Source organism: Loxodonta africana, chromosome 7 (assembly GCF_030014295.1).
Source record: "Loxodonta africana isolate mLoxAfr1 chromosome 7, mLoxAfr1.hap2, whole genome shotgun sequence".
NCBI lineage: Eukaryota > Metazoa > Chordata > Mammalia > Proboscidea > Elephantidae > Loxodonta > Loxodonta africana.
The window spans coordinates 13,658,268-13,801,329 of record NC_087348.1 but is presented as its reverse complement, the minus strand read 5'-3'; the positions used below and the strand labels follow the sequence as shown (position 1 = coordinate 13,801,329).

Genomic DNA, 143,062 nt, shown 5'->3' with positions numbered 1-143,062 from the left:
AACATTTGGGCATGCCCCAGCAGCCTGGGGGGTACGTATTGAATGCTTCCCCCCAACATATGCACACCATGGGAAAGCCAACCAGCCAGGCAGAATTGGAAACATGGAATTTGATTCTTCTATTCATCTATCCTTGGCTGGGGCACACAATTAAAGCATTCAATGTGCTTGGCCACTAACTGAAGGTTGGAGTTTCGAGTCTACCCAGGGGAGCCTCGGAAGAAAGGCCTGGGGATCTACTTCTGAAAAATCAGCCGTTGAACACCCTACGGAGCACAGTTCTACGCTAATACACGTGGGGTCAGCATGAGTCAGAGTCCACTTGACAGCGACTGTTTTTTTTTTTCTATCCATCTTTGCATTCAGGGTACCTAGCACAGGCCAGATGCTTAGTACGTGCTTACAAAATGAAGGGGTGAGGGAATGAGCAAGCCACACTGCTTTGGAAACAAGCATCTCAGCCCATGAACCGAGGCTTCTCAGAGGCGGGAGGTACATCTGCGTCCTGAAGAAAGAGGCTGGTTTTTTGTTGTTGTTGTTGTTTTCTTTCTTTAATTTTTTATTATGGTGAAATATACATAACAAAACATTTACCATTCCGACCATTTTTACGTGTGCAATTCAGTGACATTTATTACATTCGTCATGTTGTGCAAATGTCACCGCTATCCATTTCTAAAATTTTGCATCACCCTGAACAGGAACTCAGTGCCCCTTAATCAAAGAGTCCTCATGGCCCCCTCCCTCCCGCCCCGAGTAACCACGGGTAAACTTCGGCCTTTCTGCATTTGCCTAGTCTGGATATTTCACGTAAGTGGGACCATACAATATTCTTCCTTTTGTGTTTGATTTATTTCACTCAGCATAATGGTTTCAAGGTTCATACGTGCCATAGTGTGAGAAAGAGGTCAATTTTTTTCTTGCTATAAAAATATAACATAGCATTTGCCTATTCAACATTTTTCGGATGTGCAATTTAGTGATAGCAATTACATTAATCATATCCTGCAAATATCACAAACAATCGTTAACCAAATTCCCCATCACTATTCACAGAAACTCTCTACTTTCTAAATGGTGACTCTTGGTAACCACTAGTAAAACCTGGATCTCTATATATTTGCCAATACTTTTTTTTTTATTATTATTATTATTGGTTTTAAGTGAAAGTTTACAAATCAAGTCAGTCTCTCACTATTTGCCAATTCTTGTTATTTCATATAGGTTAAAAAAAAAAAAAAAAGCCTGTTGCGTCGAGTCATTTCCGACTCATAGTGACCCTATAGGACAGAGTAGAACTGCCCAATAGGGTTCCCAAGGAGCACCTGGTGGATTTGAACTGCCAAACTTTTGGTTAGCAGCTGTAGCTTTTAATCACTGTGCCACCACGGCTCCATTTCATATAAGTGGGGTCATACAATATCTGTCCTTGTGGTTGACTTACTCCACTGAGCATAATGCTTTCAAGGTTCAGGACTTCATTTCTAGAAAGAAGACATTTTTCAAAGGGCAAGAAGGAGGAAGGACTAGGGTGTGGAATGCATAGTTCCTGGCAACAGGAACAGGGCCAGATTACCCACTGCATCCACCCATCCACCTCGCAGGCTTCTGGGAAGAAGCGGGGCCTCCCCCGGGGCAGTCCCAGTGGAAAGCAGTAACAGTCACTGTGCAGGGCCTCAGTTTCCTGCCTTTAGAGGGCAAGGACAGTCCACACAGTGTTGGGAATAATTAGGTCCCAACTCTCCTTCTCTGTACGTTTTCCATCTGCCAGATGGAGACATTAGCAGGGAGGCTTCTCAAGTTAGGCTGCGTGGCTCAGGGATTTTCAAGCTTTCTGTGGGCCTTTGCCTGGAACACAAGGGTACACGGATTGACCACGAGTTGTTTCGCCCTGCGTAGGAATCAGAGATCAGGTCTTAGGGAACTTGGTTCTGGGAGGTTAGTGGGCCTCTTGGTCAAATCAAAATGGCGGCACAGTGCGTGTGAGCATGAGGTTGTTACACCCATTCCTCTCAGAACTTCAGCCACTACATTGGGGCACAATTTGGTCACTACTGCCCACTGTCACCCCCAACACATTCATTCTGAATGTGGTCACACCTAGGCCAGCAAACTGGACACACAGAGCCGCGGACCCAACCTACCCAAGGTAGAAATGCCAAAGAACACAGAAAAGCCAGTTCTGGTGCCTCCTGGTAGGGGGAACTGAGAAACAACCCCCTCTGGTCCACTGTTTCTGTAGGCCCAGAGAAGAGAGACTTCTTGGCTCAGAACCTGATCTGAGATCAGAAGCCAGGGCCCCAGATTATAGGTACAATGCACCACGAAGACTTTTCTAGAGAAAAGTCCGGGCTTTCCAAGTGGCCCAAACCAGCAGGTTGTGGTGTCAGTTTGCCCCATGGACGGCAGTCCCCCTTTTTTGCCTCCCACTGCTCACATATCCAGATGGTCCGAGACCCATAGGCGACCCAGCCTGAAGTTGGGCGTGGGCAGCAGGGTGGTGGTAACACCCACTTCAGGAGAGTTCTTCCCTTGGCTCATTGCACCCTCAAACACCAGAAGCCCGGAGGGAAATAGGAAAAATCACGAGGCACCCACAGAGCCTGTGGGAGTTCTCCTCCTGGCTCTAATTTGCTGTGTGGCCTTGGACAAGTCCCTTTCCCTGTCTTGGCCTCATCTTCCTGGTCTACACCATTAAGAGTTTGGTCTCTAAGGTCCCATCTGACCTGAAGAAGATGTGAGTGTCTAAACCTGGGCACGACATTAGCGTGCGGGAGGCAAACAATCAGTTCCTAACTAGCTGGTTACTAAAAACAGAAAGGCACCTAAAAGGGTGCTCAGGCGGTAGGTGGGGGGAGGCTCTAGGAAGTTAAGTACAGGCACCGCTGTTCATGTTTTTCACCTGAAATTTCATGAAAAATAGCATGAAAATATTTGCATTCACAGCGACGTTGTTGACAGCTGTGCCTCCCCGCCATTCTTCTTTTATCTTCTATTGCCCGTCAATCTGGAACACATTAACTGGGCATTTTGGCCACAGTTACTTTTTATATGCTGAATCTTTCCTTTAGATGGAAAGCTCCTAAAGAATTGAGGCTATGTCTTACATAGCTTTGTGTCCTGGTGACCTGCCTTAGGCTCTACACCCCATTGCCATCAAGTCGATTCCGATTCATAGCGACCCTATAGGACAGAGTAGAACTGTCCCCTAGGCTTTCCAAGGCTGTAATCTTTATGGAGGAAACACTGGTGGCATAGTAGTTAACAGCTGCTAACCAAAACGTCAGCAGTTTGAATCCACCAGGTGCTCCTTGGAAGCCCTAAGGGGCAGTTTTACTCTGTCCTATAGGGTCGCTATGAGCCGGAATCAACTCGAGGGCCACAGATTTGGTTTGGTACTAGCAGCCAAGTGCTTAATCGCTGCACCACCAGGGCTCCCCTGAGGGCCTATAGTGACTATTATTGTTGTTGTATTTTCAATAGAGCCTGAAGGGAACGTCACATCTAATCCAACTTCCTCTTTCTACTAATGGGGAAATGGAGGCCCAGAGCAACTTTTTTTTTTTCTTTAGTCCAAAATACAATTTTAAATTTTATTTAGTCCTTGGTAGAAACGCTCAATATTGTCAGTATGTTGCTTCTACTTACAAATCAATTCATAAATTCATTGAAATTTAAATATGGTGGGAGTTTTGGAAGATTGGTGAGGGTATTCGACAAATTCAGTCTAACTGGAAGAAGATAACAAATAAGTGTTTGAGAAAGAAGAATAATGTCTTCCCACGTTCAAGAGGATAGTTAAATTTACAGGTTTACAGAAATTAAAACTAGGCATACCATTTTAAGAATAAACCAAAACCAAACCTGCTGCCGTCAAGTCAATTCCAACTCATAGCGACCCTATAGATAGATTAATTCCTGAAAGAGAAGAGAGAACCAGGAAAGAGGAGCAGGGGTATAAGAAAACTCGATTTGTGTCTGGCTGGTTATTTCTAATCAACGAAGGAACATGTGGCATTTCCAAAAAGTAGTATTAAAGCAACTGCTCTTTGTTTGGACAAAAAAATTTTTTTTTAATAAATTTAAAATAAAAAATGTAAAAATGATTTTAAATAATTAAAAATAAGTCATATCGCACCCCAGACTAAAAAATAATACAGGTGGATTAAAGATTTCAGTGTAATAAAATAAAACAGCAAAAATACTAGAAGGACATTTAGAAAACTATTTGTATAACTTCATTGTGGAGAAAGTCTTTCTAAGCACGAATACAAATCAAAAGCCACAAAAAGAAAGAAAAAAAAATTGGACTACATAAAAATTGAAAGCTTATGAACAGGGAAAGACACCGTAAAAATAAATACTCACAAACAAATGACAGGCTGGGAGAAAAGATTTGCAACACATATAAGAGACAAAGAATTACTGTCCATTTACCAATGAAGAAATACAAATGTCCACAAAACATATTTTAAAAATGTTCAACCTCCCTGATAATCAGAAAAAGAAAAAACATAATTCCAAAACCAAACCCATTGCTGTCTCGTTGATTCTGACTCACAGCAACCGTATAGGACAAGATAGAGCTGCCCCACAAAGTTTCCAAGGTTGTAAGTCTTTATGGAAGCAGACTGCCACATCTTTTTCCCATGGAGCAGCTGGTGGGTTTGAACCACTGATCTTTCGGTTAGCAGCTGAGCATGTAAGCACTGCACCACCAGGGCTCCTCGAAAAACATAATTAGAGATTTATACCTATTCTATTGTCGTTGTTTGTTGCAGTCGAGTCAGGTCTGGCTCCCGGCAACCTTATGTATAATAGAATGAAACATTGCCCTGTAGTTCACCATCCTCACAATGATCATATTAATAAAAGTTAAAACTATCAGTAGCATTCAGAATTGAGGAGGTGGAGGGGGGTAATCGGTACTTTTCTACCTTGACAGTAATAGGTTAATTGGTTCGACTTTCTTGCAGAACCACTTAGGCATTACCTTTCAAAGTTTTAAATGCTCAAACAAACCCAGCAACACCACATCTAGAAATTGATCCTGCAAGGTACAAGAACGCATCTGCCCAAAGACATTTGTGCCAGGATGTTTGCTGTGCTCTCTTTGTAACAGAGGTAGTCGACTAAACGTTGATGAATAAAAGAACATCTAAATAAGCCATGGCACATTCATATCATGGACAACGACTGTGCAGGCAACAGACAGTGACAGAAATCTACATAGACTGATACATCAGTGTTCACTGCAGCATCATTCACAATAGGGAAAAGGAGGAAAAAAAACCCGGTGGCCACCAACAGATGAATGAATAAACAAAATGTGGTACCTACATATCATGGAGTGTTATTTAGTCAGAAATGTAGCCCTGATACAAGCCACGATATGGGTGAGCCTTGAAAACATTATGCTGAGTGAAACAGGTCAGACAGAAAAGGACAGACACTATAGGATCCCACTTCTATGAAGTATCTAGAGTAGGCAGATACATTAGTGGTTACCAGGGAATGGGAGAAAGAGGGAAGGGGGAGTTACTGTTTAAGGGGTACGGAGTTTCTGTTTGGGGTGTTGGGAGTGATGATGGTTGCACGACATGGTGAATGTAATTAATGTCATTGAATCGTGCACTTAAAAATGGTTAAAATGGCAAATGTTTTATATATCTTACCAAAATAAAAAATTTTAAGGACCTGCGTATAGTGACATGGAGAGTCATTCATAATTTCTTGGGAAGTGAAAAAAGAGGTAATTATATGCTTATAAGTATAACACGATCCTATTTTGTAACATAAACAAATAAAGATTTAGACCAAGCTTGTAGCTGTGGTTACATCGGGAGAGTGGGAGTCCTGGGGGCAAGGGAATGTTGCCTTTTTGAAAATGTTTAATTTATTTTGGTAGTTCTTTGAGTGTATTACGATGATACACATAGTTCTGAATGCATACATGTCGTGTGTGTGTGTGTGTGCCTTACGCGACCTTATGTATAACAGAACGAAACGTTGCCTGGTCCTGTACCATCTTCACGATCATCAGTATGTTTGAGTCTGTTGTCACTCTTCCTATTAGCATTTTGGAATATTTTTTCCAACGTTTTCATTGCATTTTTAAACACAGTTGATATTACATTGGTGGTGCCATTTTGTAGCTTTCCTTGAAAGCTTAACATTATATAATAATTGTTTTCTTATGCCATTAAAACCCTTCCATAAACATCAAAATGGAAAAGCATATGGCTTTTTAAAAAAGTAATGTTTTATCCACTATTTAATTCCACCCGTTTACCCTCCACCCCCCCACCCCAGTCTAAGCCAAGGTTACCAAAATGTCCCTGGTAAAATAAAATATATTGAATACATATCGTACACCAGGCACCAAGATGACTAAGACTCTCCATACCACACAGCACAATTAATTCTGGGTGGATTAAAGGGCTAAAAGGGTGGGGGGGGGGAATCACAGAAAGACTTGAATAAAGTCAATGAGACTATTTATCAAACCTCTGTGTGGGGGAGGACCTTCTAACCCTAACGCTACGGGAAAAACCACAAAAGAAAAGATCACGAGACTTGGCTACCTAAAGTTTTGACGCTCGGTAAACAATGTGAACAAAACTTAAAGGTCAGACAGCAACCTAGGGAAAATATCTGCAAAAAATGATGAAAGATTAATGGCCATAATATATAAAGAGCCTGTACAAATCAATACAAACAGCTACTAAGTCCTGAATACATAACCAGAGAAAGGTTTAGACCTGCACTGCCTGCATTTTTTAATACGTAGCCACTAGCCACGTGGAGCTACTTAAATTAACTTCTATTTAAAGTAAAACTTTACATTAATTTAAATAAAATTTAATTAAAAATTCAGTTCCTCAGTTGAACTAGCCTCATTTCAAAGGCTCAATAGCCACCTATGATTGGTATCTACCCTTTTGGACAATGCAGATATAGACCATTTCTATTATCCCAGAATGTCTGGTTAAAAAGTGTTGTCATAGGCAACTCACAAAAGAAGACATACAAGTGACCAAGAAACACATTAAAAATTCACTTTCATTAGGGATAAAAGGAATGCACACTAAAACAAAGTAATACTTTATATTCATCTAATTAGGAGCGAACAAGATGCTGCTAAAGAAGAGTAAATAGTTACTGACCATCTAGAAAACAACCTGGCAACACAAATTAAGACTTATGAAAACTCTTGGCCCAGTAATTCAGTGTCTGGGAATATATCCTAAAGAAATAGAAACATCGAAACCATTTTATGCAGAAAGTTGTTGATCTCTGAATTATTTATAGATTCAAAAAGAGAGCCACAGCCTGGAAGTCCAGCCTCAAGGACATGATTGCACACACACTAAGGATCGTCTCCTTGATGATAAACCATCAGTAAAAACCATGATTTTCCAACCGATCCTGGTGACGGTTGCATAACATGATTCATGTACTTAATGTCACTGACTTGTGCCTGTGGAAAATGTTGAAATGACGAATGTTTTTATATTTTATATATATATATATATATACTTGTTTTTGTTGTGTGCCGTTGAGTCGATTCTGACTCATAGTGACCGTATATGACAGAATAGAACTGTGGCACAGGGTTTCCTAGGCTATAATCTTTATGGGAGCAGATGGCCAGGTCTTTTCTCCTGGGGAGCTGATGGTTCCAACCACAGACTTTTCCCTTAGCAGCTGAGCACTTAACCATCGTGCCACCAGAGCTCATGTATATATTTATATACACACACACACACGTATGTATATGTGTATAGTGTATACTTATGTATATATAGTATACATATATGTGTACATATGTATGTATATAGAAGTACAACCAGAATATTCCTCAGAAGCAAGGATGGCAAGACTATATCTTACATACTTTGGACATGTTGTCAGGAGGGATCAGTCCCTGGAGAAGGACATCATGCTTGGTAAAATACAGGGTCAGCAGAAAAGAGGAAGACTCTCAACGAGGTGGATTGACACAGTGGCTGCAACAATGAGCTCAAGCATTACAACGATTTTAAGGATGGCGCAGGACCGGGCAGTGTTTCGTTCTGATGTGCATAGGGTCGCTGTGAGTCGGAACCGACTTTACAGCACCTAACAACAACAACAACAGTGTATGTATGCACGTATATATATAGTCTGTGTGTATATATATTAATGATTTCAGGAAGTTCTTGGGTGATGAAAACAATTAAGCGCCCGACTACTAACTGAAAGATTGGTGGTTCAAACTCAATCAGAGACATCTCAGAAGACAGGCCTGGCCGATCTGCTTCTGAAAGGTCATAGCATTGGAAATCCTACGCAGTAGTTCTACTCTGCACACATGGGATCCTCCTGAGTTGAAATGGACTTGATGGCAATGGGTTTACTGATTTGGGAAATACCTATGATGTAAGATTTAAAGATAAATCATCCAAAACTAAAGTTAGGATAACACCAACTGTAAAAATATGGAGACTATCTTTGCACACAAAACTGTCAAATGTCAAATAAATATCACTGAGTGATGAGAGAGCCCTGGTTGTGCAGTGGTTAAGAGCTCGGCTGCTAACCAAAAGCTCCGCAGTTCAAATCCAGCAGCAGCTTCTTGGAAACCCTATGGGGCAGTTCTATTCCATCCTATAGGGTCGCTATGAGTCGGAATAGACTCAATGGCAACAGGTTTGGTTTTTGGGGGGGTGGGGTGGCGTGATGAGATCCTGAATAATCTTTACACTGTTCAGTAATTTCTGAACTTTCAGTAATTGTCATTTACTGCTTTTCTGCAAAACTAGAAAAATTATTAAAACTTTAGAGGAGACAACTTATATGAAATAGGCAAACGTATTGAGCCCAGAGCTTAGTAGTGGCTGCCAGGAGTGGGAGCGAGGGGAAAGCGGGAGTCACTGCTTAGGGGGCACCGAGTTTCAGTTAATGGTGGTAGAATCATTTGGAAAAGAGAGGCAAGAATGTTTGCACAGTATGGAGGATGTGTCACTGGATTGCACACGTAGAAATTGTTGAATTAGCAAATGCTTTGTTATGTATATATTTTTACTACAGTAAATAATAAGTGAAAAAAAAATTTTTTTTAAAGCTAGGGAAGACAATATAACCTAGCAGGTAAGAGTGCAGAGCTCGGAGCCAGGTGGTCTGAGGCTACAATATCAGCCTCGCCACCTTCTGGCTCTCTGACCTCAGTCAAGATCATCTCAGTTTCCTCATCTGTAAAATGAACAACAGCACCTCCTCACAAGGTGTTGAGAGAGTTAGGCAAGACGCTCTGGTGGTGCAGTGGTTAAGCACTCACCTGCTAAGCTCGAACTCACACAGCAGCTGTGCAAGAGAAAGACCCGGTGAACTCCTTCCGCAAAGATTAAAAAGAAACATCAAACCCGTGGCTGTCGGGTTGATTCCCACTCATAGTGACCCTGTGGGACAGAGTAGAGTTGCCCCATGGGGCTTCCAAGGCTGTAATCTTTACAGAAGCAGACTGCCACATCTTTCTTCCATGTAGCGGCTGGTGGGTTCGAATAGCTGAGCTTTTGCTCAGCAGCCGAGCGCTTTAACCACGGCACCACCACGGCTCCATACCCTCCTTAAAGATTACAGCCAAGAAAACCCTATGGAGTAGTTCTACCATGCCACATGGGGTGACTATGAGTCGGAATCGACTTGACGGCACCCAACAACGACAAATGAGGTGGTGCCTGCAAGGTGCTTTGCGGAGTCTGTGGGCACAACAGACCATGTGCGAGAGCCACTGCTTTTCCTAACATGAGAGACACTTGTGTTCCACCGTTGCCAGACAACTCAGGGCCCAGGCTCCTCTGTATAATATGATCTCACTGTGGAACACAAGTGTTTTTCGATGTGCAAAAAGACGAAAAGGAATTAGTCCAAATACCTAGTGGTACTCACCTAGGGGAATGGCAACAACAGGGTCCTTTCCTTGCTTAAAGAAACAAGAAAATATTATTCTGGGCTTTCTAATTTTTTTCCAATAAGCATGCTACTTCTCCAATTTAAAAGAAAAGAAGCTTTAAAAACAAAGTGCAAAGCTAAAATACAGGTAAGTTTAACTGGTTGTGCTGAAGAGGTCAGATGCAAGCCCAGGCTGTCAGCAGGCAGCTGTGACAGCCTGGGAGAGTGCCTGCAGCTGGGTGTTAACAGCTGGGACCTGAGCGATGGGGCTCTGGGGGTGATCTCGATTTTGTTCTATATATTTTACGTGTTTTCCAAATTTTTTACAAAGGGTAGTGTACGGGTATTATTTGTTCTAATCAGAAAAAAAGTAGGTGTCAAAAGAAAATGCCACCATCTCCCAGGCCGTGGTTGGTGAGGGAAACTGGGTCAGGCAGAGACAAATACTGAGGGGCGGGGGCTGGGGGGCAGTGCTAGGATCCAGAACAGTACAGGGGCCGTGGGTGCTCCAAGAGAGGACCCACCCTGCTGGGCCTGTGAGGCTGGGGGCTGGACCGAGAAGGCCTCAGCCTCCCTGGCCCCTTACCACCACATACCCTGGGCACAGCTCAGCTGCAAACATAGTGGGCAAATGGGGCAGATTATCTGGACTGTGAAGTGGCAGCTTTTTTTCTCTAATCTTCTGATAAAACGTTTGTGACTCTTTCTCACTGTGAGAACAGATAGGAAACGAACTTGGGTTTCACAATTCACCTAGCTGATAACAGATCTATCACATTGCTGTCCTGAAAGATTTTTTTTTTTTTCCTCTGAGAACCTGGGAGTGGTCGTTCCTCCACCCCTACCCCTGTACACCCCAAAGCTGGGCCTAATCCTTACAAAACCAATTGCCCTCAAGTCGATTCTAACTCACCGTGACCCCGTGTGTGTGTCAGAGTAAAACTGTGCTCCATACGGTTTTCAATGGCTAATTTTGCTGAAGCAGATCGCAAGAGCTTACTCCCAAGGCGCCTCTGGGTGGACTCAAACCTCCAACCTTTAGGTTAGCAGCAGAGTGTGTTAACCACTTGCACCACCCAGGGAATCCTCCAAAATCTACAGGCCCCAGGTCTCAGCCGGGAACAAAAAAGAGACTTTTAACATCACAAAGTCACCCCCCTGCCTGACAACCCACAACACCTCCTAGCTTTGTTGTCTCCAATTTCCTTTCCTGATCCACAAGCCCCCTGCACTCCTCAAATTCCCTGGGGCTCAGATAAAACCTGCGAAGGCTCTTTGCCAACCCAAAATAGGGGACCGCTGGGGGGTTAGTGTCAGACCTATTCAGGTCGCCATACTTCTGAGGCACTGAATTTCGAGTCTTGCTTGACAGGAGTGGGTTGTAGACTAGAGTCTGTGAAGCTTGAGGTGGTACAGAAAGAGATTATAAAAACGCGGGAAGACAATGCAGTCATGTGGGACACACAGGGGCTCTGCAGCCAGACAAAGGGACCGCTTGCTGCCCGTGTACTCAGCTGCAGCTATAACATGAGGACAAGAACCCCGGGCTGGCAGGGTTGCTGTGAGCAGTAGATGAAATGCTGCCCATGGGAAGTACTAGCAAATATTAACTCCTTCCAGGTCTTTTCTGTTGTTGCCATGGCAACAGGAAAGGCCCTGGGGGTGAGACATAATGGGATAAAAGGACACAGAATCTCGAAAATCCCAGATGTCATTCCAGTGCCAAGCACTCCAGCTCTGGGGCCTCCGTTTCCTTTCCGGTACATCAGGGTTGATTTCACCTCTAAATACGAATAAGACAAACCAGCACTGCCCCTGAGATTCCTCAGAGCAGGGGAACTGCTCAGCCTCATCATTCAGCAAGATAAGTAAAAAAAAATACTGCAGAAAGACCTGCGAGAGGTAATCTCTGGCAAAACGATTGTTTGCATACGGACTCCAGCAGTAAAGACAGAAGTTACAAAGCCAAGGTCACCGAACAGTGGTTTCCTAAGTGGGGAGAAGCTGTATTCTCTGCAGCAAAACCCAGCAAACCAACAAAGCATGAAACCACACTTTCACGTCATACAGCTTTGTCCTGCACCAGAGGTTCTAGACCTTTGTGGGTACGAGGGAGGACTTCTCCCCAGAAAAAAAATGCACAATGCACACACACAAAACATCAGGCAGCTGGCAGACCCCTGCCCCGTGCTGGGCTCCAAGGGCCCCTAGACAACCTCCCAGCCAGGGGCAGTCCCTGGGCTCTGCAGGAGGCAGAAACGAGACCTTTGGCCCAGCAGCTTTCAAGGACCTGCCTGGGCAGGGGGCCCAGCTCCAATTCTGGGCCCAACCTCCTGTCCTAGTTGGGGTCATTCTGGAGGACCCTGGGAAGCCTCATCCACACACACACACACACACACACAACAGTTGCTGTCAAGCCTATGCCGACTCATGGCGACCCCGTGTCTTGCAGAGTAGAACTGCACTCCATAGATCTTTCAACGCTGTGACCCTTTGGAAGCAGATCACCAGGCCTTTCTGGGTACCTAGGTAGATTCGACCTGCCGACATATCAGTCAGTAGTTGAGCACTTAATCATTTGCACCATCTAGTAACACCTTCCCCTCTCTCAGGGATTCCCAAACCCCGGCCAGAAAAAAAAGGAGTGCCTCAGCTAGGCCCTAAGCACCCCCTTTGATTCATTCACAACTGGGGGCCAGTGGGTAGCAGGACAAAATGGCAGCTCTCTATCCAGGCATTCCTCTGTACCACCAGCAGTGGGTCCCTTGTGCTCAAATACCCCACCTCAATGTAGCAGGGAACGCCCCTCTGCTCCCTGGCCCCCCACCCCCAGCATCAGTCCTCAGCCCCAGCATGCAGCCTCACTTTTCAGGGATCCCAGCAGTTGAAAGACTTCCGGTTCAGCAATGGAGCCCTGTGAGAAATCCTCACTGCTGTTTTAAATATCCCGTTCCCGCCACTAATCCTATGACCAGGATTTGACCTGGAACTTCTCAGTATAACCTGTGGTCACACCGGCTATACCTTCAGCAGAGTTTGGAGAGAAACAAGCTCTCAGGATTACAAAACTTTAGGTTTTTAGGTTTTCTGTCCAAACCCGTTATCAGAGAGGAGAAGTGGGAAGGAAGCTTAAAGGAGAAAAGATGATGGAGGGAGATGGGGCAGCTGCCTCAATGCAGAGTGGACACCAAGAAAGGGGACTTCCTGGGGGAGGAGGCCTTGGCTCAGAGCCTGCGGAGGGTAAGAGTCAGGCAGGCCCACTCCAGCTTCCTTCCGCCCCCCACACTCCTCCTGCCACCTCCCCACACCCCACCCAGGCCTCAACCCCAGACTCATTGCACCAGCATCAAGCCCAGCTCCCTCCCCAGTGCCGATTTAGTCAGGCAAACCTCCGGGACACAGAGGGCAGGCATTGAGAGTGACATCTGCAGGCAGGTCCTCACCCCTTACAGACCCACACAGCCCAGGCAAGGGGCTTCCCTGCAGGCCCCCCCCCAACGCCGCATTCCCCCAGTGTGCAAGCCCACAAATAGGGTGTGGCTTACCTGCCATGGGGCACATTTTACTTTCCAGCCCGGTGACAACTTGGCAGAGTGCCCTTGTCACAGAATGAAGGGAACACAACTTCATGGTCACAGCTTACCTGCCTGGTTCTATTTGCTCCTGAGAGCTGGGATACCTTCTCACAGTTATAAGTAGCTCCCCTTCTGGAGGGTGTGTGTGCGTCCTGTATCCCAATGCTACACACGTGCCCACCCTGAGCTGCCCTCGTTAGCAGCCTTGTTACGACAACAACGATCGTCTTTCAGGATGAATGTGAAAGTGCATTGCTCAGTGAGGATGACTCAGCCACAGCCAAGGGTTGTTAGGGGGTCATTACAGTAATGGGGAGCATAGCCATTCCCTGGGGGGAAGCAGGGACCCTCTCCCTGTTGTGCAAATTAATAAACTGAGGCTCAGAGGAAGGCAGCCTCTTGCTCCCAAGAAACTAGGGACTTGTTTCTGCTTTAGCTCTTTCTCAGGAGTTTCAAAACCTACGAATGAGTCCCTTCAAATGAGACAGAAAAGACCTCTTTTGGACCTGCCAGGCATCTGGAACAAGATGCAAATAGCCCAGCACTTGGTATCAGGAGGTCCAAGTTCAGACCCTGGTTCTGTTCCTTTCTCACCACATGGTGTTGGCATTACCTTCCTTAACCTCAGCTTTCTCATTTATAAGCATGAGGGCAAGGCACCCGTCTACCAGAGCAGGCTGTCGGGGACGTGAACTGAGACACTTTTGGGGATAGTGCTTTATAAATGGCAACGGTGCAAGGAAAGCATTAAGATTGTCTAAACCTAGAGCCACTGAGGCTGGATGAACCTCCAAAACTACTGCCCTGAAATAATCTTTAAACCTTAAACCAAAAATATCCCCTGAGGTCTTCTTTAAACCAAATAGTAGTTTAGCTTAACCAGTAAACAATGTCTACCTTGAGATCTATCTGTATGGGATCAAACTGACAACGGCAACTCGAAAGTTAATAGGAACTTTAGGGGACAGCAAGTCTATGTTAATGGGGAAGGAACAACTCAGAAAAGGAGGATGTGTGTGGTTGTACAACTTAAAGAATGTAATTCATGTCACTGAACTGTACATGTAGAAATTATTCAATTGGTGTATGTTTTGCTGTGTATATACTTAACAACTACAAGAGTAAATAAATTATTTTAAAGAATATTGTCTAAAACACTCACTGCCCTGGTCACCCCATGCCCCTCTGCAATCAGACAAGCACCTCTTTTTATAATTGTGGGTTTGGGTGTTTCACATCCCTCCTTAACCTCTAGTTCTTTGAGAACAAGTCCCGTTTGCTCTGTGATGGGCAGTATCTGTGGGTGGTTGCAGAGCTTCAAAGTGAAGAAATCAAGACTCTGTACAACCCAACTGCCCATTGTAGTAGAATGGATAAATCAGTTGTGGGCTAGGTGCACAGTGGAGTACTATACAGCAATGAAAAAGAGCAAATGACTGCTACACACAGCCATGTGGATGCATTTCCCAAGCATAATGTTGAGTGAAAAAAGACAGACACAAAATAGTATAAATTGTGTGATGCCATTTAGATAAAGTTCAAGAACAGGCAAAACCAATCTATGAGCATAGAAGTTAGGATAGTGGATTCTCTGGGTGGGGGTGGGTTTGGATGGCTGGAAGGCAGCACCTGGGAGGGGGGGTGGTAGCTTCTGGGTGCTAGTCAGGTTCTGTTTCTTGATCTGAATGCTGGTTGTATGGGTGTGTTCAGGTTATAAAGTCATTGAAACTATACATTTATAATATGTACACCTTTCTATGTGTATCCTACATGTAAATTAAAAGTTTGTTTTAAATTAAGACTCTGGGTTCAAGTCTTGGCTCTTCTACTTGCATCTCATGTGATCTCAGGAAAATTCAGCACTCTGAGCCTCCGTTCTCTCCTCTGTAAAGTGGGGATAATAGTGGTATCTGCTTCAAATGGTCCCAAACGTCAACTATTTCAATTCCATCTTCATGATATTTACCTTAGCCAAGTACCAGCTATATTTATTATTCACTAAATATTTTCCTTTGCATCAGCTCAGTAGTTTTACCTAAATACTGTAAAAACGAAACTTTATATCACTCTCATAAATCATTGGTATGATGTGTTATCTATTTTCCAGTAAATTAAATTAATAGACATTAATCACATAACTATTAAGATAAAAATATTCGTCCCTGAGTGCCCTCAAATCATCAGCCATATCAATGATGGTTGGCACACTCACTCTGGAAGAACCTGAGATAATGTAGTTACTTAGAGCCCCTTGCATTGTGCAAGGTAAATGGTAACCATTTTCACCATCATCACTATCAGCATCATCACCACCATCATAATCTCCGTTAACATCACTGTCATCCTCACCACCTTCAAAGTTGTCATCTTTGTCATCACTATCATCAACATGTACAGAGCCAATAAACACTTGCTTCCAGACCATCTTGTAGGGCCATCCAACATGGTTCTGCCCTTGTCAGAGCTTAAAGAATTAAGAACCTGCAGTCCACCCTGAAGTCCTCAGGCCTGCTGGCAAGCACATGCAATGAGGGCTCCATGTGGGTAGGGATGGGGTGGAGGCCACTGGAGAGCACTCCCCCAGCCTCCACACCAGGCCAGAGCTGATGCCTGGCTGACCACACCCAGGCCAGTTCCTTGCCTCTCAGACCTTCAGTTTCCTCATCTCTAAAGAAGATCCAAACAGAAAAACAATAGAAAGAATCACCAGGACCAGAAGATGGTTCTTTGAAAAGAGCAATAAAATTGACAAACTATTGACCAAACTGACAAAAGAAAAGCAGAAGAAGGAAATAACCCAAATAAAAAATGAGATGAGTGACATTACAACAGAACCAACAGAAATAAAAAGGATCATAGCAGGATACTATGAAAAATTTTATTCCAACAAATTTGAAAACCTAGAGGAAATAAAAAAATTTCTCAAAACACACTACCTACCTAAGCTAACACAAGCTGAGGTAGAAAAACTGAACAGGCCCATAACAAAAGAAGAGATTCAAGAGGTACTGAAAAAAAAAAAAAAAAAAAGCCCTGACCCGAACGGCTTCACTGGAGAATTCTACCAAACATTCAGAGAAGAGCTCACACCAATGCTACTCAAACTATTTGAGAACATAGAAAAGGAAGGAATATTCCAGAATTAATTCTAGGAAGCCAGCACAACCCTGATACCAAAGCCAGGCAAAGATACCACAAACAAGAAAATTACAGACCAATATCCCTCATGAATACAGATGCAAAAATTATGCAAAAATTCTCAACAAAATTCTAGCCAATAGAATTCAACAGCATATAAAAAAAATAATACATGATGACCAAATGGGATTCATACCAGATATGCAAGGATTGTTCAACATTAGAAAATCAATCAGTGTAATCCATCACAAAAATAAAACAAAAGAATCATATGATCATCTCAATTGATGCATAAAGGGCATTTGATAAAGTCCAACACCCATTACTTATAAAAACTCTCAGCGAAATAGGAATAGAAGGAAAATTCCTCAACATAATAAAGGGCATATATATAAAACCAACAGCCAACATTATTCTCAACAGAGAGAGACTGAAAGCATTCTCCTTGAGAATGGGAACCAGAAACAGATGCCCTTTATCGCCACTCTTATTCAACATTGTACTGGAAGTTCTAGCTAGAGCAATAAGACAAGAAAAGAAAATAAAGGGCATTCAAATTGGTAAGGAAGAAGTAAAACTATCCCGATTTGAAGATGATATGATCCTATACATAGAAAATCTTGAAGATTCCACAAGAAAGTTACTGGAAATAGCAGAAGGGCTCAGCAAAGTAGCAGGATACAAAATCAACATACAGAAATCAGTTGGATTCCTCTACACCAACAAAGAGAACTTTAAAAATGAAATCAGAAAAACAGTATCATTTACAATAGCCCCACAAAAGATAAAATACTTAGGAATAAATCTAACCAGGCACATAAAACGCCTATACAATGAAAACTACAAAACACTCCTGTAAGAAACCAAAAGAGACCCACATAAACGGGAAAACATATCACGCTCATGGACAGGAAGATTTAACATTGTGAAAATGTCAATACTATTATCCAAAGTGATCTATAGATGTAACACAGTCCTGATCTAAATTCCAACAGCATTCTTTAATGAGATGGAAAAACTAATCACCAACTTTATATGGAAAGGAAAAAGGCCCCAGATAAGTAAAGCATTACTGAAGAAGAAGAACAAAGTAGGAAGCCTTGAACTACCTGGTCTCAGAACTTACTATATTGCTATAGTAATCAAAACAGCCTGGTACTGGTACAACGACAGACACATAGACCAATAGAACAGAATTGAGACCCAAATGTAAATCCATCTACCTATGGACAGCTGATCTTCGACAAAGGGCCAAAGTCCATTAAATGGGAAAGAGTTTCTTTAATAGCTGGTAAATCTGGATAATTATCTGTAGAAAAATGAAACAGGACCTATACCTCACACCGTACACAAAAACTAACTCAAAATGGATCAAAGACCTGAATATAAAACCTAAAACTATAAAGATCATGGAAGAAAAAATAGGGACAGTGCTAGGGGCCCTAATATATGGCTTAAAAGGCATACCAACACTACTAAAAATGCACAAACAGCAGAAAGGGAACTAGATAAATGGGAAAAATTAAAATTAAACACTTGTGCTCATCAAAAAACTTCTCCAAAAGAGTCAAAAGAGAACCTGCGGGCTGGGAAAATTTTTTTGGCTATGACATATCCAACAAGGGTCTAAAATTTGTAGAAAACTTCAACACTTCAACAACAAAAAGACAAACCAATTAAAAAATGGGCAAAGGATATGAACAGACACGGCACCAAAGAAGACATTCAAACGGGCTAGCAAACACATGAAGAAATGCTCATAATCATTAACCATTGCTGTTATTGTTGTTAGGTGCTATCAAGTTGGTTCCGACTCATACCGACAATATAGGACAGAGTAGAGCTGCCCCACAGGGTTTCTAAGGAGTGGCTGGTAGATTTGAACTGCCAACCTTTTGGTTTGCAGCCAAGCTTTTAGCCACTATGCCACCAGGGCTCCTTTCCATTAGCCATTAGAGATGGGCAAATCGAAACTACAATGAGATACTATCTCACCCTGACAATAATGACACTAATAGAAAAGCCGAAAATTACAAATGTTGGCAAGGTTGTGGGGAGATTGGAACTCTTATACACTGCTGGTGGGAATATAAACTGGTATAACCACTATGGGCGAAATGATAGGGCACTTCCTTAAAAAGCTAGAAATAGAAATACCATATGATACGGTAGGGGCAGTTCTACTCTGTCCTATAGGGTCGCTATGAGTCGGAATTGACTCGATGGCACTGGGGGGTTTTACAGCAATCTCCTTCCTAGGTGTATACCCTAAAGAAATAAGAGCAATGACACAAATAGACATATGCACACCCATGTTGACTGCGGCATTATTCACAATAACAACACGATGTAAACGACCTAAGTGCCCATCAACAGATGAATGAATAAACAAATTGTGGTACATACACACAATGGAATACTACATAACAATAAAGAACAATGAATCCAAGAAACCTCTCACAACATGGATGAATTTGGAGGACATGAAAAAACACTTTTTTTGTTTTTTTTTTTGATGCTGAGTGAAATAAGTCAATCACAAAAGGACAAATGCTGTACGAGACCACTATTTAAAAAAAAAAAAAAAAAGGTTTACATACAGGAAAAAAAATTATTTAATGGTTACACAGGGATGGGAGAAGGAGGGAGGGAAAATTACTAACTAGATAGAAGACACGCATTAATATTGGTGAAGGGAAAGGCAATACACAATACGGCGGAAGTCAGCACAATATGACCAAGGCAAAAGAAGACACTGAGCAGAATGCAAGAATAAAGGGCAACTAAAAAAAAATTTTTTTTTTTAAGGTAACTACTATAGCTTAGACAAGCCTGCAACAATAGTATTGACAAACAATAATTTACGAATGGGTACAGAGGTAGATAGGTACGTGAAAGAGGTGTGGGAGGGTGGGAAGGAGGACACCCACTTGCAGATACAGGTTTGGTTGTAGGTATTTCTACATCATGTGTGTTAATACAGCCAGTAGAGCACACAAGGGGCACAGTCATGGAAACTTCTTAGATATAACCAACCACCTCACAGGACAAAGTTCTTAAGCTCGAAGGTGAAGGACCATAGACTTGGGGGACATCTATGTCAATTGGCACAACACAGTTCCTAAAGACAATGTTCTGCATCCTACCTTGGTGAGTAGCGTCAGAGTCTTAAAAGCTTGTGAGCAGCCATCTAAGATACGACTATTGGTCTCTTCCTGTCTGGATAAAAGGAGAGTGAAGAAAACCAAAGACACAAGGGAGCAATTAGCCTAAGGCACTAATGGAGCACATGAACCACGGCCTACATGCCCTGAGACCAGATGAACAAGATGGCGCCCGGCTACCAAGACCCACTGCTCTGACTGGGATCAAAAGAGAGGGTCCTGGACAGAGTGGAAGAAAAATGTAGAACAAAAAATCAAATTCACAAAAAAGACCAGACTGACTGGTCTGACAGAGATTGGAGGAAACCCAAGACTATGGCCCTAAGACACCGTTCTGACCTGGTACTGAAACTATTCCCAGAGGCCACTTTTCAGCCAAACAATAAACAAACAAAAAAAAAAAACTTGTTGCCGTTGAGTCAAGTCCAACTCACAAAAAAAAAAAAATAGCAACCCATAAAATAAACAACAACAGCAGACAGGAACATGTTCCTTAGAACAATCAGTTATACAAGATCAAAAGGACAACACTTGTCCAAAAGCAAAGATGAGAAGGCAGGAAGGGGTAGAAAATCCTCACAAATGGAAACAGCAACTGGGGATGAAAATGGGGAAAGTGCTGACACGTTATGCGGAACGCAACCAATGCCATGGAACACTTTATGTACAAACTGTCGGATGGGAAACTAATTTGCTCTGTAAACTTTCACCTAAAGCACAATAAAACATTTTAAAAATCAATAAAACAGATCCAGTGGCCTCCGCATCTCAGAACCTCCCACCAGTTGGTTCAGAGGAGGACACAAGACTGCTAGATATACAGAAGTAATCATAGAAGAGCCCCGGACACTCAGTAAATCATCAAAAATGCATCTTAATAAAATCTCGAATTCGCCCCCTGGGCTGTGCCTGGGCGCCACCCGCACTGGCTGTCACAGGGTACCCAGAGTGCCCATGCACGGTGTACAGAAACACTGATCCTGAGAGTGGTTATAAATCCATTTGAGTGTGTCCCTCTTTAAGTAAACTCAGCCAATAACCATCCAGACTTATGAGAACTGAGTTGGGAGGAGGTTACTAATTCTATTTTGATCTCTAAAATGGGTATAACTTTTGATTCAAATAATTCTACTTATAGAAATATGAAAAAAGATGCTTTCACAAAAATATTCATCCCAGAAACCAAAAACCAAACCCAGCGCCGTCGAGTTGATTCCAACTCATAACGACCTTATAGGACAGAGTAGAACCACCAGATAGAGTTTCCAAGGAGCGCCTGGCGGATTTGAACTGCCGACCCTTTGGTTAGCAGCCGTAGCATTTAACCACTACACCACCAGTTATTATTAATAGAAAAAAAAAGAGCGTAAACAGCACAAACGCCCAGCAGTAGGAAATAAAGACAAACATCAGGACTTTTTTATATTACTATTACCACTTGCGGTTGAGTCGATTCGGTCTCATGATGATCCCATGTGTGTCAGAGTAGAACTGTGCTCCACAGGGTTTTCAGTGGCTGATTTTTCAGAAGTAGATCACCAGGCCTGTCTTCCAAAGTTCCTCTGGGTGGGCTTGAACTGCCATCCTTTAGGTTAACATTGTTAGCTACTATAGAGTCATTTAAAACTATGTTATATGAATCGCCATAGGGGAAGATACTCAGATATATTTTAAGAGAAAAAGCATGTTACAAAACCATATATAATAAGATTCCAATTTTGAGATGAAGAATAATTATTATAATTATAAATAGCAAAAAGAATAAAGATATATATCCTAAGACTTTAAAAAAAAAAACAAAACATTAATAGTGGTTATATTGAATGATAGGATTATGGATGGTGTTATTTTTTTCTTTATATTTTACTGTATTTTCTAGTTTTTCTCAATAAACACACATTTTATCATCAAGGAAAATCATATTATAAAAATGTTATATGTCATACACGATCACGTAAATAAATATATGGGATTTTTTTTGCTTTATAAAAAATTTTCGGCAGGTCTCTTTTATGTTATTTCTAAATTTACATCATAATATACATTATTTGAAAAAATTAAACAATACAGATGTGCATAAAATAAAGGCTACACAACGTCACTCCACCATCTCTTCAAATCCCAACCCTCACAACTAATTAATATCATTATTTTGGTAAATATTCTGCAAAACCCTTTTATGTGACCACCCAAACATTTTTACCTACTCAGCTTCTTTTGTTTTTATTTTATGTAAATAAAATTGCACTATACGAATTGTTCTGAAATTTAGATATTTCACTACACAAGTTGTCATAGTCATCTTTTCTATCAGTACATTTCAGTCTGCCTCCGTTTCTTGACGGCGGTATAGCGTTCCAGGGTGTAGCTGGGTTGTAATTTATTTCCCTTTTGCCCTGTCTTTCATTTTCTTCATTATTACTAGGTTGCCTAAACACCCTTATGGTTGTATCCTTGTGAGTATAGGAGAGATAAAAGTAATACCGGGTACAAATTTAGGAAAAAAAAATGCCGTGGCTTTTGCTACTTTGTCCTTCAAAAAGCCTGTATCGATTTTTCAGTAAATGGTATTCTTTAAATAAGATTGCAAGTGTCAACAAACAGACTGAAGAATTCCAGGCCCATCTGGTGCAGCCCCTTTATTTCATAGATAAGCTGAGACTCAGAGAGAGGGCATCTCAATCCCAGGCACAGAGACAGTGAGGGGCTGACCCAGGACTGATGCCTGGATCCTTCAACTTCCAGATCCTTCTCACTTAGGGTAACACAGCAATTGCATTGACAGGACCCTGAAGTCTTTGCCCTCACTCTTTCCTCAGCCTGGAAAACTGATACTACCATCAAACTGGCAAACTCCTACTCAGCCTTCATGTCTTAGCCCAGATGTCACCTCCTCCAGGAAGCCTTCCCTGACTTTCCCAGAGGTTGGATTGGATACACCTCCTCCTGCTGCTCTGTGCAGTGTTTCTCTTGCTCAGTGCACACCCTTCTCACACTGTGTCCCAGATGCCCACTGGGTGGTGTCCCCACTAGACAGGGTGCTCAGCCAGTCCTCAGAACGTACCTGAAGACAGGTTCTGCTCTGCCCGTTTTACAGAGGGGATCTGGGAATCTGAGGCTCCAAGGGCCGGGGTAGGGGGACCAGCTGAGTCAGCATCCCCGGCCCTTATGCTCTCTACTGCAACACAACAAAACCCATGAAAGGCCAGGGGAAGCACCAGCCAGTGAAGAGAGGGGCCATGCTGGGGAAAGGGCCACTGTGGGCCAGGAGAGCTGGGGGCCCAGTGCAAACTTCACTGTTAGCTGTGGGCCTTGAGGAACCCACCTAACCTCTGTGATCTTCAGTTATCTCATCTGAACAATGGGCTCGGTTAACACCTGTCCTACTCAATCTCGCAGGTGGCCTTATTTTCTCAGCCAAAAACTATGCCCTGTGGTCTGACAAGTCCGATCTTACTTACAGGAACAACAGGAATGAAGACATGAATGGAGAGTGCTGGGGGCTGAGGGCCATGGGCTGTGTGATCCACACACGAGCTGTGGGGAGGCCTGCTCGGGCCTGGCAGGGGGTGGGTGGACAAGGGCTGGACAACTCATTCAAGGGACATCTGCAGGGACACATGAGGAGGCTGGGGGTGGACAAGGCCTGAAATGGAGCAGCTCTCACACTCAAGGGGGAGAGGGTACATGGGTTTACAAGCCTTCTACACTCATCATCACGGGCCCTACAGAAGGCCCGCCAACTTAAACACAGAGGAAAATAATGAGGCTCAGAAAGAGGGCGTGACCTGCCCAGTGTCACCCACTGAGTAAGAATTTGAAGTTGGCTTCTGGACCACTAAATCTTACATTCGCTGATATTGTTAATCTTAACTCAACAACTCCTTGTTCATGGAGCCCCTACTATGAGCCAGGACTGTGTTATGCTCTTTACATGGTTTTTCTGCTTCACCTTCAAGCACATGTACAGATGAGGAACTTAGCTTGCTTGGGGAAGGTACTCAAGATTTCACCACAGAGATTTGAGACTAGGGTTATCCGATGCCAAGATCCAGGCTTTAGGATTCAAACCTGCCCCAGGAAGGGGCTGGGAAAGGGCAGCCGGGCGTCCCCCAGCCTTCCCTGCAGGCCAGAATAGTGCTGTATCCTGGGCGACCTAGAATCCTCTGCCCCTCCTCAAAAACCCCCAACAATTGACATCCTCTCACAGAGGCAAAAACATCAAACCTTCCAGGTCCCAGAAGACAGAAATCCCCCACCTCCAAAGGGAGTAGTGGGCAGGCAGCCCGCCGTCATGTCCTGTTCCCAGAACAAGGGAACTGGCCTCAGGAACACCCAACCCTCTCATTTTACAGATGAGCAAACAGACTCAGAGCATGGCGTGGACTTGCACGGGGTCATATGGCAAATCTGGGCAGAGTGGGACTCGAAGGTATGTCCCCGCCCCAGCCAGGTCCCCTCCAGCGCCCCTGTCCCTGGGCTGCCTAGTTCAGGTCTTATGTCCCTCCTTCTCCCCCCTTCCCATCCCCCACTAATGATCTGACTGGGCTAGAGCAAGGCTGGGCAAGAGGATGCAAACCCTGCTCCCCTGGGCACCCCCTCAAGGCTGCCAAGTAGAAATTTTCAAGGATTTAGGTCACTGATTCACTCAACAAACAAGTAATTGCTGAGTGACGGCATCACCAGCCATCCCAACCATTCCACTGCTTCATTCATTCATTCAACTCAGGTCCCACTCTGCATCACACACATTTCTCAGCCTCCTCCCTCTCCTCTCTATGCTCCTCCCCCACCCTCTCCGCTTCACCGCCTCCCCCACCTGCCCCCCGCCCAGATCCCCAGTGGCCCCTTTGCCTGGCAAAGAGGGCAAACCCTGGGGGCTGTGTGGTTCCGAGAGCCCAGAGGAGCTGAGGCAGCCTGGATTGACCCTCACACAGGCCCACACACCCCATGGTTACCTGGTGTGGGCCCAGGGCAGCAGAGGCGGGTGCCTCTCCGGAGGAGGCCACGGAGGTACTGACACTCGGCCTGGGGGCTCGACACCCTCCCAGCCCCCCACCCTGGGGCCTCCACCCAGGCCAGCAGCATGGAAAACCCAGCCGAGCTCAGGTGACTTCCTCTTGTGTCATGGAAAATGCTGATGATGAGGACAGGAAACCCCCACCAGGGATCTGGGGCCTGAAGGAGACAGTGGAGGCCTGAGAGGGGCAAGACTGCAGGGGTAACTAATGGGGGGCAGGGGTGGAGGGCTGGAGGCTAGGAAGGAGGAGGAACAGGAGGGAGCCTGGAGAGAGGGCAGAGGGGTGCCTAGGAAGAGGCTTTGGGAATGTAGCCGACTGACTGGGGTGTGAGATGGGGGCAGGCACCAAGCCCCAGGGGCCAGGGAGGTAGCCCCCAGAGACCCTGGGTGCCTTTCAATTTTCCAAAAAGAAACTAGATAACAAAAAAAAGAATAGAAACTCTACCCTCGTCTGCGATGAAGACTCAAAGATCAAATAAAAAGCCTATTTTTTTTGTCTTGATTTTTTTTGTTTTGGTAGCCTGGCTAAGGGGAGACAGCCAGGGTAATGGAGGAAGAGAAATATGGTCCATATCTCAGTCTGGGCCACTTACCAGCCATTTGGCCTCCTGGAGCCAAGGATTCCGCCCCCCCCAACCGCCCCCCCACCCCGCCCTGCCCGGGCCTTAGTTTCCGTATCTGTGAAATGGAAAACTGAACCCACTTCCCATGATGGCTGGGCAGATTAAATGAGGTGCTGCCCCTGGCTGGTGGTAGGTGCCCAAGAAAAATCCCTTCACTCTGCAGTTATATAAACGATGCACTTATTGTCTAATTATGCAATTATGGCTACGGGAGTTAATGGAAGACCACTTCATACACGAAGCTTGTGTGACAAATAAAAGCTTTCAAAACATTGCATCTTCAAGAGAAAAATAATTCAGAGGGGCCCTTGGGGTATAAGCAGAGCAATGACCATGTCTGAATGGCTTAGCATGGAGCAAATATTTGCTGAATGAATGAATGAATAGGCTGAGATTTCCAGGGCTGAAGGATAAGGAAGGATGGGATATGGGGTCATGGGGCAGGATAGGCTTCTGGTAAGGCCTGGCTGGAGAAGGGCTGGCTGAGGCTTCCCAACCCAGGCTAAGGCTTCGAACATCCCAAGCTGAGGCAGCACTTCCTCTTTTAGGGGGGGCGGTGGTGCAGGGTGGGAGAGGGAAAACACGGCTTTGCCCTGGGCAAGGTGATACACTTTGATTCATAGCCTCCAGACCTCAGCTTCAGAGAGACTGGAAAGCGTTGAATGCTGGGAGCCATGGGGTGCTTTTGGGGGTGCCCTGGAGGAGGTGTTGTGGGGTGCTGTGGGATGCTCTGAGGCACTCTCAGCAGCCCAAGGGGAGAGGGGCCCGGGCCAGCCCTGGAGGACCTCGTACAAGGAAGGGGCACTTGGAGAAGTGGAGACCCTCGGGTGGGGTGAGGCCAGGGCTCAGAGAACCGGCTCAGACCCCTGCTCTCCAGCACTTAACACGAAGCCCGCTGATTCCCTGAACCAGGGACAGATTACTCAATAAGCAAGGTAAGCGTATGCTTAGGGCATCAACAAAACGGGCACCAGAATTTTACGTTGTTGAAACAACCAAGTTCACTGACTCATTTTCTTTGTTGTTGAACATGTGGAATATTCTTTTTGTAGAAAATGTGGTTCACAGTAAAAAAATCTTAGTGCCCCGCATCCACTAAAAGTTTATAATCCAGGTCATCACATTGTGCCCAAATGGCACAGGCCACTTTGGCATTCAGTCACTAATATTATAGTTGCATTTAAAAAGAAGCTTTATCATGGATCGCTAAGACACACACACATACATGCATATGTATAACTCACATATCCTTTTTGAACACATGGGTAAGCCAAGGAGGGGACACCATAGATTATGGATGTTTAGGACCTTCATACACCTTAATCAGCCCCGTCCTAAATAGCTTCACGCCTGTCTGGAGTGGGCCAGATGATAAGGAGCCTGGGCCTGAGCTTCTCTCTCCCCCATACACACCCACACCCACACCCACACCGACATGGACATGGGGATCACACACACACTGACATGGAGATCACATACACATGCGTATTGACATGGAGCTCACACATGCATGCGTGCACGTATGCACACATACACACATTGTGACACACGCCCCACATCCGTGAAGGAACCATCTCCTGTGCTTGCTGGTATATCACACCTGTGGGGATTCGCCTTGAACTTCCTACCTCTTCCCCATCAAGCGGAAGTGGACTGCTTTGTTCTCATGTCTCATCACTGAGTCTGCAGCCAGAACCAAGGCCATGTGCCCCACATCCCACCCCTCGGCACCCCGGCACAGCTCAGAGCCCACCATGGGACCCCTGCCTCATGGACCTCTCCCGCTCCCATCAGGCGCTGGGGCCAGGCCTTCTCCCTCCCATAACCCTCAGCTCAGGGCCCCTCCCCCAGGTGCCCCCAGAGTCCCTGTCCCCATCCCAGTGTAGGGGTGGTCAGAGGGCACTGAGCAGCCCTGGGCACCTCAGGCAGGAAGCTGACAGAGACTAGCGCCACCACTGGAAATGGGGCAGATGGTTTTGCCAGGAGGAAGTTGACAGTTCAGCTTCAAACACAGTGACGCAGGCGCCATGGTGCCTGCCGCCCCATCCCACCCCTGCCCACGCCTGCTTGCTCCACCCCCTCCTGAGAGCAAGACACCAGGCCAGACACCCTCACCCACGGGTGCTGAGCTGGCTGAGGCTGAGGCAGGAGGAGGCTGCACCCATGGGGTCCCAGCAACCGCCACTGACCACCCTGTACCTGCTGGGGGTGCTGGGTGAGTACCCTTGTGGGGCGTCTGCAGGCACCTGGGGCTGGGGATGCCAGGGGGAGACCCCGTTCACCCTGGGTCTGACTCTTTGGAGAGTCACAGAGGGTCGGGACTCCAAGAGCCCTGTCTGCTCCCCAGCCCTGGATTCTCCCTGCTGCTGAGGCCCTCACTGGACCTACTAGCAGTGTCCTCAGCCATAGGAGACAGGATCAGTGTTAAAATCAGACTCCAGTCCTAGGACTCAACTCGCCCCACCCATGCAATGTAGCTCCCTCTGCAGCACCCCCACCGGTGGCCCCAGCTTTCCTTGGATGCCTCCAGGGACGGGGAAATCGCCATCTCCTGGAGCAGCTCTGATGATGCTCTGGGCAGAGCGGGTTGGGGCAGGGTGTGGATGCCTCTGAGAGCACAGTAGTGCACGTATTAGGAATGTACTCAGAGTTCCTAGGCCTTGTCACATACCAGCCCTGGGTCCAGCTGACAGGCGGTCCAGTCAGGCCCCGTTCCTCATCCCTGTGGGCCATGATGGATATGTCCCAGGGCAAGTCATGGGTAGGGTGAGTCTGGGCACCTGTATGTTTAAGAGAAGCTGGTGACAGTTGAGGTCTTCCCATCCCCAAGACCTTGGGACTCTGGCTCAGGACAGGGTGCCTGGTACTGGGGCTGGTGGGGAGGGCCTGGGGCAGGCCAGGGAGGCAGTGGGTGTTGTGGCCAGGGCATGGGAGGACAGGGGTGAGCCTTGGGTGCTACATCCGGCTCTGGTGACCTGGGACAGGTACCCCAGCCCTTCCAGGTTGAGATCTCCCCATCCATAAATGCAGAGGGTGTGGGCTAGGTGAGATCCAACTGCTTCCCCAAGGGGGTGGGAGATGTGGCAGCAGAGAGAGGTGCCCCACCCTGGGTTAAGAACAGGTGGGCTCAGGGGGAGCCAGCAGCTTCCCAGCGTGGAGGGAGAGGGCTCAGGGGGTATTGCCTGTCTGAGCCAGGAGCCCCCGTCCCCACCTAGAGAAGCAGGATGTATGTATAAGTGTGAGTGTGTATGGATGTGAGCGTGTTACGAGCATGTGAGTACATGTGAGTTTGTATGATTGTGTATGTGAGTTTGTGAGAGCATTAAGTGACTGTGCATGAGTCCGTGTATGTGTGCCTCTTGTTTTTATTGTTGTTAGGTGCTGTCGAGTCGGTTCCAACTCATAGTGACCCTGTGTACAACAAAACGAAACACTGCCTGGTCCTGCACCATCCTCACAATCATTGCTTTGTTTGAGCCCATTGTTGCAGCCACTGTGTCAATCCATCTTGTCTAGGGTCTTCCTCTTTTTTGCTGACCCTCTACTTTACCAAGCCGGATGTCCTTCTCCAGGGACTGGTCCCTTCTGTTAACATGTCCAAAGTTCATAAGATGAAGTCTCTCCGTTCTCATTTCTAAAGAGCATTCTGGCTGTACTTCTTCCAAGGCAGATTTGTTTGTTCTTCCGGCAGTCCATAGTATATTCAATAATCTTCACCAACACTGTAATTCAAATACATCAATGCTTCGGCCTTCCTTATTCATGGTCCAGCTTTTGAAAATACCATGGCATGGGTCTGGCGCACCTCAGTCCTCAAAGTGACATCTTTGCTTTTTAACACTTTAAAGAGGTCTTTTGCAGCAGATTTGCCCAATACAGTAGGTCCTTTGATTTCTTCAATGTTGCTTTCATGGACGTTGATTGTAGATCCAAGTAATATGAAACCCTTGACAACTTCAATACTTTCTCCATTTATCACGATATTGCTTATTAGTCCAGTTGTGAGGATTTTTGTTTTCTTTATGTTGAGGTAAATTAATCCATCCTGAAGGCTGTGGCCTTTGATCTTCATCAGTAAGTGTTTCAAGTCCTCTTCACTTTCAGCAAGCAAGGTTTTGTCATCGCACAAGGCAGGTTGTTAATGAGCCTTCCTCCAATAATGATGCCACATTCTTCTTCATATAGTCCACCTTCTTGGATTATTTGCTCAGCATACGGATTGCATAAGTGTGGTACCAAAGGATATAACCCTAACGCACATTTTTCTTGCTTTTAAACCCCACAGTATCCCCTTGTTCTGTTCAAACAATTGCCTTTCGGTCTTTGTACAGATTCCTCATGAGCACAATTAAGTGTTCTGGAATTCCCATCCTTTACAATGTTGGCCATAATTTGTTATGTTCTACATAGTCAAATGCCTTTGCATAGTCAATAAAGCACAGGTGAAAATCTTTTTTGCTTTTCTCTGCTTTCGGCTAAGAGCCACCTGACATCAGCAATGATATTCTGCCTTCCACATCCTCTTCAGAATCCAGCTTGAATTTCTGGCAGTTCCCTGTTGGTGTACTGCTGCAACTGTTTTTTAATTATCAGCAGCAAAATTTTACTTATGTGTAACAGTAATGATATTGTTCAATAATTTCTGAATTCTGCTGGATCACTTTTCTTTGGAATGGGCACAAGTATGGATCTCTTCCAGTCGGTTGGTCAGGTAGCTGTCTTCCAAATCTTTTGGCATAAGACAAGTGAGCGCTTCCATTTGTCGAAACATCTCAATCGGTATTCCATCAATTCCTGGAGCCTTGTTTTTCACCAATGCCTTCAGGGAAGCTTGGACTTCTTCCTTCTTGATCATATGCTACCTCCTGAAGTGGTTAAATATTGGCCAATTCTTTTTGGTCCAATGACTCTGTGTAATCCTCCCATCTTCTTTTGATACTGTCTGTCTGTGTCGTTCAATATTTTGCCCATAGAATCTTTCAATATTGCAACTTGGGTCTTTAATTTTTTTTTCAGTTCTTTCAGCTTGAGAAATGCCGAGTATGTATTTCCCTTTCAGTTTTCTAACTCCGGGTCTTTGCACATTTCATTATAATACTTTACTTTGTCTTCTTGAGCCGCCCTTTGAAATCTCCTGTCCAGCTCTTTTACTGCATCGTTTCTTCCTTTTGCTTTAGCTACTCTTCGTTCAAGAGCAAGTTTCAGAGTCTCTTCTGACATCCATTTTGGTCTTTTCTTTCTTTCCTGTCTTTTTAATGACCTTTTGTTTTCTTCATGTATGATGTCCTTGATGTCATCCCACAATTCGTCTGGTCTTTGGTCATTAGCCTTCAACGCACTGAATCTCTTCTTGAGGTGGTCTCTAAATGCAGGTTGGACTTTGACTCTCGTGGACTTGTTTTAATTGTCTTCAGCTTCAACTTAAACTTGCATGTGAGCAATTCATGGTCTGTGCCACAGACAGCCCCTGGCCTTGTTCTGACTGATGATATTGAGCTTCTCTATGGTCTCTTTCCACAGATGTAGTCAATGTGATTTCCTGTGTGTTCCATCTGGTGAGGTCCATGTGTACAGTCACTGTTTATGTTGTTGAAAAAAGATATCTCCAATGAATAGTTTGTTGGTCTTATAAAATTCTATTATTCCATCTCCAGCATTGTTTCTATCATCAAGGCCGTATTTTCCAACTACTGATCATTTTTCTTTAGTTTCCAACTTTTGCGTTCCAATCACCAGTAATTATCAATGCATCTTGACTGCATGTTTGATCAGTTTTAGGTTGTGTGTGTGTATGTGTGTGTAACTGTGTGTGTATGTGTGTTCATGGTCAGAACATGGCCCCCAAATGCAGGCTTTCCTTCCCCATGCATATGACATTGGCACATGTACACATGTGTTCACATGGCTGCACTTGCATGTAACTGCAAGAGTATAAAATGCCCTCTGTCCTGAGAGTAATGGCCTAGAACTATGCCACTGGCTGGCTCCCAGGACCTGGGCAAGTAGCTGCTGAGGCCTATTTGGCCCTGGGGATTCCTAGGACAGGACCAGGCCCTTAAAGGCCCCTTCACCCCTGTGGCCCCAGACCCCACCTGGGATCAGAGCGGCTGGACCTAGCCAAGCTTCCAGCTGGGTATGGGAGAGGTCAGAGCCTAGGGTGTGGGGCCTGGCTCCATGGGCCTTCCCATCTTTTTTGTCATGACCCATCATGGGACCAGGCTCCTGGCAGGGTCTGGCTGGTCCCCTGCTCCAGTAGCGCTCAAAGTCAATAAGACCTTCAGCCCTAGTATGGGGCCACCATGGCACCCCATGAGCCCTTGATTCTCCATTATCTGTGTGTGTGTGTGTGTGTGTGTGTGTGTGTGTGTGTGTGTGTGTACAGGAGAGAGACTGAGAGAGAACTGGTGGGTAATAAGATTCATTTTGTTCCATGGGTCCCAGTTTTCAAAACAGTTTTTCTTTTAAGAAAAATACCAATGTACCTACAACAAAACCTACAGTATTTCATCAAATAAAATGTTCGGAAAGGCATTTTCTTCTGTAAGCTTCACAACACCCTATGAAGTAGTGGGTCCATGGCCCCATTTCACAGTGGGGAAACCGAGGCCCAGAGAAGCTGGGTGGCATACTGACAACAGAGCGGCTAGCACGCAGCAGAACTGACACCAGCCTGACACTCAGGCTCTCATGGGGGTCCCTCTGTGTCCTTAGTTCAGAGTAAGGATTCCCCAAGGCCACTCCCACACATAGGAAAATGGTCAAAAGGCACAACTGAAGCCAGCCAATATGCAGCCACCGAGGGCTGCGGGCCAAGGGCCACGGTTAACCCAGGGCTGGGGGCAAACAGTATGGACATGCTTCGAGTCTTTCCCCAAAAATGATACCTCATGACCAGAACCCAAAGGACATTGTGGCTTCCCGTCTGGCCGCTGGGACTGTGCCTGTGCCTTGGGGACCTTTGGGCTCCCTGAGGCATGAAGATGCCCACAGCACCCCTGGGATGATCATGACAGGCCACATCTTCGTACAGTAGCCCCACTCTGCTGCTGCCCTTAGCCCCGCCCTGCCTGGGGCAGAGGCACTCTTCTTGCCCTCCCCTGGCTGGGAGATGAAGGGTGGGCTGTGCAGGCTGATCTGACCACTGTCTGGCCCAGTCAGGCCCAGCCACTGGGACTCCAGAAGCCAGCACTGGGGATGGCCATAGACCCTGGAGTTTGAATCCCAGCTCTGTCATTTGCCTATTGGGTGACCTTGGACAAGTTCTGTGAGCCTCAGGTTCCTCACCTGCAAAATGGGAATTATAATAGCACCTACCTCATAGAGGTTGTTTGTTTTATTGTGGTTTAGGTGAAAGTTTACAGCTCAAGTTAATTTCTCATACAAAAGTTTATACACACATTGTTATGTGACACTGGTTGGATCCCTATAATATGATCACACATTCCTCCTTTCTACCCTGGATTTCCCATGTCCATTCAACCAGCTCCTATCCCTTTCTGGCTTCTCATCTCACCTCCGGACAGGAGCTGCCCATTTAGTCTCATGTATCTACTTGAACTAGAAGCGTGCTCTTCATGAGTACAATCCTATGTCTTATAGTCCAATCTATTCTTTGTCTGAAGAGTTGGCTTCGGGAATGGTTTTAGTTCTGGGTTAACAGAGAGTGCCAGAGGCCATGTCTTCTAGGGTTCCTTTAGTCTCAGCCAGGTCATTAAGTCTGGGCTTTTTAAGTGAATTTGAGTTCTGCACCCTACTTTTCTCCTGCTCAGTCAGGGGGTCTCTGTTGTATTCCCTGTCAGGGAGATCATTGGTAGTAGCTGGGTACCATCTAGTTCTTTCAGTCTCGGGCTGATGGACTCTCTGGCTTATGAGGCCCCTTTTGTCTGTTGGGCTCATATTTTCTTTGTGTCTTTGGTGTTCTTCATTCTTCTTTGCTCCAGGTGGATTGGGACCAACTGATGCATCTTAGATGGCCACTCACTAGCTTTTAAGACCCCAGATGCCACTCACCAAAGTGAGATGCAGAATATTTTCTTAAATAAACTTTGTTATTCCAATTGACCTACATGTCCCCTGAAACCATGGTCCCCAGATCCCGACCCCTGCTACACTGTCCCTCGAAGGGTTTGGTCGTGTTCAGGAAACTTCCTAGCTTTTGGTTTGGTGCAGTGGTGCTGACTTCCCCTGTATTGTATGTTGTCCTTTGCATCGCCTAAGATAATCCTTGTCTACTATCCTCACAGAGGTTTACAAAGATTAAATGAATGAATGCACGTGGAGATTTAGCGTGACGTTCGGCACATAGCATAGTAAGGGCTCAATGCAATGATGGTGGTGATGAAGATGATGATGATGATCAGGACCAGCAAGAAAGAAGGTCAGGTAGTACCTGGTGGAGAGGAAAACCTTACCGGATGCTGACCTAGCCGTCAACCTCTCCCTCCCCTAGTCCTCTTGCACAGGCTGTTCACGCGTTTATATGTTCACCTACAAATATTTACAGAGCCCAGCTCTGTGCGAAGCCCTGGGGAGACAGGAGTCCCTGCCCTTATGGGCCTGACAGACCCACCGAGGAGACCGTCCCAGAAAACAAGTCAATACGCACCTAAGGTATTTACAAAGTGTGAGCCAGTGAGGCAGGGTGCAGTGAAGGAAACAGCAGGTGGCTGAGACACAATCACAGTGTCGGCAAGAGGACAACCCCTTAGACTGGGTGGCGGGAAGGCCTCTCTGAGGAGGTGACAACTCATCTGAGACTGAATGCTGGAGAAGCCAGACAGGCAAAGGAGAGGGAAGGGGAAGGGCAAGGGCCAAGGCCACAAGGCAGAACGGGGCCCAGAGAGAATGGGCGTCTCAGAGACAGGAGGGGAGGGGGTTCCTTTTGCAAGCAGGCCCCCTGTCCCCACTGCCCCAGGCCATGAGGCTAAGGCCCTCGTTGGTTCTGGGCACAAGGCTTGGCAGGATCAGGCCCCCAGCACGCTGGAGCTCCCCACTTTCACTGAGGGATGGAGGACCTGGGGGCCAGCAGGCTGCACCGGCCCTTCTGGTCACTTCATCCAGCTCCAACAGGTCAGAGCTGTTTTCCCGTAGTGTATCTGCCTCTGCTTCTAGGGAAGGACTTCAACTTGACCTGACAGAACTGATTGAGCACCTACTCTGCGTGTACGTGCTTGTACTGTGTGCGTATGTGTGCATACAGGTGTGCGCGTGTGTGCTGTGCGCATGTGTGCATACGGGTGTGCATGTGTGGGCTGTATGTGGACACGTCTGTGTGCATGTGCATGTGTGTAGCTCTTTGGAAGGGTTTTTGGAGCAAAAAAAATCTGGGTTTGATTTCTAATCATCTACTCCTAACAGTTGCTACTGTTGTCCCCATTTTATAGAGGTAAAGGCTGAGACTTCATCTCTACAAAACGGGGAGAAGAGTAGCTCCTAACTCAAAGGAGAACTGAAATGATTAAATCTCATTCATTCATTCAGACAGCAGGTATTCACGGGGCATCAGCTAGGTGCTGACCCTCTTCTAAGTGCTGGGGACACAACGGTGAACAAAATCACACATTGGTCAGGGTGTGACGAGGAGGCAGACAATAGATCAACTGAGCGAGAGGATACATGAAGGCTAGAAGGTCATGAGTGGTATGGACAAAAATCAAGCAGGGTCGGGGGTCAGGAGCTCTGGGGTGCGTTCTGTGACTAAAGAGGGCACAGTGGGTCTCCCAAGAAAATATTTGAGTGAATACTTGAAGGAAGTGGGCGAGCACACCCTGTGGACCTGGGGAAGCGTATCCAGGCAGAGGGGACAGTGGACGCACAGGCTGGGGAGGGGGAAGGAAAGCAGTCCGAAAGGCCTGGAAAGCCATAGCAGACGCTGAGAGGAGGAGGCCCTGTGTCAAGTGTCTTGGACAGAAATAGTTACTCTCCCCCCATCCAAGTCCACAGCCCTTACCTTGAACACCAGGCCAGGTGCATTTGGGGAATTCAGAATTGCTCAAGTTGAAGAAAAGTAATATTGTCTATGTACTGTGTGTCCATAACACCCCCAATGAGATCTGGGGCAACATCCTATCCCATAGTCCAGGATACCGCCATCTCTGCAGGGAAACGTGAACACACACTCCAAGAGGGGCCCATAAAGATCACAAGGTCCCTTCCGCCAAATGCTTTAGGCAAATCCATGAAGGTTTAGGTTTGGGGGTTTTGAATTGCAGATCAGGGGTTGTGGCCCTATCCCACTTCTTCTGTAACCACCACTAATGTCATTACTGCCACCCTCATCTTTTTTTTTTTTCATCTTAATCACGTACTCTTAGAGGGCTTTGCTCACGGCTGCCATGGGGGTCGTAACATTCTTTATCCCTTGGGGGGAGTATCTGGGAGAGATATGGTGGGAACGGGCAGTGGGCAGAGGCGACAAGGGACTTATGCACCATAAGAGACCCCCATAGAGGCATTGGAGGAAGCCCCGTCCTCTCCTTGGCCTCAGTTTCCCCCATCTGTACCATGGAGCAAGCAGGCTCTGGAGTCTCCCCATGGTAGACTCCCACAGGGCCCTGCCAGACAATGGAGATGGGGTTTCTCTCCTGACTCTACCACCAGCTAGCTGTGTGACCTTGGGCAAGTCACTCAGCCTCTCTGAGCGTTGGTTTCTTCGTCTAAAAATGGGGTAAGCACTGTCCCTTCTGCACAGGGCTGCTGGGTAGAAGGAATGAGCTCCTAGGGCGTAAAAGTGCTTTGTGACATGTAAACACCAAGAGGAGGGCTTGTCACTGTGACAGTGGGGACAGAGTACATGGCATGAAACTCATGCAAATTCAATTAGACGCTCCAGGCCACCAGGGAGAGAGGAGTAATTGAAGTCATGAAGGCCATTCTGCCCATGATCCGCTCGTTGATGCGGCCCTGGGGTAGCAAGATTAGAGCCCAGAATCTGCTGCTGCTTCAGGAGACTCCATTCCCAGGCCGCCCCTGGCTTGAGCCCAGTGTGATTCCACATTTGTTTTGCACATAAAAGGCTCCTCATTATAAACCGTGGGCCTCAGCAGGGCTTACAAAGAGAAACGGAATTCTGGCCTTCTGTGATCTTTCTCCCCCTCAGGCCCTGATACAGCTTCACTTTAGACAGGACTCCACGAACTGTCAATATTTCAGAAAAGGGGTGCCTGACCTTCAGAATCAGCCAGAATAGAGCATGTGAGGAAGAAAATCCAGAATCTTCTCCAGAGGCAGTCAGATCGATGGCATTGGACATAAATCAGTGCTGTAGAGGTGGGAGTTTTACAGGCTGTTGGAGGCAGTCCCTGTTTATGGAAAACAAAAAACACAGCATCTAATTCCAAGCCACTTGAAATCAGCCCATCGCTTTCCTTATCTGGGAACAGCCTCTTCTGAGAGGTTGTTGGGGAAGAAATATGGTTGTCTTCAAAAACCCCTCAGCCTGGGGTTCTGTGTGCAGTAAACCCATTGCCGTCGAGTCTATTCTGATTCATAGTGACCCTACAGGACAGAGTAGAACTGCTCCATAGGGTTGGAGCGGCTGGTGGATTTGAACTGCCCACCTTTTGGTTAGCAACTGTAGATCTTAACCACTGCACCCAATGTTCACTATCGTTATTGTCATCATCAGTAATATCAAAGCCCCTTTCTGTGATCCTGGGCGTGCCATGCCGTTGCGTCCAGTTCCCTGTGCGTGTTGTTGATGTTGCTTTTAGCTGCTATCAAGCGAGCCACCAGCTCATGCCAACCTCAGGCACAATGAAACAAAACGCTGCCCGGTCCTGCACCATTCCAATGATTAGTCGTGGACTGGACTATTGTGATGCATAGGGTTTTCAATGGCTGATTTTTTGGAAGTGATTGCCAGGTCTTTCCTCGTAATCTGTCTTAGTCTGGGAACTCCGCTGAAGCCTGTTCAGCATCATAGCAAGCCTCTGCTGGCAGACAGTAGTGGCTGCCCATGAGGTGCATAGGCTGGGAATTGAACTCAGGTCTCCCACATGGAAGGGGAGAATTCTACCAGTGAAGCTCCTCCCCTGTGTCTTAACCTCTTCCCCTCCGGTTGATTTCAACTCATTGTGACCTGTAGGACAGAGTAGGACTGCCCCATAGGGTTTCCAAGTCTGTAAATCTACCGAAGCAGACTGCCACATCTTTCTCCCCTGGAGCAGCCGGTCAGTTTGAACCACTGGCCTTTTGGTTAGCAGCCGAGCACTTAACCACTGTGTTGCTGGGGTTCCTTCCTCCCCTCTGTGTAGGGTCTGCAAATGCAAATGTTAAAGGGTCCATGCCGAGCTATAAATGAGTCGGAGGTGGGTGGAGAGGACAGACTAAAGCCAGGCGGCCTGGGCTGAGTTCTGGCTCTGCAAAGTACTAACCCTGCGTCCTTCGGCAAGCTTCTTAATCCCTATGTGCCTCGACAGACTCATCTGTAAAATGGGACCTCTAATTCAGGCCCACAAACTTTCATCTACAATTTCAAAATGCAAAAAAACATTTGTGAGTTTCTGGCGAACACATTTGTTACAAACCTCATCCTGAACTAATGGGAGGCTATTTATAATCTTGATGCATCCCACTTGGTGTGAAAATTCATATTCGTATTTTGCTGCAGAAACCTTCATGAGTTTGAAGCTGGGGCTCAATGAGGTGCAGGGGAGGTGCCAGCAAACCAGAAGGCACAGGCCAGGGGCTCGTAGCGAGGTAGCCAGGTGTGGCCAAAGCGCCGTATATTTCAAAAACATCCTGGGATTTCTCAAAAAGGAAAACAAACAAAAAATTTTTTTTTAATTGACTAAAAAAAAATTTTTTTTTAAATATGACAGAGCAAATAAAACTCTGTGGCTGGATGCAGCCCATGGGTTGCCCTAACAAAAAGCAAACCAAACCCATTGCCATAAAGTCCATTACAATGACTCACGGCGGCCCCAAGGGTTACAGAGTAGAACCGTTCCATAGTGTTTTCTTGGCTGTAATCTTTTCAGAAGCAGATCACCAGGCCTTTCTTCCATGGCACTTCCAGGTGTTCAAATTGCCAACCTTTTGCTTAGCAGCTGAGTGCAAATTGTTTCCACCACCCAGGGACCTTTATGGATTTATGGGTTGCCCTACAGAGTTTGGTGCCGAAGTGAGAACCATCCTGAATATTGGGGTGGCGGGGGAAGAAGAGAGGAGTAGAGGATGGGGCGTAAATGGAGCTCAGAGGGGCTCTCAGGAATTCATCTAATCCTCACCAGGACCACCCATCAGGGCAATCACAGTCAAAATGCAGAGATGAAGAGACTGACCCTCAGGAAGAGTGATAAGCCTTTTAACTGACTTTCTCGGCCTGAGCTCTGCCTGGGTTTGCCCAGTCCAAGCTCTAAACTGTGGGGGCTCAAGGGAGACATTGGCAGGGAAAGTAAGGGGTTTCTGAGAATTCAAGTTCCCAGCCCAGGTGGCCTGGGGTGTGGCTGTGGATGGTGGATGAGGAAAGAGCATGATATTTCCATGGCTTGTGGCTCCCACATTCTGGAGGTTTCTGTTCCCACAACGTAAGAGTCTTGGGCCTCAGACTGCAGGGATTCTAGAAGGGACCGGGCGGGAGTAAGTGGTGGCAGCGGAGACAGTCAGAGATACCCTGAGCACAGTCTGCAGGGTTCCAGGAAGAAGGGTGCTGGGTCTGCACTGTGAAAAGCAACTGAAAAGATGAGAAAGTGTTGAGAGACATCAGGAACTAAAGAGTACAGATCACAGAATTTTGAACCAAGATGAAGATGAGGCCTCGGGTAATCTAACTTCCTCGTTTTACAGAGGAGGATACTGAGCCCAGGGAGACTGCGTGACTTACAAAGGTCACACAGAAAGTTCATGGGTAAATTTTCCCATGATCGTGTTTTACCAACGGAACAGAAGTACAAGTTCATTCCCTTTGATCAGGAATCGGTAAAACTCAGGGCTGGCCCTCTCAGCCTTCCTTCCAAGGCCCACTGGTCAAAAAACAGGCTCTGGAATGGGGCAGCCTGGAATAGGGTCCTGGCCCACCACTTACCAATCGTTCAAGCTCGGGCACGTTATTCAACCTCTCTCAGTTTCCCTATCTGTACAATGGGGAAGAAGATAATAGTACCTACTTCTTAGGGTCCTGGTGAGGATTGCCAGAGCTCAGTCATGTATATAAATGCCTGGGAAAGAACGAAAATAAATAAAAAGTGTTTATTTGAATAAAAATCTCGGTGGCCATGATGGAAGAAGAGACAAACCACTGTTGGTCTGAGGAGGCATGCCCAGACAAGGCGCCCAGAGGGAGGCAAAAGGCCTAGAGTCCATAGATGCCCTTTCTTTTTTTTTTTTTTTTTTAATATATTTAACAAGATTCACAGGTGACTTTTTTTTTTTTAATTGTACTTTAGATGAATGTTTACAGAGCAAATTAGTTTCTCATTAAACAATTGCTACACATATTGTTATGTGACATTGGTTGCCAGCCCCACAACATGTCAACACTCTCCCCTTCTCGATCTTGGGTTCCCCATTACCAGATTTCCTGTCCCCTCCTGCCTTCTCATCCCTGCCGCTGAGCTGGCATGCCCATTTAGTCTCATTTTGTTTTATAGGCCTGTCTAATCTTTGGCTGAAGGGTGAACCTCAGGCATGACTTCAATAATTGAGTTAAAAGGGTGTCCAGGGGCCGTACTCTTGGGGTTTCTCCAGTCTCTGTCACGTCATATCAGTAACTCTGGTCTTTTTTTTTTTTTGTAAGTTAGAATTTTGTTCTACATTTTTCTCCAGCTCTGTCCGGGACCCTATATTTGGATCCCTGTCAGAGCAATCGGTGGTGGTAGCCAGGCACCATCTAGTTGTGCTGTACTCAAGCATAGACACCTTTTCTTGTTGTTCGTTGTCATTGAGTCAGTTCTGACTCACAGTGACCCCGTGTACAACAGAACGCTCGTCAGTGTGTTCGAGTCCATTGTTGAGGTCAAACCATCTCATTGAGGGTTTCCCTCACTTCCGCTGGCCCTCCATTTTACCAAACATGGTGTCCTTCTTCAGCAGTCGGTCTCTTCTGATGATATATCCAAATTAAGCGAGTCAAAGTCTCAGACAATATTCTGTGATCCACAGGGTTTTCATTGGCTAACTTTCAGGAGTAGACTGCCAGCCCTTTCTAATCTTTCTTAGTCTGGAAGCTCTGCTGAAACCTGTTCACCATGGTGACTCTGGTTTTCCTGGCTGTAATCTTTTTTTTTTGTTTTTTTTTGTACTTTAGATGAAGGTTTACAGAACAAACTAGCTTTTCATTAAACAGTTAGTGCACATACTGTTTTATGACTTTGGTTAACAGCTCCACGACATGTCAACACTCTCCCTTCTCGACCTTGGGTTGCCTATTACCAGTCTTCCTGTCCCCTCCTGCCTTCTAGTCCTTGCCCCTGGGCTGATGTGCCCCTTTAGTCTCATTTTGTTCTTTGGGCCTGTCTAATCTTCGGCTGAAGAATGAACCTCAGGAGTGACTTCAGTACTGAGCTAAGAGGGTGTCTGGGGGCCATACTCTCAGAGTTTCTCCAGTCTCTGTCAGCCCAGTAAGTCTGGTCTTTTTTGTGAGTTAGAATTTTGTTCTACATTTTTTCCAGCTCTATCTGGGACCCTTTATTGTGATCCCTGTCAGAACAATCAGTGGTGGCAGCCGGGCACCATTTACTTGTACTCCACTCAGTCTGGTGGAGGCCATGGTAGATGTGGTCCATTAGTCCTCTGGACTAATCTTTCCCTTGTATCTTTAGTTTTCTTCGTTCTCCCTTGCCCCCGAAGGGCTGAGACCAGTAGAGTATCTTAGGTGGCAGGCTTTTAAGACCCCAGACGCTACTCACCAAAGTAGAATGTGGAACATTTTCTTTACAAACTATGTTATGCCAATTGAGCCAGAAATTGGTTGTAATCTTTGTTGTTGTTAGCTGCTGTCAAGTTGGTTCTGACTCATAGCGACCTTATGTACAACAGAACGAAACACTGCCCAGTCCCATGCCGTCCTCACAGCTGTTGCTATGTTTGAGCCCATCATTGCAGCCACTGTGTCAATCCATCTCATTGAGGGTCTTCCTCTTTTTCTCTGACCTTCTACTTTACCAGGCAGGATGTCCTTCTCCAGGGACTGGTCCCTCCTGATAACATGCCCAAAGTATGTGAGATGAAGTCTTGCCATCCTTGCTTCTAAGGAGCATTCTGGCTGTTCTGCCTCCAAGACAGATTTGTTCTTTCCTTTGGCAGTCCACAGTATATTCAATATTCTTCGCCAATACCATAATTCAAAGGCATCAAATCTTCTTTGGTCTTCCTTATTCATCGTCAAGCTTTCATATGCATATGAGGGCTACTGAAAACACCATGACTTGGGTTAGGTGCATCTTAGTCCTTAAAATGATATCTTTGCTTTTTAACACTTTAAAGAGATCTTTTGCAGCAGATTTGCCCAATGCAATGTGTCGTTTGATTTCTTGGCTCCTGCTTTCGTGGGTGTTGATTGGCTAGTAGCTGTAATCTTTACAACCCAATAATCTATTATTGTTGTTGTTAGTTGCCGACTCATGGCAACCCCTGTGCCATCTTCATGGTCGTTGTTGTGCTGTATTCGAAATTCCAGCATCACAGCAACATGCAAGCCAGCACAGCTCAAGTCTATTGTTGGGCCACTGAGTATTTTGGGTGTCCTCCAACCTAGGGGGCTCATCTTCCAGCACTAAATTGGACAATATTCTGTTGCAATCCGTAGGGTTTTCTTTGGATAACTTTCGGAAGTAGTTTGCTAGGCCTGTCTTCCTAGCCTGTCTTCCTAGCCTGTCTTAGTCTGAAATATGTCCATCATGGGTGGTGAAAGGAGGCGGAACCTAACAAATAACCCATATTCTCATCTAACCAGCCCCAGGCAGGAGCCAGGCCAGAGGTAGGCCTGTTCCCTACAAACACAAGTTCAGGGGGTTGTGGTCTTGGCTTCATCACCAACTGACCGTGCCACCTGGGGCAAGTTCCTCCAACTCTCTGAGCTTCGATTTCCTCCTCTGGAGATAAATTGCTGTCATTCTTATCCAGCCTTGGGAATATCAGAAAATAGCACACGCCTTGGGATCTTTTCCCAGCTCCTTTCTTATGTCTCTAGAATTGTGCTGTTCAAAGTGCTGGATTGAAAGCAAAGCACAGGACGTTTTTACATCACAATCCTGTGCAAAAAAGGGATACCCACCATTACAACGCACCATGCATTCTCACATTGTCTATCCTAGTTCATTTCATTGTTCAAAAAATTGATGGCTGCAACCCACTAGATTGAGTTCGTGACCTACTTAGGGGTTACAACCTGTAGTGTGGAAATCTCTGCCCCTGAACCCCACGATGGTGTGTGGGGTGGAGGGAGGGAGGCAGAAAAGGCTGTTGCTCAAGGCATAGGTGTGCGTGGGCTGGGGAGAAGAGAGAGGGAGGGAGGCTTCACTTCCTGACCCTCGTCTCTCCCTTCTGCAGTCACTTCCTGCCTCGGAGGAGGTTTCATCAGGGAGAACACAGGTAAGGAACGGCCTCACAGAGGCCTGGGTGGAGAAGGAAGTGAGGATGGGGCTCCAGCAGGCTGCAGGGGGACCTGCAGGTTAAGAAGCTATTACCCCCACCAGGGAGAACCCCATGCACAGAGATTGACAGACAGACAGACACACACACACACACACGCACACACACATTTAGGATGCCCGCGTGCAGGTGGATGCTTTTTGCAGGCCATAAAGCCCCACAAAAATGGTTCTGCTCGTGATAATTACTCACCATGCGCAGAAACTCGCCAGCCCATATATGAGCCAGTCACCTAACCAGCCCTGCCGTGGTCAAAGACATTTGCAGCTGAGGCTACAGAGAGGGGCAGCACCAGATTGTAAAGCACATCGAATAAGCACTCAAAGGCTGGACTTTAATCCTAGAGGCCAGCGTTTCTCAAATGGGGTTCCACAGAACACTTCGGACAAAGGGTAGGAGACACTGCATCACCCACTGGAGCCTATCCCCAGTGCAGAAAAGCCTCCGCAGAGTCCTGCAGTGAAGATACCTGTTCAAGCATTTTTTTCACTCAGCAGGTCCCAAAGTCATCTCACCACAGGCCTCTCTTTGCACGTTACCTGTGTTAACATCATGCAGAATGTATTTTGGGGAAATGAGGCTGCAGAGTCTCAAGAAGCCACCATACCACCAGAGAGACCACAGCGGCCTTAAGCCTGGCCCTGGAAACCTGCACTGCCCTAGCAAGTTGTTCTCTCAGCCCCAATTTCCTCATCTGTAAAATGGGCAAAAAATCTCTTCCTGGCGAGGATTCAATGAGTCAGCTCACTGAGGGGAAAGCCTGCAAAGCAGTCTGCAAATGTTAGAGATGTTAGGTAGATAAATAGATGATTGATAGATAATGGATAGACAGACAGACAGGCATATAGATGGATAGAGGTAGATATAGAAAACTGCCGTCACGTCTACTCTGACTCATGGCGACCTTATGTACAACCAGGGCTTCAAACTTATTCTGCCTGGCTCAGTCATGGTCAATGAAGTAAAACCCAAACAGATCTGAATTTTTTTAATGTGGGTCATCTGGAATGGTAACCAGAACAGGAAAAATTACAGGCCTAAGCCCTGCTAGGAAACCCTGGTGGTTTAGTGGTTAAGAGCTACGGCTGCTACCCAAAAGGTCGGCAGTTCGAATCCACCAGGGGCTCCTTGGAAACCCTATAGGGCAGTTTTACTCTGTCCTTTATAGGGTCACTATGAATCAGAATTGACTCAATGGCAAAGGATTTGGGTTTTCTTTTTTTTTTTTTTGGTTTTTAAGCCCTGCTGGAAACTTAACTCCCCTCTTAGAAAACAAGGGCAACGTGTGCATTGCCTAGCAACCAAATCTTTTGACGAGCAGAGTCAGAAACAGCGGTGTCCCGCTCAAAGATGGCAGCCTACTGTGCCACTTTGAAGGTTTATCGCTCTCCACAGTCCTGGCAATAACCCAGTCTCCCATATCAGGCTCCTGAAAGGGCTTGCTATACCTCTTCTGAGTCTCCTAGTCCAGGGCTCCAACCCATAATTTTTCCAGTTAACCAGCCCAGATCACCCAAATTTTTAAAATTTGAATCTTTTCCGGCTTCACTTCCTCAGCCACGACTGAACCAGTTCTAACTGGCTCGAAGCCCTGTATACAACAGAATGAAATGTTGCCCGGTCCTGCATCATCCTCACAACCACCAGCATGTTCGAATACACCACTGTGGCTGTTGTGCCAATCCATCTCACTGCGGGTCTCCCTGACCCTCGCTGACCCTCTACTTCACCAAACACAATGTCCTTCTCCAGTGATTGATCCCTCCTGGTGACATGTCCAAAGCAAAAGAGTTGGACAAAGTTCTGTTGTGATCTATAAGGTTTTCATTGGCTGATTTTTGGGAGCAGATTGCCAGGCCTTTCTTCCTAGCCTGCCTTAGTCTGGAAGCTCCGCTGAAACCTATCTACCATGAGTGACCCCGCTGGTATTTGAAATACGGATGGCATACCTCTCAACATCGCAGCAACACGGAAGTCACCGCAGTACAGCAAACTGACAGATGGGTGGCGGCCGCCAATGTTAGGAGCTGGGATTACGTGGCTTTGCCTCTAACTAGTTGGGTGAACTCGGCCAGTCCCACCCATATGCTCTGGGCCCTAAGTGTCCCCATCTGTGAGAAGAAAGTTGCAGTCTGACCAGCAGTTTCCCAACAGGAAAAACATCTACCTCAGAATCACTTGGAAGAGATTTTTAAAAAAACATTTAACTTATTGAGTAGGTAATACATCCACCTGGCTCAAAAATTTTAAAATATAATAAGATCGACATTAAAGATTATTTCCATATCTGTCCCCCATCTGTCTAATCTTTCTACCCCCCCACACCCAGTAATAAAGATTTTAATAGTTTCTTGCATACCTTTTCAGAGTCTCTTTATGCAAATACAAATGAATATATATTTTTATATTTTCCTTCATGGAGTTTTATAAAATCACCCAAGCCATATACTTACCTATGACCCAGCAATTCCGCTCCTAGATATTACCCAAGAGAGATGGAAACCTCTATTCCCACACAGACTCGTACACAAATACTAATGACAGTTTACTCATAGTAGCCAAAAAGGAGAAACAACCCAAATGGTGAATGGACAAATTGTAGTAGATCCATACAATGGAATATTATTCAACAATCAAAAAGAATGAACTATTGATACATGCAACAAGATAACCCTCAAAACATGTTGAGCAAAAGAAGACAGACCAAAAAAAAAAAAAGGGAAAACGTGCGTACTACCTGTGCATATGCGGGTGAAAGGTGGACAATGAAAAAGAAAGAGTAAGAGAATTGACACATCTGAATCATGGTGTCGGCAAAGAATATGGAGTACACCACTGGCTGCCAGAAGAACAAATGAATCTGTCTTAGAGAAAGTACAGCCCTACTGCTCTTAGAAGCAAGGGTGGCGAGACTTTATCTTGGTTGGTTTGGACACACCATCAGGAAGGACCCATCCTCAGAAAAGGACATCGTGTTTGGTAGAGGGTTGGCAAAAACAAGGGGAATCCTCAAAGAGATGGATTGACACAGTGGCTGCAACCATGGGCTCAAACATACCAAAGATTGTGAGGACGCACAGGACCAGGCAATGCTTCATTCTGTTATACATAGAAGCACCAGGCAATGTTTCATTTCGTTATACATACACACGTAAGGTTGCCATGAGTCAGCGCTGACCCTACAACTACTAACAACAACAACATACTGTTAACCAAACAACCTGTTGCCATCAAGTCAATTATGACTCACCGCAACCCCACGGGACAGAGCAGAACTGCCCCATAGGGTTTCCAAGGAGTGGCTGGTGGATTCAAAACGCCGACCTTTTGGTTAGCAGCCCAGCTCTTAACCGCTATGCCACCAGGGCTCACAACATATGATCCCATTTATACGACATTCTAGAACAGGCAAAGCTAATCTCTAGTGACAGAAAGCTGATGAGTGGTCGCCTGGGGCCGGGGTTGGGGAAATTGACTGCATGGGGGCATGAGGGAGCTTTCTGGGTGATGGAGACATTCTCTGTCTAGATTATGGTGGTGGTTATTTGAGAGTATGCTTTTGTCAAAACCCATTGAACTGTATACCCTTAACGTGAGTGCATTTCACTGCACGTAAATTGTACCTCAATCAAATTGATTTTAAAAGTTAAAAAATATTTTTAAAAACTAAGCATGAGAGACCACGTCAGCTTTACTGCAACAGAATCTCGAGGGGTGGGGCAGGCGGCGGCTCCGCTAGGTGGTGGGTGCTGAGAACCCCATACCCACTGCTCCAGGTCCCTCCCTGGGCCCACTGCCCCCGCCCTGGGCCCAGCTCCTGTGGCCTCCTGGGTCAGGAGTCACCCCAGCCCAAGTTCCTGGGAAGTCCCTGCAGTGCTCGGAAGTGACAAAGACCAGAGGAGCAAGGCGGGGGAAGCAGAGGAAGCACGTGGGGCAGGAGGGAGCCTGGCTGCGCTGATCGTGGGGGAGGCAGAGGTAGTGGGGGTCCCAGTGGAGCACCCTTTCCGGTCTGACTGTCCCCAACCCCACCACCTCTTTGGTCCCCAGAGATCCAGGTGAAGCTAAGTAACTCCAACTCGCAGTGCCAGGGCCGGTTGGAGGTCCACCAACAAAGCCAGTGGTTCTCCGTATGCAGCCAGAGCTGGGGTTGGAGCTACGATCACCAGGTGGACGCCGCCGGGATGGCCGAGCGGCTCTGCAGGCAGCTGCACTGTGGAAAGGCCTCAGGGTTGGCCGTCTTGATCTTCAACAGCGCAGGGAGCAAAGTCCTCTGCCGCGGACGCCCAGGGTCCTTCTCTAACTGCACCAGCCAAGGGGCAAGCCTGTGCCGCCCTCTGAGCCTGATATGCTTAGGTGGGTACCAGCTGGGCCACGTGTCACCTGGGGCCTGGGCACCTGCCCAGAGGAGGCTGGGTAGGCAGTGGGAGGGGGTGCCCGGTTCACAACATCCGTTTCCAACCACACACACCAGTGGGGGAAATGAAGGGGGAAGGCCGAAGGAGTGCTGGTCTGGTAGGATGGAAAAGGTCGAGGACCTTGTTCTGCCAGCTGTTACCCTCTGAACCTCCATTTTCCCATCTGTAAAATGGGGTAGATACTGCCCACTTCGCAGCAGTGTTGTGAGGCATACAGACAATGTTTGGGCCAAGTGGGCTTAATGGAGGGCTTACATTGTAAGCTCCAGGCCACTCCCCACACTGCAGGCTGCCCTGCTCTTTCCTCGCTCCCTGGGCCTCCCTCACCAGAATGTTTCATTTCAGAGCCACCGACAGTGGCACCTCCACCCACGAGCCCTCCGCCCATCACCATTCCGGAGCCCACAGGTAAGAGAGCCCTGAGACCCCTCGGGGGTAGAGCTGTCAGATAAAGCAAATAAAAGCTCAAGACGCCAGTTAAATTGGAATTTCAGATGTTGTTGTTGTTGTGAGGTGTCGTGGAGCCAGTTCTGACTCATAGTGATCCTGTGTACAACAGATTTTCAGATAAACAAGAAATGTTTTTTCGTATAAATATGTCCTATGCAAGGTCCCTGGGTGGCGCAGAGTCCGCACTTGACCACTAACCTAAAGGTTGTCAGTTCAAGCCCTCCCAGTGGGGCCATGGAAGAAAGTCCTGGCAATCTGCTTCTGTAAAGATTACAGCCAAGAAAGCCCTATGCAGTGTGGCTCTACTCTGTAACCATGCGTCACCATGAGTTGGAATGGTTTTTTACTTCCTACGCGATATTTGGAAACCTTGGTGGTGTAGTGGTTAAGAGCTACGGCTGCTAAACAAAAGCTCCTTGGAAACTCTACAGGCAGTTCTACTCTGTCCCGTAGGATGGCTATGAGTCAGAATTGACTCAATGGCAACGGGTTTGGCTATGCGATATATAGGACCTCTCTGTGACGGGAAGCTCACTACCTCCCAAAGTTCATTCATTCGTTTGTCCATGTGTTAGGGCCAAACAGCAAGGTGTGTAGCGTGGATAGGGTGGAAGGGCTCTGCTGCTGGGCTCGTCACCACTCAGGCCTGCCTTCCCCTCTCCCCTCCTCTCTCTCCCAGCACCCCCCAGGCTGCAGCTGGTGGCAGGGCCAGAGGGCCTGAGCTGTGCCGGCATAGTGGAATTCTACCATGGAAGCCTGGGCGGCACCATCAGTGACGAGGACCAGGACCTGACCCAGGGCCTGGGGGATCGCATTTGTGGAGACCTCCAGTGTGGCTCCTTCTTGAAGCGTCTGCCAGAGGCTACAATGGAGGCACACAGGGAGCACAATGCCCTGCCATTGCAATGGAAGATCCAGAATGCCAGCTGTGCCCACCTGGAGCAGTGCTTCCAAAAAATCCACTCCAGGGAGGTCGGCCCAGCTCTCGGGCTCATCTGCTCAGGTGAGTGAGACCTGACCAGGACCTGAGGGCTTCCCCACGTGGGTCAGTCAAGGCTGGTTTCCTGCCACACAGGGTCCAGGCACTGTGGGAGAACACGGGGCAGGACACACAGGCACACAGCACCTCAGGATCCCCTGCCAGCAACACTGAACAAGCCCAGCGAGACACTGGCTCAGCTGCCCACTGGGGAGGTAGGACCAGCAGGGCTTCCAGGAAGAGGCAAGACTAGACATGGGTTTTGAAGGAGGAGAAAAGCAAGGATCTGGTGGAGGAAATGAGAAGAAGCTCTTTAGGCTTATGCCAAGGATCAAAGCAGGACGGAGCTTGTCAGGGAGCCTCGTAGGAGTTATTAGGTGCCATCAAGTTGATTTTCAACTCATAGAGACATAGCAGCCATAGGTAGATCCTCGGAGACGAGGTTGGACAGGTGGTGAGCAGTCAGTCCCTGGTGCCTCAGGAGGCCTGGCCTGACTGCCTGGGGTTCTTGAGCAGGGCAGAGGGACAGAGAGCAGACTAAGTCCCAGGAGGGCCTCCCACCACAGAAAGGTCCCAGACACAAGCAGATGAGATGAGAGATTGCTTTAACCCTTTGCAGCACGCTGTCCAGACTACAGTGAATCATGCTGACTGAGAGCTTACTTTGTGCCAAGAACCATTCCACTGCGTTATTTAATTTACTTTTCACAACAACCTTAGAAGGTGTGTGATATTATTATCCCCATTTTACAGATGAGGAAGCTGAGGCTCAGTGAGGTTAAACCTTTTGTACAGTGTCGTAGAGCATGAGGTGGGATTTCAAGCAGTAACACTAAGCCCCCCTGGCTACTCAAAGTGTGGTCCTGGACCAGCAGCAGCAGCTGCATCACCTGGGAGAAATGCAGAGTCTCAGGCCCCACCCAGACCGCTGAGTCCAAATCTGTATTTTAGCAAGGTGCCCTGTGATTCATAGAATTTAGGAAGCGCTGCTCTGGACCACTCAGCTGTCTGCAAGCAGTGCTGCCCCCAGCCCATAGGACCCCCTGTTCAAAGTAGTAAAAAGTTGCCTCCTCCAGCAAGAAGCAGCTCCCCAGCATCTCTTGGCCTGATGAAGGGGCAGGGGCAGGTTTTCAGCCCCAGTAGTCCCTCAGCTGGGGTCTTGCCTTTTTGGTTTCCTCTAAGCAGAAGATCTACTAGGGCTTTGAATGTGGACATTGCTATGGAAACTGGCCGAAACTGGCCAAAGCTGGGGAGGTCACACTCCCTCTCAACTAAGCATATGTGGGCCTTGGATAGGCTGATTGTCTTGGAAGAGAATCCAGGCCCCACCCTGACGCAGAAACAGGCCCAAGTCACTGAAGGCCTACCCCTAAGGCTCTGAGTCTGGGAAGCAGGATTCCAGGGGTTTGTCTGGGACTCAGAACAGGAGGTGTTTCCTGTCCCTGGGGCTCAGTTTCCCACTTCTGAAAAGCCCTCGCTCTTCTCAAGGAGTAAGGGAATAAGACGATGTTTCTAAGAGGGGATAGACCAGGCAGAACCTCTCCCCACTGCCTTCTCTTACCCCCGACTGGCTCAGCGCCGACTTCCTGCTGACACTGCCAGCTTCCTTACTCTCGACGGTGCCCATGCTGCTGCGTCTTAGATGTCTTCTGGTTGCTGCCCAGAGGAGCCAGATACAGCTTGGTTGGGGGAAGTGCCAGAGGGGACGCTGGGCAGGAGGGAAGGGCAGAAAGGAAGGCAGTCTGGTCCTGGTGGACCCACATGGTGTTTGCTGGTGGAGAACTGGCCCTGGCCAGGCTCAGGCTTCACCAGTGGTCCAGGAGGACAGGCTTAGGCTGCCCCTCCTGTCTAACTGCTTCCGCTTCCCAGGCTTCCAGCCCAAGGTGCAGAGCCGCCTAGTGGGGGGCCGCGACATATGTGAAGGCACCGTGGAGGTGCGCCAGGGCGGGCAGTGGGCAGCCCTGTGTGACAGCTTCCCAGACAAGAACCCAGCACGGTGGGAGGAGGTGTGCCAGGAACAGCAATGTGGCAGCGTCGATACCTATCGGGAGTTGGATGCCGGTGAGAAGGCCTCCCAGGGGCTCATCTGTCTCCAGGAGAAGCTGTCCCAGTGTCATGAGCTTCAGGAAAAAAAACCCCGCTGCAAAAGGGTGTTTGTCACATGTGAGTTTGGCCAGGATGGTGGGCGGAGGGCAGTGCTGGACTTTCTCTGTTTCTGAAGAGCAGATCCCAGGAGCTGGACACAGAGCCCTAGAGCCCTGGGAAAGGATGAGAAGATGACCAATGAGGGGCGGGAGGGTAGGAGTACTCAGACAGCAACGAGCACGAACAATAACAGAGACTAGACCAGGCAACAAGCAGCTAACAGATGATAGAATGCTTACCGACAGAATGGAAGATAGAAAATCAAGGGATAGATGGTGGATATCCACTATAGTAATGGATAGATGGGCGATGACTGAATAACAAGTAAAAGAGAGAAATGGATCAATGGATGGGTGGAGAATGGATGAGTGGAGAATGTATGGATGTAGGATGGATGAATGGAGGATGCATGAATGGATGGAGGATGGATGGATGGATGAATGGAGGATGCATGAATGGATGGAGGATGGATGGATGGATGAATGGAGGATGCACGGATGGATGGATGGATGGATGGATGGATGGATGGATGGATGGATGGATGGATGGATGGATGGATGGATGATAGGTTGATCCATGATAGATTATTGGATAGATGCAGAATGGATAGAAGGAGGATGGATGGAGGAATGGAGGATGAATGGATGAAGTATGGATGGATGGAAGGACAGATGGGTAAATGGATAAACAGATGGCTGGCTGGCATTGGTATATTAGTATGTGATGCAAAGGCAGTCAGGCATCAGTAACTGACAAATGGTAGAAAGCTGCCCCAAGAGCGGCAAATGATAGCTGGATGATAAATTATTAGATCATAAAAGGTGGATGAACAAATGAGTAACAGAGAATTCTAGAGATGGATGGAGAGACCTGCCAATAGATAGATAATTGCCTTCCACACATGCTGGTGAATTCCTGGGAGGAGAAGGGTGACTGCGGGAGGCTCTGAACAGACAGCTTTACACCCACAGGGCTGGGGCTGACCTGACTCCTCTCCTTCCCTAGGCCGGAACCTGCCCCCAGCAGGCCTGGGGGCTGGCACCGTGGCAAGCATCATCCTGGCCCTCCTGCTCCTAGCTATGCTGCTGGTTGTGTGTGGCCCTCCCGCCTACAAGAAGGTGGTGAAGAAATGTAGGTGGTTGTGCCCTGAGCCACTCCCTTTCGACCCCCCGTACCCCTGCCCTCTGTGGGCAGACTAGAGGAGCTGCATTTAAGCTCCACGGAGGAAGGGTCCTGCCCAGAGAGCTGGGAGGAGGCTACTCTGCTTCACCACCCAGCCCTGCCCTTCTCGTGCCTAAAGTAACAGAAAGAGAAAACCAGGAAAAATTGTAAACGCTTTCTTTTTTTTTTTTTAATAATTTTTATTGTGCTTTAAGTGAAAGTTTACAAATCAAGTCAGTCTCTCACACAAAAACTTATATACACCTTGCTACATACTCGCAATTGCTCTCCCCCTAATGAGACAGCCCGCTCCCTCCCTCCACTCTGTCTTTTCGTGTCTATTTCCCAAGCTTCTAACCCCTTCTACCCTCTCATCTCCCCTCCAGGGAGGAGAGGCCAACATAGTCTCAAGTGTCCACCTGATCCAAGAAGCTCACTCCTCACCAGCATCCCTCTCCAACCCATTGTCCAACCCAGCCCCTGCCTGAAGAGTTGGCTTTGGGAATGGTTCCTGTCCTGGGCCAACAGAAGGTCTGGGGGCCACGATCACCAGGGTCCTTCTAGTCTCAGTCAGGCCATTAAGTCTGGTCTTTCTACAAGAATTTGGGGTCTGCATCACACTGCTCTCCTGCTCCCTCAGGAGCTCTCTGTTGTGTTCCGTGTCAGGGCAGTCATCGGTTGTAGCCAGGCACCATCTAGCTCTTCTGGTCTCAGGCTGATGTAGTCTCTGGTTTATATGGCCCTTTCTGTCTCTTGGGCTCATAATTATCTTGTGTCCTTGGTGTTCTTCACTCTCCTTTGATCCAGGTGAGTTGAGACCAATTGATGCATCTTAGATGGCCACTTGTTAGCGTTTAAGACCCCAGATGCCTCTCTCCAAGGTGGGATGCAGAATGTTTTCTTAATAGATTTTATTATGCCAATTGACTTAGATGTCCACCGAAACCATGGTCCCCAAACCCCCGCCCCTGCTACGCTGGCCTTCAAAGCATTCAATTTATTCCGGAAACTTCTTTGTTCTTGGTTTAGTCCAGTAGTCCTGACCTCGCCTGTATTGTGTATTGTCTTTCCCATCACCTAAAGTAGTTCTTACCTACAATCTAATTAGTGAATACCTCTCTCCCACCATCTCTCCCTCCCCCCTCTCATAACCATCAAAGAATATTTTCTTCTCTGTTTAAACTGTTTCTTGAGTTCTTATAATAGTGGTCTTATATAATATTTGTCCTTTTGCAACTGACTAATTTCACTCAGCATAATGCCTTCCAGATTCCCCTATGTTATGAAATGTTTCACAGATTCATCACTGTTCTTTATCGATGTATAGGATTCCATTGTGTGAATATACCATAATTTATTTATCCATTCATCCGTTGATGGGCACCCTGGTTGCTTCCATCTTTCTGCTGTTGTAAACAGTGCGGCAATGAACATGGGTGTGCATATATCTGTTCGTGTAAAGGCTCTTATTTCTCTAGGATATATTCTAAGGAGTGGGGTTGCTGGATCGTATGTAGTTCTATTTCTCGCTTTTTAAGGAAGTGCCAGATGGATTTCCAAAGTGGTTGTACCATTTTACATTCCCACCAGCAGTGTATAAGTTGTATATGCTTTCTTAATTCACCATATCTGTGGCCTAGCTGAGACCCACTCTGGACCAAAGGGAGGGTGTGGCCGTTCTTTAGAAGGTCATGGACACGGGCTCCGAAGGCAGGAGGCATGCATCCAGCCCTACTCCAGCACTTACCTGCTATAGGGGCTGTGACTGAGCTTCCTCCTCTCTCTGAGCCTCAGTTTCCTCAGTGGGAGACTGCACACCTTGTGAATGCAGGGAGTTATTTGTGATTCTTGCCTTGTAGAAGGCAGAAGAATATTATTCAGCCACAAGGAGCTGGGATTAGAGAGGCTAAAAAGAGATAACCAGCAGGTGGGCAGTGTTAGCTGGTCCCTGATGCCCTCAAAGATCTTTCTTCTCCTTCTAAAACCCTGGGGCCGCATCTCCTGGAGAAGCAGCCACCTCTGCACTCAGCCACGCCTTTGGTGCTGGATGGCTCCACTTCAACCTCCTGAGTAAGTTAGGAAACTGAGGCACCAAGAGACCCCAGGGGGCAGGACCAGCAGTCTAGTCCCACCTTCACTGTACCTGCAGCCTCCTCCCTTCCTCCCTCCCTCACTGACCCCTACCCTAATCTGCCACTCTTGTCTGTCACTCAGTCCGCCAGAAGAAGCAGCGCCAGTGGATCGGCCCAACAGGAATGAACCAGAACAGTAAGTGTCCACTGGAGGCAGGGTCCTCCCTCCACCCCAGGTGGTGTCCCTGGGGCTCAGGAAGGAGGCTGTGAGCACATCAGAGCCAGTGGCTGCTTGAGGCCTCTGATCTCCACCATGTCGTCCAACGCGTGACTGTGGTCAGCAGACATTCCCACACCAGGGAGGCCGAGGCTTCTTGACCCAGCAGGTGGTTAAGTGGTTTCTGCCCCAGAAGCCTCAGAGACCACGTGTCCCCTCAGTTTCTTGCCTCGTCTCTGGGGTTGACTTAGCCAGAGGTCCCAAGCAGTCTTTGCCTCCTTGGGCAGCATCCCCCAATACCATGGCCAACGGAATTGGGGAACTCAGAAGAGAGGATTTCATGATCAGATGGACTTGGAAAATAATGAGTTCACCAGAGCTAAACAAAGTTTTTTAATTCAGGACTTATCAGAACTTTTAAGGAGCATTTTGCATTGTTCATCTCTAAGAGTTGGGTTGTATTAAGAAGGGTTGTCCATGTTAGTTTTATCATGGAGTGTCTTTATCATGGAACAACTTAAAAGGGCCTGTTTTAGAACATGGGAAGCCCTGGTGGTGTAGTGGTTAGGAGCTATGGCTGATAACCAAAAGGTTGGCAATTCAAATCCACCAGGCACTCCTTGGAAACTCTATGGGGCAGTTCTACTCTGTCCTATAGGGTTGCTATGAGTTGGAATTAACTCGACATCGATGGTTTTTTTTTTTTTTTTTTTTTTAGAACATGTGGGTGAAGCCAGCCTATCCACCCCTGTTCTTCACCTTCTGTCCCCCAGCCACAGCCAGGGCCACCCACCAGATAGAACTCCAGCCCTCTTCCCGCCTCCCAGTCCACCTTCTTCCCCCTTTTACAGCTCAAGGGCCAAATCCTTTGAGAAGGCTCCGTGTTGCTGTCTTTTCTGCAACACAAAGCCTATCAGCTCCAGAGGACTGGGAGGTCCATCCTGTCCCTTGTATTCCAACTCCCTGCTTAACAAATGTTTGATGATTGACTCACTGACTGGACGAAGGCCACCCTGCCCATCAGGCTGCTGGCCAGCTCCCATGCCTCTCAAAGTCTGTTGCTGGCCCTGCTGGTATGGGCCTCCCCGGGAGGGGGGTACATCGAAGAAGGTGTGGGTGACTTGCTCCCCACCCCCTCCCCACATTGCATAATGGGAACAGGAAACCAAATTTGGGGCAACTGTTGGGGAAGGAGGAGGAGAGAAGGAAGTCTAATGACACTGTCCCCTGCATTTGCTCAGTGTCTTTCCATCGCAACCACACGGCCACCATCCGATCCCAGGTCGAAAACCCCACAGCCTCGCACGTGGATAACGAATACAGTCAGCCCCCCAGGAATTCCCACATCTTGGCTTATCCAGGTAAGCACCAACTGGGGCCCCTAGGGATAGAGGCAGAACTGCCACAGCAGTACGGAGACCAGGCTACATCCTTGCAGCAGAGGAGAGAAGGGAGGCCCCAGGAGGAAGGCAATCAAACGGCCAGCTTGACCGCAGGTCACGGCAGGGGAGGGGGCAGAAGGGATACAGCCTTAACAGGCCCCCAGCTGTCCCCTGGAGGCCCCAGCCACTCACCAGGAAAGAAGAATGCATCGTTAACCCCTGCACCACTGTGGCCTAATCGGCCTGATTTTCTGCAGGGCCCTGAGGACCTGGTGGTAAATCAGGCCCCTTGGATTCCTTCGAGCCAGGAAAGGCCATTAAGTGGCCCACAGGAGCCGCACTGAATGCCCCCTTTACCAGCACAAACAATTCCGCCCCAGGGAACCTGGAGTGCAGCATCATTAGTGAACACTAGGCAGATTTGATCAAAACAGACAGTGGAGCCACCAGCTCGTAAAAGCCCTGTGATCTTGTGACCCGCTGCACTGCGTGGCTCCAGGCTCTGAGGCCAGAGGGATAACCTGTCTGATGATGGCCCCTCCTTTCTCTCCCCAGCTCTGGAAGGGGCCCTGCACCGTTCTTCTGCCCAGCCTGATAACTCCTCTGACAGCGACTATGACCTACACGGGGCCCAGAGACTGTAAAAGGTGAGCTGGCTCCAGCCTGACCCCGGCCTGGCTGGTCCGAGGCACAGTTCTGCCCATGAATGAATAGCACACTGACCATGAGCACCAAGCACCTCAATTAGTGGGACGTGAAAGAACAAACATCAGTCATTTAGGAGATTGCGACCCTGGGGGATGCAAATGGTTAAGCCCTTGGCTGACAGCCAACCCAAAGTTTGGTGGTTCAAACTCATCCAGAGGCATCTTAGAAGGCCTGGTGATCTGCTTTCAAAAGGTCCCAGCCATGAAAAATCAGCCACTGAAAGCCCTACAGGGTAGTTCTACTCTGACCCACATCAGGTTGCCATGAGTCTTGAGGGCAACTGGTTTTGGTTTCTAACTTAGGGATGGAAGCTAATTTGGCAATTGGAGTAAACCAGTTGCCGTCGAGTTGATTCCAACTCATGGCAATCCCATGTGAGTCAGAGTAGAACGGTGCTCCATAGGGTTTTCAACGGCTGATTTTTCAGAAGTAGAGCACCAGACCTTTCTTCCAAAGCACCTCTAGGACTCGAACCTCCAACCCTTCAGTTAGCAGCTGAGCACGTTAACCATTTGCACCACCGAGGGACTCTGGCAATTGGAACAAAACAGAGGAATCATCAGCCCTAAAAATCAGCTCTGAAAAACCTCCATCTCGGAGCCCCTAAGAGTTTCATGATGGAATAAAACCTTCCTAGAGCTGCTGGGGCCCTGGTGGTACAGTGGTTAAGTGTTTGGCTGCTAACCAAAAGGTCTGCAGTTCGAATCTACCAGCCGCTCCTTGGGAAGTTGTACTCTGTCCTTAAGGTCACTCTGCGTCAGAATTGACTCGACAGCAATGGGTTTGTTTTTTGGTTTAGAGCTGCCCACCTACCAAGAGGGAAGAAGACACCCTCACCCAGAAGGGCAGCAGCTGTCCCCTGAGATTGAGTCCAGGGCTTGGGCCTGTCCCCACCTCCCTGGAACTCCTCCAGGGTGTGAGGCTTCTCCTCCCATGCATTTCTTTCTCATCCCCACAGATCTGGGAGCCGGGAACAAAGCTCAAGAGCCAGACCTGTTAGTCCTGAGAAAACGCTGCATTCACCACTTGGAAATGACGTCTGACTCGTACCCCTAACCGGAACATGCCAGAACAGGAGTGCCTTTCAAACACAACCCACTACCCTACAGTTGCAGGCCAGCTCTTACGTCTCCCTGCAGAACCTGGCTCACTGAAGACCCCACAACAGCTCGGCTGAGCCCCCCAAGTGCAGAAGATGTGGAAAGGCAGACCCGGAAACAAGATGCCCTCCCAAGTAGAGACACCCCCAGCCCATCCCCTGTCTGCTGTGACAGTGATACCAAGTAGACTCCGACCCCAGTGAGTGAGAAGGAAGCTCACGTCTGGGTGGAGAGGGTGATTCTCTACTGCATTTTTAATTGTTCTTTGTAAATAATGCTTTTTCTACTGAGAACTACAGCATTCCTGCCTCTTCCACTCAGGGTCCACCCCGTGGCTCCCTCTGGGGACACCCACCAGGAGGGGAACCTTCTGGGGCACCTTGGTGGCCACTGTGGTTGAGGGGCTGCAGACCTGAGCAGAGACAGTTTAGTACCTTCGGAGCAGCTGCCAGTAAGGGAAGTGTGTCCTGAGCACCCAGGCTTCATCTGGCAGCCCCCGCCCAAAGCCATATCACCATCTCCGGCATCTTATGATACCCCCACCCCCTCCCTGTCTAGAGAGAGCAGGAAACGCTCTGTTGAGCCCAAAGGGCCCAAGTGCCACCCTGGGGCCCTGCACAAGGGGACTTCATTTTTGCCTCATGGCCATCGAGTCGATTCCGACTCACAGCGACCCTATAGGACAGAGCAGAACTGCCCCATAGGGTTTCCAAGGAGCATCTGGTGGATTCAAACTGCTGACCTTTTGATTAGGAGCTGTAGCTCTTAACCACTACACCACCAGGGTTTCCGGCACAAAGGGAGTCCCTAGTAAATTCAGTTAAAAGTTTATGGCAAAGGTAGTTTCATCCAATTAGAGTTAACCTTCTAACCTAAAAGTCAGAGAATGGAGCTGGGTATATGCCTTTGGTTTAAATAATCCCCTCAGTAGTCTCTTCCACTACTTGGAGATACTGGAAAACAAAACGAAACCCACTGCCAGCAAGTTGATTCTGACTCATGGTGACCCCGTGTGTTATGGAGTAGAACTGTCCCATAGGGTTTCCCCGGCTGTCGTTTTTATGGGAAGCAGATCACCAGGCCTTTTTTCTGTGGGGCTGCTGGGTGGGTTCCAACTGCCAACCTTCAGGTTAGTAAACCCAGTGGCGTAGTCGGGCACAATCTGTTCTCTGCCGATTCCTGTGGTGCCTAAGCTTCTGTAATGACAAGCAGGAGACTGTCTAACTAGGAGCTCAGTTAGGAGTCTAACAGGGAGAGAGGCTGGGCGGGGGTCACTAGGGCATCAGACAGTTCCCAAAGAAGCACAGAACCACCTCTCGGGGGCTGGGGCCTCCTTCTATGCAGTTTGGCCCTGTATCCTCCATACCAACAAACATCATCAGTCCAAGCCACAGAAGCCAGCTCCTGATGAGCCAAAGGGGGTGTCTCCAAGGAAACGGAATGTGGGGGTGGGGGGTGCTCACACAATCAGAGGAGCTGGAGACCCAGGACGCACAGAGCGGGGAGTCAGCACGCTGCAAGAGTCTGCTCAGCACTCTCCACCGGGATCACCCTCCAGCCAGGCCTCCCCGCCAGGGTGCCCGGGCCCAGGTCACCAACCTAGGAACCCAGGACCAGGGATCCCATTTACCTCCCTGTTTTAGCAGGGGAAGGGGATTGCTCAAAAGGCAGTTTAGGCTACTCTTAAGGAGGACAAAGGATAAAAAAAAAGGATACGAGGTGCCAAATGTCTCTTCCCAGCACCTTTCCTGTTAAAAGTGTTTTAATTTATAGTGTGGTCACCATGCAGTGGCTTAAAAGCAATTATGGCCTACCTTAAAGACAAACCAAAAAAAAAAAAAAAAGCTTAGTTAAAGAGAAAAGTCTCTTTAGAAAACTGTTTTTTTCAAGTGGTGGTAGGTTTGGGCGACACATTCCAGAGAGATGTTTGGCTGAGCAGCTGAATAGGAGCTACTTCATCCTTGTTGTGAGTCGCCATGGAGTTGATTCCGACTCATGGCAACCCCATGCATTGCAGAGTAGCACTGCTTTCAAGGCTGTGACCTTTAGGAAGCAGATCACCAGGCCTGTCTTCTGAAGTGCCTCTGGGTGGATTCGAACTGCCAACCTTTCGGCAAGTAGTCAAGTGCTTAACTGTTTGCACCACCGACCTTGGCTGCTAGGCCCAACCCCAAGCCACTGATCGCCTCAGCTGTAGGGGATGTTCTGTTGTGACCCGCACAACCTCTGGGCCCTAGTCTTGCCTTTGGGACTTGATTCCTGTCCTCCAGATTCCTTTGGTTAATTCTCCTGTACACCTCATACCTCCAGCTGTGTGGGATTTCTGAACCGGCCACTGCATGCCCTGGGTTTATCTGCTGGGCATCGAGCTAACGTTCTCTTCCCTGGATCCGCTGCCACCCAAGTTGCTAAAAAAGGCAACCAGGAAATCACCACCACCCACTCACACCCAGGAGAGTGGTCCATTTTACCCAGGAATTCAGCCTAACTTTACCCCTAAGTCAATGAAGATGGAGCAGACACAAATTTACCCCTTCGAACCAGGAAAAAAATAAAAATTCCACATTTCAGACACGAGAACCATGAACCATCACCACCTGCTCCACTGGACTCTCACTGACAAACTTGCCCATCCTAAGGGAAAACAACTGTCACAGGAGCTCACTCAGTGGGGTTATGGTTCACCAGGAAATTTGGTGGCAAAGTAGAGAAGCAAGAAGATGCTTCAAAACACCCCTTCTGCCACCCCAAAAGATGCTTTCAGAATTCAGAATCAAAGATGGGCCATTTTAAAAATCAGAGGGATTTCAAGTTGATCAGGCTGGGAGGTTACTGGCCCAGGGTAGTGACGGGTGGCCAGTGGCCAAATCTGCCTGCTGTGTCACCTGCTGGGCCTAAGGACGTTTTGAAATTATGAAGTAGTTGTAAACACTTAAAAATTAAGAGATTTCATGTAAGAATCTGGATTCCTGGCTTCCCTGGGGGTAAAACTGTGCTCTGACCACAGTAGGCCAGGGGCCACATTCCTGCCTGGGAGGAAGCGGTGGAGTGGTGCTGCGCAGTCCCTTTGCCCCCACACCCCGGCCCCTTCCCTAAATTACATCACTGCCTGACCTGGAGGCATGTGACTGTGCAATCCCCGATCTTAGCCCATATTCCTCAGGTTACAGCCAAGGAAACTGAGGCCCCAGAGGGACACTCACTTAACCACCCAGCAACCATCCACTTCCAGTTGTCACTTATCCAGGGATCCAGGAATCCCGGTAGAAGCTCAGATGGATGTTATCTGACAGCTGAAACGGCCTCGCCCCGACACGGAAGTGTCCTTGCTACACTACGAAACTTCGAGGTGCTCAGTCTGACACGCAGGGTCTGGGCCCCTGCAGTCCTTGTGCAGCAAGAAGCCCCGTGATCAGCCTGAGGGTGCCGGGTGATTCCAAGTGGGGGAGGTGGGGCAGGGAGGGGGCATGGGGAGTGCATGTGACCTCGTCCAGCTGCTGTCTGTGTGACATGTGGAGGGCCCAGTGAGGGCAGCTTGGTGCAATACTGACCAGCTGAGGCAGGTCCTAATAAAGTCCTCTCTTAGGAAGTGATGCTTCTTCTTTGAAGCCCCCCACACACCCTGCCACCTTCCTGGCACCGACCCAGAGCAGGCGATGTGACTGTGCTCCCAGGTGAGATGTTCTGTTCCTTCCTACAAAGCCTTGCTCCTTCTAGCACTCCCTGGAGCCCTGTCCCTCAGGCCCGGATGCTTGCAAAGGCGAGGCCAGAGCCCAGGCGCGAGTGAAGTGCAGTAGACGTGTGGCTGGAGCCCAGCAACTCAAAGCTGTGCGGTTAGACTCCCCAACCTTCCTGGGGGCTGTGACCTCCCCAAACCTGGATGCTTCTGGGGTCCAGACCCCACTAAGACATCACAGAGGAGGTCCAGCCTCAGCCCCCTCCAGGCTGCACAGCCGGGTCACCAGGCCACCACCTGTAGTCTCCTCCTCTTGTTTAGAACTGGGGATAAAGGAGCGGCCTCAATATAAAACTTTTCTTTTTCAATGAGAGGATGCACGTGGAAAGAATTGTTGAGTATCTGAGTCTCGACCACAAGGGAGTCTGCCCTTGTTACGTGGCAGGAAAAGGGCAGCAGGAGCAGAAATGACCTGAGGGTCCATTAGAAATCTGGTCTCTCGACTCCCCCGGAGCTGTCCTGGTGAAAACCAGAAGATGCTGCATCCCAGGCCTCATGAAAACCAGCTCGGCAGCAGAGCTCAGGAGAGGGCGGCAGGCTGGGCGAGGACACAAGACTGGCTGGTGCCACAGCTAGCTGAGTGGCCTGCTGCTCCTCTGAGCACACCCTGCGGTCCCAGTTTAGAGACCGGATCAGAGGACGAGGACGTGAACCTCCCGTTTTGGTGACAAGGACAGCTGACAATCCTGTCAGCCCAGCAGGTGGCAGAAATGCGTCGCCTCGCAAGCTGGGCTAAGGACCAGACGCCCCCTGGTGGGATCCTGTGGCCTTGCATGACACAGGTCTTGGTCCAGGACAAGGCAAGTTCGCAGGCTCCAGCAGGAAGATGGCTAAAACCGAAAACCAAAGAGTAGGAAAGGGAAGGGAAATGCTGTAAGAGTCAGACCCCAGGGCAGAGGGGCTGAGGGGGCAGCAGCTCCAGAGATGATACCCAGAGAGGTGGGATGTCGTGGCCACGGATCAGAACAGTGTTCTCATGGCTGTGGGGAAAGAAACCAACGCCCTCCCCCAGGCAGCCACATCTTCACTTCTCAAACCCACCGGAGCCCCAAGACTACCTGTACTTCATCAAAGTTTATTACGGCAATTAACCATACAGACGTCCGGGCAATCACACATCCGGAAGCATTTGGCCAGTGCAGTCCATCAATGACTTTTCTTTATAAATAACTCACAAGAAGCAAGCACAATTGGTAAAGAACCAACACCTGGCACCTTATGGCGCATACACATGGATGGGTGGGGGGCAGGCACCAGAAGGTCAAGGTTGGCCCCCAGCACTTCCAGGCCCACCAGATGCTGGACAAGCCAGCAGTGGACATTTCAAGGCACAGCTTCCTGCCCGGTAGCAGCTCCAGGGTCTGCCCTCAAGACCCAGTTCACATCTGAACCACCGAGTTAATGCTTCCTTTATTAGACCTGCTTCGGTCTCCTGTGACCACTTTTATTCCGGGACATGCTTAAAACCCACGCGTGCTGGAGGCTGCCTGAGTTGCAACCCCTACCCTTTGGACCATACATTCCTAAGATGAGATGCAAAGAAGCTGACTCGAACATACATGGTGGTGTTCTAGAAAGCACCATTTGGATGTTATTGTTGGGGCATCTCCTGATGTCTTAGGGAGACTGGGGGATGACGTCAGGCAGCTGGAGGGGCGGATGAAGGTAGCGGGCTGCTGGAGAATGAGATTCAAGGCACTAAAGGGGTAGACATGGGACAAGCTTATCTGACTTCAGACTATTAGAGTTAAATTATGGCTTTATGAGACCTATAAATTATTGGTCATCTTCACTCCGTCCTCTTCCTCTAATCCAGCCCTCACAGTGGTGCGGGGGACAGGCTGTCCTTGACGGGACTAGACAGACACAAGGAGCTGCACCCCTTGGCGTGGGCACCAGGTAGAATTTGCCAGACCCCAGGGGAGGGGGCGAAGGGTGAATAGAGGGCCAGAGACCCAGGGCTATGGTAGCACTGAGATACCACATTGGTTCAGATGCCCGCAAGTGCAGGTCTGAGTCACAATCACGCACGCGTTCACACAGATGCCCACAGAGAGGTGAACTCCCGCCTGGCAGCACCAGAGTGGCTGCGGAAGCTAAAGCCAGTCACCAACAGGAGCTCCCGGGAACACCTGTGGCCAAAGGCCAGTAAGTGCTGTGAGTGCCTCTCAGGGGCTACGTGTGCCAGGCCAGGTCCCTCCCAGGCTCTCCGGTACACCATAGCAGTCCACAGGGAGTGCCAATTCCACTTCCAAGGGCACCTCGCCCTCCAGGAACCTTGAACTTCAGTGATGGAGGGGCCAAAGGCTGTGGTGGAAGTATAAGTAGGGAGAGGCCAAGGGCCAGGATGATGTTTAATACCCAGGCCAGGCAGGACCCTGAGGTGGTGGAAATCCATAGGGAGGAGCAGGCCCCGGCGGGTAGGGGGGCTGGGGGGCACCTGAGGGCTGGGGCTGTCCTGGGAAGCTCAGGAGCGGGGGCTGCGTGGGGTACGGAGGTTTACCTCCTGCTGAGAGGTAGGGTGGCTGCTGCTGAGGATAACCAGGACCGGGGGCCCGGCCTCCAGCCACGGAGTACCCAGATGCAGAGCCACCAGCAGGGGCCATGGGATAGCCTGGCCGGGGTGGCAAGCTCCTCTGTGGGGACCAGGAGTAGCCCCGGGCAGGCCTGGCTCCCGGCTGGGCTGGTGGGAACGTGGGGCCCAAAGGCACACTGTAGGAAAACGAGGGCTGGGAGACCACCGGGAAGGGGGCCGGCTGCCGTGCTCCTTGGGTGGTGGGGCCCACAGGCATGCCTGGAGATGGGCTGTAGGGCAGGGGGTAGGGAGGCATGACAGATGGCGACTGTGTTGGCTGCTGCAGCTCCTCGGCCACAGGGGGTGTCGCCTGGGGGGCTGGGCGAGGCGGGGGTGGCGGTCGGGGCGGCAGGGCATCCCCAGCCGGCTCCTGGGAAGCCCTCGGCTTCCTCACCACGTCCTGGAGCTTCTCCACACGAACCCGGCGCAGATGGGACAGCATCCTCATGGAGGAAAAGTTCTCCAGAAATGTTTCCAAGGGCACCTCGCCTTCCAGGAACTTCTCGGCCATGGCCTGGGAGAAACAAGGCCTGGTGACCACAGGGCCTGCCGGGACTGAGCCTCCCACTTGCCCTGGAGGCAGGGATCAGCTGCAGACCTCCTACCTCGGGGACATGCTGCTCCCACCCTTCTCTGGCCCTCATTGGGAATTTTTCTTTACAGTCTGTGGAGTAAAGGATCTAGTTTACCCTAAGTAAGGTGGCCTTTGTCCTTGGCTCTGGAGAAATAACTCTCGGAGGAGTAGAGATACGTTCACCTGGGACTTCCAGGCCACACTTTAGGATTTGTGCTGGTGAGTGAGGGCTGACCAGAGCAGAAAAGACTCACCTGAGAGGCCAGTAACAACTAGCCTCAGAAGGCCTGATTTAGTCTATGATGCAGGACTGGCCAATAAAAGTCCTGAACACTAAGGCTCAGAGAGCTTCCTGGGTGATGATAACACCCGCTCTTGGGAGGGTAGCGTATCCCTTGGGACATGGAAGCTCCACATTAGATACCCTCCCAGTCCTCGCCCTATGCATGTCTTCGTTTGTATCCTTTTTGGCTATAACAAACCTGTATTTATAAGTACGCTATACTCTCTGTGGGTCGTTCCACTGAATTACCAAACCCAAAGGGGCAGTGGGAGCCAGCAGGTCAGAAAGTAAGAGTGTCGAGTGGACTTCCCAAACTTGCGGCTGGCATGTGCCTTTTTGGCAGTCTGAAGGATGATGTCCTTTTAACTTGTGAGCTCTGACCCCGCTCCGGGAGGCTAGAGTCAAAGAGAGAGAGTGCCTGGAGATAAGGACGTAGAAGTGAGAATGTGAGGACTGGATCCAGCCCCATATTTTGGGAATTGGGTACATGCTGGTCATTGCCGCCAACAGCTCCCGTCACTGCCTGGGATGTCAGACATGCATGTTTGTTTATTATCTGTCTCCCTCACTCGAGTGGCAGCTCCCCGTGGGCAGGACTGTCTCTCTCAGGGTCACCACTCTATCCCTACCCCTGGCTCTGGGCCAGGCCCAGAGTGGACACTGCACGTATGTACTGAATGAGGGCTAGCCTTGCGGTCGCTAGGACACAGCGCACGGCCTGGGAGGGCCTGGGAGTGTCTTCCTCCCAGGGCTCGAAAACCAGAGAAAGCCAGTCTGCCCACAGAGACAGAAGGACGCCCGAGGAAAGCAGAGCAGAGAGGCCAGACAGCCTGGGAAAGGAGAGGCTGGGGGCCTGGTCTCTCTACCCCCGGGAGCTCCTGCTGCCTGGCCCTTCCATCCTGTTTCTGTTACTTGCATAGGCCTCATTCTGAAGGCCTCATTCATCTTCGCTACCTCCTAAAAGCTCCTTTGACTCACAGTTTACATACCCTGGGTGCACCAGTGGCTGACACCCATTTAAGGAAGAAGGGGTATCAACTCTCCGTCTCACCTCAGACTCTTCTTCAATCTTCATGCCTTCAACTTGTAGAAGCCCTAACAGGGTTTCTGGCTGCAGTGTCGATGAAAATTTCTCTGGTAGGGAGGGCAGAAATGTTGACATTTCAAAAGTGTACCCCAATTCGCAGTGGTGACAGCTGAGATTCCAGAGAAGGCTCAGAATGTCCTCTGGGTGCATGAAGGCCCAGGCCTGGGGTCTACTGAAGAGCCCCTTCAGGTGGGCCCGGTGGGCCCTTTCGGCCCAGCTCCCTGAGATCACCCTCCTGCGCAAAGAGCCTGGCCAGCCAAGCCTGGACCCTGGCTACCATCTCTCTGGTTCAGCCTGCACCTTGGCTAACCATCTCCCCCACCCAGCCCAGACCCTGGCTAACCATCTCCCCCGCCCAGCCCAGACCCTGGCTAACCATCTCCCCCGCCCAGCCCAGACCCTGGCTAACCATCTCCCTGGCTCAGCCTGTACCCTGGCTAACCATTTCCCCTACCCAGCCCAGATCCTGGCTAACCATCTCCCCTGCCCAGCCCAGACCCTGGCTAACCATCTCCCTGGCTCAGCCTGCACCGTGGCTAACCATCTCCCCCACCCAGCCCAGACCCTGGCTAACCATCTCCCCCACCCAGCCCCGGAAACGGAGAAGACTCAGGTATCAGAGCCCAACCTACCCCATCCCGATCCTGCTCTGCATCACCGGAAAATTTACTGGTCAAGCCCCCTCCCTGCCAAGACCAGGACGGTCCCCCCAGTTCACAGATGCCAGGTCCCAGGATGCAGAGCACCCAGGCCGGCTCTGTAAGGTGTGGAAGCCGAGCTGTCTAAGGGAGTGTAGGCTCTGGATTCAAATCCCAGCTGCACCTACTTCTAGCTGTGTCACCTTGGGCAAGTCCTTGAATCTCTGAGCCTTGTTTCTCTCATCTATAAAAGGAGCGTAACAATGGGACATACCCACACACGGCTGTCGTGAGCACATGTGTGTAAAACACTCAGCACAGGGCTGGGAGCACAGCACCCTCAATAAATGCCCTGCCCTGGGTGGGGAGTGGGGAGGTCCTATCTCACATGCTATTCCGGCAGCTCTCCCCATTCCAACCTTGGCCAGGGCACCTCAGAGCACACCCTCAGGGCCGCCATTCCTACCCAGCTTTGCCTTCTGCTCCTGGCACCGCTCCACGAGCCTCCGGAGCTCCTGGTACTTGTCCGACAGGTTTGAGCGGCTGATCTCCAGGGGAGCCTGGAACTCCAGGTTCTGCTCGGCCAGGCTCCGGTTCGTGGCCAGTGCCATCTCCCGTTCCAGCTGCAGGTCCTGGACCTAGAAAGGAGGACACCCAGCCGTAAGAACAAAAACCACCACCACTAACCTCCCCGTGGGCTGGACCAGGGGCTTCTGGGACTAACTGCTCACCGGAAACCTGGAACCAAGGCAACACTCACTCAGCCTCTGCTCCTGTCAGACAGACCTGGGTTGCAGTCTTGAGCAGAGCACTCTGTCCCAGGCCCTCATTCACTTACCCCTTCCACGGCCTATGAGGAGGACACCACTGTCCCCGGGGGAAACTGACACTCAAGGTGAAAACCTTGCCCACAGTCAGTGATGAGCAAGTGCCAGGCCCCCCACGGGCTGTGCAGAGCTCAGGGAGGGGTGGACTAATTTATGTGAGAAAACTAGAGCTTCTAGGAGGGAAAGGACCAGAAGTCCCAGCCACTTATCCCCAGGCTTCAGGGTCAAGAGACCTAGACTGAGGTGGACTACGGTGGCCCAGGTCAGACCCACAGGCCAGACACCCAATGAGGCCCCCAAATCAAGTTACTCTGAGGGGTGAGAGCACCAGGACCCTGGAGCAGACTGTGGTCCCTGATTCAGAAGGGACCTGCACCTGGCACTGAGGCCACGGGTGTATCCTGCAGAGGGGCTGTGCAGATGAGCTAAGAGTGGCCACCAAGAGCTGCTGGTGATTCCCCACAGGCACAAGGGCCAGCAGAAGAGTCCACCAACACAGGAGGTGACAACCTTTGTGCCTTGGATGTGCCCTGCTAAAACACTTCACCAAGCCACGCGACACTCTGTCCCCTCTGCTGGGATCTTTGTTGCCACCAGCTGGTGCAGCAGCAGCTACTGAAACGCTTCCCAGCCATGCGAGGACCGGCAGCCTGGCCGTTTGCTGGGGAGTCCTCTCTGTTAAGGAAAGGGCTGGAGGGTCCCAGCTGCCACCCCTGAGACAGTAGGGACCAGACACTGACAGTACCATGGTGGCACCAATGCAGAGGACACAGGCTGCAACAGGGCTCAGGGTGCAGCTCAGCAAGGCCAGCTTCCACGTGCGAGCTGGTGGCTCTGCACCAGGTAGCTTCTCCATCACGGCCAGCTTGTACTGGGACCAACCCAGGCCTCCACCAGACACAGGGCCAGGGTCTCAGGGATCATAGAGCTCAGGCACAGCCTCCCAGGTCTGCCCAGTGCAGAGCCGGCTCCCTACATCTGGGCTTTTTGTCTGCTTCCACAAAACTCCGCTGTGGCCACTCAGCAAGCACACTGTCTCGGGGACATCAACATTGGCGATTTTCAGCCCAATTCTTATTAGCCAAGGAAGCTTTGCTCTACCCACGCGGCCAATGCAGGGTGGGGAGCCTGAGAGTCCCCTGCCCAGCTGCCTTTGAGGGGCGCACAGATCATCTGGCCCTCAAATATACCCACTGCCTTTGCCCAGAGTCTTAACCAGTAACTACGCTATGTCATTTTCCCCTAGAACTCATCCTACCCACTTCTGCCCAATTCCCCATAAAACCCACTGTGGTCGAGTCGATTCTGACTCATGGCAACCCTACAGGACAGAGCAGAACTGCCCCATACAGTTCCCAAGGAGTGCCTGGTGGATTCCAACTGTTGAACTTTTGGTTAGCACCTGTAGCTCTTAACCACTACGCCACCAAGGTTTTTATCTCCCCATGGCCTCCCCAAAGTTTCCCATGGGAGTGGCCATTAAAGCCCTTTACCTCTCATTTATAAGAAGCCAACAAGACCAAGACCAGGCCCAGCACCCAGCCCAAAACAGCTGGTCATCCTGCCCCCCCCCCCCATTTATACTCTGCTACACAGAGAAAGAGCCCCACTGACTCCATTCTCCAAGCTGAGTCCACTCCCAACCAAGCCAGCGCCACCTCTTCTCCAGTCCCCCAGTGCCTCAGTTCGTCTCCACCGCCCATGAGAGGGAACGTACCCAAAGGTTCAGTGAGAGTCTAAGGAGCTTGCCCTACTTTGTTGCCCTTTGATCCACATGACTATTTTCTCTCTCAGAGCATTCAGATTGATCGGTCAGGCATGGCTGCACACCACAAGATGGTTCCTGCTACATCTTCCTTCAGTCAGCGTTTTGTCAAGGATTTTAATGGCCTGCTCAGCTTGGAAGTCAGCTCTTCGCAGTTACATAAAGGCTTGCTTCTAAGACGTCCCATGCACTTTGAAGCAGGCCTTGGGATTCCTGGACATGGGGCTCTCAGCAGATTCGAGACACACCCTGCAGTCACGATGTGACAAATGAGTGGGAGGTGAAAGGAGGAAGACCTACACCGTGCCCGGCACTGTGCTCGCTAAGAGCAAGACCTGGCAGAGCCCACAGCCCAATTCACCTTTTGGATCCGCCCTGGGGCTTAACCAAGACAAGCTCTGCTTTGAGGCCAGTGAGAGTGCTTGGAGGTGAAGCCTTAGGGCGGGGGGGCGCTCCCCACGGAGCCCCTCGCTCTCCTCATACAGCTCTCCGCCAGGGCGTCTCTTCAGTGCAGGACTCGTCACCTCCAAGCCCAGCAAAGACGGCTCACTGGGCAGAGGGGCGGCGAGGGGCAGAGGGCAATGAGGGGCAGAGAGTGCACAGGCACTCAAGCCCATGGACAGGGCAAGCAACCACAGGCACACTGTGCTCCCCTTACAGAGAGGGGTGCTCCTCCTTACAAGAGAGGTGGGGGAAGCTGGATGGAGGAACTTCGGGATTTTGCTTCGCTTTTTAACATACTATGGATTCACAGAACATACCACACCCATTCATCCATGGAGGGGAGCGGGGAGACGCATTCCAAATGATAATCACAGGAGCTGGGAACTGGCTGTGCAGGTGTCTCCCTGATGTAAGGGGCCCTGGACAGGCAGCAGCCACTCCAGGTGACAGCGGACACTTCCAGCTATGTGGCCACAGCAATCACCTGACCTCTCCTACCTGCGGGGGAGTCACGGGGTCCCAGGAGATAAAGTGCAAAGCTCCATACAGACAGAAGGGCCCTCTATTCCCACGAGGACTCTGTGATAAGGAGCTGAGAGGATGAGGTGCCAAGTACCAACGGAAACATGTCAACAGGAGATGAGCCTACGTCCTATCCAGGAACGGCTCCGTGAAGTCCTAGAATCACGGGTGACATGGGGCCACACACAGTCCTTAGGGAAAAGTAGGTACCAAACAGCCCCAGTGCTTGAGGGAGCTGTCTCCAGAGTCAGGCTGGAGCAATGGTAGGGGGGCTCCTTGGGCGGGTCCCTGGAGGCTCTAGAAGCCTGAACCATGGGGACCCTGAGTCCCCTGCATAGGTCCAAGGCCTGGACAGCCCAGGGTCCAAACCAGGGTGAGGGCACAGAGAAGGGAGGTCAATTTGTCCCAAACACCTAAAAAGTAAGCGTCCTTATAAAAGGCCTCGGTCCCATCTGCTGGCCTTTTCTGGGTCCCTCTACCTCGGGGGATTCCAAGGCCAGCCGGTCAATGGCCTCCGGGTCATTCTGCATTTGCTCCAGCTCCTCCAAGGTCTTGTCTTTCAGTGTCTCCATCTTTCCTGTGGACACAGAAGGCAGTCATATGAGGACAGGGCTACTCACAGGGAAGGGACAAACACAAGCTGCAGTTTCCCTACCATGAGACCGCTCCTCAGGGAGGCTGCAGAAAGGCAGGGTCCTGTTGCTTTGCCCACCCCCTTCCCTGGGGGGACCTAGGAGCCTCCCCACCCACCCAAACCGTGGACGACCCGATATGTGAAAGCTCTCAGCAGCCCAAGAAGCGAAACTGCGGTCCCTTGTGGTGGTGGGTGAAGCTCCCCAAGGAGCAGACAGGAAAAGGCAGAGGATAAACAGATCCAGGCAGCCAGTGACAGAGACCAAATGTGGCCCAAGGCTGCCTGTGAGCTCGGAAGCCACCACGCCCTCAGGCAGCATCTATTTCTGTCTGAGTAGAAATATCAGCGACCTTCACGCCCCAGCGGGCTCCCTGCTTCCAGTACCAGCACCAGTGTCACTGCTTGTTATAGTAAGCGTGCCCACAGCCTCAGATGTCCCTCCACAGCCTCTTCAATGGCAGTCCTCACCACATGCCACAAACATGGCCTGTCACATGCATGTCCTCATCATAGCAGGAAAAAAAAAATCACCCAATTGGCCTCTCAGACAATCAGGAGGAAAGAAATCGACCGGCCCAAATGGGACATCTGCTTTGACAAGAGAGCCTGTCACTCAGCCCTGAGGGACATCAATCGTCTGTGTGACAGCCAGGTCACAGTCAGGCCCCAGGAGGGAGGTACACCCGAGGGACTGAGAAGAGGACAAACACGCCCAGCACCACTTCCCTTCTGCTAACAGGATCCTCCATCTTTGTCTAGCTTCTATTTTCTCCCTTCTGTCTTCCCCAGCTTTGCATTATGTAACTTTAATGTTGCTTCTTCCTGATTGCAAAGGTTTTGTTAGCTTCGAAGGTTCCAACACTACAGGATTCAAGGCCCCAAGACCCTCCTGCACTGGCGCCTGGCTGCAGCAAGCCAATGGTGGTGGCTGTGCCCAGAGAGAGGCATGAACCAAGGACCAGGCTCATAGCTGTGGGGGCAGAAGCAGCCTTCTCCGGGCCTCGGTTTCCCCATCTGTACCAGTAGAGGAATGGCATCTCCTGGGGTCACCAGGAAGATGGAAGGAGAAACTGACGAACCTTGACCACATGCTCCTGTTTTTCAGGACAGTCCTGGTTCACTCCTTGTGCCCCGGTATAGTTATAATAGTGCACCCTTCATGCTCAAAAGTGTCCTGGTCTGGCGACAACCCACACGGTCACCCTATTGATAAAGCGCCACCCAGTCATCGCTGCTATTTATGGGTTGAATATAGCCTCAGTCCCTCCCCGGGAATGGAACCTCCTGCTTCAGTGTACACTTGAATACCGAGGAAAGTCTGAAAATGCAGGTGCCCCAGCCCCACACAGAGCTCTGTGGTGACAGGCCAGGGTGGGGCCAGAAACCCAGAGTCTCTCCTGAGATGCAGCTAGTCCAGGGCCAGATCCTGAGGGGTCTGCTCTGCTGGTCAAGAGATGAGGAGGCCACCGGATCCTGAGCCCTGCAACGTGAGCTTTACAAACGCTGCCCCAGGCCGAATGGCCCCATTTCCAGAGGGGGCCTCTGAGGAGTCAGGTAAGTCACAGCCAGCAAACGGCAGAGCCGAAATTCAGACCTACACTCTGTCCACACCTCACTCACTCTGTTCTTCCAAATGCTCTTGGTCTAAACGCTGGGGTTGGGGAATGGCAGGTGGAGGAGAACTCGGGGACGGGAGAAGAGGGGGTAAAGCAACAAGCAAGAACCTCTCTCTCTCTTCAGTCCTAGTTAAAAAGTGCTGTTCTAGGCCCCCTACTATCACTGCAGTCCCCGGGTGGCACAAATGGTTTGCACTCAAGTACTAACCTAAAGGTTGGCAATTCAAACTCACCCAGTGGCACTGCAGAAGAAAGGTGATCCACTTCCATAAAAATGACAGGCAAAAAAAGTCCTATGGAGCACTTCTACTGCATCACATGGGGTCACTCGAAGTTGGGATCAACTCAACGGCAACAAAATTTTGTTTTGTTTTGTTTTGTTTGATGTCTCACTGCAAACCAGTCAGCTCCAGCAGGACAAGCAAGATGTGCAGGACAAGGAGAGCAACACCCTGCAGGTTCCTGCCACTAACCAGCTGGGCGACCTCACACAAGTGAATCTGAGTCCCACCCTGCCACTAACCGGCTGGGCGACTTCCCACAAGTTACTGAAGCTCCCCGAGGCCCTGGGCTCTTCATCTGTAAAACGGGTATAACCATAGCACCTCCCTCACAGGGTGGGTGTGAGCGTTCAACAAGATAATGCAGGCAAAAAGCCACTCCCACTCATGGCAACCCCATGCGCATCAGAGTAGGACTGTGCTCCAAAGGGTTTTCAATGGCTGATTTATCGCCAAGCCTTTCTTCCAAGACAGCTCTGGGTAGACTCGAACCACCAACCTTTCAGTTAGCAGTCCAGCGTGTTAACCATTTGCACCACCCAGGGACTCCGCTGGCTTAGCGCCAGGCCTGGCCCAGAGAAGGTGCTCAGCAAGTGCTGCTGACTATCACTAAGGCCTCTAGAACCCAGATGGCTCCGCTCAGGGAGGGGCCCACCACAGAACAGGGTGTCCGCCCCTGCAGTCGGGGCTGAGCGCAGCCGATACTCCTGAGCCGAGACAGAGCCTTCAGCTGTGGGCAACTGGCCAGGCACACACAAATTTGCAGCTGTTCCATCTGCAAAAGCTCCTAGCAGGCTCAGGACTGGCGCTCAAACACCTGCATCAGGAGAGCCCCAAGCAGAGCCGCGATTCCCCAGGCCAGTGGACCCCTGAGTTCCACGCTAGATGCTACATACAAGACAGTACAGCCTGGAGCAGCTGATCTCAAACTTCTGGATCTCAGGACCCCTATTCACTCCTAAGCATGACTGACGTCTCCAAAGACTTTTCTCTTTGATAATCTTTCTCTGGAATCTAAATCCCACACCTGGTTGTGTGGGACTGCCTTGAACTCCCTGTGGCAAAAATCCCTGTACCATCTACCTGGTGGTCTGAGTAATCGCAGTGCTTTGTAGGCAGCGAGAATTCACCCCAAAGTTGGCAATGCGTGACACACACACCTCCCCTACTTAGACTGCCCTCTCCCGGGCACCAGGCTCCTCAGAACCCGGCCCCTAGAACCAGGTTCTGACTCTGCATGGTCACACTCACGGCTTCCACTGATGACTGCCCTCTCCTCCCAGCATCCCAGGCCGGGGCTCCTGGCACCAGCAGTCACCAGTACTAGCCAGTTCTACATAACCGGGATCCGGCGTCTGGGTGCCTAGACCATACCCTACACTCTCCTTCCAACCCACCTCCCTTTACCAAGGTGCTCAGGCTCTGGGAGAGCAAAGACACAAAACGAAAACAAACCCAATCCTCAGACACTCATTAAGGTAAGAACCATTCTTGTCTTTACCAAATTCTCCAGCCCCCACTCCCTGACCCACGGCAGCCCTTCTGTGCTGGTGGCTCTCTGCGCCCTGGTCCAGGGCTCAATGGTTGTCCCAGGTATCATTTTCACTCGTGTCCTCAGGGCCAGAGCTGCGGAACTTAGGAATTCCTCATGGCCTCCTCACCTGCAGGTTCTGGAGTCTCAAGGGTTCAGTCAGGAGGACCTAAGAACAAGGCCAGCTGGTTATGGGCTGATTCTCCAGCTGAGACCTCTGACCTCCAGCTCTCAGACAACCCTTAGAAGGGTGATCCGGCAGGCCCTGACTACACAACACTGTTCCAGCCATTAGCCGTACGCATTTCACACTCCCGGGGGCAGCGGTGGTTCGATGGCAGAATCCTCCACTTCCACGCAGGAGACTTCGGTTGGATTCCCGACCAAGGCACCTCGTATGCAGCCACCACCCATCTGTCAGTGGAGGCTTTCACGTTGCTATAATGCTGAACAAGTTTCAGCGGAGCTTCCAGACTAAGGCAGATGAGGAAGCAAAGCCTGGTGATCTACTGCCAAAAAATCAGCCAGCGAAAACCCTATGGATCACAACAGTTCGATCCCATTGTGCATGGGGTCACCCTAAGTCAGGGGCCAACTCGAGGAAGCTAACAACATATTATACTCATAAGTCTCAGTCCCAGCCCACCCACAAAGGTGGAGCCAGTAGCCACCATTTAGAAGATGGGAACTTTCACAGAAATATTCAGGCATCACACTCGCTCAGAACAGGGGAAGATCTAGTGACACAGGGGCCTCACTGCCACCAGGCCCAATGAGCTGGAGTGAGCAGCCAGGGCCTCCAGCAAACTCCGTCTCCACCCAGTGTGGGCATTTGAGTTTACAAGCCCCTGGGTTATACTGAATGACATGGAAAGTTCTGGAAACAAACAGCAATGAGCTCATGGGGAACGTCTTCAGACTGGAGGTAGTGAGGACACAGCCCAGCCTCCCTAAGAGGCCTGTTACTCACTAGACCCTTCTTGAGTCCTAAAGATCAAGAGACAGTGAGTAGGCGGGTCTCCCGGCTCCTCTAAGGATTGCCTCTGCCACTCCTCCCACAAATTCAGAAGAGAAGCATCTCGGTCCCTCCCTGCAGACTTCAAAATAAGTCATGCACATTTTAACTGCCTCAAGAGCTTCAGGTGTAAGACACCTTCATTTTATAGATGGGTCAAGCCCCACTAGACGATCTCTCAAGGTCGGTCTGAACTCAGCGGCAATGGGCCTGTTTGGGTAGAGCGAGTTTTCGGTTGAAATGTATTGGCCACAGTGAGAGGTGGGCTGCAGCACTTATTCTCCTAACTCCACCTCCTCTGGTTCCTAATTCAACATCCTTCTTGATTCTACCATGCCCATTTCCCAAGCGGTAAAACTAAGGCAAAGTGGTCAAGCAGCTTGCCTGTGGTGACAAAAGGGGGACGTCACACCCAGGATCCCCAACCCTGGCGTGACGCTCCCTCCACAAGATGCCATCCACCTAGCTGCCCCGCTTCTCGCTGGCCTCCACATGGCTTCACAAGGCACTGCTGGCACCCGGAGAGCCACATGTCCCCATTTTTCCAGCACAAGGCAAGCTCAGAAACCCACTGTCAACTTTGCCCAACAGCGGGAGGCCAAACGTTCTCTTTAGGGACTCAATTTTCCTTACCTGTAAAATGAGTACACAATCCCTTATGGTCACATGGCTCCTTTCTTCTAATATCAAAGCCCTCTGCAAACCCTCCTATTAACTAACAGAATCACCCTAGTAAGTAAAGGAAGCACAGGGCTTAATTAATCCTACTTCAGGGATGAAATTTGAGAAGCCCAGAAAGATGCAGGAAGGGGATTTCCCAAAGTTTCTATAAGCTCGTTGGGGTCAAACCACCAGAGGCCCAAGTCCTTGCCCTCTTCTGGGGTTTGAATTTCATGAACACCTTTGCCCAGTTTGCTCGGCCCAGGGGGTGATGATGCCAGAGTTCAGTCATGAAGCCATCCAGATGCAGAGATTACCAGCCGACGCGTGCAGGCTGAAGACTCCGGCTCCTCCTCGGTCCTGGCTGTGGAGGCAGGTGGCTTACATCCCCACCCTCTGACAGCATCTCAGGCGGGCAGGCAAGTGCCATCTTGTGTGATATACCACAGCACCGCCCGCCTCTGGGAGGTGCCTGCCTTCCAGCAGCCACAGAGGTTCCCCCTTATGCTAAGCGCCACCCAGTGAGGCTGAAGCAGGAAGCACTTCTCTGAGGACAGGACATCTTGCCCAACGCCCAAAGAGCTGCCACTGGGGAAGGTGCCCCTGAGCCTGGGCACCCACCGCTGGCCATGTTCTGACTCCCAGTCATCCACACAGTGGAAAATCCAAACCACCAGGGAGGCCACAATGCAGAGAAGTGATCCAGGACCCAGAGTCCACAGGCTTCTGTTTCTGGAAGGTCTGACAAGGCTAATCCCCCAACCCCTTGGCACAGTGCCCTGACAGGGACCCCCGCCCACTGACAAAGTACCCAGGAGGATGCTGGCTACTTCTCCAGTGGTGTCTGAAGTTTGCTGCTGGAGGAGAGGGGCAAAGAGAGAAGAGTTTGAAGATGAGATGAGAGAAACCACTTGAAGAGATAAGGCAAGAAGGTCTTACTCATCTTTGTGTTCCCAGCGCCCAGCACAGGCTCTGGCACACAGAGCTCTTTGAAAAAGTGACAGAGGAAGCGAGGGAGAGAGCAAGCCAGTGGGCACGTGGACAAGTATACAAGACAATGGGGTGTGAGAACCCTGCCTTCTTCCATTTATTCACACCATCATTCATTTCTTCACTGAAGAAACATTTCCTGAACAATTATTATGTGCCAAGAACTTGCAAGGCCCCAATTAAAAGGAGGAAGGACACACTGGGAGGAGCGGCTGGTGGATTCGAACTGCCGACCTTTTGGTTAGCAGCCAAACACTTGACCACTGTACCACCAGGGCTCCAAACTGGGAGGAAAGGGGTGTAAACAGATTATTTATTGTTGTTGTTAGCTGCTGTCAAGGCGGCTCCAACACGTGCGACCTTGTGTATGACAGAATGCAGTGCTGCCAGGTCCTGCGCCATCTTCATGGTCCTGATGTGCTCTAGTGCATTGTTGCGCTAACGTGTGGCACCTTCCAACCCAGGAGGTTCATCTGCCAGCAATACATTGAACAATACTCTGTCACGATTCAAAAGGTTTTCATTGGCTAATTTTTGGAAGTAAATCACCAGGTCTGTCTTCCTAGTTTGTCTTACTCTGGAAGCTCCACTAAAACCTGTCCACCACACTTGAGACTATGTTGGCATCTCCTCCCTGGAGGGGAGATGAGAGGGTAGAGGGGGTTAGAAGCTGGTGAAATGGACACGAAAAGAGAGAGTAGAGGGAGGGAGTGGGCTGTCTCATTAGGGGGACAGCAATTGGGAGTAGGTAGCAAGGTGTATATAAATTTTCATGTGAGAGACTGACTTGATTTGTAAACTTTCACTTAAAGCACAATAAAAATTAAAAAAAAAACAAACCTGTCCACCATGTATGACCCTGCTGGTATGTGAAATACTGGTGGCATAGCTTCCAGCATCACAGCAATACGCAAGCCACCACAGTACAACAAACTGACAGACAGGTGGTGGAAATAAATATTTATGGGGTTCTTACTATGTGCCAGACACTGCCTTAAAATATAAAAACCAATCCTAACTCTCAAGCAACTGTTTGCGTTCAAAAACAAACAAAAAACCTCAGAATGTACCATTGCAAATACAAGGTGACGGGGCCTTAACAGATCTGGGGACAAGTGGAGTCAGGAGCGGGGAAGTGGACGGCACCGGGGGAGAGGTGGCTGGGCGAAGGGAGGGGAGAGGCAGGTGGCTGCATGGCACTCAGGTACATCAAGACAACACCTCTTCCTGGGGCGTTACCACCAACTCAGGAGCCCTGGGGGCGCAGTAGTTAAGAGCCCAGCTGCTAACCCAAAGGTTGGCAGTTCAAATCCACCAGCCACTCCTTGGAAAACCCTATGGGGCAGTTCTACTCTGTCCTACAGAGTTACTATGAGTTGGAATCAACTCAACGGCAACGGGTTTTGTTTTTTTTTTTACCATCAACTCAAAGGTGACGGGATGGTCTCCACAGAGTCATCTAATGGGGACAAGATGGAAGGCGCAAGTCATGAACTGATCTACATGGTCCCTCCACCAAAGAAAGAAAAGGTCACTTTAATTCCTCAATTAACAACCTGAGAAGAAAAAAGCATTCGTGGTCTTCTTTCCTTCCTTCCTCTGTCTCTCCCTCCTTCCCTCCCTCCTTTCTTTCTTTGACTTTTTTGGTTGGGTTTTCTCTGTCGCTTCCGTCTTCACCAACAGTCACATACCCAGCGACCTACAAGTCCAGGAAAGCAAGTCAAGGGCCAGCCAGCCGGGTGGGAACGCATCTGAGGGAAGTACCTGCAGGAAGGAGGGTGCCAGGGAAGTGCCCCATTTGTAAACTTCAGCAACCAATTCAAAGTGGCAAAAAACATTGGGTGGGCCATCAAAACCCACACATCGTGGTTTGTACCTTCCCCGGAGGGGACAGACAGATTCCACAGAGAAGGAGGCAGAAGGGAGAGGTGACAAAGACATTTCACAAGAGTCCCAGAGCCCCACCTTTTGATACAAAGCAGTGAGTACAGATGCATGGGGGTGGGAGAGGGCAGCACCGATCAGAACCAAGGAAGGAGCGTCTCCAGGTGTGGGACCTGTGGGACCCTGGCTCTTGAGGCCCACCTGACCCAGGTGAGGAGGGAACGAGGCCTCCTGCCCTCTGGCCCTGCTACTTTTATCTCCAGGTGTCAACTTCTTTCCATTACTTCCAATCTTGACTAAATTGATTGCATATGACCTGAACACAGGGCACATGATGTCAGGGAAGACAGTGAGGCCCAAGGGCCAATTCCAGCCCAGAGGATTCAGGCCAGAGGCCACGCCATTGCTCAAGCAGAGGAGGAAGACTTGTGCTTCACCCCCAGGTAGGGGCGGGGGTGCAGACAAGAGCTCAAATGCAGGGCAGCTTGCAGACCTGTTCTTAAGGCTGGGGGGCCGGGGGCAAGGCACCATATTGATGGTTCTTGCTCAATGAGGACATCTTTGCCATGACTGTTTAGCTCAAAAACAGAGTTTCAAATAACTCAGAGATCCTCTGCCAGGATGAACTCAAGCGGGGGGAGAGAAGTAAAGACAGAGGGCAAAATGCTCCAAGTAGCAAGGGCACTGATGCTCATCCTAGTAACTGCTCACGGTGCCCCTCACCCCTAAATAGTTAATGCCTCTCCCCCCACCCCCCACCCCCACACACACACACAGAGAAAAAGCACAGAACCTGGGGTCAGATTTGTGCTTTGGCTCCACAGCCCTTTAACTATGAGACCTTGATCAGGTCCTTTAACCTCAGTTTCTTCATAGGGAAAACGGGGGTGATGATAATTCCACCTTGGGGGTTGTTGGATGGCTCAGACAAGCTAACAGCTCTGAAAGCACCTTGCAGATGCCTCAGCATTGAAACATTTCTTCTTCTTCCCCTGGAGGGTAATCTGATGATTAGGGGGCACTCCTATAACCCCTGGGGCTCAGCACTGAACCAAGCAAAATGACTGCTTTATTGAATTATAACCCAGGAGTGAGACTGAGCAAGGCGGGTTCCGGCTTCAGCAGGTTCCCAGCACCTGGGAGCGAACGCACTGGCTCCAACCACTCACTGCCCCTTACTGCTACCAGCCAGTACTTCCTTGCCAACTATTCCAAGACTGGAATCACACCGCCAGGCGAGCTGTAAAAGCCCTCAGTTCCTTGTAAATTTTCCACATCACCTACAGTTAGCGTAAGAAGTTGTTACTACAGCAACCTTTAAAGTTGGATCGGCATGGGCTACACGGAACTCACCCCATCCCACCTCTCATGTCAAAAACACCTGGTCCAGCTGCCTTAGAAACCTTCTAATCCTGCTGCCTAATGAGGAAATATTTGTTGACCTGATCCAGTTTTCTTTTCCCAGAATGATTCCAGCGGTGCACTGGAATCAGACTGTTTTAGTCGTCCGACTTCCTACGAATAAACAAAACAAAAAGACAAAAACCAGTTGTAGCAGAGTCGACACCAACTCATGGCAACCCCATGTGTGTGCTGATTTTTTGGAAGTAGTTCGCCAGGCCTTTCTTCCTAGTCTGTCTTAGTCTGGAAGCTCCGCTGAAATCTGTCCAGCACCACGGCAACATGCAAGCCTCCGCTGACAGTCAGGTGGTGGCTGTGCCTGAGGTACTTACTGGCACTGGCCAGGAATTGAACAGGGTCCCCTGCCCAGAGGGCGAGAATTCTACCATCAAGCCACCAAGGCCCAAGACAGAATGAATCCACACACGCCCTCACACCTGACTGTTGTAGAATGCTGCCTGACAACCACACCCACACCAGGCCCCCAGGTAGGGCGCTGTCAGAGAACAGTCAACTCTGAGAGAGCAGGTCCCAGAGGGAAGTAGAGGGTGTGGCTTTCTGAAACAGCTCCGAAGCACGCAAGTACAGCCGTGAGGGGAATATATAATCTCGCAATATAAGGAAACTCTTAATTTTTGCATAAATATTTACACAATAACCTGCTGCTCCTTGGGTCCACTGAAAAACTCCATGTGACACCCCTATGCCCAGTGGCAGGCCGCCCAGGAAGGATGAGTGGAACCCCCGTTACTGTCCCAGATGTGGTGGGACTCAGGAGGGGCAGAAGACTTCAGGTTTCTCCATGCCAGGGGCTAAACCCCCAGCTGGCTGTGGGCAGCCCACACAGCAGGGCACAGGACTGAGAGGCTGGAATGTGCCCCTCAGGATCCCTCAAGGCTCTGGCGACTGGCCTTCCTTTGAGGACCTGGCCCATAATGGGATTCCTCCCGAGTCTGAGGGACCTCCACCTCTCACCTGCAACCCTGTCAACATCTCCACTCAACCCTCACTCACTACCTTTCTCTCCCCCAAACAGAATCCTCTCCCTAGCCTCAATTCCCATCTATCAGCTTCTGCCCTCACTCTGGTTCCCACCCTCCAGGCCATCTCTGGGGTGTACGTCTCCCTCAACTCTGATGCCCTATCACCAAATTTTCTCTATGCATTTGTCCCAAAGTCCCTTAAATGCATCCATTCATCCCTGCCCTTCCACAAACTCCAGGCTGTCTTCCCACCTCAAGGGTCTCTTCCTTACAACCATCCTACCAGGCCCTCCAGGCTGACTTTTAAAGCACTGCTTCCCGCTCCCTCCTCCCCTCTCCTCACCCATCCCCTCCAGCAGGGGGCAGTCTCCAGCAGTCCAACTGGTCACTACAGGAAGCCTCAGCTTTCCCATGGGCCTGGCACTCCTGCTGATTTTTTTTTTTTTTTAGCTTTTTCAACTTATTGTATGCAACAAATTTTTTTTTTTCTCTCAAATGAAATGTTTACCCCAAACTCCAATGCAGAGAGCAGCTTTCTAGGGGAAAGCCTTCCCCTCCCAGCTCAGTCTCTACCTTGACCTCAAGGAGGCCCCAAGCACCTTCCCAGAACAGAGTTTGAGAACTACTGCTCCCTTTGCCTCTGCTAATCCCAACCTTACAAACCCCTACACTACCCCTGCTCAGGGCCCCCCTCCACCATTCCCTGACAGCTGTGATGCCTGCGGACTCTGCAGGGGGTTCAACCAGGCTTGCCACCTACTGCTCAGCTCCCCTCCCGAAGCCTCTTCCCATCTATAAGAGACGAATGGTAACAGTAAGCGCAGCTAACTTTAGAGAGTGCTCCTGACGTACCAGGCACCGTTCTAGTGATTTAGGACTGACTTAAGCCTCACAAGAGATGGGTGCAGTTTATGCGTGGGCTTTCCTCATTTTGCAGATGAGAAGACTGAGAGGAAGAGCGTTCCCTGACTGCCCACTCTAACAAGAAAAAAGAAGGGCCTGAGTTTCAACTGAGGCGGTCTGGCTTCAGGCCTAGCCCTTCACTGCCCACACTGGCCCTCAGCCGTGTCTACAGCAAGAATGAAATCACATCTGCAAAACACAGGCCCAGCTCTGGCACACACTGAATAAACGGTCGTGTTTACTGAGATCTTTCCAACTAGACTCCTGAAGAGAGGGTCTTTTTATATGATATTCAAAGGAGCCCCGGTAACACAGTGGTTAAGCACTTGGCTGCTAACCTAAAAGGTCGGCAGTTCAAACCCACCAGCTGCTCCACGGGAGAAAGATGTGACAATCTGCTTCTATAAAGATTACAATCTTAGAAACCCTTTGGGCCAGTTCAACTGTCCTACCCATTGCCGTGGAGTCAATTTCAACTCATAGCAACCCTAGAGGAGAGAGTAGGACTGCCCCACAGGGTTTCCAAGGAGCAGCTGGTGGATTCAACCTGTCGACCTTTTGGTTAACAGCCGTAGCTTTTGGGTCCTATGAGTTGGAATCGACTCGACAGGAATGGTTTGGGGTTTTTTTTGTTTCTGTGTTTCTGTTTTTCATTATGTTTAGAACCCAGCACAGCACTATCCTCAACAAATTAAAAAAAAAAAAGTTGCCACTGAGTCAATTCTGACTCCTGGTGTGCCCATGTGTGTGATTTAGGAAATAATACTGGAGCCATTATTCCCTGTGCTTGAGCATAGAGAATGTGACCCAGCTGGAGCTCGGCTCACAACGGCTTACAAGGAAACACCAACTGGGCCCTGAGGTATAAGACAATAGCTAAGATAATCTTGGAAAATATCACATAAGCCAGAACACAAAAGCCTTTCTACTCTTATCTTTTTCTATTAGCTTTTAGTGAAAAGAAAATTAGTTGGACCAGTGAAGACCCTCCTGACTGTCCTGACTGAAACCCATACCAATGATTGTTAAGAAAGAGGATTCAAAATGTAGGATCACATTTTCTAGCCAATCTGTGAAAACATGGAGCTTTCAGTGCTTTTGCCCACTTGTAATGTTAATATCTACTGATGACTGTAACTTTCGTTGGACTCGGACTCTGGGCAGACACGTCTGTGGCAGCACACTTGTCCGTTTTCCCATTCTTGCTTACTCTGTAATACTTCCTGGGACTGGGCAGACATGGCTCTGGCAGCGTGCTTGTCTGCTTCTCAACTTTTGCCTTTTTGAATGTATGCCAAATAAAACTTTGTTTTTGTTTTACTAAACATTGTGTTTTTTTACCCTACAACAGTGTCAAAGTAGAACTGTACTCACAAGGTTTTCAATGGATTTTTTTTTTTTTTTTTTTGACAGTAGTCAGGTCAGGCCTTTCTTCCCTGGTGCCACTATGTGGACTTGAACCATCAACCTTTCTGTTAGCAGCTGAGTACGTCAATGTTTGTGCTACTCAGGGTTTCCATCCTCAGCAAGTCCTAGTACCATAAACACTGTGCTTTCCTAGCCCTCAGGATAAAGTCCTCTGCAGCCCCTGGAGCACAGGGGGCCAGGGGCACTAGCAGCAGGGCCTCCTCCTTCTCAGTTCCTGAGACAAAAGGGAAGATCCACAGAGGAAGCCCAGGATCTACAAGGTGACAGCCCTGTGCTCTGACAGGGGAGCTTGGGCAGGTTATTTGATCTCTCCAGACCTCGGTTTCTTCTGGACAACAGGCTTTTGCAAGGATGAAGAGTTCGCGCCTGGAGAGTCTGATGCCTGGCCCCCAGCACGGCTCCATACACGGTCCTAACACCAAGTAGAGCTCCTGTCCTCTGCCCATCCCCCCCTCAGCCCATCCCCCCCCACCCCACCCCCAGCCCATCACACCCTCTGCAACTCCTGTTCTTCTCCTGGGGACTCTGAGGAGACAGAACAGTAAGACTCCCCCGGAGATGAATCAATCAACAAGGTGACATGACTGATGGCTGGTGTATTCAGATCCATAGCTTTTGGCTTCAAGCCATATGATGGTCAGGAAGCAAGTTACTGAATAAGTAGCCTGTTCCTGAAACTTCCTGACAGCAAAAAAAAAAAAAACACACTTACTAAAAGCCTGTTTCTTCTTTGGCCCTGGCTCTGACTTGGGGGAAAAAAATCTAAACTATTTCACCCCAAACTTCCAACTGTTTCTCTTTTGTTCCAACTGTTCAGATGACGGGAGAAGGACTGTCATCTGCAGCTGTCGCCCTCCACCCCTCCCCCACACACACTTTCTAATCTGCATGGAGTATGCTGATTCAACCATCCCTTTAGGAAGGATCAAGATTAAGGTCAAGGCCAGGATGCACTCAAGGCCAGGACACACCAAGGCCTAATATCCAGGAGTCTATGAAGAAGCCACAGGAGGGTTGTTTGTTCCAAGTCAAAATGATGTGACTCACTGTTCTTGTTTTGTGGCCAACTTAGGTGGGGTAATAGAAGGTGGGGTAGCTGCCAGTGGCAAGTCTGATTCTATGAACATCTGGGTCCAGCAGAAACATAAACAGCAGACAGTTGTATTGTGGACAAGAGCCACAGAAAGAGAAATAAAGCCACACCCTCCTCAGATCTACTCTTGAGTCCAGGAAAGGATCCACAAAGGTCATTTGGTGGGGGGCTCCCAAGACCACTCCCAGGTTCAGTGATTTGTTAGGAAGACTCACAGGACTTAGCATTTGGTTCTACTCATGGCGAAGCTTTATTACAGCAACAGGATACAAAGGGAAAGGCCCATGGGGCAAAGCCCAGAGGAAACCAGGTGTAAGCTTGCAGGGTCCTCTTCCAGTGCAGTCACACAGGATGCCCTTAACTCCTCCAGCAACAAGTTGTGACAACACATGTGACATGCTATCTACCGGGGAAGCTCATTAGTGAGTCAGTGTCCCGGGTTTTTATTGGGGGCTGGCCACATAGGCACCTTCTGTCTGCAATGTGCCAAAATTCCAGGCTCCCAGAAAGAAAGCACGTGTTCAGCACAATTGAGACACAGTGAGCAACTTTTATCAGCGAAAGGCTGGGACCCTCCTGAAATCCAGTTCTCAGATACCAGCCAAGGGCCAATCTTGTTTCTTCAGGGAGATGTGAGCTCCTAAGGGCACAGCCTATGTTTCATTCATTTCTGCATCCCAGTACCTAGGTCGATGCCTGGCATAGGTAAGGTACTCAACGATGCTTATGGGACTTATCGGACAGGGATTTCCACTTCCAGCCAAGTCGGAAGAACAGGGACTGGATTTACCCTCCCACCTCAAACAACTAAAAAGACAGACAAAATAAAGGAAACAATAGTTTTCAGACACTGGACATTGGGCAGTGCAGGAGTGATCCCTGAGAGAGGTGAACAAACAAGGTGAGTTCTATGGCTGCCCCAACTTATAGCCTAGAGTGAATTCTCATGCCATGCACAGTCAGGGGGTACCCAGGAGGAGCCCAACAGGCTCCCCTAGCTGAAGAGAAGGAGCTGGGAGTCCAAGGAGGCCAAGGTGGCTGGAGTTCACAGGGCGGAGGTCCAGAGAGGTGAGAGGTGCACAGAGAGAGAACTCAGAAAGCCTACGGAGGGTTCCCCCTCTAGTTTTCAGCTCAGAGCTGATCAGCACTTGTGTGTAAGAAGACAACCTGCAGTCCTCCAAAACTACTGCCCTGAGATAATCTTTAAACCTTAAACCCAAAATACCCTCTGGAGTCTTCTTCAAACCAAACAACAGTTTAGCTTAACTAGTAAGGAATGTCTGCCTTGAGCACTGCGCTCTTTTAAGATCCACCTACATGGGATCAAACTGACAATGGGAGCTCGAGGGATTAGACAGGAAACTCAGGGGGCAGAAAAGGAGGGTGAGGATGGTTGCATAACTCGAAGAATGTAATCAGTGTCCTAACTGGGCATACAGAAACTTGAGTTGGTGTATGTTCTAATGCATATATTCTCAAAAACAAAATAAAATAAATTATAACAATAAAGAAAAGAACCTGTGGCCAAGGAAAATAACACCTAAAATGATTAGAGGGAACAATCCTTGGAGCTCACATTGAGGCAGGGACAGTTCTGTGTTCCCACCAGCCCGAGTGGAGAGACTTCATAATCCACAAGTCAGTGGTAGAATTCTAGGACATGCACTGCCTCAGCAGTGGGGAAAGACTAGTCGTGTTCTAAGCTGCTCTGATCCCACTCAACAAAGCTTAAGAGAAAGCCTTTGAAAGATTAAACTGTTTCCAAGTAACTGAAACTCTGTCCCAAAACAAACCCACGAATATTTACAGGAATGAAAAATATCCAGTACCCAAATAAGGTAAAATTCACAACACCTGACATCCAATCAAAAATTTACCAGACATCAAAGAAAATAAGACACATAAGGAGGAGAAAACTCAACCAACAGAAGCAGACCCAGAAATTACATAGATGACACAATTAGTAGACAGTTACTAAAACAGTTACTATACCCATATTCCATACGTTCAAAAAGCTAATGGGAAGACCGAGCATGTTAAGTGGAGACATGGAAGATATTAAAAAAAACAAAAACCCTAATCAAATTTCTAGAGATGAAAATTACAATGTCTGAGATTAAAAAAGTACACTGGATGGGAATAACAGCAGATTAGACATTGCAGAAGAAAAGGTTAATGAACTTGGAGACATAACAATAGAAACTATCCAAAATAAAACCACAGGAAAAAAACACGAACAGAGAGCATCAGAGAGCTGTGAGAATAACTTCAAGCATCCTAATACAGAAGTAACTGAAGTCCTCAATGTAGAGAGAAAGAGGAACAGAAGAAATATTTGAAGAATTACTGGCTGGAAATTTTCCAAACTTGATGAGAACTATAAACCTACAGATCCAAGAAGCTCATCTACCCCCAAACACAAGAAACATGAAGATAATCTACACCAAAAATAGAAAAAAAAAAAAAAAAACCCTGCTGCCATCGGGTCAATTCCAACTCATAGCGACCCTATAGGACAGAGAAGAACTGCCCCATACAGCTTCCAAGGAGCACCTGGTGGACTTGAACTGCCAGAGTTTTGGTTAGCAGCTGCAGCTCTTAACCACTATGTCACCAGGGTTTCCAATCCATACCAAAGTACATCATAACTAAATTGTTTAAAATCAGTGATAAAAGAAAAGCAGCCAAGGAGGGAAGGTGGGGAAGACACACCACGAGTAGGGAAACAATGAAGAAAAACAACAGATTGCTCCTATAAAACAATGCAAGCCAGAAGACAGTGGAGCAACATTTTTAAAGGAATGAAAGAAAAACAGTCAACCTAGAATTCTGTACCCGGGCAAAATATCTTACGAAAACAAAGACAAAATAAAGACTTTCTCAGACACCCAAAAATGAAAATAATTCATCGGCAGCAGAACGTTACAAGGAACGGTAAAAGAAGTCCTCAAGTCAGAAGGAAAATGAAACCAGATGGAAATCTGAATCTACACAAAGAATAAAGAGCACCAGAAATGATAAACACAAACGCGCAAATATAAAAGACTTTTTTAATCTCTATGCAAGATGATTGTTAAAAGTAAAAACAACAACAACGCACTACGGGATTTATACCATATACAGAAGTAAAATGTGTGACAACAGTACAAAGGCCAACAGGGAGGAAGTGGAAGTATGCTATCGTAAGGTTCTTAACACCATATGGAAGGTGGCATAGTATCACTTGAGGATAGACGACAATAAGCTAAAGATGTATACTGGAAACCTTAAAGCAACCACCAAGAGTTAGGGGGCAGTGGTGGTTCAGGGTAGAATTCTCACCTTCCATGCAGAGGACCTGGGTTTCATTCCCAGCCACTGCACCTCTGGCACAGCCACCACCGTCCATCAGTGGAGGCTTGCGTGTCGCTATGCTGTCAAAACGGGTTTCGGGAGAACTGCCGGACTGAGACAGGCTAGGAAGAGAGGCCTGGTGATCTCCTTCCAAAAAATCAGCCAGTGAAAACCCTCTGGATCTCAACAGGCCGATCTGTGACAGATCACGGGGATGGCACAGGACCAGCCAGCGTTCCGTTCTCCTCCCCGCTCCTCTCCTGTCTGGCCCATCCTAGGTCCCAGGGGTCCCACCAGTCAGCCCCAGCTAAACCAAAACAAACCTGTTTGATGTCTGCCCAGTCTTTCACATAAGCCAGTGAAAGCAGATAAAGCGGGGAGGGATGAAGTCGGGGGCGCACTTGCTAAGTAAACAAGCCTCTAAAACTTGCAAAACCTCAGGGACTGTTGCCATCACAGAGGCCTCTCTGCCAGAATCCAACCAGCTGGGGAGAAACTAGAGTCTTCTGAAAACTCCAGATGCTGCGAGGAAAGTGCTAACAGAACTTCCACACTCAGAGATCCAATCAGATTAAAACAAGGTCTTCAACGACCTGATTATGTCAGCCTGGAAAAACCCTAGTGCTATTGGCCAAAGGCATCTGGAAGTGATTCACGTGGCTGCCTGCCCTAATGCCCTTTCCATGGATGATTAGAAAATTTCAAAGCAGATAAGCCATAAGGAAACAAGGATCCTTAGACATAACTGCACTGCCAAGCTACCAGGGGCCCAGAAAATCCACAAACTTTGAGGCACTGCTTCCCAAACTTGCCTCGCAGTCAGAATCCCCCCAAACACTTGTTAAAACTAGATTCCTGGGGCCCCCTCCAGATGGTCGGAACCAGGTTCTCCAGAGGCAGGGCTCTGTATTTTCAATAAGCATCACAGAAGATTCTTAAGGCCCGGCAAGTCTGGAACACTGAGGAATCTGAGAGGCAATATCAGAGAGTGGGAAGCTCATTAGTTTTGAAATGAGACCTGCTGGTTAAAAAACCCGACTCAGCCACTTACTAGCTATATGTGACCCTAGCCAAGTTGCCCAACATCTCTACAGTTCCCTTACTTCATCTGTCAACATGGTAGTGCTACCTACCTTAAAGTGCTCTGAGAAGTCAGTATGTTCACAAAGCTCCTAGAAGAGTGCGCAGCCCTCAGCAGGCAAGCAATACATCCAAGGTATTGCTACCTGCAGAGCAGCCACCAGGACTGCCCAGGTGAAGAAGTCGCAAATGAACATTTTTTACCTAATGGAAATTACAAAGGCATGCAGCCAGATTTCCAAGATAATCTAGGAAAAAAGCTTTGCTGGGCATTTTGACCACCGAGAACAAAGACTCTCACTTCAGAGTCCAGTATTGCAGCCCAACAGCCATTCCTCCCACCCAGAAGTACAGGGTTCAGGCCTATGCAGGGCTGTAGCTTTGGACAACAGTAAAAAAAGGAGTCTTTCCTTCCCAAGTCTCTCTGCAATCGTCACATCCAGCTTTGACGGTCAGGTAGCAGCATCCGGGGTATATCAGCAGGAAGCGAGAGCTACTGAATTAGGGCCATGGAGCCAGTGAATGGGTGGCAAAGGCCTGAGGCAGCAAAAGAACTGGGATACAGGCAAAAGGAAGGGAAGTGAGACTGGAAAGTTTCCAGAGCTGAAGATGGACATTCCTAGAGCGAGCATTCCCAGACAAGGTGTAGCTGAGAGCACAGTGACTGGGCTCAGGGGCTGACACCGTGAGGTATAGAATCAACTCAGCCAGTATCTCCAACATAGCCCTGGGGAACACCTTCCCCCACTTGTAAGAGTGAAAATAAGCACCTCACCAGCTTCAGGGAGGAAATGCAGAGGAACGAGCCACGTGCTGGGTGTATATACCCCACCGACCTTTGGAGCTCTAGGAGCACTGGTGGCACAGTGGTTAAGAGCTACGGCTGCAAACCAAAAGGCTGGCAATTTGAATCCACCAACCGCTCCTTGGAAATCCTATGGGGCAGTTCTACTCTGTCCTATAGGTCGCTATGAGTTGGAATCGACTTGACAGCAACCGGTCTGCAGTTTTTTTTGTTTTAGCCCTTGGGAGCCCTGGTGGCACAGTGGTTAAAGCAGTTGACTACTAACCAAAAGGACAGCAATTCAAAACCACCAGCGGCTTCGAGGAAGAAAAATGTGGCAGTTTGCTTCATTTATAGCCTTGGAAACTCTATGGGTGGCTACGAGTAGGAATCCACTTGATGGCAGTGGGCTTGTTTTTTTTTTTTTTTTTTTGCACCTTGGACCTAGCAGGTCCAAGGATAAGGACTGGCCAGTGATACCGGGTGGTGCAAGTCGGGGTCCAGAATAAGGGACAAGAACAGAGCACCAGGCAAGGCTGAAACCCTTCCTCTCACTACCCTGGGAAAAGGGTACATACAGGCCAAAAACCAAAAACTCATAACGACCCTATAATACAGAGAAGAAATGCCCCATAGGATTTCCAAGGTGGATTCGACTGCAGACCTTTTGGTCTGGGGTTGAGCTCTTAACCACTCCGCCACCAGGGCTCCTGCATATAGGCCAGGGGGTCAAAATTACAGTCTTTCGACCCAGCTCTGCCCCCGGCCTCCGGTATGTCTTCTGGCAAGTCAGATCCTACTCTCAGGCCTCAGTTTTCCCATCTGTACAATGGGTGAACTAGCTCTAATGACTTAAAGGTGAAGTGAGGGGCTGAAGGGGGTGGAGGCGGGGCTGGAGGCGCGACCTGCGGGGGAGCCGGGGCGGTGCCTCCGGCCCTCCCCTCCCTCCCGGAGGGGCAGGGGCTCCGGCCACTCGGCGTGTGTCACGCGCCCCTCGCGCCCAATCACCGCCCTTCGCCAGGGTGAGACGGGCTGGCGGGGGAGCGCCGGGAACCACTGCCAGCGCCACCCCCCAACCTCGTCCTCGGCCCCGCCCGCCCGCCCGCCAGCCCGCGGCAAGCCGGGCCCCTCCCCAACCCCGCTCACCTGCCGGGGCCCCTGTCGCCACCGCCACCGCCACCGCGGATGAAACCTCAGCCGGCGCCCACACTTCCGGGGTCCACGAGGCCCGCCCCCTCCGCCGGATGTGACACCCCTCCAACGTCCAGACGCCGAGCACGGGGCCCACGCCAGTCGGCCCGCTTCCACCACGTTGGGGGCCCAGCCCCGCGAGCCTCTGAATGACCACGACACCGCCCCCTCCACAGACACACACACTCGCGGCCACCCGGTACCACACCCCACGGAAAGGCCTCTGAGACCCCTCCTGCGAGCAGCGGGTGCCCCGCCCCCGCAGGGCTCGGGCCACTCCCCCAGGAGAGGCACCGCCCACTGGGTGGAGAGCCGGCATCCCTGGGCGAAAGCGCCTGCGCATGCCTTCCTCCGCCTACCTGCTAGCGAGCGGAGGGGTTCTCAGGTCCACAGAGCTTGGCTTTACGGGAGCCGCTGAAAGGGGCTTGACGGGGAGCGAGTGGAGTCCCAGCGCCTGGGGAGGCACTAAGGTGTCAGAGCTTCGGCTGCGGAATCCTCATGCCAACCACTCATTACACAGGTTGGCCATAGAACTGGAGTGACTGTAGACCTGAGTGTCCCGTGGCGATCAGCTGTGCCTGTCTGGCTCTGACTGGCAGGGTCCTCAAAACAACTCTGAGCGGTTTTCCCAAAAGTAACCTGTTTGCCAAGGCCCTAGATTACACTTCTAGTCCATTCTATCAGGGTGGTGCTTTATAAATTGTTAACTGCTGTTGAGTCACCCCCAGCTCATGGCTACCCCATGCTCAACTGAATGAGAGGCTGCCCCGTCGGCGCCATCCCCATGACCCGCTGCAGCTCTGACGTTGTGAGCCATAGGATTTACAGAAGTAGATCACCAGGCCTTTCTTTCTAGTCCCTCTTAGTCTGGAAGCTCCTCTGAAAACTGTTCAGCATCATAAACCCAGTGCCGTGGAGTCGACTCCGACTCATAGTGACCCTATAGGACAGAGTAGAACTGCCCCATAGAGTTTCCAAGGAGCACTTAACCACTATGCCACCAGGCATCATAGCAACATGACAGCCTCCGCTGGCAGACAGGTGGTGGCTACATACGAGGCGCGTTGGCTAGGAATCAAACCCAGGTTTCCCACCCAGGAGGCAAGAATTCTACCACTAAACTACCAGCGTTCTCAAAAAATAGTTGCTTTTAGAGTCAATTCCTGCTCATGGCAACCCTATGTGCATCAGAACTGTGCTCCAGAGAGTTTTCAATGCCTGATTTTTTGGGGAAATAGATGGCCAGGTCTTTGTTCTGAGGAGCCTGTGGGTGGACTTGAACCCCCAGCCTTTTCAGTTAGCAGCTGAACACCTTAACCATTTGCGCTGTGAAATAAAATCGCAAGTTTTGCTTTATGAAAATAGAGTTATATTGCCGATGACACTAAAGGTCAGCTTATTAAATGTTAGAAACCTATGTGCCGTATAATCGTATATACATAATTTTTAAAGCCTATAACGATGCCTTAAACTGTAAGTAACGTTTAGAAGCAGCTTGTCTAGTTTCACATCATTGTATTTGGGTGATCAAGCACACTGAAACACTTGAAACTTGTTCTTTCGGAAAACGATCAAAGATTAATGAACACGCCTTGTTAATGTGAGACTCCAGAGGTCTTACAGTCATGGCTCACTGATCTTGCAATCATCTTAGCAAGATTTCTACCTTCCTGTTCTTTATTATGTTCGAGCACATGCTCCTCTCTTAGAAGATTTATGTATCCTGACATAATTTTCAACCAATCAAAAAATTTTTATTCAAAGTTCCTGATGAAACTGTGTATAAGTACCCTGAAAATCTTAATTGATCCATTCACTGATTTACTCAGTAATGACATACTGCCTGACTTTAAAGTTGTCTATTAAACCTGCACAGCAATCTGTTAATGGTGTTCTGAGTTGTTGATTTTTAACCGTACCACTCGAGGACTTCCTTTCTGAGCTTACGGGCGGCCTTCTGCATACTCCCTTGCCCAGGTGAAGCAGCAGCGTGAGGCTCACCATCTCTTCTGTGCTGCTTGTACTGAACAGCCAGCCCTGGATGTGTATCCCATTCCCTGGTTTACCTCTCAGCAGTGCCTGTGATTGTTGCTTTGTCAAAGTGGGACCCCATCTTAAAAGCTTGTGAGCGACCATCTAGGATACCCCACTGGTCTCACCCCTTCTGGAGCAAGGAAGAATGAAGAAAACTAAAGACACAAGGGAAAGATTAGTCCCAAGGACTAATGGACCACATCTACCACAGCCTCCACCAGACTGAGTCCAGTACAACTAGATGATGCCCGGCTACCACCACTGACTGCTCTGACAGGGATCACCATAGAGGGTCCTGCACAGAGCTGAAGAAAAAATACAGGACAAAATTCTAACTCAAAAAGAAAGGCCACACTTGCTGGCCTGACAGAGACTGGTAAAACCTTGAGAGTATGGCCCCCGGACACCCTTTTGACTCAGTATTGAAGTCACTCCTGAGGTTCACCCTTCAGCCAAAGATTGGACAGACCCATAAAACAAAACGAGACTAAAGGGGCACACCACCCCATGGACAAGGACTAGAAGGCAGGAGGGGACAGGAAAGCTGGTAATAGGGAACCCAAGGTTGAGAAGGGAGAGTGTTGACATGTTGTGGCGTTCTTAACCAATGTCATAAAACAATATGTGTACTAACCCTTTAATGAGAAACTAGTTTGTTCTATAAACCTTCATCTAAAGTACAATAAATAAATAAATAAATAAAAATGGGCCCCCAGAAGACCTTAGACCAAGGACACAGTGCACTCAAAATTCAAAAACTTATTTGATATTGGATTAAGACTATTGTTGCTAGTGACAGAAACCCAAATCAAATCAGCTTCGACAAAGTGGGAATTATTGGGTCACATGACCACAAAGTCCAGGGGTGGGACTGGTACCAGGTACAGCAGTATCCAAGGCCTCATCCACCTTCGTTTGACTCTGTTGTTTGTCTTTTGGGTCATATTCCTATCCTTTCAGCAGATTCTCTCAAAATTTCTATTTCAAATTTTAGAGGGAGTGAATCTGATTGGCTAAGATAATCATCATGCTGCCTTGAGCAAAGATTCCTCTTTCTTGCCACGTCATATGGAATTAGGGGGCCTATGAATTAGCTACCTTGGGTCAAATGATTACTTTTTCCAATCAGTGGTCACCCCCCTTGTAGTCCTAGGCACAAACACTTAACTCTCGCCAACTAACTGAAGGTTGGCAGTTTATATCCACCCAGAAGAAAGACCTGGTCATCTACTTCCAAAACATCAGCCGATAAAAACCCTACGGTGCGCAGTTCTACTCTGACACACGTGAAGTGACCATGAGTTGGAATCAACTCAATGGGAACTGGTTTGGTTTATTTTAATTTGCTCACCCCTAAGAGCAGAGACTACTTTAGAAGGCAACAGTGAGCCAGGCAGGCTCAGGGACAGGCCCTTTTGAGACCCCCAGGCCTTCTTTGAGCAATGCCATTGCAAACATTTCACGTTAAACATAATGTCAGAGTGACTTCAACTGCCAGCAGCTGGGTGGAAACTGTTTCTGAGCGTCAAGGAAACTCAGATGACCATAGCTTTTGTGTGTGTGTGTTTAATTTTTTTTTTTTTATTGTGCTTTAGGTGAAAGTTTACAGATCAAGTCAGTCTCTCATACAAAAAGTTATACACACCTTGCTATGCAATCCCAGCTGCTGTCCTCCTAATGAGACACCCTGTATTCACCATGTCCATTCAACCAGCTGCTGTCCCCCTCTTCCTTCTCATCTCACCACCAAGCAGGAGTTGCCCACATGGACTCGTGTCCACTTGAGCCATGACCATAGCTTTTTATCATAAGCCCTGTCTACTACGTGTATCTATTACTTTTGAGAAAGAAAAAATTAGAAAACGTCCTGAAGGATGAGCTCGAGTGTATATTCAACAATCCTTTTAGTCACTGGTACAATGTTGCAAAGTTTTGGGCCAATCATACACATTGCAACACTAACACTCTGAATTTCTCTTGAATGCAAACCACAACTATGAACTGAGAGCATCTCCAACCCATAGTGTTGAGTCCTTGCACCTCCTGCTCCTGGGGTCTGGAAGCACTGGTCCCCATTTTAAGCAAAAACCTGTTGTATGATCAGGTGGTTCAGAAATCAGGTTGTTGGTGTTGTTAGCTGTCGTCAAGTCGACCCTCAACTCATGGCAATCCCGTGCACAACAGGACCAAACCGTTGTAATCCATAAAGTCTTCATCGGCTCATTTTTTCATAAGTACACGGCCAGGCCTTTCTTTTCTGGAAGCTTCTCTGAAGCCTGTTCTGCATCACAGTGACATGAAAGGCTCCACTGACAGACAAGTGATGTTTGCACTTGAGGGGGCATTAGCTGGGAACCAAACCCAGGTCTCCCACATGGAAGGTGAGAGTCTGACCACTGAACCACCAATGCCCCCGTGTCATGGATTGAATTATGTCCCCCCCCAAAAAATGTGTATATCAACTTGGTTAGGCCATGATTCTCAGTATTGTGTGGTTGTCCTCAATTTTGTGATTGTAATTTTATGTTAAAAGGATTAGGGTGGGATTGTAACACTACCCTTACCCAAGTCACCTCCCTGATCCAAGGTAAAGGAAGTTTCCCTGGGGTGTGGCCTGTACCACCTTTTCTCTCTCAAGACATAAAAGGAAAGGGAAGCAAGCAGAGAGTTGGGGACTTCATACCACCAAGAAAGCAGCACGGGGAGCAGAGCGCGTCCTTTGGACATGGGGTCCCTGTGCCTGAGAAGCTCCTCAACCAGGGGAAGATTGAGAACAAGGACATTCCTCCAGAGCCGACGGAGAGAGAAAGCCTTCCTCTGGAGTCAACACCCTGAATTTGGACTTGTAGCCTACCAGACTGTGAGGAAATACATTTCTCTTTGTTAAAGCCATCCACTTGTGGTATCTCTGTTATAGCAGCACTAAAGGACCAAGACACCCACCACCACCACCCCCCACCCACACACACACACTAGAGATCAGGAGGTCTCATTTGACTCACGAATCCCAAATCCATTTTTCCTTCCAGTTCTGGCTACTGAGTTTCAGACCTTTGCATGACTTGCCAACTATACTTCTCCACTTAGCGGTCTTAGAGACACCTCAAGCTCAAGAACTCTTCGTCTCCCAACAAAACGTGCTCTTCATCCTACAGTCCTTATCTTGGTGATAATCCATGTGCCCAAGCCAGAACCCCAGTGCATCCATGACTCCACACTTGCTCCAATGTCCAACCCTTCATAGCATCCTCTTCAGTGTGCGTGCTAAACATCTTTCTAGTCCATCATTTCTCTCTGTCCCAATGACACTCCCCTACATTGGGCCACCTTCATCCCTTGCATGGTGTTATGGATTGAACTGTGTCTCCCCTCTTCCCCCCCACCCAAAAAAGTATGCTGAAATCCTAATCCCTGTACCGTAAAGATGATCCTCTGTGGAAATAGAGATTTTCTTTTGTTAATAAGTTCATACCAGAGCAGGATGGGTCCTAAACCTCATCACTACTGAGTTATAAAAAGAGCAAAATAGACTCAGAGACACACACAGGGGGAAGAGGAGGACAGTCAGTGGAGACAGGTGAATCTACAGGCCCAGGAATGCCAAGGATTGCTGGCAGCTGCTAGAAGCTGTAAAAGGCAAAGAAAGACTTCCCCACAGAGTCCTGCCTTGAATTCAGACTTCCAGCCTCCTGAAGTGTGAGAAAATAAACTTCTGTTCTTTAAAGCCACCCACTTGTGGCATTTTTTTTGTTGTGACTGCACTAGGTAACTAAGACACCTGATTGCATCAATAGCTTCCTTCCTACTCCCATTGCCTTCAAAATGAAGTCCACATCCTTGGCATGGTGTGGCAGAAACTGCCAGGGGCCTCCAATACCAGTTCTCCCTTCTTCTGTAGCAGTGGCACTTCTGGGTTTTAGCAGAGCATGTGACCCTGTGCAATAAAGGTCGGATGTCCCAGCCTCCCTTGAAAACAGGTGTGGTTTTATGACTAAGTGCTGATAATAAAATACAAGTGGCAGTGCTGTGTGCAACTTCTGAGACATTCTTAAAGAGAGAGAGTGTGCCCTTCTCCCCTTTCTTCCTCCCTGCTGGTGGAATGTGCACATGATGGCTGGAGCTAAAGTAGTCATCTTGAACCATGGGGTGACCATGGGAATGGAGAAGCCTGGGTCCCTGACACCCTGGGGCACTATGACACTTCTGATGCCACCTCTGGACTTTTACATGAGGGGGAACTAATCTATCATGTATAAGCCACTGTTGTTTTGGGTTTTCCATCACTTGCACCCTTTAGGTCTTAGATTCCACTTCTAGAAAAACTCTCCTTGTGTTCCCTTGCTTGTTCTTTATACACCCCAGACTTCTCCCTTTCCTAGCATTTACTTCATTTTCCTGTAATTGACCATTTACTCCCCCTAGATAGTAACTTCCCTAAAGACAGGCAGAGATTCTATTTCACACACCATTTGGCTCAGACGCTAGACACTCCTAAAGCTAAAACAATGACAATGATAACCTGTGAATGCGGCAGACACAATGATTGCACCGAGGGTGCTGAGGGAAAACGACAAACTGCCGTGTTCCTGGGTCAATGCCACGTCATCATCCTGTGAGGAAGGCCTGCCCTTCTGAGTAACCAAAGGTGGAAGTGTAGGGCAAAGGAGGGAGGGAGAGAAAGCCGCAGGGAAGTCAGGCCATCTGTGGCACTCTTCCTACCTATTCCCTTCTAGTTCCCACTTCTGGCTCCTTTCAGCCTCAGGTCTAGCTCCATCCTCTGCAATCCTGGTCTCCCCTCACTGGCACCTATGTCCCACATAACATGTCTCAATTACATCCACTCTGTTCATATCCAGTAACCCTGAATATGAAAAAAAAAAAAAAAGTTACAGGCACAAATGTTGTTATTTGCCATCAAGTCGATTCCAACTCATGGTGACTCCATGTGTGCAGAGTTGAACTGCTCCATAGGGTTTTCAAGGCTATGACCTTTTGGAAGCAGACAACCAGGCTTGCCTTCCGAGGCTCCTCTAGGTGGGTTCAAACTGTCAACCCTTCAGCTAGCAGTCAAGCACTTAACTCTTTGCATCACCCAGGTACTCCACAGGCACAAACAACCGCCGTTATAGAAGGCAGCACCTTGCGTATTTCTCTCGTTCATTCATTTGTTCGTGCATTCCACACGCACTCACTGAACACCTACTGCTGCTAAGAGCTGGATCCAAAGAGAAACGCTGTCTCCAGCTGCATGGAAAGTCACAGTCTCAAGTAGGATTCAACAGGAACCAGAGAGCTCCCCCATCTCAAGATATCTCAGCCCTTTGAGCAAATGTGACAGGAACAAAAATATTAAAGTAAAGGTACTCAGTGTGTTTCCCTTCTATCCCCTGCTTTTAAAATGGGGGCTTTTTGTTTTGTTTTGTTTATTTAGCTGCTCAGCTCTGGGCCTTATTATATGTCTTAGTCATCTAAAGCTGCTATAACAGAAATACCACAAGTGGGTGGCTTTAACAAAGATTAGTTTATTCTCTTAGTCCAGTAGGCTAGAAGTCTGAATTCAGGGTGCCAGCTCCGGGGGAAGGCTTTCTCTCTCTGTCGGCTCTGGAGGAAGGTCCTTGTCATCAGTTTTCCCTTGGTCTAGGAGCATCTCAGTGCAGGAAACTCAGGTCCAAAGGCTGCGCTCTACTCCTGGCACTGCTTTCTTGGTGATATGAGGTCCCCATGTCTCTCTGCTCACTTCTCTCTTTCATATCGCAAAAGAAACTGGCTTAAGACACTGTCTAGTCTTGTAGATCTCATCAATATAACTGCCACTAATCCATCTCATTAACACCATAAGCCCAAAAACCCGCTGCTTTCGAGTCGATTCCAACTCATAGTGACCCTATAGGACAGAGTAGAACTGCCCCATAGAGTTTCCAACGAGCGCCTGGAGGATTTGAACTGCCAACCTCTTGGTTAGCAGCTGTAGCACTTAACCACTACGCCACCAGGTTTCAATTAACATCATGGTGATAGGGTTTACAACACCCCGGGAAATCACATCAGATGACAAAATGGCAATCATATAATACTGGGAATCATGACCTAGCCAAGTTGACAGATATTTGGGGGGACACGTTTCAATCCATGACATTATACCAGTTGAATGGATGGAGAACCCATGGAAACAGAAGTGAGGGAGACTAGATAGGTTAGGGTTTGACATAACAAAGATGAGAGCGTTGAGAAGCTCGGGCATGGATGGAGATTTGGAAACTGGGTTGGAAAGTTGCTTTTTCAGAAGGTTTTGCTACGTGGTACATAAAATGCCCTCTTGGGTCTTCAGGAGATCTTAGTGAAGACTTACATTGTCTTTTCTTTTTTCCCCCGAGTTGGAATTCAGGTTCTTCTGAATACACAGTCCACCAGAGTTTTCAGAATATCAAGCAACCACAAAGCCACATGGCAGGGAAAGCTTCAAGGCATTCTAGAACACATGGAAGGGCAACCTAACCCAGTTAGGGTCTCGGTGGGTTGCCTTAAGAAGGAGACTGTGTGGGTTTGGGTATGTTTCAGGCACAGTCTGTTGTTGTTAGTCTCCCCTGCTCATGGTGACCCTGTTCACAACAGGATCAGGACTTGCTGTGATCCATAGAGTTTTCATTGGCTGACTTTTGGAAGTAGATTGCCAGGCCTCTCCTCCTAGTCTGTCTTAGTCTGGAAGATTTGCTAAAACCAAACCCATTGCTGTTGAGTAGATTCCGACTCATAGCGACCTATAGGACAGAGTAGAACTGCCCCATAGGGTTTCCAAGGAGTGGCTGGTGGATTTGAACTGCCGACTTAACCACTGTGCCACCAGGGCTCCTTCAGCATCTTAGCAATACGCAAATCTCCACTGACACATAGGTGGTGGCTATGCATGACATGCATGGGCCAGGAATTGAACCCAGGTCTCCTGTATAGCAGGTGAGAATTCTACCACTGAACCACCAGGGACAGTCTGGTTGTTGTTGAGTGCTGTCACAAAAAAAAAAAAAAAAGGAGACTGAAATAAGGTTTCATGTACAAGTGATTTATCACAGCAGTGAGGCAGGGGGAAGGGAGGAACCCAGGCAAGGGGGGATTCATGTAAGATCTGAGAAGGGAAGCCTCAGCCTGATCCCACAGAGGCGCTCCAGAATATCAGTCAGGCCTCAAGATTGTCCCAGCCCCAGTGGATATTGGCAGTGGTTGTACACAGGGCTCTGAACCAGTTGGTTCCAGTTCAAACCCCTGCTGAGAATTTGCATCTCTGCCCCCAGATATACTGAATCAGAATCTACGTTTTAACAAGCTCCCCAGGGTGATTCTTACATATACAGCTACATTTTAACAAGATCCCCCAGGTGATTTTTATGTATACCTGGGACGGAAATGCAAATTCTCAGCCGGGGTTTGAACCAGAACTAACCAGTCTGAAGTCCTGGTTGTACAACATGACTGATGTCATAAACCAAAACCAAACCAAACCCAGTGCCACCGAGTCAATTCTGACTCATAAAAAAAAAAAATAGCGACCCTATATTATAACAACTAAAAAAAAAGCCCCAACCCAAAACTAGGGAGCTGGGCTTTCATAGTCACACAAGCACCCCTGTCCATTGGCTAAGGACCACCCTGTGCCTGTGGCCCATCATATTAGATCCTCCAAAGTCAGCCAGAAGTGCGCTTAGAAGCAAAGTAATGGCAGATGATTTCGGGCTGTTCCCTATCACCTCCTCTCTCTCCAGTATCATATCCAGAATCCTGTTGAGCCTTTGGGGGACAGCCCCTTCAGTCCCCAGAGGCAAAAACACACTAAATGTAAGGGAAAAGGTGTTTCTGATGACCCTTGGAGAAGCCTGCATTTCATCCCAACACAGAGCATCTAAATCCCAACCCCACCCCTGCAGGAGCCCTGGTAGTGCAACAGTTAAGCACTCGGCTGCTAACCAAAAAAGTTGGCTGTCCAAACCCACCCAGTGGCCCCACTGGAGAAAGACCTGGCAATCCGTCCCTTAAAGGTTATAACCTGGAAAACCCTATGAGGCAGTTCTACTCTGTCACTGTGCATCAAAATCGACTCCATGGCACACAACAACCAGCCTGTGCACTTGTTTTAGAGTAGCTGCCAGCGGTGGTGTGATTGTTGATAAAGTGCTCAGCCTGGCTGGGCCCCTGGGCTACCCTGCAGGAGCCCTGGTGGGCAGTCAAAGCCTTTCCTGTCACATTGCAGCTCCCCAGGCTTTGATCTCCATAGGCCTTCAGTAAGTTTAACTCCCCAGGCTTTGATCTATCTCCATAGGCCTTGAGTAAGTTCAACTCCCCATGCTTTGATCTCCATAGGCCTTGGGCAAGTTCCCTCCTGGGAGCCTGTGTTCTTAAGAGTTCTAAAAATTACTTGGTATCAGCTGTGATAAGATCCTAGGAAGTCAAAGAAGCCTTCCCAACCCAGCCAGAGCTGGTGGCTGTTGGAAATCAGAATGAAAGGACATGGACTCAGCCAACCTATCCTTGGGCACCAATTCCTCCAGAGCCCTCTGACCCTGACTGGCTGAAGGTCAGACAGTCTCTGCTCGGTCACTGCTGGGGCCTGGATGCCCACTTGCTCATAAAGCAACCCATTCCACAGCTGGATAGCCCCAGTGGCTGGCCAAGGTCACACAGCCAGTAAGAGACTGACCCAGGACTCCAGCTTGGGGCCATCAGACTCCTGAGTTTCACTAAAACATCCTGATCCTATGTGACCTTGACCAAGCTCCTTCCCCTTGTTGGGCTTCAATTCTCTACCTGTAAAGCCAGGGGTTGAACCAGAGGGTCCCTAAAGATATTCCATTAAGAGGCAGCACCAGATATTATAATTATTTAACCCCTAAGTCCCAGAGAAGCTCCCTGCATACATTGTTAGTTGTCGTCGAATGGACTTTAACTCATGGCGGCCTTATGTATATCGGAAAGAAACAATGCCCAGTCCTGCGCCACCTTCATGATCATTGGTATGCTCAAGTGTTTTGCGGCTATTGGGTAGTGCCTTCAAACCCAGGGGACTCATCTTCTAGCACTATATTGGAGAGTATTCTGTTAGGATCCATAAGCTTTTCATTGACTGATTTCTAGATCACCGGACCTTTCTTCCTAGTCTTCTTTGGTCTGGAAGCTCTGCTGAAACCTGTCCACCACAAGTGACTCTGCTGGTATTTGAAATATTGGTGGCATAATTTCATGCACCATAGCAACATGCAAGCCAGCACAGTATGACAAACTGACAGACAGGCGGTGGGTGGTGGGTATAACAGGTAAATGAATTTAAGTCCTCAACATATTACTTTTATATAATACTGATCACGCATCTTAGGACCTTACAAGTATTAACTTATTAGGTACTATGAGGAAAATGAGGCATAGAGAAAGTCACTTGCCCAAGATCACACAGCTAGCAAATGGCCATGCCGAGATTTGAACCTGGACTGTCTGGCTCTTCAGGGCACCGCCGTGCTCTGCTCCCTCTCATTTTGCCTTTACTTGTTTAATACAAGTTCTATCTTCACTGAACCTCCCCCCCCCCCACCCCCCACTCCCTCTCCAGGCCAGAAAGAGCTTGGATCCCACCATCCTACCTCCTCCATAGGATCACGTGGTGTCAGGAAAACTGGGAGAGAAACCAGGTCCCTTCAGACAGTGGTGGTCACCATCTTGGCCACAGCAACACCAGCCAGAGGTGTCATGTTGATGCCCTCTGTCTCTGCGAAGTGACAGAAGTGCTCCTCCCAGCCCCCCGATCCAGGCTAGGGCGAGGGCCAGTTCTAGGGGATCCTTCCAACCCTCAAGGCTACACGCTCAGCAGCCAGATTCCCGGCATCCACCTTCCTACAGTCAGATGTTATGCCCCTTTCGGGAGCTCTGAATGGCGGGGGCGGGGGGGGTTTGTTTATTTTGTTTTGTTTTTAATCAACATCAAAGGTTTCCTGGAGTCTTGGTGGCGTGGTTGTTAAGAACTCAGGCTGGTAACCAAAAAATCAACGGTTTGAATTCACCAGTCACTCCTAGGAACCCTACAGGGCAGTCCTACTTCGTCCTCTAGGGTTGCTGTGAGTTGGAATCGACTCGATGGCAACGGGTTTGGTTTTTTGTTGGCTAGGGCTCCTATGAAAAGCACACAGGAAAATGCATTCAACAGAAGTCCATGGGGCCCCTCCTGTCAGTCAAGCTCTGTGCCTGGGAGACCAGAGTGAAGGAAGGCCTCACTGAGGAAGGGACCTCTGAGATGAGCACTGAAAACTGAGAAGGAGCCAACACACAAAGAGCTGGGAGAAAAAAATTCCAAGCAGGGGGAACAGCAATTGCAAAGGCCCAAAGTAGCCAAGTTCAGTAAATGGCTACTTGCCCACCTCCATTCTCCCCTCCACACTTGGACACCATTGTTCTCCAAGGGACATCTAGGCCACAAGTTTTCCACCATGATCACATCACAAACATAACACAGAGAAAGCCACAAATCACCAGCAGTGAGCGGCATCACCCTTCTCCTCAGAGCAGCAACCCCTCACTGGGACTGCGTGCCACCTGAGGAAGGAAAGCCAGGGCTGCCGATAGGGCCGCGATTGCTCTGGGCACAGGGCCTTGTGGATAGCTGGTTACATCAGTGGCACCAGCTCCCAGGGGCACGGCAGGCGTCACCGCCACCATCAGTGGGTCTGACCCTCTCAGTCTGCTTGTCTTGCTAGGTCGAACCTCTAGGCACCGATAGGGTCAGGAAGAAAGTGAACACTCTTGTCTAATCTTGGCCAGAGTGCTCACGGGTCCCCCGGAGGTGGTCGCTCCCCTGGCAGGCTCTGTCTAGCCCCTCCAACCCTTCTCAGAAGGGGGCCGTGGACATCAGCACTGTCACCTGCCCATGAGGCCTTGTGGCTGAAACTCGATTCACGGTGTGTTGGGGCCCAGGCTTGCCCAGCCTTTCTGGTGGGTCACCCTAGTCTGCTCTTTTTCTCCAGCCAGATTCATATCACACAGTCCCCAGAGAACAGGGGTGGTTTCAGCCCCTGGTCAGGTCCTGGCAAAGCTTCAGGGTCTTTTCTTGAGCATCAAAGAGGCAACAGGTTTTTTCAGAGTCTCCTGGCTCAGTCAAATATTCCTTGAATGACAAAGGAGACGTTGGATTTAAGTTGCCCAAGGCTGACCAGAAACCACGCATGACTCTAAATACGGCCAGTGCCACACCAACCTAGCTCCACAGCAGCTGGTCTGTGGTTGTACGTGTGTTGTGTGAGTGTAGAGAGGAAGCTGTGGGGCTGCCAAGCTGGTTTCCCAGACTCCTGCCTCCTGTTGCTGCTCCAGCTGGGGTGCCCACCCCCTGTGCCTGAAGGTGGGGAGAGCCAGCTCCCAATCCTGCTGCTACCAGACAGCAGCTCTGGTGATAGAAAAGGAGCCGGACTTGAGGAGCAGGGAAAGAACTTCCGCTTCTGGCCCTGCAGGCCTCTGGGAGCGGCCCACAGAAGCTGGCAGTGTGAGTGAATAGAGCATTCCCAGATCTTTCCCTTCTCAGCGGTCTTTGAGCCCATGACCAGTGGAAGGAGAACTATCTGAGAATCAGAAGCCCTGGGCTTCGGCACTTCACAAACTTCCCTTAGGACCTTGTGGTGAATGACACCCCCCTGCCCTCAGCTTCTTCATCTCTAGGATGAGACTGGACTTGTTTAGGAATAGCAATCGATCCAGGCTGAGTGCCAACACTGATTAGTGGAGTTCCTGAGGGGCGTGTGTTAGTCCGGATTCTAAGGCCACATTAAGCTGCCGGAGGTGCTGTGATTGACTGGCGATGTCTGCCCTGGGTGTATATTGGGGAATGCAGACCTTGTACTGGGGAGTAGCAGACCAGGTGCTGTGGAATTACCATCCATGAGCCAGAGAACCTTTTGACCCTGCACAGCAGAGCATTCTGTCACTTGGATTCCAAAGGGATGAGACTGGGTAGTTATAAGACCCCCCCAGCCAGAGCCAAACCCACTGCCCTCGAGTTGATTCCAACTCAAAGCAACCCCATAGGACAGAGTAGAACTACGTACTAGGGTTTCCAAGGAGTGGCTGGTGGATTAGAGCTGCCGACCTTTCGGTTAGCAGCCAAGCTCTTAAACACTGTGCCACCAGGCTCCAGTTATAAGGCAGAGGTTCTCAAATGGGAAAGTTGTAAATTCTTCACCAGAAGCCCAAGTGAGGCTGACGAATCACCTTTCCTAAAGGACTGAATAGCAGTAAAAGAGTTCTAGGTACGAGACACCCTCCCTGAACAGTGCAAATGGTAAATGCACTCAGCTGCTCAGTGAAAGACTGGAGGTTCAAGTCCACCGAGAGGTGCCTCGGAAGAAAGACCCGGCAATCAACTTCCAAAAAATCAGCTACTGAGACACACACGGGGTCGCCATGAGTCAAAGCTGACTTGACGGCAATGGGTTTTTTAGGCCTGAGACATCCCAGGAAGGATTCGATAAATTAGACAATGTTTTAAACTTAGAGATAAAGTGGGTAACCCACTCTTCTGCCGTCAATCCTGACATGATGCCAAGGGCAGACAGTAATCAGAGCTCCCTGACCAAGCCGGCCCTCCTCCCTGCCATACGGCGCTACCAGTAGGACCTTCAATAGGAAGGACGCGGCCTTCAGCACCAGTTCACGGGAACCGCCAAGACCTAAACAGCACTGGACCACAGGTAGGATTTCGGGGGCCCCAGCCCTCTCCTCCCCACAGCCAGCTGTTCTCTGTTTAAACGAGGAACGTTTCCCAAGGACAGCGCCCATGAGCTGTGCCTGCCACAGGAGACCCTTTCGGTTCCGCTCTGCAGGCCCGCTGTTCGCTTCCCTGGGCTTCCTTCCCAGCCTGATCCCTCCCGGATCCCACCCAAGCTGCCCTCCTTGCTGTTGTTTAGTTGTGCATTCTTCCTCCCTTTCTTTCAAAAGAGGTCCCTGGGTGGTGCAAACAGTTTGCACTTGGCTACTAACCTAGAGGTTAGAGGTTCAAGGCCACCCGGAGGCACTTCAGGAGAAAAGCCTGGCGATCTGCTTCCGTAAAGGTTACAGCCAAGATAATGGTATGGAGCACAGTTCTACCCTGTAATACATGGGATGGCCATGAATCGGAATGGACTCGATAGAAACGGATTTTGATTTGTTTTGTTTTGTTCTGTTTCGCTTCCAAATATTCCCACTGCCTCACTCCTTGATCTCCCCCACCCCAGGCTCTATCCCTGAGCCTCCAGATGGCACTACACAAGGGGAAGCCAGGGAGCGGGATCCTTAATTTGTTTTCCCTAAACATTTTCTCACCCCTTCCACCTTTAGCACCGGAGGTGGCTCCTCAAGGTCTCAAGCTGGATGATCCAGCAGCCCTCCCCTGCGGGTTGGAGGGGTTGGCAGGGCAAGAGCTGGAGTTGTGGGGAAGGAGGCTTGGGAGAAATCAACCAATGGGGGGTCTGCCCCAAGTCTGCCTTTCTTGGGATATCACTAAAGACAGAATTTTTTAAACTTTCTGTTACGAAAAATATTCAAACATCCACACAAGTAAAAAAAAAAAAAAAGAAGAGTATCATGAACCCTGTATTCCGTCACTCAGCATGGAGTTACAACGTTACGCAAACCTTTCTTCAATTTATCCTCCCTATTGATTGACGGATTGATTTTTGCTGTAATATTTTAAAGAATATTTTCAAGCTAATTTTTCTGACCATTTCGCTGTAAATACTTTATCATACAACTCTAAGATATAAGGATTAAAAAAAATGCTTTTTTATTTCAACGAAATTAGCCATAACTTCAATGTCATCTAATATCCATTACGGATTCTTTCAAAAACGCCTTTTAATGCTTCATCTGCATCAGAAATCAGGATCTAGAGAATGTCCACATGTGTTGCATTTGTTTGTTGTCTCTTAAGACTTTAATAGATAACATACCCCCTTTTTTCAGGTTATTTATTTGCTTAAAAAGTGAGGGTGGATTCTTTTGTCCCATAGAATGTTCCACATGCTGGATTAAACTGGTCGCTCTCTCCTTCCTTTATCTACATATTTCCCAAAAACTAGAAGTGAGATCTAGACATCAGTTCAATTTTTTATCAGAACACTTCATCAGCAGTTCTATATTTTTTTATTGCATCTCTTCAAAAGGCACAGAATATCTGGTCACCCCATTTTGATAGATGGTAAGATTGATCAGTGGGTCAGTGTTGTCAGCCTCACCCATCCATTATAAAGTTCACCTTCAATCTTTCATCTCACGTTTGTAGCAACCACTGATAACCTTTGCCTAGATCCAGTGTTTCATTCAGCCAGTAAAACCGGTTGCCATCAAGTCAAGTCCGACAAGTCCCACAATGGCCACCCCATGTGTGTCAGAGAAGAAGGATGCTCCATTGGATTTTCAATGGCTGATTTTTTGAAAGTAGATCACCAGGCCTTTTTTTCCAGTATGTCTCTGGGTGGGCTCAGATTTCCAAACTTCCAGTTAGCAGCCAAGCATGTTAACCATTTGCATCGCTCAAGGGCTCCAACTGTTTCATTAACCTAAAAAATCCATTGCTATTGAGGCGATTCTGACTCACAGAGACCCTGTAGGACAGGGTGGAGCTTCCCCATGGTTTTTCCAAGGCTATAATCTTTACAGAAGCAGAATACCACCTCTTTTTCCCCTGGAGTGACTGGTGGGTTCAAATTGCTGACCTTAAGGTTAGCAGCCAAGTGCTTAACCACTGTACCACCAGGGCTCCCTTAGCGTTCCATTAGGGGTTTGTCTTAGTTATCTAGTGCTGCTGTATCAGAAATACCTCAAGTATTTCTTTAACAAATGGAAATTTATTTTCTTACCGTTTAGCATGCTTGAAGTTCAAATTCAGAACACTGACTCTACGGGTAGGTTTTGTATCTCTATCGGCTCTGGAGGAAGGTTCTTGTCTCTTCAGCTTCTGCTTTCTGGTTCTTTGGAGATCTCCATTTGTCTTGGCATCTATCTACCCGACTTCTCTTTGCTCTCCTGCTTAATCTCCCGTATATCTCAAAAGAGATTTACTCAAGATATACACTACGCTGATCAAGACCATTAACATAACAAAGACAACCCATTCCCAAATGGGATTACAACCACAGGCATACAAACAAAACCAAACAGGTTGCCTTGGAGTCAATTACAAACCAAACAGGTTGCCTTGGAGTCAATTACGACCCTATAGAACAAAGTAGAACTGCCCCATAGGGTTTTTAAGGAGTGCCTGGTGGATTCAAACCAACAGCTGACCTTTTGGTTAGCAGTTGTAGCACTTAACCACTATGTCATCAGGGTTTCCACCATATGCATAGAGGTGCGGATTTACAGCACATATTTTGGGGGGACATAATTCAATCCGTAACAGGGTTCCAAAATTATGACTTCATAATTCTATGATTCCTTCTGCATTTAATCACTGAGATTCTTCAATAAAGAACTTTCCTTGTCAACTACTTGTGCTTACCTGAAATATAGTTCATACAGAAAAAATAGGTTAAATATTGCTGATTATTTCCCTTTACCAATTATTAAAATGATGAGTTGATGTCCTAGCAATCTCCAATGATGAAAAATTAGGCTTTTTATAATATCGTATTGAAGTCACGAATTTTTATGTGTTTGTTTCAATCAACTTTATGTGATACTCAGATTGTCCCCTCGTTGCCTACTGGGAGCCTCTCCATATTGGTTCCTGAGCCTTTTGACAGGTGGTCGTTAACTGCTCCCAACTTTCTGGCCCTTCAAGATGTCTCAGGCTTACCTTGTATGTTTTTACAATGTGGAATCCGCTATTTCTTCAAACATTTCTGGATCCATGTGGTGGGAGAAGATATTTAGAAGCCATAAGGTAGGCCTCAGGGTATTCACTGTCATTGGGTTGTCATGGCTTCTAGTCTTTTCAAGGGACAGGGCTGGGAAATGCACATTTTGTTAAAAAGAGAAAAATAGTTCATTAGTCCAAACTTATACTTCCAACCCAAATGTAAGGTGGCGGGATTTTCACTTAACCTTTTTTATTTTATCCTTGCATCTCTTTTCTCTTATAAGTGAAAGTCTTGTTTCATAGCAACATTAAAATAGCTTACTTGCTTTAACCTGTAACATACATAGTTTCAAAGTAGCCGTAGAGATATAACCAACAATAAGGTGATTGAATGCATTTTCGGATTTCTTTGCATTTGTTTTTTTGTTCTAATACCCCGCTGTGAACGTAGAGTCGAAATTTTACATTTTATAGTCAGTTGAAGTCAATTTTTTTTTTGCTCTGTGTGGTTATGTTACCAACTTGTTAGCAATTAGGCTCCTTTCTTTTGATTTGTTTATAATTTCAAGGGATTTGTTTTTTATTTCCTTCTGTTTTTTTTTTAATTCCATATAACATTTACATGGTTGTAAAGTAATACTATAAATGAAGAAAGTCTTACTTCCATCCCTGTCCCTTCCCCTTAAGTAATAATTTTTATTAGTTTTTTGGTTTATTCTTCCATTGTTTCTTATGGAAAAAAAATATACACGTATATGTGTATCACACACACATATCACAAAAAGTAACAAACTATAAACACTGTTCTGCCCCTCCCGCCTTTTTTATTTAACTAAACAATGTACCCTGGAGATTCCCCATTCCTTTTCCACCTGCACTCTACTTCACTGTGTGGATGCACCACAGTTTATTCAAGAATCTCCTACTGATGGACACTTTAGCAATGTTTCTAATCTTTTGTTATTACCAAGGATGGATTATCCAAGAGGCAAGGTAAGCACAGTGTTTACTTTGCTTACCAGATTATCTGTAGGAACAATGTCACATATTCTTATCACATCAAAGATTCTGGTTCTAGCTATAGCTGGCATCTGTCTCTCTCCCAACCTCACAGCACCTTCCTACAGAATCAAAGCCTTTCTTCAAATTTACAATCCATGACAGGGACAGAGGACCTAGGAAGCAAGGTAAACGCAGGCTTGCTTACTAGGTAATCTGCCCCTGGTTGTTACAAATTATGTTGCAATGAATAGCTTATATATCCACCTTTTTGTATTTTTACCAGTGTATCTTTGGGGTAGCATCCTAGAAGAAGGATGGTTGAGTTAAAGGGCATATACCCTTTGCAGTCAAGTCAATTCTGACTCATAGGGACCCTATATGACAGTCAAACTGCCCCATAGGGTTTCCAAGGAGTGGCTGGTGGATTCAGGCTGTTGACCTTACGGTAAGCAGCCATAGCTCTCAACCACTGCCCCACAAGGACTCCTTTAAAGGATATGTTGTTGTGTTGTTGTTAGGTGCCATCGAATCAGTTCCAACTCATAGCGACCCTATGTACAACAGAACAAAACACTGCCCAGTCCTAAGCCATCCTTACAATTGTTGTTATGCTTGAGCTCATTGTTGCAGCCACCGCGTCAATCCACCTCGTCGAGGGTCTTCCTCTTTTCCGCTGGCCCTGTACTCTGCCAAGCATGATGTCCTTCTCCAGGGACTGATCCCTCCTGACTACATGTCCAAAGTATGTAAGACGCAGTCTTTCCATCCTTGCTTCTAAGGAGCATTCTGGTTTTACTTCTTCTAAGGCAGATTTGTTCGTTCTTTTGGCAATCCGTGGTATATTCGATATTCTTCACCAATGCCACAATTCAAAGGCGTCAATTCCTCTTCAGTCTTCCTTATTCATTGTCCAGCTTTCACATACATATGGTGCGATTGAAAATACCATGGCTTGGGTCAGGCGCACCTTAGTCTTCAAGGTGACATCTTTGCTCTTCCACACCTTGAAGAGGTCCTTTGCAGCAGATTTACCCAATGCAATGTGTCTTTTGATTTCTTGACTGCTGCTTCCATGGCTGTTGATTGTGGATCCAAGTAAAATGAAATCCTTGACAACTTTGACCTTTTCTCCGTTTATCGTCATGTTGCTCATTGGTCCAGTTGTGAGGGTTTTTGTTTTCTTTATGTTGAGGTGCAATCCATACTGAAGGCTGTGGTCTTTGATCTTCATCAGTAAGCTCTTCAAGTTGTCTTCACTTTCAGCAGGCAAGGTTGTGTCATCTGCATAATGCAGGTTGTTAATGAGCCTTCCTCCAATCCCGATGCCCTCTTCTTCTTCATATAGTCCAGCTTCTCGGATTATTTGTTCAGCATACAGATTGAATAGGTATGGTGAAAGAGTACAACCCTGATGCATACCTTTCCTGACTTTAAACCCATCAGTATCCCCTGGTTCTGTCCGAACAACTGTCTCTTGATCTATGTAAAGTTTCCTCATGAGCACAATTAAGGGTTCAGGAATTCCCATTCTTCTCAATGTTATCCATAATTTGTTATGATCCACACAGTTGAATGCCTTTGCATAGTCAATAAAACACAGGTAAACATCCCTCTGGTAGTCTCTGCTTTCAGCCAGGATCCATCTGACATCGGCAATGATATCTCTGGTTCCACATCCTCTTCTGAAACCAGCCAGAATATTAACAGGTATAAAAAAAAAAAAAAAAAAAAAAAACCCATTCCCTTTGAGTCGATTTTGACTCATAGTGACCCTGTATGACAGAGTCAAAATGGCCCATGGGGTTTCCAAGGATTGGCTGGTAGATTCAGAAGGCTGACCTCTTGGTTAGCAGCTGTAGCACATAGCCACTACGCCACCAGGGTTTCCTTAAAGGGTATTAAAAATACCCGTTGCCGTCGAGTCAATTCCAACTCATAGTGACCCTAAAGGTGGAGAATTGCCCCATAGGGTTTCCAAGGAGTGTCTGGTGGATTTGAACTGCTGATCTTTTGGTTAGCAGCCATAGCTCGTAACCACTGCACCACCAGGGTTTCCTAAAAAGCATAGGCATGTATAATTTTGCTAGACCTCATCTAAAGGGGTTGAGCCACCAAAATGGAATTTTACTGACTTGCAAAATGAGGAGTGAAAGGCAGAGACCACACCCCTAATTCACCTCCCAAGCCTGGGCTCCAGGGCAGCCTCCCAGCTGCTTTAGGTAGAAACAGGCTTGGACTGGATCTTAGGAACACCGTGCCCTGGGATTCCTGGATGGTGCCATAAAATTGCATTTTCTTTGGCTGGAATTATAGACACATCAGGCTGAGCAGAAGCTCCGGGTGGTCGTTTTTGGTCTTCTTTGATTGATAAGACACTTAGAAATTTATTATTCCTTCATCTGCTCAGCCTGGCAGACAAAATGTTTCAAGGCATGGAGTCTGTGGGGGCAGGGGGGTGGGGAGAACAGCAAATACTCAGCATGTGAAAGCTATAGTTAAGGTCATTGGTTAATCTGACCCTGGTGGTTTTTCTTTACAAGAGGAAGGAAAAGGATGTGGTTAAGATACATTTGATCTCTTATTCATTCATTCAACCAATATGCATTGAACACTCCAGGCCTGAAATAAACACCTCCTATTTTTTTATTGGTTGGGTTAACAGACTGAATCCAGCTCACAGCTGTCTTAGGTTTGTCCCACGCAGTGTTTTTGGAAAAAAAATTAATTAGTTGCTAACATTTAATAATCGGAGTATTTCACACAAATATCAGACTTCCTACTTCCCTAGAAAACTTGGCCGACCTTGGCATCACACTGGCCCGCCGTCCATCAGAGCACCTGCTGGTTGGAGCTGAGTAGAGGCTGCCCCCTTGTGGCAGGACACGTGCCTCCGTGTTGCCCACACAGCCCTGCCAGCCATTTCCTTTGCCTCCTGGGTCCCCGGTTTGTGAACTCTGCCCTAGACTGCACTGGGGGCAGTGCTGTTCAGTGATAGAATTCTCACCTTCCATGTGGGAGATCCAGGTTCAATACCGGGCCGAGGCACCTCATGCGCCGCTACAACCCAGTGGAGGCTTATGTGTTGTTGTGACACTACACAGGTTCAGTGGAGTTCCCAGATTAAGACAGGCCAGGTAGAAAGGCCTACTGATCTACTTCCAAAAAGCAGCTAACGAAAATCCTGTGGATCACAACCGTCCAATCCACAACCAATCATGGGGATGGTACAGGACTGAGCAGTATTTCATTCTGTTGTGCTTGGGGCCCCCATAAGTTGGGGGCTGCCTACCCAAAACCCAGTGCCGTCGAGTTGATTCTGACTCATAGTGACCCTATAGGATAGAGTAGAACCGCCCCATAGAGTTTCCAAGGAGCGCCTGGGGGATTCGAACTGCCGACCCGTATGGTTAGCAGCCATAGCACTTAACCACTATGCCACCAGGGTTTCCTGGGGCTGACTAGCTGGCAACAAATAACAACAAGCCCTACACTGCAAACTCACTGAAGGCAAGGGCTGAGAGTCTTCTTTGGCTGCCCAGCATCCAGCCCAGTTCACAGTACATAGTAGGTCCCCAGTAAATATTTGTTAAACAAATAAAGTATCTTTTGAATGCATGCATCAAATCATTCCCAATATTAAAATTGTACGGTTATACTACTGCCCTAGTCTAGATCCTTGAAGCAGACTGGCTACACCAGTGTCCCTGAGCTGGGTTATCCCACCACCTAAATCCAGTCATGTCAATGGGTTGCCCCACAAGGTCTTCACTCTGCAATTTGACCTTTCCTTTCTAAGTGAGGATAGCAACACACACCTCCCAAGGGCGCAGGGAAGACTGCAGGAGATCATGAAGGTCAAACATGTGCTTGACACTTATTCTTTTATCACATTTTTTGTAGTGCTTTTATCTCCAAGAAAGCAATAGTCTTTCTACTCTTTGTTAGACCAGGTGGCTTTTTTTTTTTTTTTTCTTCCAGCCAAGCCCAAAGGGAGAAATTACACTTGAAATCTCTGTATTCTGAGAATTTTCTGAGTCTTCTGGCTTGCTTTTTTTTTTTCTTCTTCTTCTTTTTTATGGCTTGCAGTTCTTATCAGGTCCCATTAGAAGCCCCTGAGGGGAGAATTGGGACAGGTGGGAGTGTATATATAGTGAGCAGCTTCAGAGAGCCACTACCACTTAGAGCTCACTATTTCCTGAGTGCTTTCAACCCAGGAAGGAAACATGAAGTGGTTTTTGTTCCTTGGGTTGGTGGCCTTCTCAGAGTCCTTAATCATGTAAGTATGGGGACTGCATGCTGATGACATCAGCTCTCTTTCTGGCCTCTTTTTCTTATTCTTCCACCCATCCAGGGGTGCAGAAGGAAATGTAAACATTTCTTGAGCATCTTAAAAAGTCTCCATTTATTGATAAGTAGCCACGTGCACTGTTGGGCTCAGGGGTCTCGGGGCAGGCCTACAGGGTTGTGCAACTCCATGGTGCCAGCCACGTCATGGGCTATGTGAACAATGCTCCCTGGAATTGTTCAGTGCACGACCTGTACAGCTGTAGGCATGGTCCTGTCTGAGAACAGTGCTTCTCCCACGTTTGCTTCTAGGGCTTCCCTTTGCTCTCCCTCTGTTTCTGCGTGTTTGTCTGTGGGTCTCCACCTCTGCTCTCTCTCTCTTTATTTCTGTCTTCCAGTATCCATGGGTGGCACAAATGATTAAGCGCTCAGCTTCTAACCCAAAGGTTGGAGGTTCGAACCCACCCAGAGATATGTCAGAAGAAAGGCCTGTCGATCTGCTTTCAAAAGGTCACAGCCTTTAAAACCCTATGAAACAGTTCTACTCTGCACACGCGGGGTCACCATGAGTTGCAATTGACTTGATGGCAAGTGGTTTGGTTTTTTTTTGGTGTTTGCAGGACTCCTCGTGCTTGTTTTAACCTTCTCTCTCTCGTTGGCTCTCTCTCCTCTCTCTTTTCTCTACGCTCTTCATTTCCCTACTCCCCACCTCAGGCCCTCTGAGGTTTCTCATTTCCTGGCTTCTTCTCACCCCATCTTCTGGTTGAACCCTGGAGAGAGATCAGGGGATCTTCTTCTAGATTCAGCTTTGCCACTAACAAGTGGTGTGGCAAGGCCCACAGTCTTGCAGCCGAGGCCCAAACAGTCTTCACTCAGATTCCTCTGCTGTAGAAAGAGGATTATGGCCCTGCTCTGTCTCCCTCCTTAGGGCTGCTTGGAGATGACAGCAGCAATTGACTGCTATTGTCAAGATCTTCTGTATGTCAGGAGTATTGTATCCTTCATCTCAACTAAAATACTCAGAACAGTCTATGGGAGGGGAATATTACCATCCCACCTTTTTGCAGATGGGGAAACTTGGCCATATGACTTGCCCATGACTACACAACAGAAGCCAGGTTCAAACCTAGGTCCGTTACTCTGATCTTCCGTTGCATTGGGTGACCCATCCTGATGAGAAAATATTCAAAAATCAACTCCCCTGTAGGGTGTGGCAGTTATATAGCGGGGGCTATCTCTGACCTGTTTTCTGTTAAAGGATCCCTCTGCAAAAGATCCAACCGTTGCGAGAAAAGCTCAGGGAAAAAGACCTGCTTAGAGATTTCCTGGAGACGGATCCTTACTACAAAATCTTTAAGTATTTTGGCATACCACAGACGGCGGACGTATCTTATGAAAAACTGAGGAACTACTTAGATGTGAGTGTGGTGGAAAGGCAGCGCTCCAGAGCGCCGCCTAGGGCTGTTGCCAAGTATTGAGATTCGTCTGGGGGTGGGACCCAGGATGTTCGGGCAGGAACCCCTGCAGCTCTCTGCTCCCAGTGGAGAAGACGTCTTACCCTCATTGTTGGTCTGTGGTGACCAAATGGCGGCTAATCACCCATTTCTGTGCCAGTGACATATCTTTGGGCATATGTAAGCCAGGGAGCTTGCTTTGAGGGACCTTGTTCTTTCTGAACGAAACAAATCCCTGAGCTAAGGGAACCACATCCAAGGGTGAGCAGAGTCTGATAAAATGACAGCAAAGCCAATTGCAAATCAAGTTTGATATCCTAGGTAGGAGGAAGCTCAGCCACTTCAGGCCCAAGAATCACTTCCTTAAAAAGTTACGGAGCCCTGTGGGGAACCATGCTGTAGTAGACTAAGACTATGGTTATTGTTATTGACATCAAAAGGCCCCAGTGTCTTTTACAAGGACCCCTGGTGACCCCCAGTGGTTAACCACTCGGCTGCTAACCGGAAGGTTGGCAACTTGAACTGATCAGTGGCTCCACAGGAGAAAAGACCTGGTGATCTGCTCCCGTAAAAATTACAGCCCAGAAGAGCCTATGAGGCAGTTCTACTCTGTCCTATAGGGTCGCTATGAGTCGGAATAGACTCCATGGCACACAACAACGACAGTGTCTTTCTCAAGAGTTATATAGCCCAGCCAGAGAGACAGGAAAAGAGCTAATAAATGCCAAGTCAAAGGGCCAACTATGTAGTATTGATATTTTGAGTTTAGAAGAAAGAGTGAGTGTAGGGGCCTGGGGTGACCTAGGAGGGCTACCTGGTGGAGGAGGACTTAAGGAGTTGCAGGAGAGATTAGAGAGCCTTTCAAATGAAGGCACTGGTTTGAGCAGAGGCTGAGAGGTGGGGCAGTTGGAAAGTGAAGTCAAGACAGGGGTCACCCTAAAGCAGGCAGGCACCCTGGGAATCCGGGGCTGCCAGGCCTGCCCTAACCATCCTCCTCACCCGGGCAGCTGGCGTACATCGGCACCATCAGCATCGGAACACCCCCTCAGGAGTTCAATGTCATCTTTGACACTGGCTCCACTGACTTGTGGGTGCCCTCCATCTACTGCTACAGCCCCGCCTGTGGTGAGTGCCCTGTCACTGTCCCCACCATGTGCCCCTGCCCCCTCCTTGGTCCTCAGCAGCCCTAACCGATACCAACCTTTGTGTCCTCAGCACACCACAATGTCTTCAACCCCCTGCAGTCCTCCACCTTCCAATTCTTGGGCCAGCCTATCTCCCTTACCTACGGCACTGGGAGCATGAAGGGATTTCTCGTCAGAGACACTGTTCAGGTAACACAGAAAACCGGAGGCTGAGGCAGAGGCAGCCCTGGGAGCTGGCTGCTGCTTACACAGTCAGACCTGGCTCAGCTGAGAGCACCCATCTTTCCCAAGTCCCCCAGCTGGTGGCCACCGGGCCGGAAGGGCTGTGTCCCTGAGGGGTAGTACCCTGCCGACTCACAAAGGTCTCCAAAGCCCTAACCCAGAAAGTGGGACCACCAAACTGGCGGGTCTTGGGGTCCATGGGTTCCAAACTCCTTTCCCTGTAGTTGCCACAAGGCTGATTTTTGCCAGGAGCACAGAGAGATGGGTAAATGTCACTTCCTTTTTTTTTTTAATTATGATGAAAATATACGCTCAAACATTTGCCAACAACACAGCTTCCACATTTACAATTCAATGACATTGACAATATTTCTCATGTTATACCACTCTTATCACTACCCTTTTCCAACATATTTTACTGCCACTAACATAAACTTGATGCCCCCAGACAAAAAGTCCCTTACCCCCTTCCTCCCACCCCAGGTAACCATTCATAATCTTTGGTTTCTATATAAATTGCTTATTTCATACAAGCGAGATTGTACAGTATTTGGCCTTTTGTCACTGCCTCCTTTTGCTCGGCGTGATGTTGTCAAGGTTCATTCCTGTTGTGGCATGTATCAGGACTTCATTTCTCTTTATGGCTGCATAATAGTCTACTGTGAGTAAATACATATATATATATATATACCATTTTGTTTATCCGTGCATCTGTTGAGGGACAATTCAGTTGTTCCCACCTTTTGGCTGTTGTAAAAAGTGCTGTAATGGACATTGGCTTGGGATTACTGGGTCACGTGGTAATTCTATGTCTATTCAACCTTTTGAAAAACAGTCAAACTTTTCCACAGTGGCTGCATCATTTTACATTCCCACCAGCAATAGCTGAGGGTTCCAGTTTCTCCACAACCTTGGGCAACACTTGTTTTTGATGTTACTATATTTTTTTTTATTCTAATGGAGTGAGGTGTTAGTTCCTTGTGGTTTTGATTCACATCTCCCCACATTGCGTTGCTATGAGTTGGAACGGACTCAAGGGCACATAACGATGACAACAACAATGGCTAAAGATGTTGAGCAACTTTTCATGTCCTTGTTGGTCATTTGAATATCCCCTTTGGTGAACTGTCTGTTCAAGTCTTTTGCCCATATTTTTGGATTGGGTTGTTTGCCTTTTTGTTGTTAAGTTATAGAAGTTATTTTATGTATGTGTGTGTGTGTATATGTGTAAATATGTGTGCGTGTGTGTGTATGTGTATATATATATATATATCTATATATACATATGATATCAGGTCCTTAGCAGATATATGGAGCCCTGGTGGTGCAGTTGTTGAGAGGTACAGCTGCTAACCAAAAGTTCGGCAGTTCAAATCCACCAGTCACTGCTTGGAAACCCCATGGGGCAATTCTACTCTGTCCTATAGGATCACTATGAGTCAGAATCGACTAGACGGCAATGGGTTTGGTTTTTTGGTTAGTTCATATAAGGTTTCCAAAGATTTTCTCTCAGTCTATAGGTTGTCTTTTGATTTTGTTGATAAAGTCCTTTGATGTACAAAGGTGTCTAATTTTTATGAGGTCTCATCTATCTATTTTTTCTCTTGCTGCTCAAGCTTTTATTATGGTCTCTGATAATCTATTGCTAAACACTAGGTCCCACAGCCTTGTCCCTACATTTTCTTCTAAGAATTTTATGGCTTTATTTTTCGTATTTAGATCCCTGGTCCATTTCAAATTGGTTTTCGCATGTGATATGAGGCATGGGTACTGATTAATTCTTCTGCATGTGGAAATCCAGTTTTTCCAGCACCTCTTACTGATGAGACTCTTCCTTCTGCATTGAGTGAACTTAGCACCCTTGTGGAAAATCAGTTGGCCATAGATCAACTGGATTTATTTCTGGCTTTCCGTTCTATTCCACGGGTCTATGTGTCTATTACTATACAAGTACCAGGCTGTTTTATTTACTGTAGGTTTATAGTATGTTTTGAAATCATGAAGTGTGAGTTCTACTTTATTCTTCTTCATCAAGATTGCTTTAGCTATTCAAGGTCCCTTGCCGTTCTATATAAATTTGAGGGTGGGCTTTTCCATTTCTGCAGACATCACCCACTTTTATACCCTCACGCTGTGCCAAGCACTTTGCTAGTATTAATTTGTTTAATCCTCACAACAACTCCAAAAGCAGGCACTATTATTATCTGTTTTACAGATGAGGGAGCTGAGGTGCAGAGAGGGTGAGTGCCCTGGGCAAGGTCACGCAGCAGGTGAGGAGAGCTGGGGTGTGAATCAGGATGCAGGCAGGTGTAGGGTATTTTCAGGAGAGGGGAGAACTGGGCCCTCTGAGGTGCAGGACCCAGACAGGGTGAGCAGGGGCCTCAGATATAGAGGGCCCTCAAGTGCCTCAATTTTTCTAAACATACAATGTTATGGATTAAATTGTGTCCCCCTTCGCACCTCAAAATACATGTTGGACTCCTAATCCCTATACCTATGAATGTAATCCTGTTTGGAAATAGGGTTTTCTTTGTTATGTTAATTAGATCATACCAAAGCAGGGTGGGTTCTAAATCTAATCACTTCTGAATTATAAAAAGAATAGATTAGACTGGTGGGGGGGAAGGAGGAGAGGAAGACAGACAATGAAGGCCCATGAAGCTACAAGCCCAGGAATTCCAAGGATTGCTGGCAGCTACTAGAAGCTGAAATAGACAAGGAGGACCTTGCCTTACAGCCACACCCTGAATTCAGACTTCTAGCTTTCGAACTGTGAGAAAATACATTTCTGTTTTTTAAAGCCCCCCACTTGTGGGATCACTAAGACATACACACACACATCCATCCATCCAAAAGAATGATTCCGAGGCAGAATTGACAGAAAAAACATGGCAGCTTACATAGCATTAATGGGCTACTCTCTCCCTGGGCTGATGCTGAAAATACAACCTTTGGAGTTTCCAATGAATCTAGTCCGTTGCTGTCATCAGATGGTAGAGACGCCAAAAAGAATATTTTGCTCTCTACGCATTTTGTTCTCCAGTGGGAGCCATTTGGCCACATTCCGAGTCCCAGTGGCACCATCTATGAAAAGGAGCTTGGCCTGTGTGGCTAATTTCAAATAACATGAGGGAGTTTCAGGTGTTGGGGAAAATCCACAGCACCACACACACGGAACCCACGTGCCCATTACTGCTTATTGTGATTGTCTGAGGTGCAGCCTGTGCCAGAGCCAAAAGCTGCACCTCAGACAATCACAACAAGCAGAATTTCCTGTCTGGTGCTAGGAGCATCTCCTCACCCTCTTCCACCCCAGCCAGCCCCAGCCCCACTACCTAAGCCTTTACTCAGGAACACCGTCCTCTCCCACAGGTCGCAGGGCTTGCAGTCGTGACCCAGGAGTTTGGCCTGAGCATTCAGGAGCCTGGCAGTTTCATGAACTCTGCACCCTTTGATGGCATTCTGGGACTGGCCTACCCCACCATTAGCGTCCATGGGACAATGCCTTTCTTTGACAACCTGTGGAACCAAGGTCTCATTTCTCAGGGCCTCTTTGCCTTCTACTTGACCGCGTAAGTCTGGGCAACAAACAAAAAAAACAATTGCCATTGAGTAGGTTCCAGGTAGAACTGTGCCCCATAGGATTTTCAATGGCTCATTTTTTAGAACTAGGTTGCCAGGCCTTCTGAGGTACCTCTGGGTGAACTCAAACCTCCAACCTTTTAGTTGCAGCCAAGCACGTTAACTGTGTGTACCACTCAGGGACTCCTGGGTCTGGCTAGATAAGCCTTTCTCCAATGTGGTGGTAAGAAAAATTATAGGCTATCTGATCCAAAGGATTCTTTGGAGATAGTCTAGTCCATGGATTGGCTAACTATGGTCCGTAGGCCAAATCCAGCCCACCACCTGTTTTTGTATAGAAGGTTTTATTGGAACACAGCCATATTCATTCACTCACATATTATCTGTGGCTGCTTTTGTACAACATCAAAGTTGAGGAGCTGCGATAGACATCGTATAGCCCACACAACCTAAAACATTGACTGTTTGGCCCTTTCCAAGAAAAGTTTGCTGATTCCTGTGATCCCCAAGCCCTTTAGATGGAGACACTGAGGCTCAGAAAGGGGTTCACACAAGATGGCTCAGTCTGGTACTAGGAGTGGCAGGACTCGAACTCAGCCCTTTGGGACACTTTCCCATGGTGGGTGGTCTCCAGTCACTGTGCTTGGGTAGCAGGAAAAGTTGAAGTACCCTGGCTGCTGAGGGTCTGTTGAGGAGAAGCACAGATAAGAAGGGGTCCCTGTTGATGGAGAGTGTCTTCTTGCCAAAGAGAGTGACTGAGTCCCTAGATCCATGTAGGGGGCAGGAGAGTGTGGTGGTTAAAGCTGTGTGTGGGCTCCGGGTGGGACCTGAGTTCAAGCCCTAGCTCCACAGCATGAACTTCATGTATTTAACTTCTAAGCCTCAGAAGCCCTGGTGGCGTAGTGGTTTAGAGCTCAGTTCTAAAGGTCGCCAGGTTGAATTCACCAGCCGCTCCTTGGAAATCCTATGGGGCAGTTCTACTCTGTCCTATGGGGTCGTTGTGAGTCGGAATCCACTAGAGGGCAACGGGTTAAGCCTCAGGAATAAATGCACTCAACCATGGGTGGTGAGTCATTCAACAAAGATGCACTGAGCACCTATTATGTGTTCTGTACGTGTGAAGGAGACAGAGAATGGAGAGGAAGGCAGACAGGAAATATGTAAATAAATAAATGAAAGTTACTTCTGGATAGTAAGTGGTTCTGTGAGAACAATAAAACAGGGCCCTAGAAGAGACAGAGAACAGGGTGTAGTTTAGGTGGAGAGCCAAGGCTTCTCTGAGGACGTGGTTTCAGAGCTGAGAGTTCCCGATGGGAAAGAGCCAGGCCTGAGAGACAAAGTCCAAGGTGGAGGGAAGAGCAAGTGAGAAAGCCCAAAGGGGAAAAAACTTGGGATGTCATGTAGCAACGGGGGCGCTGGGGCCGAAGCACCTGGGGGAGGGAAAGGGCAGGGGATGGAGATGGGGAGGGAGGCAGGGCAAAGCCACCCCTTACTTTTGTTCTCTGGGAGGGGGTAAGCAGGGAAGAGACACGTGGTTTATGTTTTCGATAGCTCATCTGGGTGCTAGCTGGAGAATGTCTGATTGGGCAGAGTGGAGGCAGGGAGACCAGTGAAGGGACTGCGCAGGGGTTCAGGAGAGACAAGGTGGCAGCTTGGACCAGAACGGGGCAGGGGAGAAGGACTCAGTCTGTATGTCGAAGGAAGAGCCGACAGGATGTGGAAGGAGAGGGTTAGGCCAGGATGTTGCCTCCCTCCCTAAGACATTGCTGTGAGGCCAGGACCAGCTGCATCATTTGCAGGGCCCAGTGCAAAATGGAAATGTGGAGCCATCATTGAAAAAGTACTAAGAATTTCAAGTTCAGCGCAAGTGTGGGAGCCCTTGCAACGGTTCAGGTCACGAGCGTGAACAGGCCCTACAGAAGCCTGAAGGAAAGGCCCTTAACCTCTCTGCCTCCTTGGACCTTGGTTACTTTTTCTGAAGGATGACAGGCCACACGACATGGAGGTCTGCCCCTGCAGGCGCTGTGACTTCTAATGTTCCCCTCTGGTTGCTGGCAGGCCTGGCCCTCTTCAGAGGAGCAGGGCTGGTTGAGTCCAGATCTGAAGCCAGAAGGCCAGGCTCAAATCTCAGCTTCATTTCTCGTTAGGCACGTGACCGACCTTGGGCAGGTACCTAACCCCTCCTTGTCTCAATTTCCCCATCCATAAAGTGGGGTCACAGCAGTGCCTACTCCAAAGGTGTGCGGGTGTGCAGCCTGATCAAGCAGTGATCAGCAAAGCTCTCAGAGCAGTGCTTGGCGGGTGTTGCTATTATCCCCTCACAATAAGCTTTCCCATTCCCTCAGCCAGGAGGACAAGGGCAGTGTGGTGATGTTCGGTGGGGTGGACCCCGCCTACTACAAGGGAGAACTTAACTGGGTGCCGGTGACCAGACCCTTCTTCTGGCAGTTCACCATAGACAGGTAAGACCCTCCCTCTGATTCCTGCCCCAAGTGATGTCCCCCACATGGACCCAAACATACAGACACACACAGATGTACTCACACACACATACAGACACCATTAAACCCATAGACACACACCATTTTACACACATACATACATGATCACAGACACACATATATACAGACACATTATTACACACAATCACACACAGATGCACCCACACACATATATAGACGCCATTACACACACATACAGACACACAAAGAGACACAGACCTAACAGACACACACCATTACAGACAGATGCATGCACACACACACATACACACATAGACACAATCACCCAGACACACCAATGCACACAGAAGCAGTCACACATATAGATGCACACACACACCACACACACACACCATCCATAGGTTGGTAATCCCCCCTGACAAGGTCAGAACAGAGTCTTGGAGCATGAAGAGAAGAGGAAAGGGAGGACGGCAGGCCTGGGGAAGCTGAAATCTCTTCAGGAAAGAGGTGCACAACAGTGTGGGAAAAGCCTGCCCCAGATGTGGGGATGGGGGCGAGAAGCATGGTCTGAGGACCCTAAAAGGCAGGTGATAAGGAGATCAGAGAGAATTGTACCACTCTGAACAGGGCCATGAGGGGACATGAAAGTCCCTTTAGCATGAGGAACTCTCAGTTTGAAAACTGGCAAAGTCCTGGGCAAACCTAGGGAGAAGATGCCAGGCAGTGGAGAGCTGTCCACTTCATTCACAAATCACACAGAACACCCCACCCCACACAGTAGGGCGGGGAAGTGTGACAGAGGGAATCAGGGACCTGGAAATCCCAGAGTGGCCAGAAAAAAGAAAACATGAGGACCATAATTGACAGATTCTGTGTGACAATAGCTAAAAATGTCCTTCGGAGGCTTCTGTAGCAGATCACCTTTCCTTTGAGGTACCTCAGGCTCTTCTTGACTGGCTCCCAGAAGGCCTGAATCCCTCCCGCCCCACATAGGTGGGAGGTTGCTGGGCAGACAGCCTCTTCCAAAATAGCCCATGGCTCCCCTCCCTCCGCTCTGAGCATCAGGCACTACAGCCAGGAGAACCTCCATCTTGGTTCTGTGGGCCCCGTGGTTGGTCAGACCCTGGTCCCAGGTCTCCAGTTGTCCCTCACTCATTTGTTCATTTCTTCTTTCATTCAAAAAACATGTTCAACAACTGCTGTGTGCTACACACCTGAGGGAGGCACAGAGGATACAACCCGCTCTTACAGACCTCACCACGTAGGGGCGCTCACGTCCACAATTAATTACTTTGCCACATGCTAGAAACAAGTACGGGTATGATGGGGGTGACCAGGAGAGGAGCCTGATCTAGCATGGGGGGATGACTTCCCTGCAAAAGCCACAATTAAGCAGGAACCTGGAGGGCCAGGAGAAATTAGTCACATGCAGAGGACTGGGGGCATTTCTAGGCAGGGAGATCAAGAACTGAAAGGTCAAAGAAGGTCAGTGTGACCAGAACAACAGGAAACACAGAGGGAGGCATGAGCTGAAGGGCTGTCTTGGAGACAGCTGGGGGAGGAGCCATGGAGCCGGTGGGCTGTAAAGTTATCCCAGTGCCTGCTTTGTCTCCTGTCTCTCAGCATCTCCATGAAGGGAAAGGTTATTGGCTGTAATGGTGGCTGCGACACCATTTTGGATACTGGAACCTCTTTGGTGACTGGACCACACAGATCTATCCTCAACATCCAGAATTTGATCAATGCCAAACATTCCTATGGTGGCGAGGTACCGGGGCATTCCAAAGGGTCATTCTGGGACTGTCCATACATGGAGACGTCAGCGGGGCCAACCTTCTCCATCACTCTCTCTGACAGTACATCATGAACTGTGAAGCCGTTAACACACTCCCTGACATCATCTTCAACATCAACGGCATCGACTACCCAATGCCAGCCAGTGCTTACATCCGGAAGGTGAGAGACCTGGACCTGGGGGCTGACCCTCAAATCCTGGAACTTGCCAGAATGGTTAGACCAAGGCTGGGAGGAATAGGCCCCCGGGAGGCCAAGTCATGCCATTGCAGGCGTGGCTGGGCCCACCTGTCTGGGCTGGCCCCTCCCACAAAACCTCTTCATAGCAAGGGGCAGTCTGGGACACCCAACACCTGCAGATAAATATTGAGCAGTCACCCCATGCCAGGCATGGTGTTAGCCATAATGGGGGAGACTCTAAGGGCCCAGCCCCCAAAGAGCTTCCAGTTCAACCAGGAAACTCAGATGAGTAAACATGGAAAGTTAGCTATAGCAATCCCTGAAATGGGCCGAAGGAATAGAGACAGAGATGACCTGGGACAGCCTTGATATGTTGCTCCACCGTAACTATTAACAGTGCCCTCTTTCCCATCTCAAAATTGTTCTGGTCTGGCTGATAAATTATATGGTCACCCTAGTCCGGGGCCATAACTGCCTCACTAAGCCTCAGTTCCCCCTTGGTAAAACGTGGTAACAGCCTCTCCCTTTGTAGGGCAGTTAGGATATAGATGTGAATAAAGGCTGCACAGTAGCCCCACAGCACTGGGTACATAACTGATGCTTAGTAAATGTCAGCTCCCCATGGGATTTCAGAGCAGGCTGGATGGGGTCAAAGTCTTTGATGAAGAGAGGGTATTTAAACAATTCTAGGCTTAATTAAGGAGTCTCTGGGTACCACAGATGATTAAGAGCTTGGCTACTAAACAAAAGATTGGCAGTTCAATCTTTTGAGGTGCCACCCAGAGGCACTTTGAAAGAAAGGCTTGGCAATCTACTTCCAAAGGATCATAGCCATTGAAAACCCTATGGGTCGCAATTCTATTCTGAAATACGTGGGGTTGCCATGATGCAGAATTGACTCATGGCAACTGGTTTGTTTTCAAGCTTAATAGAATGGAGCTGCTGCCCCCTAACCCCACAGAGGCCTCTTGAGTGGAGTGTAGGTTCTAGACTGGGCTTCAGGCAGATGCCCCCAGCCCCCCGCCCCACACACACACATTGTTATGCAACACAGCCGCCCCACGCAGACAAGTCGGCAGGCCAGGGCAGTACAGTGTGATTAGGGATGCAGTCTCTGGAAGCACCAGGTACAGGAAAGCACAGAGGAAAGTCACTTTACCCAGCCTGCAGTGGCTGAGAAGGTCAGACATAGTCCAGGAAGGCTACCTGGAGAGGGTGACTGGGGCTCAGTCTTGAAGAATGAGTGGGGGCGAAGGCAAGAAGGACAAGCATTTTCTGCAGGGGGAATAGCCTGAAGCAGGGCCAGGAGGCAGAAACGTGCAGAATGTGAGGGGTACTATAAGTGGTTCCAGTTCCTGGGTGGGCTACCCACTTCTGCACCGACCAAAGACAGCTACTTGACACATAGCCCTATTGCCAGAGACTATTCTGACTCAAAGCGACACTATAGGACAGAGTAGAACTGCCCCATACGATTTCCAAGGAGCATCTGGTGGATTTGTACTGCTGACCTTTTGGTTAGCAGCTGTAGCTCTTAACCACTACGCCACCAGGGTTTCCTTAGCACACAGAGAAGGAGGGAAATAAAACTGGGAAACTGCTGCTGAGATACTGGATCCTGAATTGGGTGTGGGTGGCACGTTTGACTGAAGGTGAGAATTTCTGTCTCCTCCAGGAGGGTAAAGGCATTTGCTACAGCAACTTCCAAGCGACACCCGGAAACTTATCCCAGGAGATCTGGATTCTGGGGGACGTCTTCCTGAGGCTGTATTTCTCCGTCTTCGACCGGGAGAACAACAGAATTGGCCTGGCACCTGCGGCGTAAATCTGGGCTCCTCCGGGGAACAACCTGGCCCACCCCAAACATACATGGGAGGGATGCCCGTCCAGGGGATCCAATCTGAACTGAGTTCAATGCTATACAAAGCCCCATTCTCAGTGGAGAATAAAATATTTTATTTTAAATTATGCTAATAATAACAGTTGCTTCTGTTTGGGTGGGGAGGTGCATCAGAAAGAGGCAAGGCTCTACAAGCTGGAGTCTAGACCACAACTCCCATCAGGTTAAATGGAAAGCGGAGCTTATCTGAAGGACACTGGGGTGGTTGAAGGAATCAGGGCAGTTCCATTAGCTTGGTAACTGGACCCAAGAAATCCAAAGCTATCGGCTCACTCCTTCCCTTCTTTCCTCTCTAATTCTCTCTGCCTGACAACTTTGTTTTCTCTGGCCTCCACACTTGGTAGAGGACTTTGCTCCCACCTGCCCGAAGGTTTAACATCCTGAAGACTTCTAACCTGAAAGGGAAGATGCTCAGAAAAATACCAGGGTACCAGGGAGGACTCTAACTGGTCCACCTCAGGTTATGTGTCCAGCCCTGGACCAATCATCATGGCCATGGGATGGGGTGCTGTGATGATTGACTCTGCTCATTCGGGTGGCCACCCCTGTGATCAGGAGGTGAATGGTAGTTTTCCACAGAACTACAAAACTGGAGCTGGGGAGGGCCTCTCTCCAAAAGAAGTGGGAGGGCAGGCAGAGGAAGGAGTTTGTGACTACCCCACCCATGTTGGCTAGGCTCCACTTTCCAAGGGATGGTATTTTGGGTAGAATTGTGTCCCCCGCCTCCCTCCCCAAAAAATGTGTTAGAATTCTAACCCATATGCCTGTGGATGTTATCTTATTTGGGAATAGGGTTTTCTTTGTTATGTTAATGAGGCCATATTAGTATAAGGAGTGTCTTAATCCTGATCACTTTTGAGATATAAAAAGAGCAGATTAGATACAGAGAAAAGCAAGCACAAATAGGAGGGAAAGACAGGTGTCACGTGGAGATCTCCAAGGAACTCCAAGAAAGAACACTAAAGAAGCTAAAACCAGGATTTTCACCCACAGTGGACAGAGCCTTCCCCTAGAGCTGGTGTCCTGAATTCTGACTTCTAGCCTCCTAAGCTGTGAGACAATAAATTTCTGTTCTTTAAAACCATCCACCTGTGCTAAGACAGATAATAAAGAATAATAAAAATGGAATCTATTCTTCCCATGGTCAAAGGACTTTTTGACAATGGCCTTCTGCTCAAGGTAGGCTCTGGATGAGGCACTTCAAACTGGAATGGCTCCACCCAGTCCCCAAGAACAAGGCAGACAAAGGACTCCAGCTGTCATTCTCTGCACCTGCAGTGTCCCTTCCAGTTCTGTTCCCGAGTGACAGACCCATGTGGACCCCTGAGCCATCCTCATCCCTCAAACGCCCAGCGTGGCCATTCCCATGGCCTCAAAGACTATCTTGGGGAGGCAGTCTCTCATATAAATGGGGACCAACAGTGGACAGAATGTGCCATGGATTCCCCTTAGCGTCTTCCTGGGGTACACCTAGGGTTTGGGAAGTTTAGACACACACACACACAAAAATCACACTCATTGCTGTCAGGTCAATTCTGACTCATGGCAATCCCATGCATTACAGAGTAGAACTGCTCCATAGGGTTTTTTTTCGGCTGTAATCTTTATGGAAGCAGATCACCAGGCCTTCTGTGGTACTGCTGGGTGCATTCGAACTGCCAATCTTTACGCTATCAGTCGAGCATCAACTGTTTATGCCACCCAGAGACCTCAAACAATAAATATCAAAAGCCAGGCTTAAACTCTTCAGACGGGGATTGAACTGGACTATGGGCTAGAAAATGATACTGGTGAGGAGTGAGCTTCTTCGATCAAGTAGACACATGAGACTACGCAGGAAGCTCCAGTCTGGATGGGAGATGAGAGGGCAGAGGGGGTCAGAAGCCGGCCGAATGGACACGAAAATAGAGAGTGGAAAGGAGTGTGCCGTCTCATTAGGGGGAGAGCAACTAGGAGTATATAGCAAGGTGTATACAAATTTTTATATGAGAGACTGACTTGATTTGTGAACTTTCACTTAAAGTACAATAAAAATTAAAAAAAAAAAAAAAACTGGGCTTAATAGGCACTCGAGTAACCAGTTTACTTGTAAAACCCTTCTGCTAAGTCTTCACGGAGCTATAAGCAATGTCTCTCTTGGTCAGAATCCACCACCGTTAGTAAAAAGAATGGCTCCAATTGACTTATTGGGAACTTTACGTGTGTTATTTCATTGTCTCCACATAACCCCAATGTAAAGATGAGGGATGTCTCCTTGGATCTGTCTAGCTCTGGACACATAATACCAGTTCCCATGGAGGTGACACTGACTCACGACAACTCCCTGTGTGTCTCAGTAGAACTGTACTCCACAGATTTTCCAACACATGAGGCACATTGCCCAGGAATCAAACCTAAGTCTCCCACGTGGAAGGAGAGAATTGGAATTGAATGAATTAATCTGTATATATAGTAGCATAAATATTAAACACATAAACAGCAGGAAAAAAATTGCAACCAAAAGTTAAAAATGGTTATATCCAGTATATTTTCTTATACTACTTTCCTTAGTGGTTGCTTCTTTCAAATTGGAGGAAGGCTAAACATTATTTTAAGAGAGACAAAGAGATAGCCAATGGAGAGGGGACCATGTCTTTGCTGGAGCTGCCTGAGTTACTGCCGAAGCAACCAGTTTCCTGTAGAAAAGTCAGGCCCTAATTGAGTCAGAATCAACTCATGGGCACTGGGTTTGGTTTTTGTTTTTTCAAGCAGACTGTCAGTGAAAGGCTGACACCTGGTGGCCAAGAAGGATATTACACACACGTGTGCACGCTCCTTGCATGCATGTTCTTAACCCTTCACTAGTGGCCCTGCCCATTAGTTCCATCTTCTTGAAGGGTTATTTAGTAATATGAAACCACTGCCACAACAACTACGTTTGGAAAAAAAAGAAAACAAACCCGTTGCCATCCAGTCCGTTTCAACTCATAGTGACACTATAGGACGGAAGTAGAACTGCCCCATAGAGTTTCCAACGAGCACCTGGTGGATTTGAACTGCCGACCTTTTAGTTAGCGGCTGTAGCACTTAACCACTATGCCACCAGGGTTTCATTTAGACCTGCTAATTCCGTGCTGACAAAGTGGTGTGGATGTAGGTATTCTGAAGCTATTATGTGTTCTTTGTGGAATTGAGCAGAATAGCAAATATATTGATGTTGTTGGGAGCCAGGGTTCTCCCTGAGGGAGAAGGAAGATACAAACACGAATAGGGAAAAGCCAGGAAGAAGCCTGTGGTGTTGAATCGGAATCAGAGGTCACAGTATGAATGAGCACTCCTAGAGCTCAGAGCTTGGACTGTCTACTCCCTCCACCACTAAAATGAACCAGGACTCCTTGGAGAAACAGCTGCTTCCAGGACTGGAGGAGGGGAAGAACAAGATGGTCCTGGAGTATTTTATTGCACCAGAAAATAAGGAAACTGCCCCCAAAACACTGGGACATGTCAAAAGAATACAGGACGAATGGGGAAAGAATAGTCTCTTCAACAAATTGTCCTGGCAAAACTAGATAGCCACATGCAAAAGAATGAAGCTGGACTCTTATACCAGTACCATCCCAGTTACTGTTGAGTCACTTCCAATTCCCGATGAGCCCATGCATGTCAGGGTGGAAGTGTGCTCCATCAGGTTTTCAATGGCTGATTTTTCAGAAGTAGATCTCTAGGTCTTTCTTCCAAGGTGCCTCTGGCTAGACTCAAGCCTCCAACTGTTTGGTTAGCAGCCAGCTGGTTAACCATTTGTACCACCCAGGGACTCTTACCTTACACCATATACAAAAAATTAACTCAAAATGGATCAAAGGCCTAAAATCAAGAGCTAAAACTACACTCAGAAGAAAAAGGGAAAAATCCTCATGACCTTGGATTTGGCAATGTTTTCTTAAATCCAACACCAAAAACACAGGCAACAAAAGGAAAAAAAGGTAAATTGGACATTATCAAAATTAAAAACTTGTGTATCAAAGCACACAATCAAGAGTGAAAAAATAAACCACAGAATGGGAAAATATTTTAAAATCATAAGGGTGTTGATAAGGGTTGAATACCCAGAATATATAAAGAACTCCTACAACTCAACAACAAAGGCATACAATCCAATTTAAAAAATGGGCAAAATGCTTGAATAAACATTTCTCCCAAGGAAATATAAAATGGCTAATAAGCACATGACAGGATGCTCAACACTACTAGTCATTAGAGAAATGCAAATCTAAGTCACAAGGAGATACAATGTCACACCTAGTAAGATAGCTATTTAATAGCAAAAAGATGGAAGCAACCAAGATGCCCATCACCGGATGAATGGATAAATAAATTCTGGTATATTCACACAATGGAATACTACGCATCGCTAAAGAACAGTGAGGAATCTGTGAAACATTTCATATCATGGAGAACCTGGAAGACATTATGCTGAGTGAAATTAGTCAGTTGCAAAAGGACAAATATTGTATAAGACCACTATTATAAGATCTTGAGAAATAGTTTAAACTGAGAACACATTCTTTTGTGGTTACGAGAGGGGGGAGGGAGGGAGGGTGGGAGAGGGATATTTACTAATTAGATAGTAGATAAGAACTACTTTAGGTGAAGGGAAGGACAACACTTAATACAGCAGAGGTCAGCACAACTGGATTAAACCAAAAGCAAAGAAGTTTCCTGAATAAACTGAGTGCTTCGAAGGTTAGCGAAGCAGGGGCAGGGGTTTGGGGGCCATGGTTTCAGGGGACATCTAAGTCAATTGGCATAATAAAATCTATTAAGAAAACATTCTGCATCCCACTTTGAAGAGTGGCATCTGGGGTCTTAAATGCTAGTAAGTGGCCATCTAAGATGCATCAATAAGTCTCAACCTCCCTGGATCAAAGGAGAATGAAGAACACCAAGGACACAAGGTAACAAAGAGCCCAAGAGACAGAAAGGGCTACATGAACCAGAGACTACATTATCCTGAGACAGGAAGATCTAGATGGTGCCCAGCCACAACCAATGACTGCCATGACAGGGAACATAGCGGAGGACTCTTGAGGGAGCAGGGGAACAGTGGGATGCAGACCCCAAATTCTCATAAAAAGACCAGAATTAATGGTCTGACTGAGACTAGAAGGACCCTGGTGGTCATGGCCCCCAGACCTTCTGCTGGCCCAGGACAGGAACCATTCCTGAAGCCAGCTTGTCGGACACGGATAATGGGTAGGAGAGGGATGCTGGTGAGGAGTGAGCTACTTGTATCAGGTGGACACACGAGACTATGTTGGCACCTCCTGCCTGGAGGGGAGATGGGAGGGCAGAGGGGGTTAGAAGCTGGCAAAATGGACATGAAAAGAGAGAGTGGAAGGAGAGAGCGGACTGTCTCATTGGGGGGAGAGTAATTGTGAGTTTTTAGCAAGGTGTATATAAGTTTTTATGTGAGAGACTGACTTGATTTGTAAACTTTCACTTAAAGCACAATAAAAATTATTTTAAAAAGATAGTTATTTTTTTAAAAAAGGAAGAAAGAAAATAATAAATGTTAGAATGTGAAGAAATTGGAACTTCAGACATTGCTGGTGGAAATGTAAAATGGTGCAGCTACTGTGGAACAATTTGACAATTCCTCAAAAACTTAGACATAGAATTACCACAAGAAACCCACTGCCTTCGAGTTGATTCTAACTATAGGACAGAGTAGAACTGCCCCATAGTGTTTTCCAAAGAGTGACTGGTGGATTCGAACTGCTGATTTTCGGTTAGCAGATGAGCTCTTAACCATCGTGCCACCAGGGCTCCTAGAATTACCATAACCAAAAAAACTAAACCCGTTGCCATCGAGTCAATTTCGACTTACAGTGACCCTAAAGGACAAAGTAGAACTGCCCCGTAGATTTTCCAAGGAGTGCCTGATGGATTCAAACTGCCAACCTTTTGGTTAGCAGCCACTGAACAATGGAAGATTATTCCGATACATGCTACAACATGGACGAACCCTGAAAACAGTATGCTGAGCGAAGTAAGCCAGATACAAAAGGGCAAATATTGTATGATTCCACTTACATGAAATACCTACAAAACGCAAATTCATAGACACAGACAGTAGATTAGAGTTACCAGGGGGTGAGGGAATGGGAATATATGGCTGAATGGTTACAGAGTCTCTATTAGAGGTGACGAAGAATTTTGGAATAGATAGCGGTAATGAGTGTACCACTTTTGTGAATGTAATTAATGCCACTGAATTATACACTTAAAAATGGTTAAAAAGCCAAAATGAGACTAAAAGGGCACACTAGCCCAGGGTCAAGGACTAGAAGGCAGGAAGGGACAGGAAAGCTGGAAATAGGGAACCCAAGTTCGAGAAGGGAGAGTGTTGACATGTCGTGGAGTTGGTAACCAATATCACAAAGCAGTATGTGTACTAATTATTTAATGAAAAGCTAGTTTGTTCTGTAAACTTTCGTCTGAAGTACAATAATAAAAAAATAAAGCTCAGAGGCATTCTCATCTTTCACGAAATGCAGTTCCCAGCCTCATCCCTCATGTGACAGGATAAGAAATTGCATGGGTAACAGCAAATACACTCCTACCGGTTTGGGTTTCATTGCATCAACCATTCTTGTTGCCAATTGAAAACATGTCCTTAGCTCTTCGCCTCCGCTGTTCTGTCGTCTCCCCATCCCCTATCAATAGTGTTTCTTCATGACCATCTTTCTTAAGTGATAACGAAGGCCAAGGCCTTATGTTATTTTAAGGATATAAGAATATTCTTTAAAGAGACACATTAATGGAAAGCTTGGCTAATGTTTCTAATTCACTACCCAACAAAAGATAACATCTTCCTAGATGGAAAAATGATTACATGGATGTGTGTCTGCGTTACTAATAGCTACAATTCATTGAACGTTACTTTGTTCCCTTGCTACTCTGAGAGCTTGATGTACCTCCGTTCGTTTGAATCTCAAAAGAACCTTGTAAGGTAAGTGTTATTTCTCTACTTTATAAATTAGAGAATTACGTCTCATGGAGGCTTTAAAAAAAAATGGTTAAAATGGCAACTTAATCGACTTGACAGGATCTAACAACAACCACCACCACAAGAAAAAGAGAAAAAAATAATTTAGGTAAAATTGTCCTCTTTACTATGTTGAGTCTTCCAGTTTTTGGAAGTCTTCTCTGTTTAGGTTCTTCAATTTCATTCATCACCATTTGCAGCACACAGGTCCTGTGTACGTTTTGGTAGATTTATACCTGAGTATTTCACTTTCTTTCTAATTATTCTTACCACCTCCCTCTCTGAAAATTTATGAGGTTGAATGGTAAATTATACAGTCATGCCCTCAAGCAATTGTTCTAATGTGTTTAAAGTAGTCTCTTTGCTGTGTCTGTGTTCTAGGAAAACACATAGGATTATTCTGTACATATATTTTCTAAGATACATGTATTTGGAAACCCTGGTGACATAGTGGTTAAGAGCTACAGCTGCTAACCAAAAGATTGGCAGTTTGAATCCACCAGGCACTCCTTGGAAACCCTATGGGGCAGTTAGTCGCTATGAGTCGGAATTGACTCGACGGCAACAGGTTTGGTTTTGGTTTTTTTATATAGTATTATTAGAAATATATTTTTATATGGTATTATAATCCCACTCCTGACAAGACAACCTTTTGAAAACCCTGGTGGTATAGTGGTTAAGTGCTACGGCTGCTAACCAAAGGGTCATCAGTTCGAATCCACCAGGTGCTCCTTGGAAACGCTACAGGGCAGTTAGTCGCCATGAGTCGGAATCGACTCGATGGCACTGGGTTTTTTTTGTTGGATTATTGTGCTATATACCTCATCCTCTTTCGTCCTTTCTGCACTCAGCTGTATGTTTTTAAAGTCTACCCATGTCACTATGTACACACTGATTGATTGCTGCCAGCCCCTGGTACTTCAGCATACCTTTTGGGGTCCTTTCACCCTGCTGAGGAGTCGCTGGGTGGTGCAAATGATTAAGTGCTGGGCTACTAATCAAAAGGTTGGCAGTTCAAACCCACCCAGAGGTGCCTGGGAAGTAAATCCTGGCAATGTGCTTCAGAAAGGTCACAGCCTCGAGAACACTTTGGAATGCAGTTCTACTCTGCACACATGGGGTCGCCACGAGTCAGAATCAACTTGACCGTAACTAACAACAATGACCACAATCACCCTGCTGCATTGTCTTCCCATGGTCTGCTGGTTTATGAGAACAGAGACTGACTGTCTCACAGGGTTGGAGGCTGAGACTCCAAGATCAGGGTGTCAGCCATACTGGCTCCTTCTGAGGCTTCAAGGGAAAACCTGCTTCACATGGAGCCTCTCTCCCAGCTCTGGCAGCTTCAGGTGTTCCTTGTCTTGCAGCTGCAGTGTCACATGGTGTCCTTCTTCTATCCCCCTGTCTCTCTGTATCTTCTCTTTATAAGGACACCAGTCATATAGGATTAGGACCCACCCCCCCATGACAGTATGACTTCCTGTTAACCTAACTGACAACATCTTCAAAGACTCTATTTCCAAACACCATCATGTTCACAGGTACAAGAGTTAGGACTTGACCAGCACAACTGGATGTTGCCTGGGTACCACCACCAATTGCTCTGAAAGGGATCACAATAGAGGGTCCTGGACAGAGCTGGAGAAAAACGTAGAACAAAATTCTAACTCACAAAAAAAAGACCAGGCTTTGCCCTGAGGGGTCCAAGAGGAGCCTGTGGTGAGGAGGCAGAGAGGAGCCTACCTTCAGGGTGGTCAGGAGGAGCTCTGCATGGCCCAGAGGAGCTGAGAGAGCTGTCCTGCACCGAAGAAGGGAGACTTTGCCTTACATGCTTCCGGATCCTGATCCTTGTCCTGAGGTGTAGCCTGTGGCTTCCTCAATAAACCACTTAACTGTACATTAGGGACTGAATTGTGTCCACCCACAATGTGTGTCAATTTGGCTAGGCCGTGATTTCCAGTATTGTGTGGTCATCCACCATTTTGTCATCTGATGTGATTTTTCTGGGTTGTGAATCCTACCTCTATGATGTTAATGAGGCAGGATTAGAGGCAGTTATGTTAATGAGGCAGGACTCAGTCTACACAAGACTAGGTTGTGTCTTGAGTCAATCTCATTTGAGATATAAAAGAGAGGAGGGAGCAGAGAGACAGGGAGGCCTCATAGCACCAAGAAAACAGCACCAAGAGCAGAGAGCATTCTTTGGACCCGAACTTCCTGAGAAGCTCCTAGACCCAGGGAAGACTGATAACAAAAGCCTTCCCCCAGAACCCACGGAGAGAGAGCAAGACTTCCCCTACAACCAGCACCCAGAATTTGGACTTCCAGGCTCCTAATCAGTGAGAAAATAAAATTTTCTTTGTTAAAGCTAAAAAAAAAAAAAAAGACCAGGCTTACCGGTCTGCTAGAGGCTGGAGAAATTCCGAAACTATGGCCCCCAGGCATCCTTTTAGCTCAGTAAGGAAGTCACTCGGGTGGTTCACCCTTCAGCCAAAGTTTAAAAAATAGAGAGGCCCATAAAACAAAATGAGTCTAAATGGGCACACCAGCCCAGGGACAAGGATGAGAAGGCAGGAGGGGACAGGAAAGCTGGTAATGGGGAACCTAAGGTCAGTAAGTGGAGAGTGCTGACACATCGTGGGGCTGGCAACCAATGTGACAAAACAACGTGTGTGTTAATTGTTAAATAAGAAACTACTTTGTTCTGTAAGCCTTCAACTAAAGCACAATTAAAAAAAAAAAAAAAAGAAGAAGAAGAAATTAGGACTTGAACATAGCTTTTTGGGGGACACAATTCAATCTATAACACCAGGCCAACCCTCTGGATTTATAGCACCTTCGCTAAATCTCTTCAGTCAAACCTTTGGGCAGGCTGTTTCCTGCCAGGACACTGACTGGTACATCAGGGGGTGAGAGACAACATGTGGGAAGGGAACAGCATGTGGGAAGGGAAGGCCCAGAGCGTCTGGAGAATCCAAATGGCCCCGGCAGGAGGACAGGAAGGCAACCCGTTTCACCCAAAGCCTCAGCTCTCAGCAATGAAATTGGGAGCTGTGACACCTCCCTCCCAGCCCTGCATCCACCACAGAATAGCAGACCCCTTGGAAAGATCTCACTTGTAGTCTTACCTGAGCCAGGCATGGGGCCCAAGGCTCCACTCCAACAGCACAGCCTCTTGCTGAGAAGGATAAAGTGAGGCTCATGTTGCCTGTGGACAAGTGAGCAAAAATAAGATTTCAGAGCCCCCGGCTAGGCTTAGGGGCCCCTCTTCTCCTGGAGCCAAAAGCTCATTCCAGAGGGTCTGCCTGGGTGCTCAGTACTCAACCATTCACCCAACATCTACCCTGAGGCAGGCTCAGATCCTTGTAAAAATGCAAATTCCCTGGGAAGGTGAGCATGCTGTTTTCATTTAGATATCTAAGCCAAAGAGGGGTCTGAAATCTGACTTTAGCTTCCAAATTTCATTAAGACAGCTCAGAGGACTCCCCCTGCTCCATGACAGCCTCCCAGATCCTCCCCCCCTCCTTTTCTGAACCACCTATAACACTTAACTGTCCCTTTTATACACTTTATACATACTTTTCACTTCCCACCTTACAGGGGTTTAAGTGTGGGTCTTATTTCTCACAAAGGTATCAGTGAATCAGTGGTAGAATTCTCACTTCCCACGCGAGAGACTCAGGTTCACCTCCCAGCCAATGCATGCACAGCACCACCCATCTGTCAGCGGAGGCAGGTGTGTTGCCATGATGCTGAGCAGGTTTCTGCAGAGCTTCCGGACTAAGAGGGACTAGGAAGAAAAGCCTGGCAATCTATTTCTGAAAAATCAGTCTGTGAATATCCTATGGATCACAATGTCAGATGACCCACAACTGATTATGGGAATGTCGCAGGACCAGGCAGGGTTTCATTCCATTGTGCATGGGGTCGCAGTGCATTGCGGGCTAACTCAATAACAGCTAACAACAGCAACTTGTTTCTCCCACTCTGCTCATAAGGGCAAAATGAATCTAAACCAAGTCATCTCTACCAAACCTACTGCCTGTGAAATTCATGTGAAATGATGGATGGATGGATGGGTGGGTGGGTGGGTGGGTGGACGGACAGACAGACGGATGGATGGACGGGTGGATGATGGATGAATGATGGATGGGTGGATGGATGCATGGATGGATGGATGGACAGATGGATGGATGGATAGATGGATGAGATGAATGAGGCAGAGAGCTTGTGAGGGTTCTGGGTGCCTGAGACAAGGTGGGTGATGCAAAGAAGGAAGCAGGGCACAAGAAGTTGTCAATGTCTTCTACTTGGGGTTGCTGCCCTGCCCCCAGCCTGGGCCAAGGAGTGAAGACCCCAAAGCTGCTGCCATTGCAGGTCCTTAGAGCAGGGAGACCAGGTGCCCCAGCTGCTGCAAGAATGGCTTTGCCCATTTGGAGTAGGAGGGGGCCCTGGGCAAGCAAGCCCTTTAAGTACCCTCCAGCCAACCCCCAGCCCCCCTGTTCAGTAACGTGGCAGAGTCACAGGTCAAAACCCAGAGCCTGGGTCATCACTGAGAAGGAACAGGGCCTAGATCCAATCAGATCAGATCAGAAAAGGCAGAAGAGGTCAACCCAGAGTTGTGCTCACCAGGGAATAATGTGGGGTAGAGATACTGAGGACAAAGGAGCTGGGCAGAGTGGACCTTAACTTCTGTCCCCAGGATGGGTTCACCCCAGGCCAGTGCTCTGGTGTGTCCCTACTGGGACCCTGGGCAGGGCCAGCTCAGGCCAATTCCTTGGTTATGCTCCAGTTCCTGGGAATTTTCCATACCCTGCCTACTATCTCCATCCTCCACCAGCTCACTCCCAGGTTCCAAATATTTAATCAGTTAGCCCCTCCTCTGCCTAGTTCCAAATTTCTTCCACTGCGCCCCCCCCCCCACCCCCCAACAGCCCTTCTCTTGCATTGTACCCAAAGCTGGAGTCAGATCACTTCTAAAGGCCCAGCCAGCCCAACACTCCCCATGCTCCTGACTCTGAAGATGAGTTGGCTCCTGTTGTCCTGGGGAGGATAAGTCTGCAGGGGTGACTCATTCATTCGTTCACCCACTCACTTAACTAATCTTTATGGAAAGTCTATCTGCACCAGCTGGCGGATGGCTTTCATTTTTGCTTACATACATCCCATGGAGCAGAGCTCACTGCCTGTAGGGGCACCTTATCCATGGTGGGCAATTCCATTTGCTCAAGCAGAGCTACTTCATCTGGCCTGGCCCTGCGGAGGGGCTTTGGGAGCTCTGAAATTGCATGTGTGTCTGTGTGTGTATCTTCCTGGAAAGTGAGTCCATAGTTTTTGTCACGTTCTAAGAAACAATGTGGTATAATGCTTAAGAGTGCAGGCTCAGAACATAAAAGGGTACAGCTGCTCTGGGAAAGTCTGGCCATTCCTCAATAAGTAAAATATAGAATTACCATGCTGTTATTAGTTGCCATCAAGTCAGCTCTGACTCATGGCAACCCCATGCACAAAAGAATGAAACATTGCCCAGTCCTGTGCCATCTTCACCATTGTTGGTATGCTCAAGTTCATTGTTGTGGCCAGTGTGTATTTTGAGTGTCTTCCAACACAGGGGGCTCATCTTCCAGCACTATATCAGGGTTTTCATTGGCTAATTTTTGAAAATAGATCTCCAGGCCTTTCTCCCTAGTGTATCTTAGTTTGGAAGCTCCACTGAAAACTGTCCACCTTGGGTGGCCCTGCTAGTATTTGAAATACCAGTGGCATAGCTTCCAGCATCATAGCAACATGCAAGCCACCACAGTATGACAAACTGACAGATGGGTGGTGGAGAATTACCATATGAAGCAACAATTTTAGCTATTAAAAACAGGTGTTCAAACAAAAACTCGTACATGAATGTTCACAGCAGTGCTATTGATAATAGCCAGAAGGTGGAAACAGCTTAAGTGTCCACCAACAGATGAATGGATAAACAAAATGTGGCACATCCATACAATGGAATACTATTCAGCCATAGAAAGGAATAAAGTACTGATACACGCTACAACATGGCTGAACCTTGAAAACATTATGCTAAGTGAAAGAAGCCAGACACAAAAAGCCACATATTGTATGATTCCATTTATACAAAATATCTAGAACAGATAAATCCATAGAGACAGGAAGCAGATTAGTGGGCTCCAGGGGCTGGTGTGGAGAGGGGAGTGAGGAGTGACTACTTAACGGGTCCTTTCAAGGTGATGAGAATGTTCTGGAACTAGATAGCAGTGACAATTACATGATATCGTGAACACACTTAATGTCACTGAATTGTACTCTATAAAATGGTTACAGTGGTAAATTTTATGTTATGTGTAACCAAACCCATTGCCATCGAGTCGATTCTGACTCATAGCAACCCTATAGGACAGAGTAGAACTGCCCCATACAGTTTCTAAGCAGCGGCTAGTGGATTCAAACTGCCGACTTCTTGGTTAGCAGCCGAGCTCTTAACCACTGTGCCACCAGGGCTCCAGGTTATGTGTATTTACCGTAATTTTAAAAAGGGAGGGTGGGGTGATGTGGGCTCTGGATCCAGACAGCCTGGGTTTGAATCCCAGTTCTGATACCTGCAAGCTGTCTAACACTGGACAATTTACTTAATCTCTCTGCAGCTGCCATCAAGTCAGCCACTGATTCATGGCAACCCCAACAGAATCAGACCATTGTGACCCATAGGGTTTTTGTTTATTGATTTATTTTTGCAATTTGTTTTTCTCATTTTGTTGTTATTGTTGTTGAGAATAGACACAGCAGGACACCTGCCAATTCAACAATTTCTACATTTACAATTCAGTAACATTGATTACACTCTTCAAGTTGAGGGATCATTCTCACCCTCCTCTTTAGGATTGTCCTTTCCCCATTAACATCATCTCACTGCCCCCTAAGTTTCCTATCTAATCTTTTGAGTTTCTGTTGTTAATTTGATCCCGTACAGATAGATCTTAAAAAAGCATAATACTCAAGAAAGACATTCTTTACTAGTTAAGCTCAGTCTGGTTTTAAGAAGACTTCAGGGGATATATTTGGCTTATGGTTTAATGTTTAAAGATTATCTCAGGGCAATAGTTTTGGGGTTCATCAAACCTATATGGCTCCAGAAAGGCTGGATTCCATGAGAATTTGCAATTTTCTTCTGCATTTTCCCCCTTTTACTCAGGACTATTTTATAGAATCTTTGATCAAAATGTTCAGTAATGATAGCTGGGCACCATCCAGTTCTTCTGGCCTCATGGCAAAGGAGGCAGCTGTTTATGGAGGCAATTAGCCACACATTCCATTTCCTCCTCCTATTTCTGACTCTCCTTCGTCCGTTGTTCCATATAGGTTTTCACTGGCTAATTTTTGGAAACCCTGGTGGTGTAGTGGTTAAGTGCTATGGCTGCTAATCAAAAGGTCGGCGGTTCGAATCTGCCAGGCACTCCTTGGAAACTCTACGGGGCAGTCCTACTCTGTCCTATAGGGTTGCTATGAGTTGGAATTGCCTCAACGGCACTGGGTTTGGGTTTTTGTTTTTAATTTTCGGAAGTAGATCATCAGGCCTTTCTCCCAAACCTGTCTTAGTCTGGAAGCTCCACTGAAACCTGTCCACCGTGGGTGATGCTGCTGTATTTGAAATACTGGTGGCCTAGCTTCCAGCATCATAGCAACACGCAGGCCACACAGTAGGACAGATGGGTGGTGGATTACTTTTGTTCTGAAAAAAAAAAAAACACCAGTGCCGTCGGTTCGATTCCAACTCATAGTGACCCTCTAGTACAGAGTAGAACGGCCTCACAGGGTTTCCAAAGAGCAACTAGTAGATTCGAACTGCCAGCTCTTTGGTAAGCAGGCATAGCTCTTAACCACTGTGCCACCAGGGCTCCAGATTACTTGTATACTTGGGTCAAAAATTGTTGTTATAAATTTATATTTAAAAAAGTACAATCTGTGTGCTTCTCTAGGGAAACACCACCCAGGTCTGGGCTGAGGGGTGGAAAATGTGTTCTCTGTGCTACTGGAATCCTGTGCTCCCAGGGTGAGACCGTGACTGAAAGCTTTCAGGGGACCAGCTGTCCAAGGCCTATCAGTCCAGCTCGATAACACTTATCATCCGTAAGTGCTCTGGCAGAGGCTTTCAATGCTGGGTTCTTTAGCTTTCATCCATGGCTTTATTTGATATGTTCACGGAACACTTCTGAGCACCTGTGCCCTTGGCAGTGGGGGGGCCCGCATTAGAGAAGCTGTTCCTGGTGCCCCTCGAAGCCAGGCACCCCACACTGAGTTCCAGGCAGGGCTAATGGCAAGGTAAACACTGTTGTCTAATCTCTCTGCCAGGCCCGTGTGGCACGGTGAGATTACATGGCGGCCCTGCTGGCAGCCACGGTGCAGGCCTGGCTGAAGATCAGACCTCAGGAGAGCGCACAGTCCTGGAGTCAGGATTCTCCCATCCCTCCCAAGAGCTCCTCTGGTAATGGGCCTGGTTAGAATGGTTTCTCTGAGGACCCTGGAACGGAGCTGTCCCGTTTGTGGAATGCCCACTTTACATCTTAACCAATGGATGGAAACCAGGTGGATGCCTACGGGCACAGAGGCTGCCAAGAGCCAGGGTCTAGTCCTGCCTGTGTCACTACTTCATTCTGTGAACCGGCGCTGGTCATTTAATGCCTCTGAGCTGCATCGATGGGGATAATGCAAGAATAATAATTATTATTCTTTAAAAGATCATGTATTTCAAAGCATTCAGAAAAGCACAAAGAATGCAACAGAAATGCAAGCATTGTTGTCTCGATGGAGGTTTGCAAACAACTGGGCCAATGATGACAACTTCCTCCTTCTGAGAGCAATCTCATTACCTGGGCAGAAAAACACGTTGCAGGGCACTGAAATGGCTTCAAAATGGGGAAGAGTCTGAGGCAGTCAGATGGAACTTTAAGGAGGTTTCTAGCCCTGTAATAATTTTCTATTGCTGAGTAACAAATTAACACAAACTGAGTAACTTAAAACAATGCACATTTATGATCTCACAGTATACATAGGTCAAGAATCCACATTCCATTTTGCTGGGTCATCTGTTTCAGGAAGTCTCACAAGGGGTCATCAAGGGGTCAACCAGGGCTGGGGTCTCATCTGAGGCTTAAATGGGGATGGATCGACTTCCAAGCTCACATGGTATTTGGCAGGACTCAGGTCCTTGTGGGCTGTCAGACTGATGGCCACATTTC

General features: G+C 48.1%; 4 protein-coding genes across 9 annotated transcripts; 3 read left to right on the top strand and 1 right to left on the bottom strand.

Annotated features, from left to right (window-relative positions):
* Positions 1 to 27,535: 27,535 nt before the first annotated feature.
* On the top strand, positions 27,536 to 57,967 carry CD5 (CD5 molecule). The gene is made up of 11 exons (XM_023559700.2): positions 27,536 to 27,668; positions 42,944 to 42,985; positions 47,093 to 47,398; positions 47,806 to 47,868; positions 48,590 to 48,913; positions 50,759 to 51,052; positions 52,040 to 52,165; positions 54,410 to 54,463; positions 55,726 to 55,845; positions 56,422 to 56,513; positions 57,533 to 57,967. Exons 1-10 carry the CDS (start codon positions 27,617 to 27,619, stop codon positions 56,508 to 56,510), a joined length of 1,470 nt encoding a protein of 489 aa, XP_023415468.2. The 5' UTR covers positions 27,536 to 27,616; the 3' UTR covers positions 56,511 to 56,513; positions 57,533 to 57,967.
* Positions 57,968 to 62,469: 4,502 nt separating this feature from the next.
* VPS37C (VPS37C subunit of ESCRT-I) lies at positions 62,470 to 91,499 on the bottom strand. Of its 6 annotated transcripts, none has more exons than XM_064287988.1 (5): positions 91,292 to 91,499; positions 70,605 to 70,702; positions 67,034 to 67,205; positions 65,894 to 65,976; positions 62,470 to 64,499 (listed from the first exon to the last, which is right to left on the bottom strand). In XM_064287988.1, exons 2-5 carry the CDS (start codon positions 70,695 to 70,697, stop codon positions 63,765 to 63,767), a joined length of 1,083 nt encoding a protein of 360 aa, XP_064144058.1. In that variant the 5' UTR covers positions 70,698 to 70,702; positions 91,292 to 91,499; the 3' UTR covers positions 62,470 to 63,764. The 6 variants fall into 6 exon arrangements, with proteins under 6 accessions (XP_064144058.1, XP_064144056.1, XP_064144060.1 ...); XM_064287986.1 differs by lacking the exon at positions 91,292 to 91,499 and adding an exon at positions 90,888 to 91,174; XM_064287990.1 differs by lacking the exon at positions 91,292 to 91,499 and adding an exon at positions 90,888 to 90,913 and having other exon boundaries at positions 70,539 to 70,702.
* A 22,406-nt stretch (positions 91,500 to 113,905) lies between these two features.
* LOC135231633 (pepsin F-like) lies at positions 113,906 to 116,920 on the top strand. Its single transcript, XM_064287983.1, has 3 exons — positions 113,906 to 114,040; positions 115,307 to 115,466; positions 116,510 to 116,920. Exons 1-3 carry the CDS (start codon positions 113,988 to 113,990, stop codon positions 116,690 to 116,692), a joined length of 396 nt encoding a protein of 131 aa, XP_064144053.1. The 5' UTR covers positions 113,906 to 113,987; the 3' UTR covers positions 116,693 to 116,920.
* Positions 116,921 to 124,183: 7,263 nt separating this feature from the next.
* LOC100659756 (pepsin F-like) lies at positions 124,184 to 127,109 on the top strand. The gene is made up of 2 exons (XM_064287985.1): positions 124,184 to 124,869; positions 126,563 to 127,109. The coding sequence occupies exons 1-2, from the start codon at positions 124,777 to 124,779 to the stop codon at positions 126,710 to 126,712; spliced, it is 243 nt and encodes an 80-aa protein (XP_064144055.1). The 5' UTR covers positions 124,184 to 124,776; the 3' UTR covers positions 126,713 to 127,109.
* Positions 127,110 to 143,062: the final 15,953 nt, after the last annotated feature.

Coding starts and splice junctions, on each gene's coding strand:
- CD5 (XM_023559700.2), top strand. CDS start 27,617: ATGGGGTCCCAGCAACCGCCACTGACCACCCTGTACCTGCTGGGGGTG. Junction 52,166..54,409: donor CAAGAAGGTGGTGAAGAAAT/GTAGGTGGTTGT, acceptor TCTGTCACTCAG/TCCGCCAGAAGAAGCAGCGC. Junction 55,846..56,421: donor CCACATCTTGGCTTATCCAG/GTAAGCACCAAC, acceptor TTCTCTCCCCAG/CTCTGGAAGGGGCCCTGCAC.
- VPS37C (XM_064287987.1), bottom strand. CDS start 72,645: ATGGAAGTGGATCACCTTTCTTCTGCAGTGCCACTGG. Junction 67,206..70,604: donor TGGCCTTGGAATCCCCCGAG/GTAGAGGGACCC, acceptor CCTCCTTTCTAG/GTCCAGGACCTGCAGCTGGA. Junction 64,500..65,893: donor AGATTGAAGAAGAGTCTGAG/GTGAGACGGAGA, acceptor TGTTTCTCCCAG/GCCATGGCCGAGAAGTTCCT.
- LOC135231633 (XM_064287983.1), top strand. CDS start 113,988: ATGAAGTGGTTTTTGTTCCTTGGGTTGGTGGCCTTCTCAGAGTCCTTA. Junction 114,041..115,306: donor TTCTCAGAGTCCTTAATCAT/GTAAGTATGGGG, acceptor TTTCTGTTAAAG/GATCCCTCTGCAAAAGATCC. Junction 115,467..116,509: donor AACTGAGGAACTACTTAGAT/GTGAGTGTGGTG, acceptor TCACCCGGGCAG/CTGGCGTACATCGGCACCAT.
- LOC100659756 (XM_064287985.1), top strand. CDS start 124,777: ATGAACTGTGAAGCCGTTAACACACTCCCTGACATCATCTTCAACATC. Junction 124,870..126,562: donor CCAGTGCTTACATCCGGAAG/GTGAGAGACCTG, acceptor TGTCTCCTCCAG/GAGGGTAAAGGCATTTGCTA.